Genomic DNA, 143,272 nt, shown 5'->3' with positions numbered 1-143,272 from the left:
AATGCCTTTCTCCTCACCCAACCCCCCCCGCCCCTTCCCAGAAAACAACAAATCCTACTCCTGGCAACCTTGTTTAACCACCCTTACCTTAGCCTTATGCAGCCTTCTCACATGCAACTATTAACAGCAACGAAGATAACAGTCAAAAATTGCATGATTACTTTCATAAGAAGAAAAAGATAAAGTTCTACTTGTGTAGTGTCCCGTAGCAAGGAGAAGCAGTAACTGGTTTTCAACTTCTTCAGGTGCTTTTTTAGTTACAGGCTCCACCTACATGCTGTGACAAAATCAGGAGAAACGAAACCAGTTTGATGTGAAACAGGGATCAATTCGTGATTGCTTTCTCCTTTAGTTTAGTTTTGTTTTGTTTCGTTTCCTACACACTAGCCAGCTTTCCTCTCATTGTTTAATGAAGGGCAGAAACGAAACTCCTCATGCACACAGCTGACTGCCACCTCGCTTGGCTTTATTGCACAACAGGGTGACAGGGGCTAAGGGTAGAGGTACTTGGAAACATTGTCCATGAGCAACAACCCCCTTATCCTCCCCCAAAAAACTCAGCTCACCGAGTCACCTCACATGTGGAGTGAAAACACCAGGGTCAAGCGCAGACCTGGCAAGCTGCTGTGCCCTGCCCCCATGGGGTCTGCCCACTGGGGATGCTGACCCTGTACCATCCAGGCGTCCCTTTCAGCCTCCTCATCCCTTCATGCAAAAAAGTGAGTGGGTGAGGACCCCTGCACAGGAGGGGGAGTATTTTTTCCACCTCATGGCAAGACTTTCCAGCCCAGCCAGGGTGGTGAACTGTGCTACTCCACACCCAGGCTGCATCTTTGCTGTTGGAGGCTGCAGAGCATAGCTGAGGTTGCTGAACTTGGGTGACAAGCAGAGTGACAGATAGAGCGATTTATGTGTTATGCACTACTTCAGGACAACAGTGGTCTTGAGCTGTTTCTCAGGTCCTTGTGCTGTTTTCTCAATGCTACTGGGTCAAGGTGCTCCTTCTTCTGCTGTTTTTGCTCTCCTGCCCTCATTTTTTGTCTTTTTATAGGCTCTAAGCTGTTAAGCAGAATCAGCTTGGTTTGTCTAGTCAGGGACTTTGCAAGTCTGATGCAGGATCTGCCCTTATTTCTCACTCCCTCTAGTTTCCACTTCTGCCTCCATCAGCTGCTTTCAGTTCCTGATGGTTTTGGTGGGTTTCAAACCGCCTCTCTAGTTCGTGTGTTTGACCGAACAGTAGTCACACTGTTCATTAGACCCAGCTCCTCTTCTGACTTTCCCATCTACCCATGGCTCAGAGGGTTTGTTTCTGGGCTCTGTTTGGGGGCAGGTGGCAGCGAGGGACACAGAGCCAGCACTGCACAGGCAGCACCGTGGCTCAGCATGGGCCGCAGCAGAGAACCCCATCAACAAGCTCTCCTGGCCTCCTCCACCATCCCTCTTGTCTTCAAGCATATAAGAGAAGCACAAATAACTGCATGGGAATGGGTTTCTAAGTCTCACTACTGATTAGCTTATTAATTTTCGGCAATGCCTTTGTTATGTTGTTGATTCGGTTACTGGGTTTTGTTTAATTGCAGGACTGTGTTTCAAAGAAAAATAGGAGGTCTGGGCAATATGACCTTGCTGTGAAGGGAGAAATCTGGGTTCTCCGCTCTCCAAATATCACGATCTCAGTTCTATCTTCTCCTGAATCAGTAAAATGAAATCTTTACCCTGTTACTGGGAAATGTTTTACTGTAATGCATTGAAAACAGTTTTCATGTTTATGTAATGATTTATAACAGCATATTTCACTGGCAATATGGTTCTACAGAGTAGGATAACACAATAAAGGATGTTTAAAACTAGATTAAGAAGAATTTAATTCAAATCTCTGGAATGCAGAGCATGTTTGGAAATAAATTTAACAGAAAAATGGGGCATGATGTAAAATATGAAAGACAGACCATTTGTCAAAGCAAATATGGATTATACTTTAAAAAGGAATATAAAAATGTAATGTAAATGCACTAGTTGGCAGGATCATTATGTGACATAAGTCATTAGGCAAAATCCTTAATCACTACTTCTTCAGGTAGGAAGGGACTGCCAGATACCATCTAGTCCAGCCTTTTAACTCAAAACAGTCCAGACTGTGTGTCGAGGGTTAAGATTGCGGGGTGACAATCAAACCCTGGCAGATGTATTGTTAACCTCCTCTCCCCTCCACTTCCCCCTTTTGCCCCTCCCTCTCCCCCCTTCCCACTCAGGACAGGCGATCGGGAGGGAAAGAAGGACAGAGAGAAGAGAGTTGGAAAAATTAAAGATGTTTTACTAATGCTACTAATAAGAATAGAGAAAATAATACAAAATACACAAAACCAATCTTGAAAGTCTCAGCAACTGCAGAGCTGGCACCCAAAGTCCTGGATTGGACTCTGTAGCCAACCGGAGCTGGATTCAGTCTCTCACTAGGCCTCAGTTCGCAGGGACGACCAGCAAGGTCCTCTCCTAATGTCAGCCATGAGGAAAAAAAGGAAAAGGGACGAGATCCTCGTGATCTCCCACTTTTATATGAAGTATTCACGTGAATGGAATGTTATACACCATTGGTCAGTCTCTCGGTCATTAGTTTTCTCGTTGCCCCTCGCACGAGATGTCCATCCGTGCTTATCAATAAGTTTGCATTCCATTGCTAGGTTTACCAAAACATGTGTTGGGTTCTCCAGGAAAATGCAGCTAATATGAAGGCTTTAGCTGACAGGCAAATTCACTAAAAGAGAAACTTGTTTTTAACAAAACCAGGACACTGTGCTGTCTCAGGCTTTATCCCATTGAGTCTTCAAAGCCCCCAAGGATGAAGAATCCACAGCCTTACTGTGAAATTCACTCAAATAATTGAATATCCTTAGAGGGATTTTTTTTTTCTTCTTCATATCCAGCTGGATATGTGCCAATTTTTTCAGTTTATATCCCCTGTCTTTCGTTCCCCCACTGTGCATCTCTGCAAAGAGCCCAGTACCATCCTTTCAGACATAGGTGTGGGGGGGCCACTACAAGCCCACCTCCACAGCTACCCCTTCCTTGGGCTTTACAAGCCCTGTGGCCACTGCTTCTGCCTTGACTCCCCTCAAACTTGCCATTCTGCCTATGCCTTTCCCGTACCGGGGTCCCTAAACATGAGGCCATATCCAGATGAGGTCTAACAAGTGCTGAGCATAGGGGGACAAAAACATGCTCCCATCTCTTGTCTGCTCCTGCCCTCATAGCGCAGGGTGCTGCTAACATTTGTTGCTGCCAAAACATGCCTCTGGCTCACATTTAGGTTAGTGATGACCATGATCTCCAGGGTCTTTTCCAGCATAGGTGTTCTCTAGCTGGTCAGCCCCCAGTTCATGGCACTGCAGGGGTTTAGTCCATCCCAGGAGCAGGATTTTGCATCTGTCCTTGCTGAATGGACAAGGACCTTAAAAAAAACCTCAAACAAATAAAGCCCAAATAAATTAACATCCTCAGACAACTATTGAGAGAAAAACTGCCGAAAATCCCTGCAAAAGCAACCTTTGTCTAAATAAATAAATTAAAGTCCCACAAACAAACCAGAACTCAAACAAAAGCAGATGTAAAGAAACAAATCATACAAAAAAAAAACTAGGAAAAAGAGCACAGACCCCAAAAAAACCACACACAACAAAATATCCTGACAAAATAAATGCAAACCAAGGAGAAGATATGGAAAAATAAGAGGAAAGAGGAAAAAGGAAGAAAAATACCCAGATTGGTATAAAACAAAAAGGAAAATCAAACCCTTAAACTGCTTAAAAATTGCTTAACTTGGGAAGTTAAACACAAATTGGCAAATGAAGGGTGCTCATTTCAATTCTCTCCTGTTCTGCTGCCTCTTGACCTCTAGCCATGGACAAGCTGGGTGGAGTAAGTAGTGATGATGATTTTACATGAAAAAAGTAAGCTTGACTTGGGTGTGATTTCAGAGTAAGACACAGCTAGTAGGAAAGTGAGCACTTTCATCTCACAAACCCATGTAGTAGGTCCCTTAAAAGTTATATAGTTCAGCTTCTGCAAGAGCATAGTTCTGGTAGTTCTGGTAGCTGCAGATCAGTTGGCTGTGTACCCACAGCAAGGGAGGCTTTAGCACAGCACAGGTTTGTGCTGTCAAGGAGAAGGGTCTGCCTTTGGGGTTTAGTGTTCAAGGCATCCCTAGTCCAAGCAGGGTCAGCCTACAATAGAAAACTCCATCGTTCCCCACTGAGTGATGTGAGCAATGACTGGACAATGTACATTCAAAATCTTTGGAATTAATATAAAGCATATGGAAACTTATTTTAGGTTATGTAAAGTCCTTCAAAGAGGGGACCGTATCCTCAATTTGTATAAGGCAGTGAAGAATTGTGTTATCTAGAGTATGAAACCTATTTGTTCAAAGGATATTGAAACCTGTCAATGATCATGGTATGATGATGGTATTTAAACAGTTGCCAGGAGAGAACAAATCCTGACATCTGGATATTTACAAGTGGTGATACTTTTCCCTAAACTTTTTTCTACTTTCCTAGCTTCTGACAGTGAGGAAGGAATAGAAGAGCATTGTCTGTTACTGATAAGGCAAATAAAGTCATTTCTTCACAGCTGTTTAGTGGTTTAGTGTTATAGCTGGGGGAGTGTGGAGTCTGAAGTGTAAAACGTTGCATGTATTATATATGATTGCCCATGAACTGTTTAGGTGGAACTAGTTTTGTATGTGCCTACTCTACTTCTGTTCATTTAATCTTGTTACATTAAAAATTACTGAGGTGAGCTCCTCAGTTCATGTAAATTAGAACTTTCAACAGGAAAATAAATGGTAGCAAGGGATCTGGAGGAATAGCATTGGGAAATTTTTATTGTACCCCTTGAGGTGAATTAAACACACATTTGTGTTTAAATACAAAAAGATTTAATGAACAATGTATTGGGCAGACTCCTACCACCAAAAGTGGTTCTACGAGGACTATATGAAGAAGTGGCATGGATCAATTCCTCATATACACTTACACCTGTATCCATCATGTGAGCATTGGCATGGGGCACCTCAGCTCCATGGTCCATCGCCAAGCACCAGCTCTGCTGCTCAAAGATGTCCCCTGAGCTTTCCCATTGCACTATTGCTACAAGACATTTCTTATCACCTAGGGAAACTTCACTCCCTTACAGGGAGCAGTCCTGCCTCTGGCATCCCTGCTTCCAGAGAAGATAACCCCTTCTTTCCCTCCATGCCAGATCATTTCTTGGTCACAAATGACCACTGCTGAGCAGCTACAGTTTGAGTTTCCCTTCCCATGGCATACTAGAAAAGCATTTTATTAATCAATGCTGTCTCTTCCCTGTGAAATACGACTGTAGGTCAAGCTATTTGAGCTTCACCCCAGCAAAACAAGTTGACAAACGTGAAGCAAGTATTGCGAAAGGAGATTTTTTTTCTTCCCACATCATGTGAATCAGCAGAGGGGCAACAGCACAGGGAAATCTGAAGGGCCAGTTTCATGTCTGAATTGCATCACTTGTGTCTTTCAAATATTCAAGTACTTCAGAACATCCTTTTTTATACAGAATGACATGGTCCCTGACATATATATATATATGTATATATGTTTCACGGAGGTTTTGTGGCTAAATTACATATATGTGAAACAATATCATACCTTGTAAATCTCTAAATGCAAATTACTTTGTGAGAAATCCCTGGGATATTACACATTAGTTTCAGCAGCATTAGAAAATGACCATTGTAGTGATGATACATGCATAAATAAGGAATCTCTTCTGCTCTACTGAGCAGGGTGAGGAAGCCTCCCTTCGTTTTCCCGCATCCCTAATGGAGCTAGAGCCAGCCCTGACAGCTAAGCGAAGTGTTGCATCCCTGCTGAGGTGCCCTGCAAGAAAAACAGTGGGAAACTGTATCACAGAAAACCCTCAAGTCCTTTTTTTCGGTAGAGTGTTACGGAAGTGTTAAGAGAACAATGACAAAAATCCCCTCCCTTTTTAGTCCATGGGGTTGTTAGCCAAGAGAGGGCAGGAACAGGGTGCACAGTGTACTGCTGGGCTGGGGTCCCATCTCAGGCAAATGTTACCCTGTGGTCCAGAATGGGAGACCTGTGGGCAGCAGCAGGGAACTTTTCCTTCACTGCTTAGCTGACGTACCCCAGGTGTTTGGGGAAATGCGGCCTCCTAGAATAAGGTTCTTCTGCATCAGAGTCCTGCCAGCTGTCAGCTCCTCCTCCAGAGATGGTTCTCAGTAGCATCAATTGAAGCTGTATTTGGACATAGGTTTTGTGACAGGAAAGTACATCGAGACCTGAATTTTATGTGCTCCTGGCCCATTTCTCTGAAATGACATAAAACAGGACCCCAGAGAAAAGAGATGAATAAGCCCTCACAGTTTGTTCATGTGAACCATCAGAAGTGGGACTGTCAGTAAAGCAGAAGAGATCACTCTAAAGCAATTGCTGGGTACATGGAAAGGTGCTCTCAGGCCAGGGCTGTAGTCACTGAAGCAATCAGGGATATGTGGAGCCCTGGTAAATTTTGAGCTCTGAACACTCTGAACACTGTCTCTAAAAATCATCAGTAGTTTACCTGTGTGGAAGGCATTTTGAGCCTACAGGACTTTTCAGCTGACGAAATCGCCATGCAGGCCTGAGTGAGCCTTTGCAACCCTCCTGTTGCAAAGAGCTGTACTAAAGAACAGTACAGCTTGTGTTCTTAATATAAGAAGCTACCTCAGGGAGTAACTAACAAAAACCACACAGGAGGAACCCTCATTTAGCATAGGTATGAACCCCTGCAAGAGGTCCTTTCTTCTTCTGCAACAGAGAGCCTTTCAACGTGCTTGAAAGATCCATAGATTCGCCATAATTTTAGATCAAACATATACCATGCCCAGAGAAGTTGTCCTCAGAAAAAACCCTGCAGTCTAACCATTTTCTACCCCAGCTGGAGGCATCTGCTGCTTCCACACTTCTAAGCCATCATCTCTTCGCACTGCACATTGAATATCCTGATCTTCTCTCATCACACCAGTGATGCTATAATGGTACAGAATTACAAATATTGTATTGGGCTGTAACAGCTGTTTGCCAAACCACACCTGCTCAGCTGACACTGTGTATTGTGGCGGTAGTCCCGCACATAAGGAAACTAGCTACCGAAAGCAGCAGTTAAGCTCCTGTTTTTATCAATAGGAGAGTGGGGGTTTTTGTTTGTTTGTTTGTGTTTGTTTGTTTGTTTTTAATATGAGAAAGCAGAAATTACCTTGGGTGGTAAATCAGAGGAGAAGACCTGGCTCTGCAGTGAGCTCATCAACAGCTTAAGAGCCCTCAGAGCAGAAGAGGGCCTGGCTTTGCCAACAATTGCACGCACCAGAGGTGGTTGTTGGGCAAAGTCTCAATGCTAAAAGCATTGTCTGCATTGCTTTTGCTAGAGACTGCAGGAAGTGTCCACCTTATCAGCTTTCCACCTGAAGTCTCTTGTAATACCAAGGCATGCAGAGGCAGCACTGTTTTGTCCAAGGGTGCATTTTTCTTCAGCTTCATGATTTTTGACTTGTTTTTGAAGCAAATCTCAAAATCATCCCCAGCTACAACATCTTGCTTCACGTCACAGGGGAGACTCAGAGAATCAAAACTGTATTGCTTTTGGATAAGAGCAAGCCAGCTGGTGTGCAACAGGAGTGCACTTAATGCACCTCAGTCACTCTCAGGTGTACAATCCCTCAGAGCAAAGAAAACGTCACCTGCAGCAACCTCCTCCTCCACCAGGAGCTGTGTATGGTGTGACCATGGGGACCTTGGTAGGGAGTATTTTGCCCTACAGATCTATCTCTGTTCATCCATGCTGAGGCAACCAGACATGGCCTGAGCAAGCTGGAGAATAGGGGCCAGTAAATGGGGGACAGGTGAACCTGAGTGGGTGTCTAAGCTGTGCCGGCCCATGGGTAGCTTTGGCCCCCACCCTGTCTGTCAAACTGAGCTACCAGTTCGTGAAACAGGTCTAACTATAATGTACTTGCACATGCACGTATATGATGGTAAAGAGCACTGTGCATTTTAAGTGAAGGGGATTAAAAGTCTGATCAGAAAATCCTCCACGTGAGGAGTAAGCACAATGAATGGTACATTTCTTGATCTTTGATACTGGACAGCTGCAGAGCAATTATGGGTGGTGGTGTTTTTGCTTATAACAGATGCATGAAGAGTCACATGGCAGTGGCCTTCAAAGGAGTGGCAAATATTTGCTTTTCGTTCTTTCTGCGAAAAAATTTTTTGTTTTGCTTTGAACACATCAGGTACAGCGACAAAGTGAACAAGAGGTTATTTTCTGTTCTGACTTTTCTTCTAGCTTGTCTGAGTAAATACTCCTGTAGATACACTGGGTATTTGGTCTGCTGTCTCTACATCAGGATTTAATGGCTGCTGCCGGAAAGTGTATTTAGCCAAGCCTGAATAGCACCCAAAATCATGCACCCAGCTTCCCAGATGCCAGGGGCTGTGAGATCAGCTGTGGGAGACCAGCTGCAAGATGCTGAACCCAGAGAGAGATTAAAAAGGCTCCCGGCTGGGATGCTGGTGTATTTATAAGAGTAAAAGTTAAGGTGTTCTGGTCTTCGGAGTGCATGGGGGTGGTCCCTGCAGTGGCACTGAACAGAGCCACAATTTGTTTCATGGAGAAGAGTGGAGATCAAGCAAAGGAGGGTTACAAGGTTGGTGCCAAGAAAGACTGCTGTGTGCCGTTATCTCTGAGTGGAGGGAAACAACTTAATTATGTAGACAGGGCTCTTATTCTGGGAACAAGGAGACTTTGATTAGGATTGTGTGAAAGGATTTTCTTCTGAACGCTGGTTTGGGTTTTGTCACCCTGGAAGGCTCTTTGTTTAGGGCTCGCTGTGCACTTTCTCTGCTCCATTTAACCCCTCAAACTTTTCTCATTCCCTTTCCCTCCCTCACTGTTGAAAGAAGGAGCAGGAGAGATTTGCCTTCTTGCTTATAGTATCCCAGGAATGCTGCTATCATCAGGTGAAAGCCTCTGATCACTGAGAAGGTCCCAAATTTGTGTGCACATGTGAGACAGAGCGGGTGGGGAGCCTGGGTCCACTGACAGAGGGCCACAGTTTATGTCAAAGCCGAGCTCTGGGCAATCATGGGCCAAGCCACAAAGATCTGCCCATTTCAGCAGCAGTCTGCTCTCTCCTCCTCCTACCACTTCTCTGTCTCCTGCTCAATAGAGTTTATTTTCTTCAACATTGCTTCCGCATTGCTGCTGGGAAAAACCCTAAGGGCAATTATCTTACTGTGCCATTCAAATATGGGGTAGATCAATGAGGTTCAGTTGTATGCCAGATCCTGCAAGCCCATTTGCTGTTCCTAGATGATTCACACATTGGAAAAGATTGGAAATCCCCTGGTGTTGCTGGCTATCCTTGCAGAACAAAACAACTTGGACAAAGAGGACTACAGACCATGCCTTCATATTATGTATTTGGGAGAGCAGTGAGGAAGGGTCTAGACTACTATAGATAAGAAACTGGAAAGGATGGCATCTGGACTGCCGAAATTATCCTCAGGGCCTTGTTGTCATTATTTTCTCCAGGAAAAGTGAAGGTTGTGAGGGCGATGAGGAGTGAAGGGAGTCCCAAACAGCCTCTCAGTGTAATTTGCCAAGTAATGCCTTTAAATAAAGCAGTGGGTAACATCCTCATGTGGACAAGGAGAAGATGTGTACTCAGGTCATGCATATACACCCATGATCCTGAGAGTAATAACTTATACAGACAGATGCCCTGCATAAAACAGAGTGCTTCCAAATCTGTAAAACAAAAAAAATCAGTTTATGTGGCTCCAGCTTTGAAGGGAGGCAAACATTTATAGGGCCATTTTATATGTCCTCATGTTCTGCTCCTACAGCTCACCTGGAGAACAGGCAAGATTTTGTCATAGGCAAGAGGCTTAGTTCACTGAAAAAGCAGAGGTAAGAACACCTCAGTTGAGAAATAGAAAGGGAGACATGATAAAGGGGGTCTGAGGAGTTGCTCTTGCAACTGTTAGCTGGTAGTAGAAGAGGCAAAAATTTCTACTTGTACTCGGTCACCAGAGAGAAAGTGCACTGCAAGCAGGAGCTGGAGCACTCTTGCATTCGAAGTTGTGTTTATGGGTAAAGAAGATGCATACCTTTATATATATGTATATCTATCTCTTGGAAGTATATTATTTATTCATATTTATATATAAATCGTGGAAATGGAATGGAAATCTCAACAGTCTAACAAATCATTATTACATGATCTAATTACTACACAGAAACAGAGAACAATAATACAAATAGTGTGCTTATATACAGAAAAAGTCACAATAATAGCAATAATACATTGGAAATTGTTACACATACTTTGCTTACTCCTCCACTGCTCCTCTGGGTCCTAAGGTCAGTGGTTTCATGCTGGTGGTGTTGGCAGTGGGATATTCCAGTGAGTTGTCAACACCTGAAGTCCTTCACAGGGAGGAATGCAGTGTTCATGTCAGTGGTTTCCACCTCTCCCTTTCCCTCTCCCTATCCCTCTCCCTTTCCCTCGCCCTTTCCATCTCCCTTTCCCTTTCCTCTTTCCACTTAGAATCACATATATATGTTTGCCAACACGTATTTACACCTACTTCTTCACCGTTCTGCATCTCCAGGTTACATCTGAATTTACTATATACTTTGTCAAGTACACATCTGATACTATTTCTGTGTTTCCTTTGCTCCTCCTAAAACCAGTTCTGTCCAGCTCCAGGTCTGCAGGTTGTTTTGTTTGTTTGTTTTTGGTTTGTGTTGTTTTGTTTTTGCTTGTTTGTGTGTGGTTAGTTTGTTTGTTTGATTGATTGATCTGGGTTTGGTTTTGGCTTTTTGTGTGTGTGTTTTTGTTTGCTTTTTAAAATAACCATTAGTGAGTTGGCTGGGGAACATATTCCTGTCTACCACCTCTGCTACAAAGCTGGGCAAGTGCAGTGGAGGGTACAGCTGGTGGTGGTAGTGATTATAAATGGTGGGATTCTCAGCACTTTTTGTTAAAACTTTGACTCTTTGTGAGTAACATGTAAAAAAAAAAAATCACAGCACAGTCAAACATGTGGGGAGCTGTCAAAAATATCAGGAAAGCTGAAGGTGTAAAATAAAATGCCTTTAGTAAATAGCACAATTGAAATCTCAGAGAATCTAGATAGATCTTTTATATCATTGTCATTTCCTGAGCAGACGATAATTAGGGCTAATACTTGTATCAGCTGGGACAACAGTGCTTTTGTATACTTAAATGCTTTTTCAGGCGGAGTAATATTAGGGCTGATATATTTCCGATTTTCATTTTTTAAAAATGACAAAGCATTATTTTTCTCATAAAAAGAAAACAAGAGGAAAGGACTAAAATTATGACCAATGAACAATTCAAGCCAGAAGAGATTATTTAGTGGTAGAACAATGATTACCAAGAACGAGTAAAATAAGTGAGGGAAAAGTCTGGGTTTTTTTGTGTTCTTAAAGAACCATGCTTTCCCAGGACTGATTTCCAATAAACTGTGGAGCTAATTGCGTGGTATTATGGTAAGTGCTATTGCTGGGAAGCTTTACTGTACCAGAATGCCAGAAAGTCAGTAGCAGATGAAGAAGTTCAGAGGCTGCCTTGAAACCAACTTTGGCAGCAGTTGAGCTGGAACAGTGTGAGATGCAGCAGCGCTGGAATGAGTCTGCTGAGCTCCAGATTGCTACATCTAGCTCCTGCGAACTACCCAAATCAGCCAGCTTAGAGTTGAAACTAAAAGGATAGCAGTTGTTTATCTTTGTTAAATATGCTTATATATCTCCACCAATGAGTTGAAAAGCTTCTGAGTGGAAATTAATTTGTGAATTGTAGAAACCCTTTTCTTATATGTCCCTTTCCTTTTACTTGGAAATTATTGATTGTGCTTCTAGATTTCCTTATTAAGGAAACACTGAGGCCCCAGCAGAGAATGAAACAATTTACTGCGGAAGGGACTTATCCTTAGGGCTGAAGGTTTCTTCTGGAGGGACCAAATGGATTTGAGCCACCTTGTGCCTGCGGTGGGCAGGAATACCTCACATCACACAGAAATCTCCTTCATGAATGTGGAGGAAGTGAGGATGCAGAAGGAGTGGTCTTTCTCTTTCATTTTTGTTGCAATAGGAATTTTCAACAATCAGCAGTCAAAACACTGCTGATTTGGGACTGCTGAGCTCCTATTCATCTGCTGCAAGGAATCCTTGCTTAGCTGGTGAAGGAAAATGTGGCAGTTAGAGATTCCAGCAATTAACTAAAGATCCAGAGATGTAGACAGCTGCGATGGACACAAGCCTCACAGAAAGCAGAACCTTTCTCCTGGGCTCCAGTTCAATCTTGCAAGTTATCAGAAGGAAAATCAGAAACTAATTGCACATGCTATTTTCTTTTCTGTTTGCAAAACTGAGAGATACGCAAGGTCTAATTCTTCCACTTCTAGTTCTTGCAAGCAATAAAATATCAGGTAGCAGAATGTTATTCAATGAACAAGGATGGGCACGAGACTGGAATTCATAATCAGATATGAGCTCAAAGCACTACTAACCTTTTGGAAAGTCTTAATTCAAGACCTCATTCCTCTTTTCCAAGTCCAGGTTGTCACAGACCTTCTGGTCTAGGAGAGAAGATAGAAGTTCAGTCTCATCCCTGAGAACTCTGGTAGGGAATGCCCAGGAGATAGAAAGTAGCTATATAAAGCATAACCACATCAGATTTATATGAGAAGTACACCGTTTAAATACATATGGCTTTTGGATGAAATATAGCTATTTAAAAAGTATTTTTTTATTTTTAATGAGAACTGCAAGAGACTGGGCCAGCCTAAAGCATCTACCTACATGCTCTTTTCTATGGAAGAGGGGAAAAGTCATATTAGGGATGCTAGTGTAAAGTTTGTATTTGAAAGGGGAGAAGCTATATTTGTTATGCTGCTGAAAATCTCCCCTGGAAAATAAAACAAACAACAACAAAATGACACCCCCCCCCCAAACAAACAAACAAACAAAAGGCCAGCAGAGAACTAAAATAAAAACTTCAGAGTCCCAGGAAATTAAGAACTGCTGTCACTCAAACATTATTAAAACCACCCTCTTAATCCCCTGAATTCTAGCCAGCATTTCACTTGCATCCAAGAAGAGATCAGAGATATGACACTCATATATTACTTCCCACCAGGCATTATGTGTCAGTAAAAGCATCGGCTTCTCTTTGCTCTTCTGAGTGGACCGCAGTCAGTGGGAGTTTTGCTTTCAAAACAGCCTACCTGTGAAAGAGCGTCTTTCACTGAAGAACTTTTCCTTTCTTGTATTTTTCTTTCAAATACAGTGGAAACTTCCCACTTTGAGGTAGATAACATTACAAAAAGAACCTAAAGAAACAGTTACCACTGAGAAACTGAAAATGCTGCCTATTATTTGATCAATATTTCCTACTGCTGCCATCAAATTGGACTGCCAGGGATCCGGGGATTTTTAAGGGACGTGTCAAGACCCTGAAATGCTTTTCATTCTTTTAAATTGAGAGATGAAAAAGGGCCTCCTTCATTCTTTATGAGACTGGTTGTCACATTCACACCAGAGGAAAAAGTGGGAAGGATAGCTACTTTTCCAGTTGCTTCTATCTAAAACATCTACCTATCAGGGGATAACAAGGCACATACTTGAAAACTTCTTGTGAGGAATGCCAACCAGCAGGCTGGATATTTGACATGGGAACCTGCTGCTGACGCAGTGCAGAAGACGAAAGTTCGACATGTCAGAGGCCAAGCTGGTGGCTTCCCTCCCAGCCGCGAGCAAAAGGCAAAGTCACCTCCACCCGTGTCCACGGCTTCCAGGGGCTGTCCACGGCTTCCAGGGGCTGTCCAGGCAGGTACGGACAGAAGGGTTGGGTACTTCTGAAAACAGATGCAGAGGCTCTGGAAAGTCACTGCTGCCACCTGCTGTGACATTTTGCTTTCAAATACACAAACACGAGCCCTGAATAATGCTACTGTCTGAAGCTCATGTTTTCCTGTTGGATTTGCCTATGAGGGTTTAGGGAAAGATGAGTTCCTCTGCAGGTGTTAATGTCATCTCACGGTGGTGATCCCACGTACTATACTAACCTTCACAAGGCATGGTGAAGACCACAACACCTATCTGGCTCAGGAGTGCTCACCAGACCACTTCCAAACCACTGTGTGTGGCTTTCAGTGTCATCTGGCATCGGCAGCATTGATCTCCACCACTGAAGTTTGCCAAGACAAAGAAGGTAAGGAAAGAGATTTGCAGAAGGGATCCTATGCTCTATGGCCTCACCCTCAAATAAAATTAAATGTTTAACTTCCTGGTCTTTTGATTATTTTTAAATCCAAAGCTATTTGACGTTTGACCAGATTAATTTTTCAGAACTACAGTTCCATGAAAAAGCTTTGAACTCCTCCTTAGAAGGCAGTTCGTTTAAAAGTACTCAAGTTGTGCGTGCAAAGTCAAAATCCCACTTTCAAACCAACTTTCTGTAAGATTGCTACTAATCTGAAAAGTGACTGAAAAAGTGGCATCACCTTTTTGCTCAGGTGACCACTTTTCTGGGATTTCTTGACATCAGAGCACTTGAGGCTCCCCTGACCACCAGTAAAGAATGGAGTACTTGTACAGAGTGTGGAGCACAGAGTAAATGTAAAGAATGGAGTACTTCCAGAGAAGGCAATACTTGGAGTATTTGCATGCTTCACAATAACTGCTAAACAGAAATTTATGTAAAATTTAACTGGAATTGATGTAAGATTAATTGTAACCCAGAGTAGAAGGCAATGACTGACAGACTGCACAAAATTTGAGAACTGTCTCAGAGCTTGGCACTGAGGACTGCTAACCCTTAGTATTGTAATTATGTTATTTTTATAATTCAGGTATATAGCAGAGTGTGATTGCAATGTAAAGGAATAAATATTCTGTCAGTAACATGAACACTACCTGAATAAATTATTGTGACATGAAGCTGCACACTTAAGAAAATGAACCTACACAAACCATATGTCTTGGCATTGATCTGGATGACAGCAATGCTAAAGTAGAATTGATTAGGTCACTTGGCCTCAAGTTGCTCCAAGGGAGGTTTAGACTGGATATTAGGAAAAAATTCTTCACAGAAAGGGTTGTCAGGTATTGGAACAGACTGCCCAGGGAAGTGGTGGAGTCACCATCCCTGGAGGTGTTTACAAGGTGTTTAGACGAGGTTCTTAGGGACATGGTTTAGTGCTGGAGTTAGGTTAGGTTATGGCTGGACTCAATGATCCTGAGGATCTCTTCCAACTGAAATGATTCTATGATTCTATGATTTATCTGAAGCACAGGAGAGGCTTGATTTCGCTATAACACCTGTATACATATTGTTATAACAATGTTTTGCTATATAACATTCTTGTGGGTTTAGATTGCGGGGTGACAATCAAACCCTGGCAGATGTATTGTTAACCTCCTCTGCCCCCCACTTTCCCCTTTTGCCCCTCCCTCTCCCCCCTTCCCACTAAGGACAGGCGATCGGGAGGGAAAGAAGCACAGAGAGAAGAGAATTGGAAAAATTAAAAAGGTTTTACTAATACTACTAATAAGAATCAAGAAAATAATACAAAATATACAAAACCTATCTTGAAAATCTCAGCAGCTGCAGAGCTGGCACCCAAAGTTCTGGATTAGACTCTGCAGCCAACCGGAGCTGGATTCAGTCTCTCACTAGGCCTCAGTTCGCAGGGACGACTCGCAAGGTCTTCTCCTAAACGTCAGCCATAAGCAGAAGGGAAAAGGGACGAGATCCTCGTGATCTCCCACTTTTATATGAAGTATTCACGTGAATGGAATGTGATACACAGTTGGTCAGTTTCTTGGTTTCACTGGTTTCTTGTTGCCCCTCTCGCGAGATGTCCATCTGTGCTTATCAATAAGTTTGCATTCCATTGCTATGTTTACCAAAACATGTATCTGGTTCTCCAGGAAAATGCAGCTAATATGAAGGCTTTAGCTGACAGTCAAATTCACTAAAAGAGAAACTTGTTTTTTTAACAAAACCAGGACATTCCACCCCTTATAATATGCCATTCACTGAATACTTAAACCTTATCAATACAATCTATCAATACAATCTAATTAATCACTACTACTATATATATATATACATATGTACATATATACACAGGAGTAATTAATCTTAATTAGTGGACCATCCTTTGAAAAGTTCCTTAAGTTCATTTTGTCATGACAGTCTCCCAGGGCAGGAAAAATGGTACAAGTGCATCTCATGACCACTGTTTGTGGGTTAAAGACATCAACTTCAAATAAGTTGTCAGGCGCCACTGAAAGAAGCTAGCTCTGGTTTCATCATCACTGTCTTGATCTGAAAGACACTTATTAAACACTGTTAGTACGGCAATTCACATAATGCAGTTCAGTATTGAATATTTTCACCTAAAATCAAATCCCCTTGAGGTACACACCGAACTTCTCCATCCTTAAGCATCACCCACCAGGTGCTGCCAGGTCCCTGGACAAAAACAATCCCACGAATGGGCTTGCCTTTGCCTGTGGCAGGAGTAACCCAGGCTGTCTTTCCTAACATATTTTTCATGTGTACTACAGGGACTTTATCTCCTTCTACAGTACGAAGAATTTCTGATTGGGCAGGCCCTGCTCGATTGGTTGATCCCCTAGTGTTGACCAACCAAGTGGCTTTTGCTAAATGTGAGTCCCAGTTTTCAAAGGTTCCACCACCAAGTACCTTTAGTGTAGTTTTTAACAAACCGTTGTACCTTTCAATTTTCCCAGAGGCTGGTGCATGATATGGAATATGATATACCCACTCAATACCATGTTCTTTGGCCCAGTTGTCTGTAAGACTGTTTTTGAAATGAGTACCATTGTCTGATTCAATTCTTGCTGGTGTATCATGTTGCCAAAGGACTTGCTTTTCAAGGCCCAAGATAGTGTTTCAGGCTGTAGTATGAGGTATGGCATATGTTTCCAACCATCCAGTGGTTGCTTCCACCATTGTAAGTACATAACGCTTACTTGGACGTGTTTGTGGAAGTGTAATATAATCAATCTGCGAAGCTTCTCCATACTTATACTTTAACTATCGCCCCCCATACCATACAGGCTTTAACCGTTTTGCTTGTTTGATTTCGGCGCAAGTTTCACATTCATGAATAACCTGTGAAATAGTGTCCATAGTTAAATCTACCCCTTGATCGCGAGCCCATTTATATGTTGCATCTCTACCTTGATGCCTCGAAGCATCATGCGCCCATCAAGGTAGGAAAAGTTCACCTTTATGTTGCCAGTCCAAGTCCACCTCAGTTACTTTAATCTTAGCAGCTTGATCCGCTTGTTGGTTGTTTAGATGTTTCTCGGTGGCTCAACTTTTAGGCACATGAGCATCTACATGCCGAACTTTTACAGGCAGGCTCTCTAGCCGAGCAGCAATGTCTTGCCACAGCGTGGCAGCCCAAATGGGTTTACCTCTGCGCTGCCAGTTGCTTTTCTTCCATTGCTGTAGCCACCCCCACAAGGCATTTGCTACCATCCATGAGTCAGTACAGAGATAAAGTATTGGCCACTTTTCTCATTCAGCAATGTCCAAAGCCAGTTGGATGGGTTTCACTTCCACAAATTGACTAGATTCACTTTGTCCTTCAGTGGCTTCTGTAACTTGTCGTGTGGGACTCCACACAGCAGCTTTCTACCTTCGATGTTTTCCTACAAGATGACAGGATCCATCTGTGAACAGTGCATACTGCTTATCAGTATCTGAAAGAGTATTATACAGTGGTGCTTCTTCAACACGTTACTTTCTCCTCATCTGGAGACACCCCAAAGTCTTTGCTTTCTGGCCAGTCTGTAATTACTTCTAAGATCCCTGGGCGATTGGGATTTCCAGTTCAAGCTTGTCGCATGATCAGTGCAATCCATTTACTCCACATAACTTCGGTTGCATGATGTGGAGAGGGAACCGTCCCTTTGAACATCCAGCTCAGCATTGGCAGTCGAGGTGCTAGTAGGAGCTATGCTTCAGTGCCGATCACTTCTGAAGCAGCTCGAACTCCTTCATATGCTGCTAGTATCTCTTTTTCAGTTGGAGTATAGTTGGCCTCAGATCCTTTGTATCCTTGACTCCAACAACCTAAGGGTCGACCTTGGGTTTCTCCTGGTGCTTTCTGCCAGAGGCTCCAGGTAAGTCCATTATCTCCGGCTGCAGTGTAGACCACATTTTTAACATCTAGTCCAGTCTGAACTGATCTGAGGGCCACTGCATGAGTTACTTCACGCTTAATCTGTTCAAAGGCTTGTTGTTGTTCAGGGCCTCACTCAAATTGGTTCTTTTTATGAGTCACTCAATAAAGATGGCTCACAATTTGGCTGTAGTCAGGAATATGCATTCTCCAAAACCCTACAATGCCCAAGAAAGTCTGTGTCTCCTTTTTAGTCGTAGGTGGAGACATTGCTGCAATTTTGTTGATCACATCCATTGGGATCTGACGATGGCCATCTTGCCCTTTTATTCCTAAAAACTGGATCTCTCACGCAGGTCCCTTGACCTTGCTTCGTTTTATGGCAAAACCAGCATCCAAAAGAATTCTCTCACCTTCCTCGAAGATTTCTTTCGCTGTGTCGCCCCATACGATGATGCCATCAATATATTGCAAGTGTTCTGGAGCTTTACCTTGCTCCAGAGTGGTCTGGATCAGTCCATGGCAGATGGTAGGACTGTGTTTCCACCCCTGAGGCAAGCAATTCCACGTGTACTGGATGCCCCTCCAGGTGAAAGCAAACTGCGGCCTGTACTCTGCTGCTACAGGAATAGAGAAAAATGCATTAGCAATGTCAATTGTAGCATACCACTTGGCTGCCTTTGACTCCAGTTCAAATTGCAGTTCTAGCGTGTCAGGCACAGCAGCGCTCGGTGGTGGTGTAACTTCATTCAGGCCACGATAGTCTACAGTTAGTCTCCACTCATCACTAGACTTACGCACTGGCCAGATTGGGCTGTTAAAAGGTGAGCGAATTTTACTGATCACATCCTGGCTTTCCAATAGACGGATCAACTTCTGCATAGGAATCAAAGAGTCTCGATTGGTGCGATATTGCCGGCGATGCACCGTCGTGGTAGCAATTGGCACCTGCTGATCATCAGCCATCAGCAGTCCTACAACAGAAGGATCATCTGAAAGACCAGGCAAATCAGACAGCTGTTCAATTTTCTCAGTGTCCACAGCTGCTATACCAAATGCCCACCTGTACCCTTTTGGGTCCTTAAAATACCCTCTCTTGAGGTAGTCTATGCCAAGGATGCACGGAGCATCTGGACCAGTCACAATGGGATGCGTTTGCCAGTTTTTTCCAGTTAGGCTCATTTCAGCCTCTACAACAGTCAGTTCCTGGGATCCCCCAGTCACTCCAACAATATTGATGGATTGCCTTCCTCTATAATTAGAAGGAATTATTGTGCACTGAGCACCAGTGTCCACTAAAACTTTGTACTCCTGGGAGTGTGTTGTACCAGGCCATCGTATTTGTACAGTCCAATAAACTCTGTTATCCCTTTCCTCCACCTGTTTGGAGGCAGGGCACTCTAATTTCTGTTTTGCACAGTCTCCGGGTGTGAATTAGAGGTTTCTTCAAGAGCATCAGAATCTCTTCTGCTCCTTTTGTAAACTGGAGCAGCCACCTTCCTAGGAGTTTTTCCTTTTATCTCACGTACTCGTTCTTGAAGTTCTGAGGTAGGTCTTCCATGCCACTCATTCATGTTTTCTCCCTGCTCATGTAGGAAGAACCACAGTGAACCTCTTTCTGTGGGCTGCCTCTGCCCTCTCTCTTGAGACTGGAAATGCCTTCTCCTAATAGCTGAAACATAGGTTCATACAGGTCATGAATGGTAAGTGTCTTCTCTGAGTTCTTTGATTTCTTGCAACATCTTTTCAAACCGGTCATCGGATTTTTCACACAGTTTCTCCACAGCAGAGACACAAGGCTGTAGAGAACCAGCAAGACTGTCCTCAAAGTCCCGGAGCTGCTCAATCACTTCAGTAATATTTTGTACACCTCCAGCTGATCAGACCATTCCTGCCAATGACTTAGCATATGCAGGTGGTGCACTTTGTACAAATCTGCGCCACAGAGGTCGTGTACAGTTGATTCTGTCTGGGTCTGTCCCCTCTTGGCTGTTTGGTTCAAAATAGATGATCTCTCGCACAGCTAATTCTCTCAGGAACTGAATACCTCTCTCCATAGTATTCCATTTCCCTAACTTGGATATACAATCTTCCTTGTAGGGAAATCTTACTTCCATAGCTGCCAGAAGTCAGGTCCAGAGGGTAGCGGCATTAGACTCTCTTGAAATTGCCCTATCAATGGGGGAATCTTTTGACAGAGATCCCAGCTGCCTGGCTTCACCACCTTCTAATTCAATTGTTTCTGCCCCATTGTCCCAGCATCGGAGCAGCCAGGTTAAAATATTCTCGCCTTCACAACAACTAAAGTCTTTTCGCAGATCTCACAGCTCACCTGGAGAAAACGACCGAGTGGTGGTCACTTCATTTCCTCCCTGCGCTGATGATGCCCCTTGGGTTGATGTTGGCCCTGTGCCATCACCTGCTGCACGGGTAGGCTTTCTAGTGACTTTCTTACAACTGGCAACTGATACTGATATGGGTTCACCACCATTTGATTCATTTTCAGAGTCTGAGTGACTGTCACAGTGATTGCTGTGGTTACAGCAGCAACAGTGACCGGTGTGTGAAGAAGTGGGGGCTGCCTTGTTAGCCTTTGAGGCTGGAGAAGTAACGTTATCTGCAGCGACCTTGGCCGAGGAGCTCTGCGGAGGAGCTGTAGCTTCAGCCTGAGAAGCCGCAGTTGAGGGGGGCAGTGGCTGCAGTGGCAGCTTTGGCTGTTTTGCTCTTTCTTGGGCGGCTAGGAGTGCTTTTTGCTAAAGCTTCTGAAGATGCACCACAAATCTCAGGACTAAAAAGAGATGCAAATCTCCTACTGAACCTCATTTCTCTTAACAGTAACACAAGCTGACACACATTCAGCAAACCAGATAACACCATCACCATTCTATTAAAGCTCTGTAATAGACTTAATGATATATTTGTTAATCAAACCGGTCTGAATGGGTATGTTATCAGTGGCTGTGAAACCTGAGCATATAATATTAGTACATGCTGCCATTAAGCAATGCAACCTGTATGTAGTCTTTGTAAAAAAAACTTGTTCCACAGATATGTGTAAAAGCCTAATTTAGTGTACCCTGCAGAACATTCAGGAAGAGACTGACAGAGATAAGGGCCCGGTTGCATCCTTGTGTGAATGGGATAGCGGGGGTCTTCAGCACAAAGCGGAAGAAAAACCAGCTCAAGCCATTGGAGCCTTGGTCAAACCCAGCGTGCTAGGCTAAAGATAAGAAATGCACGACAAAATAGATCGCAGCCTTCATTCAAAAGACCCCTGCCCGTGACCACCCGGAGACACTGCGCAGGCACAACAGGAAAGAGCCAAAACTGAAGACTATAGATGTAATTCCTTGGAAATCATTTTAATAAGAATGGCCTTTTCGAGGAAAAGTTATGACTATGTATAGGCGTTCCTGGAATAACCATGAATATATAATCCTTTACCACATTTAACCAAGCTTGCTGCTACTGGAAAGGCGTGCCGTGGTGGAGCACAGACTACCCGGTTGCCCAGCACTGTTTTGCCCGCTTGCCGCTTGCTACAATAAATTGTAAGCAATTTATTCTGACGAGTGCATGCTATTTATCGTGATCATCTATAACACCTCCAAGGATATTCAAAGCTCTCTAAAACATTTGTAAACTGTCCTAGCGAAAAAACAAAAGTATTGTTAGTCAGCCTTTCTAAAGATTTGCTCGACCAATTAGCAAACACAGAGCCGTATTGCTCTCTTATCTCTCCTGGAGGCTTTTCGAGGTAAAGCAGAAATGAGTAGAAATACATTAGTGGCTGCAGTATAATGAAATAAACCAGTGCCAAACCACACAATATCATGATGACCATTGTCCAATTTCTTGTTGTTATATAATGAATACTTCGATTCAAAAAGAAACCCCAACACAGATATGGACTCAGCGAACACAATGTAGAAAATAACTGATACAACTTATGCCATAACATCTTTAAATCAATGTAATTCCCTTTGCCTTAATATCACTAAATAATGTCCAAAGCAAACAGACGCGCGAGTATCACAACTCTAAGAGTTGACACCGTGCCAAGAAAATTGAATGGTACATCAGGGCAGTAGAAAAACCAAAAATCTTCAAATTTACCCCTTTCTCTCACCCCACGTTGGGCGCCAATTATCTGCCGTGGGTTTAGATTGCAGGGTGACAATAAAACCCTGGCAGATGTATTGTTAACCTCCTCTCCCCCCCACTTCCCCCTTTTGCCCCCACATCCCCCTTTTGCCCCTCCCTCTCCCCCCTTCCCACTCAGGACAGGCGATCGGGAGGGAAAGAAGGACAGAGAGAAGAGAGTTGGAAAAATTAAAAATATTTTACTAATGTTACTAATAAGAATCGAGAAAATAATACAAAATATACAAGACCTATCTTGAAAATCTCAGCAACTGCAGAGCTGGCACCCGAAGTCCTGGATTAGACTCTGTAGCCAACTGGAGCTGGATTCAGTCTGTCACTAGGCCTCAGTTCGCAGGGACGACTCGCAAGGTCCTCTCCTAATGTCGGCCATAAGCAGAAGGGAAAAGGGACGAGATCCTCGTGATCTCCCACTTTTATATGAAGTATTCACGTGAATGGAATGTGATACACAGTTGGTCAGTTTCTTGGTTTCACTGGTTTCTTGTTGCCCCTCTCGTGAGATGTCCATCTGTGCTTATCAATAAGTTTGCATTCCATTGCTATGTTTACCAAAACATGTATCTAGTTCTCCAGGAAAATGCAGCCAATATGAAGGCTTTAGCTGACAGTCAAATTCACTAAAAGAGAAACTTGTTTTTTAACAAAACCAGGACAAACATCTATAACACTATAACAATAATGCTATAGCAACCCTAGGAAGCACACACAAGGCACCTGGAACCCACTGCTTCAATCCTGCCAAGGGATAAGCACTGAAGTATCTTTGGAAAAGCTTTGTCCCATCACAGGCTCACAGGGAAGATAGATGCCTATGACAGCTCTCTTCTTTTGTCAAAACACACATGTAAGGAACAGCAGCAGACACAGAGAAGTTTTCTTAGCTGAAAAGTAGTCTGCAACTGCTAGCAAACTTTCCATCCAAATATCTAGATTTCAAGAATGAGGCCAAGTTCAGCATAAGTTACAACAGTTCACAAGTGGTTACTATTGCATATGTAAAATACTTGTGTCCCTGATCTACACAACTTGTAGGATGAACAAGCAAAAAGAACAAAAGAAGAATGACTTAGATGTGAAAAAATATTGAAACAACTATTTAAGTCCTCAATTTGTAACCATCTCGTCTGTAGCAAGGTGATAAGGGGAAACCATTGTGAGTCTGTCACAGTCAAATTGAGTCCTTAACTGCTTTCTTTGGCAGTGTCCCTGGGCTATGGAGCAGTTTGGAAACTGGTAGCAGGAAACTGGTAGCTTCAGGGACTGGTGGTGGATGTAATACCAGAAAGCTGTTGGAAACACAGCAGTGACCACAATCTGGAAGTGGCAGATGCAGCAAGGGTAGAGATTTGTAGCACTGCTGAGGGGGCATCAGCCAGGCAACGTGGAGAGGAACAGACTGAATCTCTGGCTGTTAGCAGCTATCCTCTCAGGTCACGACTTCAGATTTTTCTCTTGCCCAAAGTCAAGAGTGGGATGCTCCTAAGTAACTCCAGAGTGCTGTGACTCGTTTGAAGCACAGCATTTTGAGAAAGTTGCTGCTAAATGAATGTCCTTAGTGTTGAGAAAAATGTAAAGAAAGATTAAAACATACCAGGTAAGTTGAGTCTAGGGATGACAGAGTTGATGAGAACAGTCTTCAGATTCATAATAGACTGGCATAAAAAGAATGGTGATGAGTTATACTCTGTGTAATATGCTTGGTCCTTTTAGGTTAATTCAATATGTTTAGGGAATAAATAGAATAACAGTGAAATGCTACAGGAATGCTGTGAAATCTGCCATATGGGAAGCTTTTGAATAACAGGGGGAACAAACACCAGTTAAGAAAGGTCCAAATAGAGTCAATGTGCTTCAGGAAAAGGGAGACTGAATAAATGGCTTCTACAGTTTCCTTACAGTCATGTGTTTGATTCTACAGTTAGCATTAAGAACACTTAAGCTTGCATGAAGTCACGACATTTTTGAAGGAAGTTAAAGGAAGAAAAAATAATTAGAAAAACCATGTAGATTTGCAGCTTAAATTTAGCAAAATAGTTCCAATAACTTGATCTTTATGTGTTAACATTGTTATTGCATGTTGTCAACATCACTATAACCAGCTCAACAAACGTAACTGCTATTTCCATACCTTTTCTGAAGAGAATTGGCTACTAATAAATTAACATTAAACTAATTTGCTTTAGTGCTAGGGATTTTATATTACAATTTAGACTCAGTTCTATTTGTATATTAGTCTTCAATAGGAATGAAAAGAAAATAGACACTAAACCCAAATAAACAAGCAAAACCAAAACACTAAAATTACTAATGACAATGTATAATCATTTTTAAAAATGCTGGTATTTTATGAACGAATTCCTGAACACTGTAATTCCAAAACAGAGTATTTTATTTCCACTTGTCATTAAAATACCTATTTGTTTCCAGATTGGAGTAAAACCTCACAGAGGAAGGGAAGGTTAAAAACTGTGCATGTGGCTTCTTTTACCATTAGTGTTCAGATGCTTATTGGGTTCTGGAGGCAATTTGCTAGAGTAATAGATATAAAAAAATATAAAGACATCTTTATTAATGAACTCTGCATTTGTTCAGATCAGGTTTCTTGGGATACAGCCTTCTATTTGGATTTCAGCTGGCCAGCCACTGTATCTGTTGTTCTTGTCAGAGTGGATTATCTGTCAAAAAAAAAAAAAAAAAAAAAAAAAATCAATATTTGGTTCACCATTAACAAACTAGTTTGTCAAACCTCATACAACAGAAGGAGGTAACGGGGTAGGACTGAGAAACTAAGTAGCATCTTACATATCTTGCTTGACGTAATAGGTGCAGATTCCACCAGTTTCTCTCTCAATCAGAGTGCTCTATTTATTTCCCAGATAGCTGTCATAATATGCCCTAAATATGCCCTTTTTTTCCTGCAGAAACTCTGTAATGTGAAGATTGTAACAATATTCTGGGAAAAAAATAACTATGAAAGTTTCACATGCCTTTGGAGGGAGTCAGTATCATCAAGGGAACTGACCTCTGTATTGGGTTTTCTCATTTCTGTCTGCCCCTCTGTCATACAGATGAGCACTGCTGGTTTTATAGAAAGGGAATACAGCAAGGTCACAAGTGCAAACAGAAATCTGATTTTAAAATGATATCTTTAGTCCTCCTGAAGTCTGAAGGCAAGTTATTTGGAAAAGTTTTGTAATGCAAGCACTGCTGTACGCGCATGGCTAATTTGAGACAGCCCCATTTTCATATGAAAGTGTCTATTTTTATGAAGGCCTTGGATTTTGTCCTTAAGTCTCTGTACAGCATGTCAGGTTGGACATTTAAAAACTGAGACTCTAGAATTAATGGTCACCTCTGAAGTCTGTCTACAGACAATTTAGTGCTGATGTGGTAGAAGTCAGTACTGTATATGATACAGATCCAAAGCAAAGGAGAATGACAGATTGGAGTCATAGAATAGTTTGGGTTGAAAGAGACCTTCCAAGGTCATCTGGTCCAACCCCCCTGCCATGAGCAGGGACATCTTCAACTAGATCAGGTTGCTCAGAGCCCCGTCCAGCCTGGCCTGGAATGTCTCCAGGGATGGGGCATCTACCACCTCTCTGGGCAACCTGGGCCAGTGTTTCACTGCCCTCATTGTAAAAACTTTTTTCTTCCAAAAAGAACCTGTTTTGTATGACTGAGGCTTACTGAACTCACTACAGTTATTATAACTAACCCACGAAATCTGCACCTGAAGGTTATATCTGATATACAGACAAATAAAAAATGAAAATTAAATTAACCTGACCTTTTCTTTTTGGATATCATCTGGCAACTTGAAGCCTTTGGCAGCCATAAAAGCCCAGCTTGACCTGAACTTCATATTCCATATTTGTTTACTTCCCAGCTCTTCTACTAATTTTTTGGCATCGTTTTTCAACCTAGGAAAATTTAGTAAAAAAAAGAGTTAAAAAGAGTTAAAAATTCACAATGGGAAAAATGCTGAAAAAGGGCACAGCTGATTCATGCCTTACATTATGATGTCAGCAGAAGCAACAATGAAAAGTTTAAAAAGTCCTGAGAGCTGTCTTAGTAGCATGTCATTAAACTCAGAGAGCAAAATTATTTTTCTTCCTCCTCTCTACATTCCTGATGTTAATATAACCTGCTTGTAACAGCATAGCAAACTGAAAAATGTATCTTAAATACTATTCGATATTTCAACCCCTCTTAAATAAGGACAAGAACATAAATTAAAAAATTTATCAACCAAATTAATTACTATACCATGAATTCAAATAAAAGATCCCTAAGATTTGAACGCACTTGAAGAATCCGGTTAAGATGTAAGAAGGAATGCAGGTGTGGGTACCTTCTTAATAGAAGTTGTGACCCAGAGGTAACAGTATTGCCCTTTATGAGGACAACTGGTGCTTTTAAAGAAATATGACACTATCTATCCATCTGTGGAATCATCAGCATATGTGATATGGGCAAGTACTGAATGGACATGGAATCAAAGCCTTTTAGGCAAAAAATGAGAGAACAATCCTGACTATAGAGTGAAATTCATAATTTCTTTGTGCCATGATGCAATAACGATTTTCAAGTTATTAATTGCTCTGTTCCTCAGCCTGTCATGAATAACTTGCTTACCGGGTGCTTCCTTCATCCTGAGTCACCATCAGAAGGAGGGACCCTTCTGGTGCATTTTTAATGAAAGTCACCATCTCTCCAGAGTGGTCTGTTGAATCAATTACGTAACCGATTATTCACTACATGATATCACATTGCACCTACTTCCAACCTGTTTTCACTTTTTGGCCTTGTCTATTCAATATGAGACTTAATTAGGCAATTTTTCTGTTTACAGGCAAAGGTCCTAATCCTGAAAGATGTAGAAAGCTGCTGGCTCTCACAAAAGGCTAGGAGGGCATAGATTGATCTGCATTTCCCAGTAGTAAACAAAGATACATCTGCACTTCTGCAAAGGCCATTTACACAAAGGGTAAGTATATAGATGCTTTCTTATGTTTACTTAATGTAATATTATACATGCAAGAAAAAAATGGAATAGTCCAGGAGAAGTCACTGCTATTCTGTGTGCTTCCCACTACCATGCTATCTGCAGAGTGGAGTTCCACACTGCTGTACATCCTCTTTCATTAAGTGGCAGCCTATTTGTAGCACTAAGATATTTATTGGTTTTGCAATTGCTAGACATAGACAGGACACTTGTTTTCCCTACAAAAAAATGTAACAGGAGCCCTGGAAACATTACAACCTACATACTGTATTATGAAATTGTAGTTCCATGATTAGTCCCAATGTGATTTCTATTCACACACGTAAGGTCACAAGTAGTCTCAAGTGGTCAGAGAATCAGCTTTCAGTGCCTTCTCTTTCTCCTTACTAGTAGGTAAGGAAATCTTTATCATTCAGAGTTTGGAAAATGTGCTAAAAGCTACTCTTAAAGAAAGATTATCTCTCTTGCTGCATGAAGAGATGTCAAGAGACAGACTAGCAAATTTCCTATGATGATTTTACAAATAAATAAAACAAAATATGCAAGGAAAAGGAATTTTGCAGACAGAAGTATCTGGATATGGTACCTGTTTAAGCGCTATTCCTACCAGACTGAAATAATAGAGAAAAAGGACAATTAAAAAATAACAATTTGATAATTTAAAAAAAAAAAAAAAAACCAAAGAAAAAAGGCAGCAAGACAATTAAAAAAAAAAAAAAAAGACAATTAGTTATCTAAACCAAAAGGAGAAATTCAGCTTTTCAGGTAAAATTTGTCATCATATCTGACCAGAGCATGCTTTATGAAGACAATGGCTATTTATTTCTAGCTAATCTGCTTAAATAACACAATTGTAGTCTTTTGAAAGCGCAGGATAATTATTTAAATGTAAGTCCTTTCTTAACACTGAAACGCTAACAAAAGCTCTATCGCATTCTTTTACCTACCTCCTTCCCACATGTCAAAAAATTGTGTTGATGTAACTTTTCCTGTTCGATCTGTAATGAAAAAAGTTGTGTAAATGTAAGAAAAATTGTTAAATTCGATCAGCACATACAGAATTTTCAGCTAAAGCTAGGCAACTCTAATTTTGTGTATCATTGTGATTCTGAATTTATGTTTTTAAATTGGAAAGAATATGGAATGATGTAAGTTTAAGATTTGGGAAGAATATTTTGCTTTGTGCAATTTCTGAATCATCAAATGTGAGTAAAAAATTGTATTACTTTTATTTTAAAGAAGGAATTCATTTTACTGTGTAGTTCTATGTTTCAGAACCCTAAATAGGAAAATTAGTTAAGCCTAAGACTACTTGAATGAGCTTAATACTATTCTGCACAATGTTTTAGATGTGCAAGCTTCCATACCATTTGGATCTCAGTGGACAGAAATTCAACACTCACCATACCAGAAATTAAGCATGCAAACAACTGGTCATTCCAAAACATTTTGGTCAATATTCATAATTAATTATGCTGCTGTTTAGATGGCTATCTGTTTAAACAACATATATATTATACAATTGGAAGCAATTTTCAAATTTCTACATCCACGACAACTGAATTAATTGGTTTTCACCATCCAAGACCCATATCCCTGCTACATGAGGTCCTCTTACTCTACATCTCTATGCTGAAAACTCATTTTTAACTGTTTACCTATTACAACCAGCAAAGTTTTTACGATTCCTTACTGGAAAAAATAATGTAGTAGTTAACTGGGAAAAAAAAAATGGAACAGGTTCTTGCCCATGGTAATTTCTCCCAGTGATTTTAGTAAAATCATGCAAGTTTAGACAAGATCAAGAACTTGCTTAGCAATTATGGGACCAAAAAAACTGGAACATAAGTGTTTTGTGATCCAAGCCAAGCGTCTGTGCATTTGAACTCCCTTTCTTCCACATCCCCCCAACATTTAGCCATTCATTTCTGTCGAGGTCCATTATTGAACACACCGCACTTCACCACCATTGCCATTCATCTACATTAAAATAGTGCCTCCACATCTGGAATACACTGCACTTTCTGCTTTCTAATAGCTGCCATTATAAACAAAGACATATAATGACAGTTTAATATTAATCAAGCTTTGAGTCTGTCTTGCTGTCCAAGTCTGGAAAAGGCACATGCACCTTGGGGCAGAACTGCAATTCTCAGTTACTGCTTGACCCTTATCAGTGGAGAAGTAGATGTTAATAGTTTTTATCACGGACTGGACCTGAAAGTACAGTCTTACTGCTGGAAATCACGGATATTTTTGCTGTTACACAAGAAGCAGTTCTTTAATAGAATACATATACACTGCTTCTATGCACACATTTTCTATTTTCATATATTGATTATGGATTTTTTTTTTTCCCCAGAAGACTATTTCTCTAAAACATGGATTTGTTTCTCATACATTTAACATGAATCAAGTTTGTGATTTTTTTCCCTTTCCTTCCATACTAGCTAGGAAAAAACAAACAAACAAACAAACAAACAAACATCCTCCCCCCAACCCCAAGAACATTTGTAAATTATTGCAATACAAAAGTATGTCTCTTGCTAACATTTTTTTTCTTACTTACAGTTAACAATGGCAATGTTTATACCTCTTCCAACATTACCCTTCTGTTCGCTTATGAGCCTGGAATTGAAATAAATAGAGTATCAGAAGAATGCATCCATCCAGAAGCTCTGATCCAAAGTTATATTTACCAATGCTAAGTCCTGATGCTTGTGTTTTCTTCAGTTTTTTAACTCAAGACTTTGTAGTAAACAACAGCTACGGTTTAAAAATCTTGCACATTATATCACTCAGTTTCGTTCAACGATGTACAATGAGTCGTTCAAAATGAGCCAGATCAAGAGAGTGCTTTGTAGAAATCCAGCCAGCAGATAAAGAGGGAAAAAAACCCACCCCAACCCAACCCAAAACAAACCCAACGCCAAAAAGCAAGATAAAATGTAATTTTGTGGTAATATTGTATGTGGACTATATCTACACAAAGGATAACTGCAAGGTTTTGAAGTCACTCTACCCGCCCAGTTTGAAAAACCATGAAAGAACCTGACTTTCAGAAAGTGTTGACCATTCAACATACCATAAACTGGCAATCCTGAACCATGAAGATAAAAAATCATACTTGAAACTAACAGTTGAATGCAGCTTATGGAGAGGAAGAAAGAAAATAACCTGAGATTAGTTGTTTGGTTGTTGTTTTTTTTTTAAAAAAAAAGGAGGTAGAGGCAAGGGTTAGATACTGTCAGGTATATTCTGAGTTTATCACCAGAATAGGAGCCCCTTGGTAAGAGCTTACTTGCTGCTAGTGAACCAAAATGAAACACCCTTCTTCACACTACAAAGTACTTCCTTAGACTTAAAGGTAGATTGGTACTCACAGATCATCCTCAAAACAAATTTTAGCCAGCTTTGCTTTGCCACCACCACTAAGAATTCGATAGGAGTAGCTCCCAGGGGAGCAAGGAGACCAGTGATCACACTTCTGCCTTTTGGGGACTGGGGCTACAATGACAAGGACGAGAAAACATTTTCTTGGATGCTGCATGAAGGATTTCTACATGGAAATAATGTCAACATGCTAAGCTCAAACATATATATATAGAAACCAATCCTGCCGGTTTTCCAGTATTCTGGCAACATTATCACAGATTGGCCTGGGCTTTAAGTTGTTGACTTTCAAACAGCTACTGGGACCGAGAGCAAGCTTATCTAGGGAAAAATGGCCTATATGGTGTGATCTGAGTCTAGAGTCATTCTTTTGTACTATTTCATATAAGAGGAAACAAGGGCTAGAGAGATGAAGTATTCCTACCAACAACTTGAGCTTAATAGTTATCATTCTCATTAAGCCTTTTTCACACCATAACATAGTCACAGAATGAGAAAAACATACACATTAAGCCATCCAGTCAGATTAGAGGAAAAAAATAATGAGGATGTAATCACAAAGTTTAGCTAGTGATTCAGCAGTTTACTGTAACTTTAATATACATATGATTGAACCAAAGCTGTACCTGCAGCTTTTTCTTACATGCCAGCAAACTAATACGGTGTTCTTACATTACTATTCAATTAATTATATTTGCATACTGGCAAACATAGGTTGACATTGTGTTTCTTCAAAGATAACGTCTAAGAAATAGTTCAGACTTACATTAATAAATTAAATTTACACAGCCAACTTAATTCTTAAAGTAGCACACACCAGATCATTTATTAGCTAGCAAGCCATTTGTCATTTACCATGTAAATGCACAACATTAGATCTAGTATAAAGGAAAATAAAAAAAGAAGTACAACTACATACGCCTCAACACTGGTTTGTTTCCAATGTCTTGAAGATTAGCAATAGAAAATGTTATCTTTTCTTTGCGTATATGATCAGCGAATAAGTATCCCAAGTACCAAGCAGCCAAGGATGCCAAAAAGAGCCCTGCTAATTTCACAGGACCTGCCAAGGTAAAAAAGAAATAACAACAAACAAACAAAAAACCAAAAACAAAAACACAGAGACATAAATATATTTTTGTAGCAACACAGAAAATCTTGTATTTTCTCTGTCACTGCTACACAAAGTGGCTATTTTATTTCTGATTAATCGTGTTAACTGCAGCCTTCAGAGATGAGGTGATAGAGTATTTGTTGCATTCCCGCCTCTGACAACCCGTTTTGTTTCTAAAACTTGATCTTCAAGCAGAAAACTCCCAACAAGACTCCCTTCAATGCACACCCATAAAACCTCAAAGAAAGCTCAGCTTAATCCTACAAGGATTTTGACTTTGAAAAGTACAAGATACCACACATGACTATACAGACAATACACAGTTACTATTGATTTTCTGTGACAGGCAGACCCTACAGGAATGGTTTAAAATGCTGACCATGCAGGGAACTCCCTCCATTCACCCTTTTGACATGCTGGGTAAAAATAACTGAAGGCCCAAATAATCTCATTCACACGATGAGCTCTGATTGCATTCAAACATGACTAGAGTTGTTGTTTCACCTTCTCTCAGTTATATCACAGTTTCCATGGACTGTATTAATGGTGCATCAACACACTATAAAAACAACAGGATTCACATTTTTCCTGACTATGTGGAAATAGAAAACAATTCCATACTGAATATTTCATCTTCCTCCTCGTCAGAAATGCTAACACGCACTTCTGATCTGCAAGAAATGCGCCACCTCATTTATGATATTGAACAAAGAAGTATCACACTGCAGTTGTGAAACACTGATGATTTGATGCCATGTGATAACTTCCTGATCTGCAAAGGAATGTGTTCTTGAACATGTTCAACCGATATGTTCACTTTGCCAACCTGCTAAAAAATATTGTGTATTATCTAGCCTAAATCTTCCTAGTAACAGTTTATACTTGAGAAGATATTCCTTTCTTTCTTGAAAGTGCCTTTACAAATGTCAAGATTTCTGCCATACCCCTTCTCTAGAATAAGGCCGAATTGTTCACTTTTTCTCCTCTCCGATTTTGCAGATCCTACTGTTCTCCCATGAATTCTGCCCAATTGGTCCGTTTTTTGCTGCAGAATAGACACACTAATCCAGCACACACATTCTGGAGGCTCTACTTCTGGCTATTCATGCCAGAAGGAAGTTTGAATATTTTTCTTAATAGCAGACCACCATAAAGACCAGGTCATTTTTCCTGTAAAGATTTTACCTCTCTAGTTACTCCCTATCCTGTATTTGTGCGTGTGGTTATTCCTGAATTCTACCTGGCATTGAAAACAAAATGTGTAACAAAACACTGCAGAAAACTCACATTGGTAAACTAGCACTGAACAGTACTATTGCCTGACCTCTCATTTTGTTTTAATTGCAACAGAAGTAGCAAGTGTCCCTCTCTGACACAGTCATCTCGATCAACCAGAAGCACAGCTGTACTCCAGCCTTTGAACCTCAGTGAGGGAGAATGTGGGTAATGATGAACACTGAAGGTTCTTCTGTAAATAATCCCAGTTTCTTATTTTCTGCATCAGAAAAAAGGGAGAGAAAAAAGAAAAAGCAAGTAAAACCTTTAAAGGTACTGATCTGAGCTCTTAAAATGTTCTGTGTCATTGTATTTAGGAGTCATAAGTGTGTGCATTTGTGTGACTGTAAGGAAGATACTGTGAGAAACTTACTGTATTTTCATCAAAGGATTAAGATTGAGAAAGTAATATAATAGAATCATAGAATACCAGGTTGGAAGAGACCACAAGGATCATCTGGTCCAGCCTTTCTTGGTAAAAGCACAGTCTAGACAAGATGGCCCAGCACCCTGTCCAGCTGAATCTTAAAAGTGTCCAATGTTGGGGAATCCATCACTTCCCTGGGGAGATTATTCCAATGGCTGATGGTTCTTATAATGAAAAAAATCCTCCTTATGTCCAAATATACATAATGAATCTTCTGAGGTATAACAAATTCCCCAATTATTACCTCAGCCTAAGAGAAATCTGTCTCACTCTACCACTCGCTGTGGTGCGAACCTGCACTAAAATAATACTTGAAGTTACACCAACATTTAATTCATTTAGCGAATGTGAACACGAGCCTTGACAAAGTTCACGCACACAAAGAAGGAAGATGCAGGAACCACGTAGAATGAAACATTATTTTTTGGGGGGGTGAGGTGAACTGTAAAGATCTATGAGACCATCAGTCAGGTTTTATTGTGCTTTTTCTGTTCTTGACTTAGCAGGTGTATCTTTACAATGATTTTGCACTGTTTTTCAACAAAACTATGGAGCAACTGTTGCAAAATAGGCTCAACAGCATAGCATTTTACCTCAGTAGAAGAGAAAGTACACAATATCTAACTTCTATTATTAGATTGCATTTTACTTTAACTGCAAGTTTCTTAAATGGTTCTAAAATATGCCTTTTAAAGATTAAATAATACATTTACCAACTCTCCTGCGAAGCTTGTGCTTAGTTCTCAATGTTGTTAGAAAAGATTTTTGTTGCCAACCATCTTCTGGTTTTACTTTCTTATTCACAAGGCACTGAGGGACTGGATTGATCCTATCTGCTGGGTCCACCTGGAGCTCTTAGCTAAATGAGGTTATACATCCTGCACAGATTTTTGGTTTGGTTTTTTTTGAATACCTGCATAGACATGTGTAAAACCCTACACAATAGCAGCTAAGCCATTAACTCAGACAGACTTAAGGGAGTTAACAGAGATTAAAATTTGCTGTCCACCGCAGTTAGGAGTTACAAAGTCCGGTCTAGATTCACAAAAGCTGGACTGTGCTTTTGCTGATGTTGGAGGCTGTGGTTGCTCAGCCCAGTACCAGTAGGGGGACGGTGTGCGGCAGAGGGGCTCGCTGTGCCCTGGCAGGTGGCACCAACCTCCCTGCTTCCGCGTCTGCCCCGGAGAGATGACGCAGCCGGAGATACCCGGCAATACTCACGGTATCAGGGAGACAAGAGGGCAGGGAGGAAGAAACCCTGTGGGCAGCCCGGGTGTGGCAGGACACGTAAGACAGTGAAATAGAAGGAAAAGAAAGCGATTAGCAGTCCCACCTTACAGCAGCTCCCAATTTCCTTTCTCCTTCAAGTGCTCGCTTGCCCCTTGGCAGAAACAATAGCTCTAACTGTAAGCACTTTTTTTTTTTTTCATGCTTAGCTGACTCGAAATGCCCACTTTCCCCACACCTCGCTAATACACAGCTATACACTGCAGGATTTTAAAAGGGGGGGGAAAAGGCAAGCGATTTAAGACTCAAATTATTCCAATCTAAAAATGTGGTTGTCCATCACTTTTCAGATGTTGGCCAGGAGCCCAACCGCGAAGCCCAGCACCGGCCTCCCCGCTCCGGATCGGGGGCTCGGGTACAGCCCTCCCGCCCCTTTCCCGCGGCGAGCGGAGCCTCGGCTCGCCCGACTGGCCGGGGAGCGGCTCCGGGGCACCCACCTGAGGAGAACGCAAGGCAGGAGCGAGGTGCCGGCTGCCTCCCCGGGAGCACCGGGCGGCCGCACCGGCGCCTTCTGCGCCTCCCTTTCTCACTCGGCGGGGCGAGCCCCCGCCGCCGCGGGGCTGCTACTCACATTGCCGCTTCGGCCACATTATTCAGGACGGGGGCCGACTGCTCGCCCGTCCTCCTCCTCCTCCTTCTCCTCGTCCCCTCCTCCTCTCGGGACGGGCAGGGTCGACCCCCTCGCCGCGTCCTGCAGCCACTGGAACGTCGTTGGGAAAGGAGCGGCCACCTGTCGGCTCCGCAACACCCTGGCGCCGGCAGCGGCACCGCAGGGTGCCACACACCGAGTCTCGCACCTCGGTGCCCTGGTCGATTTCCTCTGTCGGGGAGACGGCGGCAGCTGCAGGGAACGGCGGGACACCTCAGCGAAGCGGAGCGGGGTTCGGGGGAGGGCCAGAGCCACGGCGCAGGGTGCGAACGGGGAGGGGCGACGCTCCCATCGCCTTCCCGGCCGTTTTGTGCCTTGCTGGTGTCGGGGAGGGCTGGGAGGCATCGAGCTCCCATGTTATCTCATTGGCAAAGGCCGTGAAGGGACTGACGCTTGCTTGTAACAGCTGCTCTTGAGGAGGAGAGGGCGTTAGGAGCAGGAGGTTTCATCTGCCAAACCAACCCTCTTTTGAGCCAAGGAAGTACAACCGTAGATGCCACCTAAAACCTTCAAACATAAGAAGTAGTGCTAAAAGTTTTTTGCCACAGAAAGAAATCAAATGGCTGGTGGGATCAAAAGGAAGGCTCAAACACCATCCAGCAGCCTGTTTGAGAAGCTGTTTCCACCCATATCTTGAAATAAGCCAGTTATTTTTAAGTCTGTTGAACCCAGCCCAGAAAGCAAACAGCAAGCAAAGGAAGAGCTTTTTCCTGGTGATGGACAGGGGCTTCCTGGTGTTTTAGCTGTTGAGGCCAGGGAGCAGGGCCCCACTGGAGCCCCCTCCTCCTTCCTTCAGCCACCACCATGGCCCTGGGATGGCACAAGCCCTACCATGGGCACCAGCCCACTGGGCCAAGCCCTTGGTTCATCTGTTCCTGCAGTGTGCCCTGCGGGTGCTGTGAGCAAGGTGCTGTGCATGCTTGCCTGGACGTTTCCTTCCCCATGGGGTAGCTTGGTCATTCCCTGGACCCCATCACCCCACCAAAAAACCTGGCACTATTTTGCAACGTGGAGCAGCACCCCCACATCTCTCCTGCTCCCCAGCCTCCCAGGCCAGATGTAAGAAGCACGAAACTACAGCACAATGCTGGCAGTGCCTGATTTCTAGCTTGTAGCAGATGAAATGAAATAAAGGAGTGACCCATCAGGAACCCTGCATTATGGGCTTGATTTTCTGTTTTTAAAAGTCCCAGTTTTCCAAAATGTTGTGGTTGATGGGTGTTTACAGGCCTGTGTGGGTGCTGAGCCCCACCAGCACAAGTCAGCCCTAACCTTAACTGAGGAAATCACAGCTCACATCAAAGACAACTTCTAAGGACCGAAGTAGCCACTTAAACATGTTCAGGAAACAGCCCCGAAAAACCCCAAGTTGGGCAAAACCCAAACAAGAAAGCTAGTAATTTTATTTGAAATTTACTCAACTACACTGTGAATCAGTATTTGCCCTTAAAACTCTCTGATTTAGTTTCCCTTACCCTTCTTAGTTCCCTCTGCATCTAGTGATGCACAGAAATTATGTTTAGGTCAGCAAACAGATTAAGAAAATCCTGCAGGAGGGCAGCACAAATCAAGATGTCAGCCAGACTGAGGCTTTTGCCTTCCTCACAGGACACCTATGAAAGCCATAGATGCTTCTAGTCCCTGGAGAAGAGGTGTTTCTTGTCCTCGTCTGTGAGTAGGGTATTCTTGTATCCTATAAATGGCAGATAAAACATGAAGGAGTAGTTGCTGTTGGTTATTGTCAAAAGTACTGGAGCTTGCAAATGAAAAGCATAATCCAATAAAACCTAGGTGTGTGAATAACTAAAGTGGCAGCAGGGGACAAATAAGCCTAAGAAATGAAAAGTATAGGACAAAAAAGAAAAGGAGTAATGAATAGGCAAGAGAAAGTTAAGGACAACACTGTTCTGGGTTACTCTTATAACTATAAAGTTATTTCTACCAGAACTGTTATCCTGCAAGATGGCACATCAGAAATATCTCTGCTAATAAACAATCAAAACTATTGAAGAATGCATTTCTACCCTTTAAAGCAAAGATAACGTATCTTTAAGCTTGAAATGCTACAGTTCATAGCAGCCAAATGAAAAATTCTGATGATCTTACTAAAGGAAGCAAAATTAAGTACAACTCCGGATAGCTTAATTTTGAAATGAGCCTTGGTGGGTCACAGACTCCATGAATAAAAACTTTAAGCTTCCAGGAGCTTTGTTACGGCCTCACTGTAAAAAAAAAACCAAAACCAACAACTCATTAGTGATCAGTGTCTATCGTATAACTGCCAGTTTACCTGCTTTTACCCACAAGAAAAATGTGGCAGGTTACTTCTTTTTCATTACTGCCTAAACCATACTGAACTATTCCTAGGCGTTTGCTACAAACAGGCAACACAGTAATCTGTTTGCTTGCTGGCCAAAGCCCAGGGATCCAATGGTCTCTAGGTGAGGGGATCTTAAATGCCAAAGGATTAGGAAATTTTAAAATGTTTTACTTCAGTTATCTCAGTTTTGTGGCTGCAAAAGAAACACGATGCTGTTCTTCCTTTAGTAATTAATCAAAGATGTGGGATGCAGAACACTTTTGAAGTATCATTATTCCTGTTCATTCTGTAACCATTCATTCTGTAATTTGAAAGCTTAGAGGAAAAACTTTCAAAAACATTAATCTTCACTCTCAATGCCTGTGAGGCTATAAGACTTTTTGGTGATAAGTAGCACAGGAAACAAATGACTCTTGCAGACACTAAATGGAGCTGGTGAATGTACATACACATTGTTTATGTGTTAGTCTTGTCTTATCACAAAAGTCACAGTCTTTAAAGAAAGTTTATAGGCATTTGTTAACACTGTAACATTACAATAGAGCAAGTTCCTGCTTACCCTTTGAGCCACTGTATCTCCAGAGGTATTTGCTGCATCCAACACACTTGGCTAAACATTTTGCAAAAGTGTCATTCCAGTCCTCATAGCTATTTAATTTACATGTTCTCTGCTCACCTGCAAATGGCCAAAAATTTATTTTTAATCTTGCTAGGATGAATTAAAAGAACTTGATGATTCAAAACTGAGGTGGAGTTTGCAGGGCAGAGAAAGAATATTGTATCAAATCTTTCCTTGTAGGGGTCACAAGGATTTCAAGGGCTACTAGAAAAACTAGACCCCCTACATAAAATATTGCATATAAATATTGCATAAAATATTGCATATAAAATATGCAACTGATGCTTAAGTTAATTGATTTTACCTAAGACTTGGACAGATAACATACACATGGGCGACAGGGGCGGCAGTGTGGAAGAGCAGCTTTTAAGCTGCCGTAAAACAGCCATGTCCGTGCCCATAATACAAGTAGAACCTCAGCATCCTGAATTGTTGTAGCATGGTAATGTGGAGAAATAAGGATTTAAATGTGTATTTTAATACAAGGACTTGTTTTGTGGGGTTTTTTGGTTTGTTTGGTTGATTGGTTTGTTTTGGTGTATCTCGAATATCTTCTTGAAACCCAGGAACAAATACTCAGAACAAGATGACAACTTTTAAATACCTCTTTCGTGGATATATTAAAATCTTAACACCTTTACCCCAGACATGCAAAAATAGATAATATAGCAAAAGGCAAAAAGTAAGCAATGATCAGTCAGATAGAGATTTACCATAGGGAGCTGGATTGTGAAGTCCCTGCTAGCAGCAATCCCAAAGCTCTTGTAGCTTGATGACGTCCTGTGGTATGTCCTGGAACTCTTCCCTAAGCCGTTCTGTCAACACCAGTTTCTCAACAGGGACCCAAGTCTGACACCACCGTGACAGGTTCAGGACATCCAAAGGTGATGGTGGAGTTCTAAAAGAATAAAAAAAACCACAGTAAATCCACTGTTGAACTGCAGTCCACACACAAAGTGAGAGAGCTGGATTTCTTTCAGACCTACCTTCTAGAGAGAGGCAAGAGAGAAAAAGGGTATCATCACCTTACCTGTGGGCCAAGATGGCAACAGATGTGGGCAGTCACAGTGGGTTGATATTGCAGGAAGGTGTGGGAAAAAGGTGGGTATAGGTTAGTCAATGGAAGGAAATATATGTGCAAAGCAGAGCACTGTAAAAATACACCAGCAGTTAAAAATCAGTATAAAACATCAGCCTAATAAATGTTCAAGATGTACAACAATAAAAAACTCATACAGTAAGAATACAGGAAGCTGAAGTTAATGTTAAGCTTACAATAAAAAAACCAAACAAACAAAACCAAACTTCAATCAAAGAAAAAGTATAGAGTATTCTTATACGTAATACTTCAGAATAGGGCTGGGTGCATGAAAAGAAAAACGTTGAAGAATGACAGTACCTTGTTTATTCACAAAAAGTAGTTCTATCTAGCTAACAACTATAAAAATCCAATACACTAATATTTATGTATACACTGGCAGCATAGATTTTTGTAGTCTTTACAACAACCTGTGTTTCTTAGGAAATGCTATTGAATTTCCTAGAAAAACAAATGATGAGTCAAGGTATAGGCAGACGGTACTTGTAAGCCTCTAGAAGGAGAAAAAAAGAAAACAAAACCATTTATTTTTTAAAACAGTTTGGTTTTGTGCAGAAAGGGAAGAACAGTTAATGTTTACAGTTTAAGTAGCCATCAGAATTACATGTTGTCCTGAAAAATTACATCGAGCACTTGAATTGTAAACCTTCACGTCTATGCTGCACTGTGGTTATCAAAAAAGCTGTATTCTTGCAATAAATTCTTTTGTGTTTCATACACAGACTTAAAAGGTGCTTTGTCTAGATGGGCTAGCTTTAATGGGGAAAGATGAACAACAGAAATGTGAATGAACAGACAGTTCTACAGTTTTTCCATAAGCCTGAGGCACAGAGAGTGCTCTGAAGATGACAGCAATTTCAGAAGCATAGGAGACATTCAAGCACAAGAAAATATTTGAAAGCTTGCACAGTACCTCTGTGAGCAGAGCTGTGTAATAATATGTCAGCTTCACTGACAGGACAGCAATAAGCAGAGCCAGACAGCTTGCCAAAGTGTGAAATAAAACCACTATATTAAACAGTTGGTGTGCTAATCTATCTTGCTTGATCAATCCCTTAAGTTTATTAACAGGTGTGCACCATGCTACCTTTAAAGATAAAATCTCGGTGCTTAAAAATCAGCAACTTTTTGAAAGAGGCTTTTTGGGGGAGGGAAGTAGAATATTACTAAACGAGCAGGAGACCTCAAGTGAAGGACCTTTTTAGGTAGTACATTTAAAAAAACCCAACAAAACTAAACAAAAAAACACGAAAAAGAAAGGAAGTACTGCTAATAGAATTCAAGCAAGACAACAGAATTTGCTGTGAAAAGGCTTAAAACTCTTGTATTTGAAAAACAAACCACGTGCGCCACCTCCCGGGGTACAAAACACAGAGCACAGTAACCACCCTCCTCCTGGTTCTCTGAAGGTAAGAAACCAGCACTGCCAGGGTGGGTGCCTCTGGTAAGGACAGGGACATTCCATTTGCATGCCTTCTTGATTTATAGTTTAGGGAAGTAGACAGCAACAGTCCAAAATATTACTTGAATCCATTTCAGATTATCAGAAGCTTCATCTTCTCAAGTTAATACTTCCTGTGCCTGATTTCTATCCAATACTGAAATGAACTGATGAAAAGCTGAAGCAAGAACGTCTCAGTTATTTGGGCACAAGCAAGAAAAGTCATCTTAGAGCTCAGCTTGCCTGCTTCTTCCCCTCTCTGCAGGGTTCAGATGAGATCCAAAGCAGTTCTACTTTCTTTTCAAAGTTAAAGCCAGAAGTTAGAATTGAGAGTCACAAAGTACCAGGAAGAATTTGGATGGGTATAATTTATTGGCTTTGAAGTTCATCTTAGAATCATGGAATTGTTTAGGTTGGAAAAATCCTTTAAGATCATCGAGTCGAACTACTAACCTAACATCGCCAAGTCCACCTGGACACACTGCTGGCTCATGTTCAGCTGGCTGCTGACCAACACCCCCAGGTCCTTTTCCACCAGGCAGCTTTCCAGCCACTCTTCCCCAAGCCTGTAGCTTTGCATGGGGTTATTGTGACACAAGTGCAGGATCTGGCACTTGGCCTCATACAATTGGCCTCAGCTCATCAATCCAGCTGGTCCAGATTGCTCTGTAGAGCCTTCCTACTCCCCAGCACATCAACTCTCCCACCCAACTTGGTGTCATCTGCAAACTTACTGAGGGTGTATTCAATCCCCTCGTCCAGATAATTGATAAAGATATTAAGAAGAGCTGGCCCCGATACTGAGTCCTGGCAAACACCACTTGTACCTGGACACGAACTGGATTTGACTCCATTCACAGCCCTTTGGGCCTGGCTATCCAGCCAGTTCTTTACCCAGTGAAGAATATGCAAGTCCAAGCCATGAGCAGCTAGTTCCTTCAGGAGAATGTTGTGGGAAACAGTGTAAAAGGCTTTACTAAAGGTCAGGTAGACAACATCCACAGCCTTTCCCTCATCCACAAAGCAGGTCACCTTGTCATAGAAAGAGATCAGGTTGGTCAAGCAGGACATGCCTTTCATAAATCCATACGGACTGGGCCTGATTGCTTGGTTGTCCTGTACATGCCACATGATGCCACTCAGGATGATCTGTTCTATGACCTTCCCTGGCACTGAGGTCAGACTGACAGGCCTGTAATTGCCTGGATTCTCCTTCCATCCCTTCTGGTAGATGGGTGTCACATTTTCCAACTTCTAGTCAACTGGGACCTTCCCAGTTAGCCAGGACTGCTGAGAAATGATTGAAAGTAGCTTGATAAGCAGCTCTGCCAGCTCCATCAGTACTCTTGGGTAGATCTCATCTAGCCGCGCAGACTTGACAGGACTCAAATCTTAAAAGATTTAATGTAATGGGATTTAAGAAGACACACACAATAGGTTGAAAGAATTAATCATTTATTATAAGCAGCAGAAAATTTCATTTTTTACATAGTGTTTATCTGAAAATGGCAAGACCTGAAAGTACAAAATACCAGTTCTTGGAAAATGCAGTGATGAAGCTTGACAGTAAGTGGGATACACATCCTAACATCACCTGAAGACTGAATTAAAAAGACTATACCCCTTTTTTAAAATTTTTGATCCCATTTTCCTTTCAGACAACCTTATATCTCATTTATTAAAAAAAAAAATCAGGTGAAGAAATGCCCCTATAGGATGGAATTATTTCCTTGAAGGTGAAATCCTTTCCACGCTCCCTAAGCAACTATCAAATAACAGTTGACGTAGTTTCAAAGTCTTAAAATATTTCTGCATCTTCATATAAACATTTCAATAAAAAGTGTGAACTGCCTGTTTCAGATAAATCTTTTTTAAACCACTCAACCTTGTATAGTTTATGAACACATAGACTATTGGCTAGCAAAGCAATTTTTTCCAGGACATACTGCAGTAATCTATGCCTTGGTGCTATCCGGAAATTGTCTGTTGTCTTTTCAGTACCACTTCAACATGATTTTCTTTAGTCAATTTCCCCCCCCAGCATTTTCCAAAGGACAGCTATGTTGCAAATACAGCCATTTAAACATTCAGTTACTCTCTAACAACACAGGAATAAACATACCCTTTGCAGGTTTGACATGGCTCTGTGAAAATTTCCCTCTTCAAAGAGGCATGTGATGAGAGGACAAACAATGTAGTTTATTCAAGTATTTTGGCTAAGTACATGTCACTGTAAAATCAGAGCAGGCTGAGTTGCTCAACTGGAAAAAGCAGTCTCAGCCAGAAAGAAGAGCCAACAGACAGTAAGAGTCCACTACACTTGGTGGTAGGACAAAAAACGGCAAGGCCTTCAAGGAAGAAGCTGTCATCAGCTTAAGGAATGGTACTCTCACAGCTCCTCATGGTCCTCCTCTCCACCCCTGTATTTCACAGGGACTGCGAAAAAGGAAAAGGTACAGGACCAGTGAGGAAGAGCAAGCAGTGAAGTATTTCCAAGTGGGAAGTGAAAGAGGTCTAGGAAATGTAGTCAAATGCACAAAGGGGTTCTTTGCACAAAGACAAATTCAGGGACTACTGCCATAGATGAAGTTTTGGCTCTAATTCTTCTCCCAATACTAATGCAAGTATTTTCAATCTAGAGGTAATTTCTAAAGCCTTACAAAGGACTTTAAAACAAGCCTGAGAATGGTCACTAAGAAAAACGTAACTTTCGTTAAAAGGCTGAATTTTGGATAAAGACGTCTTCAACTTCTAGGAACGTTTTTTTGGGGGGAAGAGAGGGCCATAAAACAATCAGAAAAATCAGAAAATTTACAGCAAGCAAATTAGTAGAACAGTAGCTATACTGAAATACATTCTTTTAAAGTGATTATCATCAATTAAAAAAAAAGCGAACACATATTGCAGACAACTTCCTTTCAAATGCTGAAAATTACCTTCAGTGTTTTACTTTTTGGCTAGCTTAAAAGAAATTCTGCATATGCCTTCATAGCATAATCTAAAATTCCCAGTATTTCAAGAACTACCCACCCACAAAGATCCAGCCAAAGCCTAGACATAGTGAAAAGAAAGAAATAAAAAAGGCAAATGCAAAACATTCTTATATTACTACTGTACAGTCAGAGATGTCAACAGGTTTTAAATGAACCTATTCTGTTGCTTACAGGTTCTTGTTAGATGTGAGGCACATCACTGTGTGCTTTGTTATATAGAGAGGGGAATGAATACTCAGTAACAGGCAAGTTATTCCACTTAAAGATGATCATGCCCCTTATTCACCTAGGAGTGGATAAGTCCCAGCAGCAACAATAGGTACCTTAGAGTACACTGGCTCTCAAAATACTCAGACAAGTGAACTCTTGCCAAAGAAGCCAGGTGGCTGACTGACGTTACATGTACAGCAGCTTGTCAGCGACTGCAGTCGCTCTCCCATTCTGCTCTACCCAGGTGCCTCAGCCTTGATCTGGAAGTCTGGCAGAAGACACAATTATTTAGCATCTCCACATTTCACATGACCTGCCAGCTTCAGTTCACTGTAGCCCCTTTCCCAGTTAGTGCAAGTTGTAGCAGTGGCTTTTGTGGTATGGATCCATCTCATCCAGGGGTTTGGCTGAATCCTACAAATGTATTTCAGGTAATGTTTCTGAGGAGCCATTACCAGGACTCTGGATTACTCATAAGCCTGGCCTAATGTCTAATTAGGCCCCAGAAGCCAGAAAATCTGACTGGCTTAGAAGATCTCTCACATAAACATTACCAATCTGTCTTCACGTCTCTGAACAGCAGCAAGAACTCCAGCAGTCAGAAATGAACAATTTATCAGAGAGTCAAGTTTGACAGGAACTAATGTCTTAGTAAATTGCAAAGACCTTTCTTAAAAGGACCAGTCCATTACGCTCTTACAATTTTTAATGAAAGATAGCTTACTTACTTACTTCTCTTACCATAATTTCTTTACTTTCACCTTCACAGGTCATTGTACCAGTCCCCTTCATTACGCAGCTCATGTTACTAGGTAAATATATATGAAGCTAACGTCTGAGATATGACAACCAACCAACCTAGTTGTTGGAAACCTCCACAGAAACCAAAGCAGCTTTCAGCATCACAATAATTCTGGATTATCAGAAAAAATAAAGACCATTCTCTCTCTGAAAATGTGCTGTGTTAAGCAACTCTTATGCACCTTTTCATACTTAAAAGGAAAATGTTAGCATACAAATGGTTCATCCTTCAGTGAAACAGCCAGCTGACACACAGCAAGTAACTGGGTAAAATAGCCCTAGGTTGGCTTGAGCTTATAAAGAGTTAACTGTAGTTCAGCAACTGACATGTTAACATGAGATCCCAAAACTGATAGCTCTTCGATTACCACTAGTTAACCTGTACAGCATCAAAGCTGAGAACTGGAATGGTGTGTTGCCTTGATAAATTGCCTTTAGTTTGATCTAACCTACAACTCCTAAATACAAGCTCTTTCACCTTAAAAACAGAACAATTCCCTCTTCCTAACTTGTTTTACAGAACCTGAAAAAAAATGCTTATTAAAATTCTTCATCTATTTTGTTCAGCATTTAAATTGAGCCAAAAAGCCCATGATAATATTTCTAAAACTTGTGAAGGCAGTGGGATAGAACTAACATATTCCCATGCCCGAACTCAGGTTTAAGTACTTGAACTCAAATTACACATCTCCAAATCCCTAATGATTGAACTGATAGCATCAATTATCTAAAAGGCTGCATCCAATGAAACACAGCTTTTTGACATTTTCATGGTACATGATATTACATTCACACTAGGAAAATACTGATTCTGCAAGAAATATTGGTACGTATGCAAGGAATGATTTGGAGACATGTGATGTGGGACATCTTATCTTCCACAATAAAGAGAGAATTTCCAATATTTTCCAGCACCATCTTCACTCAAATCTATGTTTTTTGGCTCTTTTTATTTATTTTTATCAATACTTTTAATATGTATACTTTTTAAAGATATGGTTTAATCTTATCTCTGAAGTTAGTTAACATAAGCATAAAATACCTCTCAGCACTCTCCTTTAAAAAAATATATATATCAGGGAAAGAGATCACTAGTAAGACACACTTGGTAACACTGTGGTCTATCACTGTATTTCACCTTTCATAGAAAAATGCTCAAGAGCATTATTTTTCTTAATGTGCTGTAGGCTAGAAATGAACCCTCAAGGGTTTCTATTGCTCTTCTTGTTGCCAGAGCAACAAAGCAATACTCACCTGAATATTTGCCAGTGTAAGTATCAATTTACAAGCTGAGCCGAAGTTTGTGCTGCTAGCAGATGTCACTAACAGCATTTTTTACTATAAGCCAAATTTTAGTAGCAAGGGATGACATGAAAACTCAAAAATACATTACTATTCCATTTGTGCTACTTGATTATTACTCATAAAATTCAAGTGTTTCTATTAAAATGTCTTGACCAATGATATTTAAAGTGAAAGGATAACACTGAAAGGCTTTTATATGAAACCTAGCGCAATAAGAAGACTTTGTTAAGCAACCCAGAAGAAACCTTGCATGCCATTAGAAAGCATATTAGGAACCTTTCCCAATAAACTCCTTCTTAAAACCCTTTGTGGTAAGGAGATAGGAGGGGGTAGGGAGAAGAAGGAAGCAGCTAAGAAACATTTTAAGAGCATAAAAGTGTTATTACTTTCTGAATTGAAAAAGGGTTCATTGTTTACCACTGTATCAATCCAAATATTCACACTGTGTTTCTGTTTGAAACAGGTGACAGAAACACTACTTATATTACCATATTGTAGAAGAAGGAATACAGCTCTGAAATTATTTGTTATGTGTCAAACCAAACCCAGGAGGACAATACGGAACCAAATCACAGAATTGGAAACATCGGTCTCTTTTCAGAACAAAGGCTATTGATTTGAGAAAAACTCAAGGGAACTTCTTCTTGCTATAACATGTACTAAAAATTCTAATTATAAGACATTGAGAGATGTATGGAAAATAGAATAGGGAGAAGACACCTAAGCTCTATAGTTTCTTATATTCTTTATAATTCATCACTTTTCTCCTCCTAAAACCTAAGAGGCAGAGGAAGAAGGAAGCAAACACTAAATTTCCTCCTATTTCCAAGTCCTAATTCCAACAGAAATTTTTTTCAGATGTTGGATCACAACACAAATTATTTCAGGCTACTCAGCAAAACAATCTGAAAATGCAAGAATTAAAAAGGACAGAAAACCACAGGCACTTCCAGTTATGAAGTGAAATACACAAGTTAGTTTAAAAAAAAACCAGCAGTGCTTTATTTTCACACACATTATGTGCACCTCTGTAAAAGCACCATTCCTGAAAAAAAGAAATCTTTGCATATTTCACGCAGAGTTGAATGCAGAGGCAGTGTGAATCAGAAAGCTATATGAAGGGATTATAGGCAGCAAATTTTCTAGGCAAGGAACTGGGAAATTCAGAGCTAAACTTCCACTTTTTTCCCACACAGATATGCAAGCTGTTCTGCTATCGAAACACAAAAAGCAAACAAAACCCCAGATAACTAATAGTTATTACCAGACTCCTCAACCCTGCACTGTTTATCTTTCAAGCCAACTACACCGGCATTATAGAAAAGCAATGGAGGTCCTGGAATGCTTACTGACTCGATACAACAAAAAAAATTTGTCCTATCTGCAAAGAAAATACTGTGTTCTGACCTCAACATTAAGATCTATGCTTGCACAATGCAGGTCTTGTGAAATATATTCCTCTCTGCTCTCTCCCACTATTGTTTTCAGTTTCACCATGTTTGTTTTCAGCCAGTCAGTAAACACACTTTTTGTTTAATTGACACACCAGTGAAGCTAAACTAAACACCTCCAACTGCTTTTCAAGTTGAAAAACAAGCCAGAATTAAGACTTCCACTTTGCAGTCTGTCCGTGAAGATGGATACTCTCCCCCTGAAATTTTAGGTTGCCGAGCTCAGCCAAAAAAAATAACAGTTTGTCTTTCTCATTTTGTTGTTTCCTTTTTGTTACATGTTCACTAGGAATACCAGAAGAGATGGTAGAACACAGACTTTAGCTTTATCATCTATCCATACATATGCAGACCAGCCTTTTTTGAATATCAGTCATCCTCAACTCAAAAATCCCCAAACAAACCAACAACAAACCCCTGCCTTAGGGGAAAACTGAAAGGTGTTTTTTTCGTGCACCAAAGTGGAAGTCATGAAGTACTGTTTTTTTGTAAAATCCACTACTTCAAAGCCAAGGAGTTGCATTTGGTTATATGGAGCATCTTGTGCTTCAAGACCAGTTCTAATCCACATGCTTACCAGTGGTAGCATCCTTGTAAATTAAGAGAGGTAGTCTTGTTTTACACTAAGGCTGAACATATTTGTTTCCCAGTTTTCACCTCCTCAAACTGTTTTGTAATGACACTCAGGAAGGGTGACCCTCTCAAGTGGCAGCAGTGATCTTGAGGAAAAAACCTCACAAACCAACATTTCTTCTGGACCTCGCTTTTCTCTGCTGCTTAAGTCTGACCTTTCTCCCTCCCCCACACCATGTGCACAGTTTCTAAATGAACTGATGTAAACAGACAGCAGTATTCATTTAATGCAATTAATAAGAAAGATCATTAAGTTTTTTCTCTTTTTCTACAGTCAAGGCTTGATTAGTTAGAAAATACTGACAGCTCCTTTTTTTGTGATAGAGAGATGGACAATTTTGTTCAGACAGTGGAAGAACATAATGATGTGTTTTTTCTTTCTTTCCTTTTTTTAAAAGAAGTTACTATTGAGAGCATAAAGGCTCGTTGTACTGTAGTAGCAAATCCAGTACCGTAGCACTTAAGAGGTGGTTAACAGTGCTTTGGTTCAGAATCAGTGTTAGAAAATAAAGCTTAAAAAGTGATGATGCAGGATATTTGGCAGGATTTCAACAGCGATTTGTAATGAATGTAGAAAGGACTGGGGCATTGGCTTCTCCCCCTTGGCAAAGTATTTTGCTCTTCATTCTGTTTAAGTCCCAGGTTTCACAATCAAGTTTCTCACTTCCATCGATGACGCACTAAAGAGGATTCGTCATTGACCACGTCATTGTCGGTGTAGCGATGCTGACACCGTGGTGGAATAAGCAGCAGGATGATCAGTACAAGGAGGATAATTCCACACAAGCTCATGAGAGCATAGGAGGCAATCCACAACACTGGTTCATGAAAAGAAACACTAGAAACACAGTTGCTTGCAACATCTGCTGTTGTGAAAGGGCCTTCAATCTCAGATACTGGAGCGCCGTCAACTTCTGAGAAATTACAAAAAGAAGAACATTAAGTCTATAGACACCATTTAAAAGCAAATAAAAAAAGATCTAGCTTAAATACTTATACATCCCTCTTCCTCCATCATCATACATCTCAGCATACTCATGTTTTATTGTATTTTGCATTGCAATAAAAATATTAGTATTCCATGTCTATAAAATGGGAATCTGAAGCATAAGAAAACCATGACACTCCCACATCTACACAGGCTGTCAACAAGAAAGCAGACATTTAAATAAGGTTTCCCACAGCCCAAATTAAAACACAAGTCATGGGATCACCTTTTCTATCTGGACTAACCTTTCAGAAATGTCAATTTAACAAAGCTTAAAAATCCTATACAACACCTACACTGGAATAGGTCAGGGCCTGGGCAGTTTTTGTTTCTGGAACAACAACTGGAAGAGTACCTCAGATGATTCTTACATCTTCTGTGTTTGCTATCTCCAGGGTCTTAGGGAGCAGCATGCAGGATCATTAGCTTCACAGATACCTTAAAGGACTGTATGCTAAACACAAGGTGCAAGGCAGAAAGTAGCACAGATACTCTTGTGAGTGGAGGTGAAAGTTCAGAAGGAAGGGGAGGTGAAGCAGGAGAGTTGGGTGATAGCTGTACAGAAAAGGGGAACGGTGGAGAGAAAGGTCAACATCAGGAGCGAGGAGCTGGGACATGAAGGAGTACAGCTGTTGGGCAGGGAGGGAGAAGCTAACCAAGCAGCTTGGAAAATGAAGATGACAAAGCTAAGGCGAGAAGCATGAAGGGATGCCTTGGCAGCTCCATTTTCCGAAGGCCAGCCATCTCGGTAACATCACAGACTGTGTGACTTGTTTCATTCCCATCACAAACCCCCACTTGTCAAACCAGTATTTGCTTAAAAAGGGTTATGCTGCCCATGGTTGTCACAGTAACCGTGGCAAGCGCAGCAAAGCTCCCCTGAGTTGTGGACAGGGCTACACGTATTGTAAAGGCAGAGCAAGTGAGTTGCCTAGGGCAACAAAATATTCAGTGCATTTCGTATTTTAGGTCCCTGGCCAGGGAAGAATGGATACCTTTTAGCTTGCTTGGGGCAACTAGGAGTCTGCATTTAGTACTGTCTGTGCATATTAACAAGTTTTCCAAACAGTTGTAATTCACTTCTCTAGTCAGATACTTCAAGATACATTCCTGTATTTCTTATAAAGGCCGCTACATTTCTTGTTTACTTTATGCACAGACAAGCTCTTGCCAAATTGTAAGTGATCCTGCCTATTGAAGACAGCATCCCTTATTTACACATATCTTAGACACGACTCCTGAATGCATGTTTAAAGAGATTAGCATAAAACACCCTTTGGAAGGAAGAGGAGCCCAAGTTTTGGAAAAGGTGTGGGTTTTTTTTTTTTTGTGGAGAAACAAATGCAGAATAGTTGGGCTGCTTTACCTGCAATTTACTGTGAGATATTTTAGTTGGTATTTAGTCCCTGGCCTCATATTATTTTAAGGTTTAAGTCTCATTAACTTAATTGTGGGCTGCAGCTGAAAGAGACAGTTCTGCTCGCCCTGTCCCTTGCTGCCTCTTTTGTATTAGTGCTAGTGATTGCTGGGCTGCAAGGAGAATCAGGGCAACTCGGCAATCTGATGGAAACCCAACCTGTCATAACAAACAAAATGCCCGAATGAGGAATATTCTGTAGAATCACTCAACTGAACCAACCCCTTCTCCAGCTGCAAGTGTAAGAAGACTCCTTTAGCACCAATGCAGAGTTAGAGAGGAGTGGGTGTACCCTGAGGTTGTACCACAAACACCCTAAAACTGGTAGATACCAAACATGTGATCTCTCAGCTGATTAGATGGGTAATAAAATGGTCTGTGTAGCCTATAATGTCAGCATATCTTTGCAAGATACTGTTGTTACATAAATGTGGTAAGGGAAATGCACAATAATGAACAGGCTTGTAAAAGATGATCTAGAAGGTCTATGGCAGAAACCCATTTTGTTCAGAATCCTAGTATTGCACTTTGTCTACCAAGCAATTTTTTCTTCTGTACATCTCACCCCCTCACACCACTTCATTTGTCTCTATGAAGTCCTGCAGCAAAACCAAACTAAACCACATTTAATACTAATGTGAAATGCAAGGCATAAGTATTACTACTTAAGAATTTAGTATTTCGAAGGAAAAAAAAAAGCAGCACAATTTTCCACCTTAGTAATAGTTTTGAAAACAGACGGTCCCTAATTACTCATTATTTGGCTTGAGTACAATAATTACTCCTCTTTAAAAAGGCAATACAAAACTGTTGTCATAGTTGCTGACATTTGAAATTACATTTTGAGAATGCTTGATAGCAGCACAGCCTCTGCTTTCTTCCCTTCAAAAAGAAAAGTTTTCCCTCACCCTCTTCCATCCCCAGAGATATTGGGAGGAAATCAAAAGAGGAAATTTGCCTAAATTGTTCAAACAAGCCCTTAACATAAACTTACAGTCACAAACACTTAGCATATTACACATTAACTGAATTAGGATATTTTGGCATATTTTTTTAGAACATCTGATGGTACCTACCTACAATAAATTCTTCATCTTGAATAAATAAGATTTTCCCCATTATTGATGACTAAACGACAAAAATGGCACCTCTGTAAAAATGCTATTTTATAACATTTGTGTAGAAGTCACACTCTTACCATCTTGGGTGGTTTGGAAAGAAAGCACACCTGAAGTTAGGTCAAATTTATAATAAAGTTCTAAAATGCTGCTTGGAAGTAGCCCCTGGAAGCCACTTAGTCCAGCCTGCTACTGCAAGCAGGACTGTCACCATTAATAGATCAGGTCAGCTGCAGCTTTATCCAGCCAGGTCTCAAAAAACTCTCAGGAGGGAGACGCCATGATCAGTCTGGGAGGCCTGTTTCGGTGCTGCACCACCCTCCTGGAGAAGAAGAAATTCTTCATATCCAAACTCGAACCTTCCTGAATGTAACTGGGGGGGTGTTGCCTTTTGTTACGTAGTTTCACTTGCACTTACCCTTGGATTGCATTCACCTCGGGGCCCGCCATAATCTCCAGATCTTTTTCCACAGGGCTGCTGTTACATTTAGTGGGCCCTTCCCAGACAGCACCCATGCATTGTGGTTTCCTGCTTGAGGTGCAGAACTTTGAGCTTCTGTTCACTGAAACTCTTGAGACTTCTGCTGCCCAGTCCTCTAAGTTACTATGGTCCTTCTGGACTGAAGCTCTGCTATTCATCATGCCATCTATTTTTCCGAGTGTAGTGCCCACAAATTTGGGTGTGTTCTGTCTCATCACAGTTTAGTGTAGAAGTAATTTATGATTACAGTCCTTGGTGCATTTCTTCCCCCAAAAAATACCCAAGTCTTTCTCCTATGATCTGCTCACTTACTACAAAAACACCAGGGGTCTAATGCTGCTCAATACTGAGATACCATCAGGCTGCTTCACTAATACTAACCAGGTGATCTGAACATCTTGTCTCAAGAAGACACTTGATCCAAAACCTTTCCTAGTCATCCTGTAAACAGTAGGTTGCCCCTGAAATTAGCAACAAGCAACCTGAAACAATTTGGTAACAGGCAGAATGAGTCTTAAAGGGTTTCACCTACTGAGGAAAAAGCAAATTTATTTTCCTCCTACAACGGAAGAGCTTCCTGCAGCCATCTACCTAACTCTCCTCACTCTTGGTACATCCTGGAGAAAGAAAAAGGTGCAAGGAGTACTGCATGATAAGCCAGTTCTCATTTCTAGTCTCAGTAGTCTCAAGTCTCAATAGAAACTTGGGAGTTCAATGAAGTTAAAGCTTTTAGTCCCATTCCCCTAATTTTTGTATTCAGCACATTCCCATTTAACATCTTATAAAAACACGCGCTTAAATTTAGGGTTAGCACTCTTGTAAAGAAGAAAGCATAGGCCATTGCAAAGCCACACCAAATGGTCTTTTACACTTCTCTTATTTCTGAAGATTTATGACACCAGTAATTCAATCTAATTTATGCCCACAAACAGACCAAAAAGCTCCAAATAAATGACATTAATGTAGTTGCTATGGAGGACATGGCTGGCCTCCACAGGAAGCCAGTTAGGCAGCTTAATCCCTCACACTGCACTGACTGCTAACCACTCACAGTTGTGGTTTTCTGATGAAAGTAGTGTTAAATATGGAAACCACAAGCTGCGAAAAATGAATTCAGAATAACTGGCACATCCAGCAAAATGTCATCTGCCCCGTGTGAGTGGGGTCTGGCAAATCAGTATACCTTGTCTCAGTCAGTGGTTTGTGTCATCTGATTTCTCAGATCTCATGATGCTAGGTTAGACATATGCATGAAACACGGACAAAGAAACAACGAGAAAATGCCTTTTAGCACCAGCTGGGTATCATCATGTGTCCAAGCTCATGTGAATTCATATTTCATTTCTATTCAGCAAGCTCAGTTCTTCCTCTCTAGACGAGGTTGGCAGAACCACATGAAGTGGCCAAACTCTATGTTTCTATGTAGCAATACTAACATTAAGGTGTTATTATGGTCCCTTGATTTTTTTTTCTTAACAAAGATGTGATTTCAAAGCAGTTCTTACAAGCACCAGCTGGCTTGTGTCCCCTGCTGACTACATGTCGGTCAATATGTACTATCAAAATGTCCCCTCCCCTGTCCATGAATGGCTGCAGTGTGGCAGGGACAGGAGGCAGCTCTACGCTCACTAAAATTGCAGTCTGGAAGGACGAGGAAGAATTAAAGGCAGGACAACCTGGTCTTCAGTATTTGTCTAGTTATGTATCTTTCATCACTGCATGGTACTTCATAGAGGTCTTCATTAAGCAACCCACATCAATATCCAGATTTTCTTTGGTAGCAAGCTCAAAGAGGACCATTTTGAACCCATCAACAATGGAGAGATTAAAAAAAAAAAAAAAAGGCTTTTAAAATGCCCTGGACCTACAGCTCAGCCAGCTAGTATCTCTCTTTTTTTTTCCCCTCAATTACCTGGTTGCATTAAGCACTCAAGTACTTACTGCCCTTACCCTCTCTAACATAAACACTGGGGATTAAAGAAGAACTGTCAGTCCTGGTTCTTTTCTCATGCAAATCTCAGATGATACAGTGTTTTTCCGGGCATAGATCACCTCGGTTTGGGACAGAGACTTGAATATGGGTGCACATCCTTTCCCTCCTCTCCCACTTGCATGTTCTTGTGGTGCCAAAGCAATGTCTCATCAACAAGGAGAGGAAACCCCAAAATTTGTATTTTTAGCTACCCAAAAGAAGAAATAATGAAAAAGCAATAAAGTTAACCATCACTGTAAAATCAGCCAAAAAATATGACCTTTTCCACATTTCCTCAGCAGTTAATTAAAAAAATAATGACTTTTTACTTACACTGACAAAACTATTTGTTTTGAACCAACACAAACACCACAAGTCTTAATTCAAGTTTCATTTTCATCTTAGTTTTTTCTTTGAGTATTTCTGAGAGGCTAAAGAGGCACAATTTACTTTAAGAGAAAAGCACTAGTAAGATGCTTCACTGTGCATATTGAAAGTTAGCTGAATAATCCATTTATCTGCAAATTAGAACAGGAACTATACAAAAACGAAGCTGCATTAAAAACAGGAACCTTGTCTCGTGTAACTGTTGGGGAAAATGCACACAGAGCCAAATGTCTCAGAAAGATCTCTCAGAAGGAAGAACGCAGTGAAGATCCCTGAGCTAAGGGTGATTTACTTCATGCCAAAAGACTGTTGGGTGCCATACAGCTTTCCCCGCTCCCCCCCCGCCTTGAAATCTGAAAAGCTTGGGGTTGCTCAAAAATATACCCTTCACACTTCATGGGTAATCACTCTTTTCCTCATCAGATAAGTGGCAAAGGTGTTTCTCTAAGAGAGCTGATATTTCCTCACTCACCAATTCCTGAACAATATTCCTCTTACCTGCACATGGACTCACTGCAAATCCCACTCTCCTCTGGGCTCTGTCAAATATTACATAAAAGCCTTCCATGACTGTAGCACCAATAACTAGAGCATTCGTGGAGGAAGAAATGCCAAATCGGTAGCACTGTAAATTCTCTCCTATTCCAAGGATGGGTTGAATATAAAGCTATTAAAAAAAAAAAAAAAAAAGCCAGAATGTAAGAAGCAACACCACACAGTACTTAGAAGTTCAGAGCTTTTGATTTTTATATTCACGCACTCCGACTTCACTGGAAATAGAGAATGAACAGGTGCAAACAGATTTCTGTACATGATTTAAAACTGTTCAAAGCTTACAGGCAGGTAAGAGGTAAAGCTCTTGGATTCTAAGCTTAAATTCCAACACAGTCAGTCACTACGTGAAGGTCAACAGCAAATTTCATGAGAGCCACTTTTTCTTACATTTTCCGTAAGGGGAGGATAGCTGAGAAAGAACTTGGGAAATGAACTTGAATTAGAGAATAATTTTATTATTTAAAAAATTATCAGGATGGAATTGATTCAGGGAACATTCAGTGTTAACTTCAAGGCTCTAGATTCATAAATTCAAGTCACATTTTACCCCTTGTCTCCTCAACGAAGATGAAAGATTGCCAGGCTACATGATCAATACAGAAGACGCTTATCATAAGGCTTTACTATGTTTCAAGTTAAAATGCATTTAATAGGTTAATTCTCCCCTTTGCTCCTGACCATCTCCTAAGGTAAAAACTGTATTAGTAATGTTAGAGGATACCAGCCTCTATTGCAACCCATACTGTGAGGGGAAGCCAGAGAGGAAAAATAAACATCACATATTATATTCTAAAATCTGTGATGGAATATTAATACAAGATAAACCAACCAAGTTACAGAAACTGGTGCAGAGATCACATAGGCTCATTGCCAAGACTGTTATATTCAGAAGAAGTGTTCCAATGTGGAATGTCACAAAAAACAAATCAATTTGCTTCCCAAAACAGGAAGATCAAAATGAGCAGAGACACTTCTGTATTGACATCTAATGTGGCTAAGGCTTGTGAAAACAAAAACTTGCCAGCTTTTCCTGACAATTAAAAAAAAATCATTCCCAACTACATGGACTGCACTCAGAGGGAAACTGTGGTGGTGGTTGTTGTTGTTGTTGTTGTTTTGTTTGGGGTTTTTTTGTTTGTTTGTGGTTTTTGTTTGGTTTAGATTTGACAAATTTGTTGGTTTCCCTATTTAAAATTTGTTTTGTTTGTTTTTTTTTAAATTTCATTTTAAAATATTTCCCTTGTATGCAATAAGCCAGTTCGCTATTACCACTAAAAATAGTTCCTATTTTTAAGAGCATGTGCTTTATAATAGTAAAAACAAATATGTAACTGAATAAACAAAGAAAGTTGAGACCTGTGGTAGGATGGAGATCCGAAACGACCTACTGGCATTTTCATCCCTCAGGTAAATAGAGAGTTTGGGAAATAAGGACCAGGGTCTTTCAGTTTTATCCCAGCATGCAAGCTGTGAACCAGTCCAAAAACCAGAAGAGAATTCTTGTATCTATTAAAGAAAAAAAATAAAAGCAATACATAGAGATTACATACATTTTGATAGATTTTTTTGTAAATAATCACTACCACAGTCCCGTTTCCCTGAAAATAAGACCGGGTCTTATATTAACTTTTGCTCCAAAACTTGTTACTTTTTTTCACATAGAGCTGCCTGGACACTATTTAAATTGACTTTTTTAAAATGAACAGTAACTACGTCTTATTTTTGGAGTAGGGCTTATATTTTGAGCATCCTCAAAAACCCTGAAAAATCATGCTAGGTCTCATTTTCAGGGTAGATCTTATTTTTGGGAAAACAGGGTATTCAATACTTCTTCCATTCCCATGGAGAAGTTCAAACATGAACACAAGTCTGATAAAAAGCTTTTTCTTTAAGGATCAAAGCAAGAACCCAACACACAAATTGAGGTGCTTCTTAACCCATTATGACTTGCAAGAGGCAAAAGCAGGTTTAGGTCTCCCTTTCCTCTCCTCCCCATTTGTGTCTCATTACTTCCACTTCTGCAATGAACATGTGTGACCTCTCTGAGCAATCAGTACTGAGGCAAAGCAACAACAGGCTTTTACTACCTACCTACTTCTTCTCTTGAACAGCTCTGACCGAATACCAACATTTTGAAGCAGCAGACTTTTTTTTTTTTTTAAACATAAGCCAAAATATAAACTGCATGAATATGTAATGGAATCAGCTCCCTTCCTCACATACCTACAGCTTCTTATTCAGCTTTAGGGTTTTGAAGCCAAGGGATAAGCCAAAATCTCCTGGCAGGCAAGGGAACAGAGGTCTGCTACACTCAATGGAAAGAAACACATCCCTCTGTCTTTCACTGTCCTGCCACTCACTACCAACGCAACTTGCCATGCTTTTGAAAGAAAGTTAAATAACTACTTCTTAACATATTCATGGCACTAACAAAGCAAAAAACAAACCTCCACAGAGTGTGCTTGCCTAAGACAAACATCTTGTCTAATGTTCATGCTTCCTGAAGCACACGAAGCTGATTTGCTACCAGATTAGAGGACAAAACTTCCTTATTTGACTGCATTACTTTGCATTGGTTCTCATTCCCACATGAAACAACATGCAAGGCAGCATTTTGTTCTGACATTGCACAGCCAAAGCCTCCTGTATGTGTGAAGGAGAAAGATGAAATCCAGCCTCTCCACTGCACTCATTTGTATTCATCTGTGATATTGATTACTTTGTAAGCATCAGCTCATACATTAGTTATGGCATTTTACAGGTGACAAGTATTTACACACACCCACATACCTGCCAATGAAATATTTGTTAGGGCTGCACAGTATTAGAGACTTAGAACTTCCAGGTGCTCATCTCTGTTCTTGGGTCAACAAGCATACACTCGTGTAAGTACACAATGAGACCTACTGTCACAAATAGATTACTTTTACCCTTAACACTCAATGCACACTTACGTACATCTCCTGGCACCAGACAGAATGCTCTGACCCTCACAGCTAAGTCCCAGGCCAGACCTGCTGAAGAACATAGTTGTCCTCTCTTTACATTTGCTCTTGGAAAGCAGAGCTTGTGATCTGAGAAAAACTGCAGGACAGCACCCAGACTGGACAGACCAAGACTATAGAGTGCTCTATTTTAAGTGCCTACTTTGATTTCCCAGAAAGACAGCTCATGACATTGCATTTCTTTGCCTTACTTCTGCATGCTGAAGAAATGCATTGCAGGTGATTTGGCTGTATGACACCTAAAAGATTATTAAAATGAAGAGGTTTATTGGAGCCTTCCTTTCTTCAACTTATTAACTTAGCATTATACTAATACCATGAGTAGACATACTGTCCTGACTTTAGTGCAGTGAGATGTAGTGGCTGCCACCCCTCTGTGGCCCATCTTTGCCCATCTACCAAAACCACCGCCCTTCAGACCTGCCATTGTTATACTGCATCTATAGCTGCTCTCTGAAAGACTTGGTTCCAAACAAGTAAGGTTTAAAACGCAATCAGCACCACTAAAGAGCATAAAGCTCACAGCCTTGGTTTTTATGGAGCTGAATAAAGGAACACTTCACATGCAGTTATCCCAGCATACCTGAGGGGGCAATGACATCTTGCTGGGAAGCTCGTAGCAAGCTGCTATGAGCAGAAACTTGTTAACCTGGTTCTCCTGTGGTCAGATAAATATGTCTGAATATAGCAGATTTTGTTTCAGTGGTGCATAGCCTGCCAGAAGCACAGAGCGCTTAGAGTATGATTGTGATGGCATGGTACAATTGCTGAAAATACCCATTTTCCTGACATTGCTCCTACATAGCTAGAATCTGATCCTGACATCTTGGAACTACTTTCTTATTTAATAGACTATTTACTTTGTTTAAAGCTGTGAAAATGATTTTTGGTGTGTGTGGAGAGAAAGGGGTACAGCAGCAAGGTCCTTGGGATTAAAAAGATACCCTAAAAGAGTTAGTTTATGCATTTTTAATAGGAAGAACAAAAACCATTAAGAAGAGTGAGTGAGCGGTTCCCCTCTAATACCTTATTGATCAGTTGACTCTTTACTTGTCACGTGGAAAGCCCTGGTTCAAATGTCCTTCTGAGCAACATCAGAGAGGAGTGTGAACTGCTGTGGCCCACTTCACAGGAGGATTCCCTATCCACAAGGTGCCATCACAAGACCTTTTGCGTAGGCTTCTTTCAATTCCCTCCCAACTGACTGAAATTGTTCCAGTCAATACTTCAGTGCTTTGCAAAGAAGAACTTTTCAACCAGGGAAGCCGAGATACATAAGATAACTGGTACATTTATATCAGATAACGGACACCTACAAGCAGTGAAGAACACTTCATGACAAATCTCTGCTCTCAATCAGAAAAGGATCTCAGTCTTGAATTATCAGCATAGAGGCAAATACTCCATCTTTTGGGCAGCTGACCAATAGCTTAGTTACTGAATTTCCTGTGATTTGAAACTACTACCACTGTCTGATAGTGAATCCATGACAAAAATATTAGAGTGGCTCACACTGAAATATATAGGATGTATTCTTCATCTTTAAATTTCTTGGGACTGCTTACTGTATTCAACCAACATTTATGAATTGTTTTTATTAACCAGAAAATGCTGCTTCTGTTACTCTATACTCGGAGAAATCCACCAACCCCATGCCCTACTTCTAAAGCCCACTCTGTTTTCAAAGAAAGGTGCTTTTAAACATAAATAATTCAATAATGAAGATCAAAACCAGCTTTATTGATATGAATAATCCCAATGAATGCCATCCATTCTGTACAGCAATAAGCATTATACTTGGAAGGGAACTGCTTGCAGTAGCAGGCTCTTCCACTTTATAAACACTCTGTTTTGAATGAAAGGCCTGCTTTTATACTCTTAATATTTTGAATGAAAATGACATGGATTAGGTCCATGTTTCTGAAATACTTAGAAGAAAATATTCCATCTCTGTACTGTTTCTGATGCATTTCCATATATGCGCTTCTAGTCTGTACTTCTATCCCCCTTTTTCCTCCTCCCTTTCCCTTTTCACTTCTTCCTTTCCCTTTTCCGTTTCCTTCAAAGGTTACCAGTCATGTCTTACTTTTTAACAGGGGTAGACCAGGAAAGATTCCACTCCATTCAGGTTAAAACCCTATGACTTACTAGGCAGACAGCAAGGGTGACACTTCTTTCAAAGATCAAATGTGAGCATTTAATAGGAAATTAACATTTCAAACAGATTTAATGACATTGGCTTACCAGGGAAGTGCGAGCTATTGCTTGCACCACAGCACTGAAGACTTTCTGGGGCAGACGGAGGAGAGTGGTCCCACTGTCTACTATTGCTTTATCGGCATTATACTAGGGAGGGAGGAAAAAAGAGAGAAGTTATATGCTGTAGTTAATGTAATGCAGTTTGAACTGTTTCATAACAATGACAAAGCTGTTGCTCTTTGGTAGCTGTCTTCCAAACCTGCATGTCATACCTGTCAGCAGCTCTTTCTAGTTGATAGCCTGAATTCAAATGAAGCCCGAGAGCAAAAGCAAGATGCAGTCAGCCTAGACACAAAAGTGAGTTTATTTGTACCACTGAAGAAAATTACTGTGTGTCACCACAGCTGGTGCAAATGGCCAAACCACTGTAAAGAGAAGCAAAGCCCGGCCTGTCTGGGAGGGGTGAGCTAATCCACGTCACCTCCCATATGCTTTGGGCAAAAGCACTCTCAGGGTCGGTACAGAGAGATGCTAAGTACGCTGATGTAGCTCAGACATATGTCCAAGCCCTGAATCCAGGTCTCTGCTATCATGGAAACAACTCACTCTAGTTTAAACACAATACAGCAGCCCATGTTTAATGATTGACGTATATAAGTTAAGAATATTCACGGAACGTCAGGCCTCATTACATGTCATATTTGGTACTTGCTCAAGAGTACAAATGCCAAATGCCACAACTTTCTCTCTTAACTGTTGCAAACCACTAAAACACAGACAAAAACAAGTAAAAAGAAACTTGAAATTTCAATCTTGCTGCCTCAAAATCTGGACTAAAAAAACCCTAAGGAAATGATTATCTTCGTTATTAAAACCCTAGCTCTCAGATTAAGGGATTTCATTAAGCCCTAGATACAGTAAACAAAGAATAAATATTTTTAAAGGTACGCAACTGAACAGTGACACATTTCTGGTATATCATAAGGCATAAGGAAACATACAGCATAAGGTTTTTAAGAAGAGGCCAAACAACAAGTGACTTTAAAATACATTGGTTTAGATGTTATCAAGTCACATAGAATATCTTTAGTGCAGTGACAGAAATAAAACCCACCTAAAAGTAAAACAAATATCTTTGCCTTAGTTATTTTCTTTTTGAAAGAAGAGCTGCTATAGGCTGCCAAGCAGAGCTGAAAGAAAAGCGAACAGGAAACCATTTATTGTACACTCAGAAATATTCTGAAGAGTGGAGAGAAACACCAAGGCATTGTGGAGTCCATTTTAATAGGTTTGTACCACACAGATGCAACTGCCAGCATCCCGTAGAGCTACCCTTGGAAAAAAAGTAGGTAGGAGGCACAGCCAAAAGGGTCAACTTCTAACATATTAACCACACAAAATGCCGGGAGCAGTAGGAATGTTTGGCCAGAGACTAAGTACCTAGATTTTCATACTGTGTTCATTGGAGTTTCAGTGGGTAGTAACTTCTTGCCTTCTTAATCTTCCTGGTTAATATTTAATAGTGCACCCTACACGCTGCCAGCAGCTCAGGACTCCTCTCAGCCCTGGTCTGCCCAGCTTCAGGCTGCAGCTGTGGTCTAACATTGGACAAATTCCCAGCACTGAGGCGAGGTGACTACTTTTCCCTTGCAAGGAAAGGAGTCGTCTCTGGTGATGGTTACAAGAAATGTTCCATTTCCTAGAAAACAACTAAGAGGAGAGAGGGCACGCAGTTCACCATCCTGTACAGTGAACTACGCATCCTCTGCAAGCCCGTAACTAGCCAAACTTTAATGATAGTAGCCCTAACTTACTATTCTTCCCCTAAATTTTTGTGAGAAGATCTTTGATCAAGAAAGGAATGATGTCTTCTGTACCAGGGACTAGCATACTGTGCAACACAGACAATATGTTGGCTGGCTCAGAAAAAGAGCAACAATAACAGGAAACTTTCATAACACCGCTAGGTTTTTAAGTGAGTTGTTTTCTGGAAACAGGAAGTACTAAACTATTAGTACAAGGGCTCCTCTTCAAAACCAGGTTGATCTTTTTTTAATGCTAGAAAGAAGAGCAACACAAACATTTACGCTAAAGGACCAGCAGTTTTGCCCTCCTAACAATATAACAGACGTTTAAATAGACTTTGTTTCGGTTATTAAGTTGAAAGCTGATATAACTAATTTTAAATATTTTAAATGGCACTACGATTTTCTTATTTTGTACATAAATATAATAATGTTTGTGTAAGATTTTTATACTAAATTTTACTTAAATTGTATGAACAAGAAAAGCTTTCGAATTATCATGTCCAAATGATTTCCAACTTAGAGAACAAGCATAAGATAAAATTAAGATGTCTAATGAAAACAGGGCATGAAAATTACAGAACTAAAATCAAAACATGAATAACAACTAGCTTCAGTAAGAAAGAAACGAAACACACACATACAAATATAACCTCCAAATAAAAAAAAAAAATGAAACAGCTTTGGAACAAAAATGGCAACACCACAATCTCACTAAACTGATACCTAATAAAAACAGAAAACAAATCAATCAGGCATAATAACTGGCAAGGCCAAAGCAAACAAAAGTGGATTAGAAAAACCAGAAAAAGAAGGCATAGGATGAGATACTTCGGGAAGCTTCCCAGGAAGATACTTGCTCATTGCTGTCATGAGTTACATGCTTAGACATCTCCACATGGATTAATCCAACATCTTCCCTTTTGTTTGACCAGAATTGTCTTGAAACCCTTTGGTTTAATTTTACTGTATAACAGAAAACCATAATCTATAGTTGTTTAAAGACTGTTGTCTTTTTGACTATTCAGTGTTAAGGCACCTTTCTGACAACCCGAACAACTCAAGAGGCTGAGCCCTTCCAAACTACATCAGCCATATTTTCAGTGGACTGTTCAATTAATAACTGTAGCTTAGTCCCTAATTTACTGAAAATACTAGCAATGACTTTAAAGTCCTCTTTGAGGCAATGTTAGCATGTTTGACGTACATACTACATTGCACATGGGTTGTTCATTCCTTTTCAGTTACCATGCAGCCTTAATTCTCAGAAGAAATCAGAATACAGGTCTGCTTGTAAAGACAAAACTGATCAATTCAGTGTTGTTTTTTTTTTTTTTTTTTTTTTAATCAAACTTGCATTTTATATAGACAGAAACACATTATGCAATTACCTCTCTACAGTCCAATTCGAGGTTCAGTCCTCCAACCTCCAGTTTGAGAATTTCAACCTGGTAATACCACTCCTCTTTGATAGGTGTATACCAAATATCACCCTTGTACAGACTTGGTTCAATTCCACCCAGAATCTGAGAGAAAAGAGAAAGGAATCCACACACTTTAAAATCCCAGATATTTAGTTTTGAGGCAAATACAGGAAAAAAAAGGGTACACAGGGCATCAAAATTTTAATAGAGCACCATTTTAAGGATCTTACTGACAACTCCTCTGTCAATAACAAAGCTGTATGAAACATCTAGATGTTGAGCTTCAATCAACCAGAATTCCTGTATTGGGCCAAATTACCGGCATCTTCATCTACAAGCTCACACTGGTTCTCTTATGAAAGCCCCACAGCTTAAAATCAAAACAGTATATTCAGTGGTTTAATCTAGGCAATGTATAAAAATGGGACAGTATATTAAACCTGCACATCATAAATTCACTTTATCAGATCAGAAAACCTTAATACAGCTCAAGAACATTTCATTTTTCTTACACACATCCAAAATGGAATGTGACCATATTGTCGTTGCTATCGCTATTAGCTTTCATCAAAACTTATGTTGAAGCTGACTGCAAGCATACTAGACCATCAGATTTTGAACTGAAATAACACAAGCAATTTCTTTGGTTTCATCTATCTCAAATGTGTTAACATCTACAACATGTGAATTCACAGCAAAATAACTATTTGTGACCAACTCCTGTGCTGATATGCTTATTTCAGTATAATTCAGGAACAGTCATAAATAATGGAAAATTCTTGGTCCCACTAAAACTGATGGAAAGACTTTCCGAGTAACAACAAGTAGATTTGGTCTTCAGATTTTTGCCTTTAATATGTTGTCTACAAGGAAAAGAAGAGCCTTGATTCCTCTCCCCCTTTTCATGTCATGTAAAAAACATTACTGTAGCATTTTGATGAGATTTATTGCACAAGCTTAGCAGCTGAGTAAGGGACTACTCAGTTTGAGAAAGGCTGAAGAATCTGCCCTGAGGAAATACCACAACTTTTAAGCTTTTTTAAAAAATTAAAATTAACCGTGAAATGCAGAAGCTTACTCCAACTTGAGAGAGAAAAAAACAATGGAGAATGAAAATAGATGCTTGAGTTTTGCCTAAGTGCTTAACTTTTCTTTAAAAAAATATAAAACAGTTCATATATTAAAAACTAAATTTGGAAGTAGGATAGTCATAGAAAAGAGGGAGAGAGATTAAGAATGATACATCTTCCCTCTCAGATTGACAGATACCCACAAGACTACCTCCGTTGGTACCGCTTCCAGAAACAGGCAGTCCAGCACCACACATCTGCAAGGAGAAAATGTTGGGGATCTTTGCCTGCCTCACAAGAGAATCAAAGAACGTCTCCACAGAACTTGAAGGCTTGAAGGTGTTGAAAAACAAAACAAAAAAACAAAAGAATTGCAGAAGTATTCATTAAAATTTTATTTGCAGAAATGAGCCAATTATTCAAACAAGATTGCTTTTCACAAGTAAACTGAATTTCTGACAACCACGTGATGAAAATTCTAGATATAGTATGTCATTAAAAAAACAACATCTGTCATTTTTCTGTTTCTGCTGGGTTTAAAAACCACTGTCAGAAATCCCTAAAACACAAGAATATTTTTCAACTGAAGGTTTAAAACTCAAATAATGGTTTCAGTTTTAAACAGAAACTCTCACTGATGCTTTCTGTTTGGAAAAGAGTTTGGGTTATTAGAACAACCAAATGTAACTTGCCCTTCCTGTTTTTCCACAGTTAAAAGGCAGAATTTTAAAGTGAGGATTTTCAGTTTTTAACTGTGGTTTATTTTAATGAACTTTGAATTCAATGGTCTTATTTCCCCTTCTTTTAAAGAACTTCATATCCAAGCACACTCACTTCAGCTGATTACTGGTCAACAGGTTCTTTCCTATACTGCATGTCATATTTGTCTTTGCAGTTTATTAGAGTACTGCAATTTCATTGTAATTCAGATTTCTGTGCAGGTACATCTCATGACAGGCAGAGCCCCTGGCGAGCTTGTGAAATGCCAAGTGCTCTTACTACACAAAGCATAGAACAGCCTCAGAAGCCAACAACACTTAAGTCTTTGGAAGAAGGGAAAAATAAATGCCCTGAATACACTATTTGTCCAAACCAGAGCCTGAGAAGCAGCTCTTCTCTGTCTGTCTGTCAACAGTGTATGATGGTAAGTACAGCAGAAGTCAATACAATGATCACACAACACTTGAATAAAGCATTTTAATTCCAGAGTCAACAGGAAGTATCGAATCATTTGTTCTAATGGGATATACCTCAGTTTGTGAATTTCTCAAACAGTTATGTGTAGGTTGAAAACTATGACCATCTAGTATTCCAATCACGTTTTCAGTTTTACATTATAAGGTTATAAATTTTAGACTACAAATTTTAGGTTTTAATTTAAACTTCTACTCGAATTTCCTGCCTCAAAAAGAACAGGATATGCTTTGTTGTATGTTAATAAAAACACTAGAGCTAATATTGTTCTGAAATTACCCATTTATGCCCTCCATCTCAACTTTTACTTGATGAATGGAGAATGTCTTAGAATGGACTGCCAAAGGCTTGGTGAAGTAAGCCCATCAGTCCATTGACAAGTCTTGAGGGAGATCATCACAACCTTCATAAATGCCCTCCACATGCATACCAGAAGCCTGTACTCCAATCTGCTGGAACTACAAACTCTGTAAAAGCTTATTAATTCCAGATGAGCTAAAATTGGAGCCTTCATCACCAGAAAAGCCTAAATCCTCATTTAGGACTGTGGTACCATCACAACCCAGTGTATTATTTCTAGAATTTAACAAATACAAAGGATCCACGGGCAAGAGTGGGTGGAAGGGAGGAGTCTAATTCTGACAGAATATCTGTCTTCTTATTTTAATAGCTGGGGAAAGAGTGACTTACCTTGGCTAAGGCATCATAGGCAAGACCAAGAATCCCATGCCATTTAACCCCTGGTAAGAAGAAATTCTCTGATTCAAGAATGGTAGCAATGTTGATGACGTAGCTGCCATCTATTCCTTTTGGCATGGTAATGACATCTGTACCCAACACTCCAGTCCAGCTTCCTTGACTGTACTTAACCGTGACATCAATCCCTTGAGACTTGTATGTACTTGACCTTTAAAAGGAAAAGATACACTTATGCATGAGCTGTTCATTTACAATGCAAGACAGAATATATTTCATCTTAATTTTTCCCAGAGAGAAAAAAAGTGAAGTGTGTAAAGCATATACTCACAGAAAAGGGGGAATTGATTATAAAAGCAGTAAAAAAAAAAAAAAAGCAAGTGTAAAATAATTTCATAATACCACCTTTACATGTGTGTAAAACAATAGAAGGTGCAGATGATTTATCCAGTGTGGTCAGTTTATCAAAACAGCTTTCCTCTAACAGCTGCTCTCACAGAAACAACCAGATCAGGTGGCTTCACAGGCCCCTGTACCTGAGCTCACCAGAATGAATTGGTGTGATTTTGCCTATTAGGGGGAACAACCTTGCGACAGCAATTCAGACAGCTCCTACCCATTCAAGCAGACACTTTATCTTGAAGGACAATTTGGCCATATGGACCATGCAACTTATTCTCTTCCTAGCTAAACCGGGGTTGGGAACAATAAGAGTCCAGGCTCTAACTCTAAGCCATTCTTGATACTCCCAACACCTAACCAATCAGGGGTCTTCACAGCCCAGTAGCTTGCAACATCCAAGAAAGCAGAAATAAATGAGGTAATAGGCCCCACGGATTAGATTTCAAAATCACAAATTCCAGAGGCACTGTTACTACCTGTACCTGGTTACTGCTCCTGCTGTTTTACCTTTCTGCGTAATTCTGCATTTGTATGACACTTAGACGAAGGGACATCTCTGCTCAGGCAGGGTCTTCAGGGCACCACTGTGATACTGGCAGTACATTTTATAAATCAAAATAGAGTCTGAATAATTAGAGACATAAGAGAAGCTAGGAGGGGGCAGGAAAAGAAAGGGGAAATACAGGGCTCTTCATGTAGAAAAGCGTCTGGCTGTGCAACAGAAGAGGAAACATCTGAAATCAGAGAGAAAAGTGAGTGCTAGGAGAATAAAGTGGAGCAAATCTGCACATATAGACTCTGCATGACGAGCAACAGCAGCAGCACATAGCTCTGCTTCTGTAGGCAGTAACAGCTTGATGGATTGAGCTGTGGGCCAGGACACAGAAAGACAGGGCTCGTTTTCCAGCACTGTAGGTGAACTTTCCGGTGAAAGGCAGGACAAGCCGCTTCCTTACCATTTGTGCCTCAGCTTCCCCACCTGTAGAAACGGGTATGAGGATACTCTTACGGATACTCATCCGTAAAGCCCACAAATGTTGTATTGAAGAGAAGGCCTTATCATATCTTTCAAGGAACAAAATACCCAGTGTGAGAAGGGATCTCACATGATCCTTGTGGCAGTAAATTACATTGTGTTCTGCAAAACCACTTCCTGCTCCGTTTTCTTGACAGTAATCAGCCGATGTTTTTCCGACTCACTGATCCAAAGGAAGAAAACTTCTTTAGAGGTGAAAACTAGAGACTTGTTCTAATTTATGGGCTGAGAACAAACACACAGCCTGAAAAATTTCAAACAAGTTGTTGTGGCTACGATAAAAAAAATTAGAAATTCATCTTTTCCAGCAGGACAGAATATATCTTCACTAGAGGCAAGGAAAAAGGCCTCCTAGTTTATGGTGCTGTAGTGTTTCCCTGTCCTTTCTGGTTACCGCCTTTTCTCCAAAGCAACCAACAGAAACGTGGTCCTCAAATTTCAGCTTAGAAAACTAGCAACAGGTTCATTTTTCTCATGTAGAGTTACTCCTCATTACCAGCCTACAGCACTGAATAAAGCATTGGCAAAATATCATGCTCAAAATGGTAACAGCAAATCCACTTCACAGAAAGCCCTGCTTAACTCCGACCTTGCCAAACACATGCAATTCCTTCTTAATTCAACAGTGTTCCAGCTCTCTTGCCACTCTTCAACAAACCAGGACTTCAGATTTTCTTACTTATCCATTCACTTTTTCCTAAGCACCAAACCAATGTCTCCAGGAACAGCAATGGCAAAGAAAACAGCAATAGACCAAAAAATCTGAACAGAAGTTTTGATAGCTTCTTCAGTGAAGATGGAAGGCACAAGATAAGTGACTCAGGGCCAGTGATTTTAAGGCAAAGCAAACATGAAAACCCAACAACCATCCTAGTTGTCTAAAGACTATGCCTCAACATAAATTATTATCTTTAACCAGGAAGTCCCACCTAACTTGCAGGGGTTCTGGAACAAGTTTATAATTTCCCTCAAACCATAGACTGCACAGTGTACATAACCAAACTTGCAGGATCACACTGCAAAGCAGCAGCTTACTTTTGCTTGCTTGTATATAACTTATTGTATTACCTCAATTTATTGCCCATAATTTTCTTACCTCCGTATCTCTTGGAATAATCAATTCTTGAGCAGTTTGCTCTCAGAACTTTAGATGGTGCACCGTATTATTCACACTGAAATAAAACTGAATACTGTTGCTGAATACTGACAGCCCTGAGTATGTCATTCTTTCACATACTGCTACAGATCCATCACTGATAATTTAGTTTCAAGAGTAAAAATCACTTTATACCTCTGTTAAAGTAGTTCGTTTATCATAAGTAGTGTACTCAACAAAAACAACTTATTTTGAACAGCATGAGAACAAACCCTGTGTTTTCTTTTCAGTTCAGGACAAACTAAGCCATTTCCCAAAACCTTATACACCACTGTGACCTATACAGCATGATCACCACAGCAGACTCAGAAGTTCTCACAGCTAAGTTTTGTCAGAGCTACTCCAAAGCTCAAGTCATGAAAGAGTTCATGGTAACAGCTTTATGCATTTTGTATGGAAAGACCCAAATAATTAAACAGTAGAACTGTATGACACGGAATATATGACACACACCATCATTTAACAAACTAGTTCTGAAATTGCTGAAGGAGAGCTCTTCCTGAACAACACAACCTGCAGGTCCTTTGAAACAAAGATAGTGCCTTTCCTATGCACCCTCCTCAATTTCAGTCAAAAAACAATAATGCATTTAATTTCAGATTTTGATCATTTTAATAAAATTGAAGTAAGAGCATGGCAATCAGGAAATTCAGATCCATCACTCTCTTTCTCCAACACAATCTGAATATTCTAATAAGCACACATCTATAACTCAGTCCCATTAACTTAACAAATTATTAATCCTTCTTTCCCCTTATCTTCAATTTGCAGTTTATGACTTTGATATGGAAGCACTTCATGACAATATAAGGAAAAACTGCAGGAATGATTACCAGATGAGAGAAAAACCTCTTTATCCATTTTTTAAGTGTTCCATGTAGTATGGAAGAAAAGTGGCCATAGGTCATTTGTCTCATTTACACATGGGTAAAGGTCACTCTTTGGTAATTTTACAGATCTGGCTGATGAGATATCAAGGCTCCTGTATACCCTTTATGCAAAATTGTGTCAGCCAGGGAAAATAACTTGAGTACTGGGAAAAGGCTGTCATAAGGCCAGTCTCAAAAAGAGATGAGCTACAGGGCCCAAGAAACTATAGGCCGCTGGATCAGGAAAAGTCTCAAAGAACAACCTCCTGGAATCTGCTCCCAAGCACATGCAGGACAAGAAGGTAATCTTGGACACTCAATGAGGAATTTCTGGGTATTATCATACCTGACCAACCTCATTGTCTTCTACAATAAGATGACTGGCTATGCAGATAAGGAGAGTGCAGTGACTGTAGCACATCTTGACTTCAGTCAGGCTTTTGATGCGATCTCCCATAGCATTCCCATTTGGAAGCCGAGGATGTGGGGCTGAACAGACAGCTGTGTGGGCTGAAGATGGGCTAGGCCACTGGGCCCAAACAGCAGTGACCACTGGCTCAGTGTCAGGCTCATGACAAGCATAGTGCCCCAAGGGTTGTAAGTGGAGGATAAATTGTTTTTAACATCTTCATCAAGAACCAATACAATGGACAGACTGTACCCTCAGCAGATTTGCACAGGACACTTGATTAAAGGGAGTAGTTGACATGCTGAATATCAGAGCTTGAATTCAAAGGAATCTTGAAAAATGAGTAAATCGAACCAAGAGAAACCTCCTGGCACCCAACATGGAGAAGCACAAAGTTTTGTAGGTGAGAGGAATTAACTCCACGCATCAGGACAGAATGAGAAGCAACTGAAAAGGACTCAAAAGGACTTGGGATAATGGTGGACACCAAACTGAATAAGAGCAAACACTGTACTTGCCCTGTGCATATCACAAACTCCACACCAGGTCACATACGGAGGGCCATGGACAACACATCCAAGAAAGTTGCTCTCACCTTCTGGTCAGCACTGGTGAGGCCACACCTGGAATAGACTGTGTCTAGCTCTGGGAACCCAGTTCAACAAGAATCTGGAGAAAGAGGGACTGGCAGAGAGCTACCAGATAAGTCAGGGACCATGAACACAGGATCTGTGATGAGAGGCTGAGGGGAGCTGGCCTTTGGTTTTGCAGACAAGAAACTAAGGGCAAATCTCACAGCAGCTTACAACAACTTGAAAGACAATTACAAAGATGCCACAGCCAAACATTTCTCTGCAGTGACATATAATAACACGAGGGACAACATCCATGAGTCACATTTTGTGAGGTTCAGGGTGGACAATAGGAAATATTTCCTCCACAGGACAGTGTGGCACAGCACTGAAACAAACTGCCAAGAGAGAGCATCCTTAAAGGTTTACAGGACTTGGCTGGACTCAGCCATGGATGACCTGATCTGGTGACAACACTGCCTCATTTGAGATATGTACCAACTGACCTACAGAAGTTTCTGGTAAAAGACATTTTTTAAACATCTAACTGATTTAAGTGGGGCCAGGATCCCTCCCAGATGACATTTATTTAAATGTATTTGAAGTATTTACAATGGAAGAAGCATGGTGTAGCCAAGTTCAAGCATACTAATGGTTTCATTTTTTTCTGAGCATATTGTAGTACTCCATCAAATCAATCCAAATAAGAAATTGCTATTGTAATTGCTCTGGATTGTAGTGACTTGAGTTTAGATTCATTTTTACAAAGTGCCCTTAACTCTCGAGGGTCCAAATTTCAAGGTTTCATTATTAACTTTATATCAAAGTTCGCAAAACACAGTATACATTGAGAACACTGATAAGAGACGGTAACCTTCAAGTGATTCCACAGCCTTTCAAGACACACAGCTTCTGCTGTTGTTGTTATTTCTAATGGTTTATGGTTCTCATGAGAGAGGCCTTGCCCTTCCAGAAAAAATAACATCACTTAAGAAAAAAGAGAGAAGGAATGCTTGTGCTTTTAATTCCTTGCAGCTAAGTTTCCTCTAGCCACTACCTATGGAAGGGGATAGCTGGCATGAAAAACTCTGCAATGCTGCAGAAATAGCTTTCAAGTGCAAGCTCTGGACTTTACAGACCTGTGTCATATGAGAGTGAGATGTGCAATATCTCCATTATCACCTGAATATGTGGCAGGAGGTAAGGCTATTCCAGTAAGCAACACGGAAATACCATCTATCCCTCTATCACCAGTGCATCTTACTGGGAAAAAAAGTGCAAACCCTCATGTTAAAATACATAAACAGGTAATGAGAATGGTGATATTCTCCAGCCTTCCAGTCCTTTAAGTATTTTTATCCATATGCTTTAGCTAAAGATAGACACTGCGTTTTGGAGAAGTTTACCTGAAATAATTGAAACTAGAGAAAGGCAGAAACAAAGGAAGAAAGGAGCACGAATGATTCAGATAGATGAAGCTGTGCTTGGCTGTGACTAATGTCACCTCATGCTAAACACAGCAGATTTAGTGCATAACAAGCACTGAAACCACTAAGTCGTATCTTATAAACAACCAGATTCAGCAGGGTCTGTCCGTATCACTAACTGATTGAGACCATTGGCCGAAATAAACAACAAATTAGTTTTTGAACAGCTAATTTTGGTTTTGAATGAAATGTCAAGTAAAAGATACAATTACTGGGTTTTAGGTTTTGTTTTTAAACAAAGGGAAAGTATATTTAAACTTTAATTCATTCCAAGACTATTTGGATAAGAAATTGGCTTAAATTGGTGTGATTTTGCAAATAATTTTTACCCCGTAATCTTCTTCCCTTTTTTGCAGCTCTAATCAGCTTTGTACTCAGAGCTCAGTTGCACTGCCATGAGTGGGACTGTTCATGGTGTCAGGCAGGACTTTACATCAAGCAAATCTTCCCACTCAGGCAACAAACATCCCGCTCTCTTAGGATGTCACAGGAGCCCCATGAACTGCCTTATCATCCTCTCTTGCGTGGCGTGGAGTGGAGGAGTCAGAATCTAAAAGACACCCTAACCCATCACGAAGTGCAGAACAGGTACTTACAGCTTGGTATTGAAGTAGGAGGTGACATCAGGATCAGGCACACCTGCTACAGCAAAATTACTGCTCCCAGTGTCAACCAGAATATTTAACTGCCGAAACAGAAGAAAGGAGAGGTGGTTTTCATATCCAACCAAATGAACAAGCAGACAAAAAAAATCATTACAGTTTTTGTCTAAACTACCTTCAGTTTTAAAATGATGATGAAAATTGTCCTGGAAAACAAATACGAAGTGTCACTTTTGGAAAACATATGCTGCTGCAGCCCCTTCAAAACAACTGATCATGCTGATGTGCTTTAAAATAGTCCTGTTCCTGCAAGGGGGAAAACCAGCCAAGACCGTATTCACACCATTTCAAGACCATATCCCACCATCTCAATTTTCTTTTTGGCCAAATCCATGTGTCTCGGCAACCTTGCTTTCTCAGGACACAGGCTGAACTGCCTACTGTTTAAAGCATGGTTTGCCTCAGAGATTATAAGGTTTCTACATCAGGACTGAGTGCAAGTCTGAGCAGAAATAAGCAGAAGCACGAAGCTGCCGCATGACTTGGAGAGCATGGGAGCTTTGTGCAGTTCATCCCGAGCAGGAGCAGCCTACCACAGCTTTCACTGCCTTTAAATAGGAAGATGGCAGATTTATAAACACTGTGAAAAGCATGGACTGAAAGGTGGACTAAGAGTGGGCCACATGTTTAGTTAATTGGGAGGACAAGTTAGGCCAAAAATTGTCTATGAAAATCATACAGACAAAATGAGACTGCTCCATTCCCCTTTGGCTCAGGTTAGCAGGTTGCTTCACCCCAGCTGCATGATACTCAAATCAGAAAGTAACAGCACAGGAGTGAGCAGCCAGAGGCAGGATTGCCTTGTTCAGGGAGACCTTGAAACTACAGGTGTCATTAAATGATAATTTAAGTCAGCCAGAGACTGTACTACTACTAAAAGCTGCAGTCACACTTTTCCCTTGCTCTTGGCTGGATGCTTCCTGTGGCTTCTTGGCATAAGCACTAGCACCCTTGGGGCTGTGCTACAAATCAGATCAGCTTCCTTACCTACAGTTACAAAAATAATAAAAAAAAGTATATATAGCAATCTGCCATATCAGACAGCTACTTGAAAAGAGATGGTAGAAGCAGGTACTACAAAAAGGTAATTGCCTCTTTCAGTAACATTGTGGGCTCAGATTGGAGTAAAATGATTGTGAAATGATGCCCTAGGAAGTAGGGTACAGCTTCTCCCCAGAAAAATCTAAAGAATTAAAAATTTTCCTGTAGGAGGGAGTGAAACATCAGGACTGGGTTGCCTGTGGTTTGACTTTAGCTCAAACCAGCCACTTTGGTAGTCCTCATCACTTGCTTAAGATGTGAGGTAGCCGAAGATCTAGGAATGAAAATGGATGTGGGAAGGGTAAGAGAGAACGATAAGCGAAGTGAGTTTAGTGTTGACAAAGAAAGTGGAGAAACAGGGTCACGATCAGAAAGCAGAGTGAAGACAAAGGAAGATAAAACATTTGGAGAAGATATTCTGAATCCTTCTTTAATAGATTTAAGACAAATAGACCAAAAAAGAGTAGGAATCATGTTCAAAAACATCTTTGGTTTGCACATGGAGGGGGAAGGAGGAGACAGTTGTCCCCGTTTTACCTAGTTAATGTAGCACAAGACTGAGGAGCTGTGAAATTACACCATGAAAACAAAAACAACTAGTAATCCATGGGACTCTCTTTTGAACTGCATGTACACTCTGTCATTGGTATTCCCAGTCCTAACCAAGCAAGCATTTGAAGACAAATAGAAACAAACCCACAGCCTTAGTCGTTATTTACCTTCTTCACTGCATCTGAGATTTTAGATTAAGCAGAGGCAAAACATTAAAATTTATTTTTCAACCACATGAGCTAGACACAGATGTTTAAAAATAAAAGAACATCTACAAGTTCACCTGGTTCCAAGACCAGAGTCTTCAAAAGAAAATAAAGAACCTTTGAGGCATGACTTGCAATAAAATCTAAAGTTTGCTCCATACTTTATTTCAATGATATAAAAAGCCTAACATTTTGTCAACTACCTAACAAAGTAAGAACTATTCATTTTTTCCCCCTCTCTGGGACAAAAACCATATTAAAAATAAATAACAAAGGGCAGCTACAATGTGTGCATCTATGAGGACTAACAAAAGTTGCCTCAAAGGCGTGCTGCAGGGCTTAAATTAATTAGCCTTTCCAAGGCAGCCTGTGATGCTTGAGTAATGGGTACTATACATCAGCTCTATAAATACACGTAGGTGTTGCCCTAACTTCGGTAATATCCATGCCATCATACACGGAGGAGGACTTGGAAAACAAACAAAACCCTGGTCACTAAATATGACATATATGAAAGATATTTTACCCCTGCACCTTAAGTACAAAGTTATCATCACAGAATTTGCAAAACACTGAAGAAAATGGCAAATTTACTACCCATGGTACAGAGCAAATCAACATTTCCACAGGAAAATAGATATTCCCCCCCTCAAAAGAGAAAAGAAAAAAAAATACAAAGCCGGCTAACCATGCAAGTGCCAGCCCACTCGGACACAGCAGCATTCACATGACAGATCGCTATTGAGGCTGACATTCTCTATCCGCATGTTTGTGCATAATGAGATGCAGGCGGCCCAGGCAGACACTGATTTATTGTAGTCCTCACAATAGCGCCAGTGATTAGCAGCTCATTTTGGGGTGGGTATAACTTACTGAGTTCTCTTTCTCTCCTGGCTACCCTTTGGGTCTGAATTTTCTTTAGTGGCTTCATGTCTCATTAAGAACCACTTTCATGTTGTCACCACTGGAGCCTACTTTATGCCGTACAGCCTGCTGCTGGTTTAATGGTGCTGCTGGGGGAGCTTCAGGCAAGCTCTGGTGAGTCACAAGGTGGAATCCAAAGGATCTTTGGTACAGGACTGCCCAGCCTGCCCCATCTCCAGAGGTCAGCCCTGCCCTCTCCCAAAAGACAAAGCCAAACTTCCTCACTTTGCTCACTCCTCTGCCACTGCATTGTGCCACCCGGCTTACTAATGAAAACCAAAATTGACAGCACCTCAACTAGATCCACTGAGCTATGGCCTGTGACAGCTGCAGAGCAGTCACACCTCTCTGTGCTGTTACCTTTCTGCCACAGGTGCAGAAGACTCTGACGTCCAGGCAGAGCCAACAGCAGTGGAAGTGTCCTCTCCAGCTACCTCCTGGTGAAGCCCCAGAGATGGTGAATCAAAGCTCTTGCAGGCAGGCAGAGCGGGTTCCTTGGGTTTATTATGGCCATCTCGGGTGAATCACTTCCTGTCACTGAGACCTGATTATTTAGTGATCACCCTGTGTTGTCAGAAAGTGTCAGGTGAAGTCAGGTTTTGCGAAAGCCAAGGTCAGAGAGACACAGCTGAATGAGGCTATGAAGGAAAAAGTGCCCAAAGACTGCTGATGGATCACGTGCCCAGCATTCAAAACAATGAAAGATCACTTTATTTTTGCTTTTGGAAGCACAGAAGGAAAGCCTTGCTTTTTTTTTTTTTTTTTTAAATTGCGTCTTCCAAGTTCATTTTCAGATCTATACAGCAAAAGCAGATAGTAAATGCAAAAGAGCATTTTTTTGCCCTGAAGGTCAATTTTACCACAGCCGTAGGACATAAAATCTGTACCTAGTACTGTACCTGGAGGTTGTTTTGCTGGATGTATTTCCTATACAGAAACAGCATGAGTATTAACAGGAGATTCATAAAGATCCCCAGCTGTTGGGTAAGCAAGAGAGTAACATCCACCTCTGACATGACAAACTTATAGAGGAAATCTGACACCCTATCTATGAGCCATTAAGTTGCGCTTATAAAAAGAAACAAATCCAAACCTGTTTACTGAAAGTCAGGAACACTGAAAGCAGAAGCCTCCTTAGGCTATGCATTTTATATATTTTCTTCTCTGAAGGAGTAGAGACACTGAAAAAAAACCAGTTGTAATGATTTATTTCAACTGGAAGTCAAACACATTGTCAATACTTCAAGGATCCCTTAAACTTTTCAGTGCTTGATTAGCACCAACATTAAATGGCACTTACTGTAAGCTATCCTGCTTCAATCATTTAACCTACCACTATCTCTTTAATATTTTTAAGCCTCCCATTGCTGAATATTGTTGTATTTTGATATCAGAAAAAAAAATTGGCTATTGATCTGTCATCTTTTTTCATTCAGCAAAGCTTCATCTGTCTGTGGTTCAGGGTCCTGCCGTATCTGTTACAGCAAATGGCATCAATACGGTGTCATCAACCCTAGGTATTATCTACGGCTCATTTAACTGCCCTGTGAATAGCAACATGCAGTTATCCCACCATGCATTCAGAAAGTGAGTTCCTTCACATTTTCAAGGAGAAGTGATAAAATGTAGCAATCATTCAATTTGTGTTGCATAGTGGTTGTTATTACCTTCTAGCAGGGACAGACCTGGCCTCTGTTCTGATCCACATCCTACTCAGACTTTCTGTAAGTTTCTTTCCTGTTTTAGTTTGAGGTCGGGAGCTTTTGTTACTTTCAGAAAAATATACAAAACAAATGCCTGAGGCTACAAGTGCATAATGCATTTCTTCGAACCAGCTCTCTGCATGATTTAGCATACAGAGCTTTTTCCAGCTGTGGAATCCTAGGGCTTGAATGCAACTCTGTCCCGCTGTTGCTTTTGATGTGATTCCCTGGGCAACCCACGCTGAGCTAGTGATAATCTTCATCCCCATTAAAAGACTGGCCTTTTAGGTCTGATCCTTTTAGGTCAGATACTTTTAGGTCAAGCAATGAAGTTTCACCACTGGACAGAAGAAACCAGACTGCAAAAATGTATTAGGCTTATCATCCCTGCTTCAGCTGAAGCATAGGGGAAAGAGAACAAAAAAGAAAAAAAAGAGTAAGATTTGCACAGATAGAGCCATAAATATAATAATCAATCTCATTCAGCCTTACATTTACTCCGGGGTTCAGTCAAAGTCTTAATGATAGGCAATTGATAGCTTCTGCTGCACAAGCCATCAGACCAAAGAAGGTGGCTCTGTAAGACTTCATGATAAAAACAACAAGTGATCATGCCTTCTTTGGGATTTTAACTTGACCCAATGGTGCCCCTTTCTTTTCCCTCACCTCTCATCTGCAATAACGAGAGCAACCATTCCACACCAGAAACATTCATACGCCATTCAAAATCTTGTCCTGCTGTGCTTTCGTGAGTTCTCCCACGCACACACTTAAAATAAGGCTTATAGTCCTACTCTGCTTGATGGAGTATGCCACACAGTGAACTACCACAAAGCAAAAATGTTTCTTTGTCCACATGTAGAGACTATAAATAGGAAGCATCCCATTACTGGCTCATGAACTGTTACCATACATCACGATGTACTGGCTTAGGAGAAGTCCACCCCATCTAACAACCCCTGAATTGCAACATCTCTTAACTCCCGTTCTTATTTTGTCCTACACATAATAAACCCTACAGAAAATAATTTGCTAGATAGTGCTTAAAAAAACAGTGCAAAGTAGTGCTATATTTCTTGTTAGGGATTAGCAGCTAGAAATCATTTGGGTAACAGCTCTTCCTTTTCAGGACGGTTAATAGATAGGAAAATTACTTGCCAATTTAAACACTGCCTCATTTAACACAACGATTCCTAATTACATTATCAGCCCATCTGGCAAGAATTGCTTACAACCATCATGTGAAAAAGAAAACACACTAGCAACTATGTGCTGTGTTTGCCCACAGTTATTACGTGTTATTATTGGCACAGACTGTCAGTCAGGTTATTTCAGCAATTTGTTTCTACAAATTAATAATGTTACAGTATACAGCAGCTTTTTAAGCATGGAGACACTACACTTTTTTCCCTGCATTACTTGGAATTAGCATTTACAGCCTACTTTCTAATAACTAAATTCAGAAGATCAGGCTTTAATATAGATTCTTCATCTGTTCTTCTTAAGATACAGAAATAAAACCTAATTAAAAGATGAGTTAGAGAAATCTTTGGAAGTGTTTCTAGATGTAGAGGCCTGCAAAGTTAGACAGAAACTGAAAAAGCCCCTACAACAACAAATTTCTTCTTGCTGAGTAACATGAATTTTGCTGAACAGGTAAGAATTAAACCAAAAAAGGGTAAGTTTGTTGGTCTGTATGACAGACTGGCACCTTGGCCCTGAGCACTGAGGCAGGGATGGGACTCTCCCATTGTTTGTAAGTGGTCCCTGGACTGGAGCATCCCAGTCCTCATTGCTCTGCAGCACTTCACAGAATGGTTGAGGTTGGGAAGGATCTCTGGAACTCATCTGGTCCATCCCCCTGTTCACGCAGGGCCACCTGGAGTCAGATGCCCAGGACCATGCCCAGACAGTTTCTGAATGTCTCCAAGGATGGAGACTCCACAGCTTCCCTGGGCAACCTGTGCCAGCGCTTGGTTACCCTCACAGTAAAAATGCGGTTTTCTTTATGTTTAGAGGGAACCTCCTGTGTTTCAGTTTGTGTCCATTGCCTCTGGTCTTGTCATTAGGGTTCTCTGAAAAGAATCTGGCTCTGTCCTCTTTGTACTCTCTCTTCAGGTATTTACATACATTGATGATATTCCTTCCTGAGCCTTCTCTTCTCCAGGCTGAGTAGTCCCAGCTCTCTCAGCCTTCCCTCACATGAGAGATGCTCTAATCCCTTAAACATGGGAGCTCCAGCTGTGGTTTCACCAGTGCTGAACAGAGGAATCCAGAAAATAACTCAGCCTTAGGGCTGACAGCTGTACAGCCACTGATGATGATGGAGAAACACCCCATCTGGAGCCAAATGACTCTCTGCTGCTTGGACAGCATCATACTTCACCTTTGCGAAGCAGAAGGGAGGGGGCAGGTCCACATGGAAGGTCCGGAAGGAGATGTATTTCCTGTGGTGCCCTGAGGGAGGTCACCTCACTAGAGAAAACAGACCTACCTACTACTACCTCCAAAAAATAGTCCTTCTGTAGTCGCAAGAAGGTTTAACTACACAGCCAAGATAAGAGAGGCATTGTGAGAAAGAAAAATGGAATGGAGATTAATGGTTTTCAATGCCGTTTGTTCAGCAGGCGGTGCCCACTTTTCACTGCAACGTCACACTGGGGACACAGAGGAAGGTGATTTACTGCAGCATGAAAACTTTGCCAAACCAGGAGGTCAACTTTATCACCAAAGATAATTCCTGCTTTTACCAGGGCAGAAGTTTGTCACAAAAAATGTGGTGTATTTGTAGGTTGTGGAGTATGCAAGAGAACAAGAGGCAACTGGAGGCTCTTCAGGGCAGCAGCAGATCAAGCTCACCAACACATGTTTGGCATTCACTGTCATTTCCCTCACCACATTCCCAGCTGGTGTCAGGACCTGTGATCTGATCCCATATCTACACTACCTTTACATTCACTCTCCCCCAACCATCTAAAACACTCAGCTATCCTTGGATACTCTCACACCCGCACTGGGCCCAGAAGACCAAGAATCTCTTGCCCTCAGTCTTTTCATGATCTGCACTGCTAGACTGGGACAAATACCTTTTCTTTTTTCCTTCCTCTGTCTGAAAAGCAGTAAACTGTTTCTTTGCCAGAAGATTACAAAGTACTATCTGGATTAGCCAATCTATCTGTGCTTAAGAGCACTGTGTGCTTCTGTAGTTGAGATTTACATTAAAACCACAAATGCTAAAATGACTGATTGCTCTGAAGTATAAACTTGCTAAACTAAATTGCGAATTGAAATATGAGCATCTGACTCTGGGACCGATGAATAGTCATTTTGAAGAGAAATATTTCAGGAAGTGCTTTATATATATTATCATTTTGACAATAAGGGAAGGCTATTATAGTTTAAAGACAAAAAAACCAGTCAGCCAATCAATCCTGGTAACAAAACAAAATATCTATTCTTCAATTCAGCGCTCTCCTTTCTGCCAATGCCTTTAGTTCCCTGAACATTAGCATTCTTCCTGCACATGCCGTCTCATGTGGTATCTTAGTTTTCAGGCTGAAATTTATTTGCTGTGTCTTGATTTATCATACAACACATCCATCCTATTCATGGTATATGAACATGCTTTGCTGTTGAACATGAGCTATTACTTGCTTATCTTAGAGCTGTGTGAATCGCAACAATTTTGCCTCCTTGCCAAGATGCACCTTTTTTTTCCAGATACAAATCCCTCTCCTGTATCACACCCTACAGCTGATGAAGAATGTAGGTGTGTGAAGTAATCCTCTCATTCACCTAAACCAGCTACAGCTGAAGTCACTCCTTGTTCTAGGGATTGTGTTTTCAGGAAAACCCAGACTAGTTCGAGGAAGTTCAGTAACAACAATACCTAGAGGTCTAGAAAAATCTCAGCTGTAAACAACCATTGGAAGGCTTGGACTGGTTTGAAAAGATAGGAAAACTGTGATACTCTTCTAACAGATGTATGGTTGCCATAAAGATCCCCTGGGACCTGCATCTTCCATAAAAAGGGGACTGCATGTGAGCCAACTAATACCTTTTTCAGCCTTTCCCAGTGTAGCTAGTAATGCACATTAACATCAGGTAGACTGTTCATTCTTATTAAAGCAGTAAAGTGCTCAAAATCTGAGTAAGGAAAATCTGTGTATTTTCTATATTTATCCTAAACACGTTCTTGAATTGAAGGACTAATGAGTGTCTAGATAATTGGAAGATAAAAAAGCCCCACAAATCCTGAAATTCAAGAATGAAAGCAGGAGACATCAGTTATTTGCACTTATGTACAAACAAAGCTCTTGTTAAATCTGAGAGCATGTTTCCACCTATTAGTAGGTGTATACAAATTAAAACCATCAATTTTTTGCTAATTATAGTACAGCACCTAGAGACAAGAAAGACTGTAAGCCAAATGCCACTGGGACCAACTCTCACGTCTAACTGCAAGACTCACAAGGAATCCCTCTGCCCACACAGCCTTGGTTTAGAGACGGGCTACGTCTACACTCTGTGCCACATCTAAATTAGCAAGCATCTCATCCAGAGGTCACTCCCCTACTCCCAGAGAACATGGTGGCCAAAGGTGTTGGAGAGGCAGCTATTAATTCAATAATTCAACAGCCTAAAAGAAACTGCAGAAATGCCTGAAGTGTGTCTTGACTACCAGCCTGACTCTCCGAGATGGGCTCATGAATGCCATTACAGACTTCATAATCACCTTCTCAACCTCAACCTCTTTCTCGTGTTGAAACCATCAAGCAAGCACCTCTGGGCACTGCTCTGCAGGATGTTGAACTCTCTGGAGTGATGGCCAGCCACATCAGACGGCTGCTAGTCCATGGAGCTATGGGTGCTGCAGGAGGAGTTGAGGAGAGGGACAGCTTCTAGCTCTGTAGGAAATAAAAGGCCAGCAGAGGTGGGCAAAGGGCTGCACAGCTGTATTTCCTGATACAGGGACACAGACACCACTGCCCAGTGAAAAAGGGTTTTGCTGTGCCTAGACAGCTCCCTCAGCAAGCCTCTGCACACTTGTACCTATGTGGTTAACCACAGTCTGTCTCACTTCATTCCTGAAAAAAAGCACTGTCATTTTTTTTCAGCTGACCTGAAGCTAAACTTTCCCTGTAAGTAAAGACAACCACCTCACTGAAAAACAACAAACCATCCACCTCAAGTGTCTTAGGTTAAATGTCTGCTACGACTGGTTTGTTTACCAGTACTACTTACGGCATGGTACTTCTAAAAAAACCACAGTTTTATGTCAAACAATTTTAGAGGTGTTGTTTGTTAGGGGAACGAAAAAAAAAAGAGGAGAAAGGGACTCATCATGTTAACAATACTACCTTTCACAAGACAATAGCCAAGGAGGGCTTTTTGCCCTTTTTTTTTTCTTCCAAAGGAAATGAAATCAGTAATCCTACATTAATGTATTATACCCAGTGAATGATTACAGTTAGAAGCTGCATACAGTTCAGAATTTCAATTTTCTGAGGCTTTTGCTCTCCAAAATTAGCTTCCAATTTATTTTGTCAGGTCACCCTTTTCTTTACCTCTATTATTCATTAGACTCAGAGAAACTGCTGTCTGAAAGAAAAGCATTTTTAGTTCTTTACAACCCCTCCAACTGCAATATCTGTAAGGCTGAAACAGTTTTACACACATTTACACAGAGCCAAGTTATACTAAGTAAACTCAAGAAGGCTTGAACCAACTAACCTTTAAACCTTCCTCATGCTGTACAATCTTCTACACCATGAGTCGCTGCCCATGTTTACTGTGCCATTTGGAAATAACAGAATTAATAAATGGCCACGTTTCAAACTTCAGCATAGCCTCTGAAGTCCATTCTTAATGCTCCTGAGCATAGGCCGGTAGGAAGTATCTCTTACCTCACCAGTGGTGATAATTTTTTTTGGTAAATCTTCCTTTTGTCAAAGAAACCACAGTAGCCTTGCCCTTCAGTAGCTGGCAGGAGCCCCTCAGGAGAGTGTCAGTCTCACTCCTGTATTTCCACATGCATTAAAAGGTCTCCTTCACACTGAAGATCTGAACTTCAATCTCAAATTTAAATAAGACCGTGGATTTCAAATTGCACTGGAGATCTGAAACCAAGTGCCAAAGCTGCTCCTGAAATATTTAAGAAGCTTTTGAAGGCAACGATTAACTTTGAAAAAGAGTACATTTCAGAGACAGGTAGGAAGAAAAAGAAGTTTGCAGGACAGCAGTGAGAAAAAATCAGTTTTGAGAAGGCTGCATGCCAGGTCTGATCTCTTCCCTCTCCTCCCCCTGTCAACTCACTCTCATAGCGACATGATTCTTTTCAGGTTTTTTTCCCCTCCTCTGTCAAGATGTTAGTTTTGGAGATGGGTGTTTGTTAGCAAAGGTTTTTCAAAGCCTGGAGAGCTAGGAGAAGGAGAGGTGAAGGCAGGACACCCCGACACATCAGGTCGATCCGTTCTCCCCAGAACAGGCTGTTCCCAGCAGCGTTGCCGTACCCACACCGTGGGGCTGCTCATTATAATGTACTTCTAGCCACACTCACTGCCTGCTTTCAGGAAGGTCTCACTTATGTTTTTTTAGTGCTTTTCTTTGAAAAGGACATTGAATGCTTACAAGATATTTTTCAATCATTCCCTTAAAACACTGCAACAAAAACAACGTGGATAAGCATAATTTTTCTTGGGTTTTTTCTATACACTGTAATGGTGAAACAAGCAGCCCTTCCAAAATGCGAAAGCCAACAGACATGACTACAGGGGAACCCCCACTTTGTTGCTTGAATCAAATTCATGGCTGTGAAAGCAGCCCCTCCCTCCTGGAGGACAGGAAACTACCAACAACCCCACGTTCATGCACCTGGGTTCCCTGGATTAGCCAAGATTGTTGGACATGGATAAGTAAGTAAATTAGCACACACCCCACAAAAACAACTATGGACTCCCTGTACTTCAAGGCCTGACCTCTGCTATAAAAAATGTCACAACTTGTTCTTCAGGACTGGACCTGCAGCGCTGTCAGATTTTGTTTAACATATGAGAGCTGCTACAGTATTTCATATTGCAAAACTGGGATGTTTCCACCTGGAGAACTGAAAAGACTGGTCCCATCCTCTTCCATCACAGCTCCCGCCTCTCTTCTTCCCTTTCTGCCCAGAAACAGCAGTGATCCCATACTTTCAGACACCTATTGCACTGTTGCTGTATGGATAGCAAAGGGTCGTGGCTGGATCTGCTGGTGCAGGCAAGGGGGCTGAGGAAGGGAAGAGATCAGTAAAAAACAAACCATAATAACAAAACACAACAAAAAACCACAGGTCTGGCTATGTCAAGCACAAGGACTGGAACTTGGTTATTCTGACTGTATTGCCTGCTAGAAAAGCTGTGCCACATCTCTGGGGAAAGGTGTAAGGTCAGGCAGCTGCCCGCTGGTTTGTGCCATCTTAAGTGGCCACAGGAATGTAGGCAGGCAGCCCCAGGTCTCAGAGCAGAAACAGGGTGATGCAACTCTTGTGTTTTTATTTCCCTGGTAATTAATAAAGGGAATACAACAAACAGAAGGCTTTTGCTCCCCATTCCACCTGACCTATTTAGGATATTACCAAGGAGCAGAATTTGATTGTTGTCATGGGTATTTGTTGCAATTGTACAGCGCAGTTCAAAGGCAAACACAGAAAACAGCTTTCCATTCCATAATACCAGGAAGGACTATTTTATGGGAGGGGAAAAAAAAGCTGCTAAGCAATGTCACAATAATGTGTTTGATTTATTAAAAATAAGAACAATCTTTTTTGTTCCTATTTATTCTAACATTTTACTTAAAAAAATTGGCAGGGCAATTTAAAAGGCAGATTTGATTCCCAAGTGAAGTTATCATTTAAAAAAAAATACGTTTTATCTTTTTTTTTTAAAGCAGCAGCATTCATCCCCCTGCAATTGGACTCATTTATTTCTCTCTCTCCTTCTCAAACATGCACACTTTACTCTTTACCCTGGCTAATACTGTAGAGGCAGCAGCTCTGGGAAATGAACCAGCTTTGCCTGTGGCTCATACATCATTACAATTGTTAACCAAGTTCTACTATAAAAATCTTTATTACACAGGAGAACACAGAGGCATGTAGGAACACAGCTTTATTTTCAGATACCAGGTTGAGTTTGTAGGGCAGGAAGTTAAAAGACTTCTTTATACTCTCAGGCTGACAAAGTCTGCTACTGTGGGCTGCAACATCACACAGAAGACAGCTTCCTACTATGCATTCCTCCACCTATCAACTTGTATATAGGACTAAGCTATCTTCTGCTCCAGCCAGCGGTTACAACCCGTGGTGTGATGATGGCACCTCAGGTCCTACAGCAGCGCAAAGGAAGGCAGCACATTGCTGCCTACACGCTGGAGCTGATGGTGCTCAGTCTGGTGGAATTCACTCATCAGCAACAGCAAACATCCTCATGCACACCTGCTCTGAACAAAAATGTGCAGGTAGTATCACTAGTGTTTGGTCACTTGCCAAGAAAAGGTTAACCCAAAAGCTCAGCAGAGTGCAAATGAAATTTAACTTCAGCTGGAACATGTAACACATGCCAACATTCATAACGGCAGTTGCTAGAAATTGGCTAATTTTTGTTTTCCCCTCCATACATTATTTATGTCAGCAGACCTAATGCAAAAATCTGGCACTCTGGATCCTGCAAAATGCTTGTGTTATTCCCTGAAGGACTTTACATCTGTGAAGTAATGAGAAGATTATTCTGTGACAGATAAACTGAAGCACTGTGACTGCATCAGATGTTATCTTGCTACATCACTTCTCAGACTTTTTGGGAAGTGTGACCACCTTCGGACTCCTCTGTCTTATTTGCAACCTGAGAGGCACTGAGAAGAAAAATGAATGAATAAAGTAAAAACCTCTTTAGTCATAGAAAAGTATCAGTAGGACTGATTAGTCACTTTCTGACATGCCTCGCACTTAACTCTAACCTGCAGCAGGTCATCTACTAGACAGCACAGTGAATGAAACCATAGGTCTCTCCATACCATGCTTAAGCAGCATGATAATATTGCCCTGAAGACCTTCCAAATTGTCATAGCATGCTCTGTCTTGAAAAGGCTTTACAACTAGTAATTTCTTATGCTGCAAACCCTGACAGTCAAGGTTTTTGTATCAGCTGGTATCACAATGGAATTTTGGAAGCAAAGTTTCTAATTAGGTAGAAAAAGATGTGAGGAAAAAACCTTCCTCAATATTTCAAAGTTGCAATTTCCTAAGTAGATCTGAAGTCTGCAGCTGAAATAGACACCCTAGTGTATTATTTTCTATGCCAAAATTATGGCTGTCAAAGGCAATCTTCAAAACCTATCTGCTGCTGACCTGATGTATTTTTTTCTTCCCTAACACCACAATAACATTTTCAAGGGGGTCATGCAGACCCAGCCTTCCATACAGTGGCTTAGCAGGTAAGCCTTTTTTTTCTGTAGAAGCCCCAAATGGCTGATCATCTCTGCTGTGAAGCTTCCGACAGCAACAAAGTGAGAAACAAAGTGAGCCTGGATAAGCGAGAAAATTCTCACATCTGGCTTTGGTGTGAGCCTGAGCACAAGCCACGACACTGCGCCAGGCTCCGAGTCGCTCTTCTACAGAGCGCTCTCGCAGGCAGATCTACAAACAAATATCAATGAATTACTCCAGAGATGGCCACCAAAAGGATCCGATTACTTTTTCTCTGTCAAATGGCAGGATCTGGCCTTTAATGTGAGAAGGCTTACACTCCCTCCTGCAAGCACAGAGGTGTCTCTTGGTTCTTGAGCTGTCATCTTTCTTTTTTTTTTTTCCTTTAAAAAGACCCAAACATGCCAATGGGCAAAAGATCCCTAGGAATGGATTCACTGGTGTCTTTAAGGAGGAGAATCTTACCAAATGTTACTGCAGCACTGATATATTTTCTCCTTTAAAATAAAGCTGGACTTTGAGACAAGCATTTTCCCTAAACACATGCAGTCTAGCTTAACAGCAGTGTTTGCTAGTAAGTAGGTACAAAAATAAACCAACCATAAAACTAAAGAAAATAAACTAATTTTAGTATTCACAAGCTGAGCAAAGACAACAAAATCTGCAAGTAATTTATTTTTCACAATTTCAAATTATTACTAAGCAATGGTGAGGGAAAAAAGGATTGCAGAGTGCAATTACTGTCTTAACAGATTCACTTCAAAAGAGTCTTCTAGTTATGACACATTAATTGTATTCAACAAATTATAATTTTTACTTGAATAAGATTTTTTCCCATTTAGTTTATTTTCTTCAAATTCCCTCTCCACTGTACCCCATAGGTTTCATCTATTCAAGGAGGACTCAATGCTCTAGAACATCTGTTCCCCACCTCCATCCCCATAAAATACAGGGGAAGAATAAAAAGCACTATTTTATTTACCTTTGGCAAAAGAGGGAGCAAATCTTGACTCTGGCCCAAGGCTTTCTCAAGGCACACGAGCTGACTTTGCTACGTGGCCACCCTCAGATGAGTATGGCCAAAAGCCCATCAGACAATCACAGAATCACAGAATAGTTGGAGTTGGAAGGGACCGCTGGAGATCATCTAGTCCAACCCACCTGCTAAAGGAGGTTCACCAAGAGGAATGTGTCCAGGTGGGTTTTGACTGTCTCCAGAGAAGGAGACTCCACAACCTCTATGGGCAGTCTGTTCCAGTGCTCTGGCACCCTCAAAGTAGTTTTTCCTCATGTTTAGATGGAACCTCTTTTGCTGCAGTCTGTGTCTGTTGCCCCTCATCCTATCATTGCGCACCACTGAAAAGGGTCTGGTCCCACTCCCTTGACACCCACCCTTCAAATATTTGTAAGCATAAATAAGATCTCCTCTCAGCCTTCTTTTCTCTAGGCTGAACAGACCCAGCTCTCTCAGTCTTTTCTCACAAAAAAAAATGCTCCAGACCCCAGTCACCTTTGTAGCCTGCCACTGGACTCTCCAATAATTCCTTGTCCTCCTTAGAGTGAGGACCCCAGAACTGGACACAGTACTCCAGATGCAGCCTCACCAGGAAGCCCACTGAGAGGGCCAGCATGTGGGCAGTAGCAGGTTCAGCAGTCAAACTTTCATCCCAAGGGAGGGAAGTTTATTAAGCTCCTTGATGAGGCTCTTGGGTGGTTCAGGGCTGCTGCCACCTTTGGTGTGCAGAGCACACACCCACCACCATAGGAAAACAAAAACATGCAGTTGATGCAGACATGCTCAAGCTACCTCAGATGCTGGCAGTGGTAACAGAGCTGGCTGTGTGTTGCAGAGCCACCCAGAAAAGCACAGCAGATTGCTCGTGTGGAGGTCCTCGTTGCCACAACTAGACTGTTACCAACCTATGTTACCTGGTTTCTGCTAGCTTGGTTCTTTAGCAACGTAATCCAACTGCACAAGTGACTGCGATGTAGGCATATACAGAGGAGACAGACAGACAGATAACTTGTTATTTTAAAACTATGGGAGCTCATGTGAAAAAAATTGCAAATAAAATCTATTTTCTTCCTGGGATGTTTCAAATGCTTTGAAGGACACTGAACTGACAGATACAAATTTGAATTGAAAATGTTTTATTTTAACAGCAGTCTGGTATCTGTAGAACATGTACTGCATTTGCTTCACAAGCTCAGATATACATAGCAAAACCAGGCGGAAAAGCAGCAAGATGTATGACAGTCCCACCAACGGCAGGAAAAAACACTTCCTTCTGGGGCAGTTGAGTGCTACCTCCTTTGTTTTGAAGATCTGATCCCGAGTCCTAATCTGGGCAGAAATACGACCAACAAGTTCCTTCACTTATTCACACAAATTATGATTAAATCTGTATTTTACAGCCAGTAAGATAAGGGAGAGAGGTAAGTCTGATTTGTATCAGAGATGCACATGTGCAAGGGTATACTATTGTACCAGCTTCCTTTTTCAAATGTAGCTATACTTGACAATGAGCAGATGAGGTTTAAGGCCACTCTTGCTTCACCTACAGTAAGTGAGAAATTTTCCAAGATAATAAAATGTGGGGGCAACATAATAGCTAACATGTCCTCACAGACCTGAAGTCCTAAGTGCTCTTCATAAAGACCCCTGCAGTGTGTAGTAGTTTTAAAATCTGTCTTGCCACTTTCCCTGGAGCTTACTGCTTGCTGATTACAGGAGACAAAAACAAACAAACAAACCAAACAAAAACCAACCAACCAAAAAAAAAAACCCCAAACACACATCTAAAACCAAACCAAACAAAAACCCAAACAAAAAAAGAAATCAAACTCCTAAAACATTCCTTCCTTAACAACTCCAAACATACATTACAAGCCTCTTCCATTCAGTGTCACTCTGTGTCCAGACACTGCAGGCCATTGCAGCCCACTTATAAACACAGCAAGGCAAAACCTTGGTACAAAACACAGTGCTATACTCAGGCTATCTGCATTGTAATTAATACTCATGTTTTGGGTTATTTTTATGGTACAGGCTTCACTACCTCTGTGCAGTCCTTTTAGTGAGGGCTAATTTTGTATGGAAGGAGGGGCCAGAATGTTAATTCACCAAGGCAGGGTCCTGTAAACGTGAATCTGGTATGTTTGTTTGTTTTGGTTTTGGTCAAAAATACATTACACTTCACCACACCACAGTACATCACTATATTGGTCCTGTCTCTCAGGACTTTCAGGTCCCTGTCCTTTTTATTTTGCAGGCATCCAACAACAACAACAAAGTCTACCCAATTCATCATTTAACAACAGGAATAATTTGCATTTCAATAGTACTTCCATTAGAGGGATCTGGAGGGATTCTGATGCTGCCACCTCAAAGTACTCTAATACACTATGGCACTCATCTTTGCTCCTCAACCCTTCCTTTTTTCAGCTTTCATAAAGAGCTCAAACACAAAAGACCCATGTAATTATTATTTAAAAAGAAAAAAAAAAAGAGAGGGAGACTCTAGTTGGAGCTTGCTTTCTGGTATTTGAACCTGGAAGGATCACATTTTCCATACTTCTTGTATCTAGAATGATGGTAAACCCCCTTTCAGCAAAATTAAGAAAGCAGAGTCTAGCTTCTCAGGAAATAACACAGCTCCACATATCTCTTCACAATCTTCTTTCCTTCCAACACTCAGGCAACAAGAGACATCAACAATTAAGAAAGAACGTCTGCATGTTCAGAAATTGCTAATACGTGTGTTCCTTACCTTTGAAATACCTAGATATAAATTGCAAAAGTCCACAACACACTTGAGGTGTTTAATACATATCCTTCTTTATCCTTCTTTTCTTTAATAGTTGAAAGAAATTGAAGGAAAGATAACTCTCACCAATTACACAGAAACAGAAGTTGTGTTTCTCAGTGAAGGCCCTTAGACTCAACAGTGCCTGATCTTAAAACTTCAGAGCACATTTACAAGACAGGTTTTTGCTCACACCCCACACAGAACAAACTGCCATTAGGACAAATAAGACAAAACCTCTTCATGCATAGAATGAAAAATTGAAACTGAAATTTCCAAAAGGAGCCGTGGCATTCAGAACACAAGTCAGATCCTACTGTGGTTTCAACCATCTGCTAATCAGACCACGGTTACTCCTGGGAGGCACATGCCCAGCCTCTCTCCACAATGAAGTTGCAGGAGTGACATTTACTTGGTTTCAATAAAAAACACTATTTGGAAGTGCAGTGGGACCAACAGGACTACCACTACCTCATACAATGAAGACTAGCATAAGAGAGGCAATATGAGGCAACAGTACTTTCTTTGTAAACATTTACTGCAGTCCAGATGGACTTCAAGAAAGCTGTGAAGAACATGGGGTACTTTATGAGTTTGACTATTCTACTGGGCAAAAGCTTATAGGAGAAACAAAATTAATATGAACAGAACTGCAGTGGAGATGGTGGAAAAACCCTAAATGATCTTTGATTCAATTCCTCACAGTGCTTATAATCTCAGGGCAGGCAAAATAATAAAATATAGAGCAAAGGCATTCCATCAGATTATTTAAAGAAATAAGAAGTAAGAACAGTGCATACAATTCATATTGGGCTCTTGCCACCTCTTATTTAAATCTGGAATTGGAAAAAGTGTACCTATACAGACAAGTGTAAAGTACATAAATCGTCAGAAGTAGGACACATAATAATACATCCATGAAATAAGAGACAAATATACCACACTCTTCAACACAACAGATCTTTTTTTTTCACCTTTCACAGGATTCTTAAGTAGAGCTGAATGTGAATGAATGAGAATTAATGGGGGTAATGACAGCTGACACCAACCTGGTAGCTAGTTTGGAGATCTGATATGGTCAGGAAACTATATTATAAAACTGGAAATGGTCAGAAATACTTTGGCTGCAAACACTTTGCAAAACTATATTAACTGCATTGAAGTTTCTTCTCTTGCAAATAAAATAAATTTGACTTCACACAGCTGCTCTATTTTTATATCGTCAGAACAAGTATTTCAGAACTGCCATTGTGAAACTCAGTTCTATGCTGTGTTTATCTGGTATATGACAAATCAGAATTGGAATGAAAGCCAAATGATGTGCCTTAAATGACCTGAAAACTGAAATTCTTTCATAGTAGCTTCCTTCCAAGAACGAAACCTAAAAAAAGAAAGTTTCTAAAAATGCAATTGAGCAGTAATGTAAGCTCAGTAGTGCTGAAATCTTTCACAAATGCTCATTCTCCCTACTGGCACAGTAGCTTCCAGCACTTAACAAAAACACTTTCAAAGTTACCAGGCACCAACACTATCATAACTGCAACATTAAATCTCTTGCCTCTTCTTGCAACCTGCTGTTTGGTCTTGGTCCACTACTGCCTCGTTTGCCTTTACCCATCCCCTCTCTGCAGCACCGCTGGAGCAGCAGCTCTGCCATCCACTTTTCTGCTCTGTCAGCTGGGAAGCGAAGCTTCTTCAGCACCAGTATCCTTCTTCCTCCTTGGCAAAACATCAGAGCAGCATTACCCCGTGCTGGCGCTCGGCTGTCCCGGGAGAGGCCTGGGTGAGGAAAGGAGTTAGCTTGGGAGCAAGTCCCATGCTGGCAGGATGCAAGGGTAAAACAAGGTGTCCAAACATCACTTTACACCACAGCTTCTAACATGAGGTGTAATGTGAAGTCAGACTGGGAGGAGCATTTAAATCAGTAAGGGATATCTCTTCTTTTCTACCCGATTGTGGCCCACTCTGACTCCAGTGACTACTTGCCCAAGAACTTTAACACAATCCCAACACTTGGCAGTATCAAGACACTTGCTTTTAGTATCAACGCTGTGAAGGATTCAAGTAGCACTGGCCTGTAGCGCTTTTGCAGCTTTATACTATTCATTGCAAAGCAGAAAAACAGCGAGAACATTTGTGATCTTTACGTCTTTCAGTTTCAGACACGGAATGAGATAACAAATTCGCCTCCATCAAAAGTAGAGAATAAATTTTAACTGCACTCAGTACTGAGTCACTATATGCCAAGATACGATTTTGGAAATGCAAGCGCATTCATAACCTTACTTACAACATTGGCGGGCCTACTCGTGAATAAAACTTTACAAGTGCTAAACACCAGTGGCAGTTTTTTAAATAATTAACTTTGCAAGAACTCAGAACTAGTTCAAAACAGTAATAGCTTTGCAACCAGATTCAGAGCTTTTTTTTTTCAGATGGAAAAAAAAAAAAACATGCAGCAAGTTTATCTGAAACCTTACCTCACATGTACTACAAGTCATACTAGCTGTTAAGCGTGAGGCCTCCAGGTGCACTGAGATCAGTACATTTCTCCCTCTTAGACCTACAGTCACATTATCAAAAGTCTGTCGTATTTATCCTTTTCCATTTCTTTCAATTTCAGAATCCCCCAGACAGGTAAGAAGATGATATGCTTGATAGTCACTTTTTCTACTTTTTTTTTTTTTTTTCCTTTCATTTAAGACATACTGAATTGGATTATTAGTCCAATCAAATCTGGTATCTTGATTCTGGCAGAAACCAATATTGAATGTTCCCTGGAGTAATGAAGCACACACAATTCCACACTAATAGAACTAGTCAAATATGCAGCATACAACATGAAGGAAAAATTACTTCATGACCTTTGTAGCTATTGGGCCACACCTTAACACACCAGACTTGGTTAGGTGTGTGGGGTTTTTTTTTTGTCATTGTTGTGTTTTTTTCTCTAAAACTCCATTTATTGATCATAAAACACCACCACCCTTCCTCAATACATGCATCGATCCTCCTGTCATGCATTTCAATTAGAGTGACAACATGGCCAACCCTTACATTCTAGGTGTGAAAACAAAAGAGCTCACAGAAGTCCAGAAATGCAACAACAGACAACACTCCCTGTTGGCTAGGCATTTTGGCATTCATAGGCTTTTTATTACGGAGAGGAGCTCACACAGAAGAATAAGGATTGTTTTGTTTACACTGGGAACACAAAGACCTAAACTCCCGTATCAAACACGAAGTTCTGAGGGAAAGCCCCGAGGGCTTTCAGGAAATTAATCCCCACTCAGCTGACTAGTCATCCCCACCAGCAGACCAGCACCGCTCCTCCTGGGATCTCATGACACAGATGAAAGAGCAGCCACATAGAAAAAAAACTTCAGCAATGCTGGTGAAGGCAGTTGAAGAAGACAGAAGGAAACATGGTCTACTTGAAAACAATATTTAAAACGTACACGTTCTTTGTGTTATTAATGAATAACACATGAATTCCCGAAAGCAGGGGCTGGTTGTGCCGAGCCATCACTTAGTTTTGCAGAAAGATTTCGAGTGATTCTCCCGGGGGCACCGGGAGGATCTATCAAAGCATCCAATCACAATGCAAGGCAGCTTAAAAATAAAAGAAAAGAATTAAAAAAAACACCCTCTGACTCTAAAACACACTCATTTCGATTGACAGAACAACTTGCTTCGAATCAACATACACTGAGACAGCCTGAAATCGAGGACGGGCTCCGCGGGATTTCCCGAGCAGCCACCGGGCGGGGGCAGGGCAGCCTCCCGCAGGCAGCCGCTGAGCCCGGTGCGGCCGCCGGGGCCCTGGGAGGGACGGCGGGCGGGCAGGGACGCTCCTCCCGCCTGGCCCGCGGAAACTCGTTGCTGCCGCCGGGGCTCCCCCGCGCCGGCCACCGGCACCGTCTTTTGAGGGGGTGCGGAGGAGGCGCCAGCACTGAGCACCGGGAGAAAGTTGTGTTTGGGCGGGAGGGGAGACACATAGACTCCCGCTCACCGAGAAGTTTACCCCGCTTCCCCCCCCGCCCAGGCCCGCAGTCCCCCGGCCGATCTTACCGCCTGCGGCGGGGTCCCGATCAGCATCTCCAGGTAGTAGCCCCGGCCGGAGTCCCCTTGCAGATTCTCTACCATGGCTAAAAAGTTGAGGGTGCCCACGGGATCCGAGGCCAAGGCCAAGCCGTCCTCGCCAGCGAGAGGATCCTGCTGCCGGCTGACGCTCCCGGGCCGCAGCACCACTGGGGCCGGCGGCGACCCGCCGGGGGCGACCGGGTGGGACACACGGAGCGGGAGGGAGAATAAAGCCTGGCAGAGCCCCACAGTGCCGGCCAGGAGGAGCAGGAGGCCGGGAGTCGCCAGCGGCGTCCTCATCCCGTCGGCAGCGCGGGGGACGGGGAGCTCTTCCCAACTGCAGCGGCTCCGGCCGGAGGCAGCGGCCGCCCGGCTGCCAGACTAGAGCTGCCAAGGGTGGAGGAGGAGGAGAAGGAGGAGGAAGAAGAAGGGAGCGGCTTCCCCACGCCCCGGCTTCATCTCCCCCTCCCCCGAACTGAGCTCCTCCTTGCGTTTCTCCCGCACGGCCCCCGGGCAACTGGAGCGCCAGGGACCACAGCTGCTCCGGCTGCCTGGGATCCGTGCGGGAAAGTTGCTCCAACCCAGTGCCCCCGGGAGAAACTTTCCGGCTCGGCTCAGCCCAGCCCGCAGCCCCGCTAACGGAGCGTGATGGCACGCTGGCGAGAAAAGTTTCCGAAAGCCTTGAAAGGAAGGCGGCGAGGCGGGCGATAGGGGCTCCGTGACAAGGGGTGCGGTGGGGGCGACCGGGACGCCGGTTCCCTGATGTCCTCCCGGTGTGGTGGCTCGAGCGTCAGCGTTGGGGGGGCCGGGATCCGGCAGCTTCCCTGGGGCACCGCTCACCTTCGGACCTCGCGGGAGGAGACGCAGCGGCCGGCGGGGGGTGGAGGAGGGGAATGAGAAGGAGGTGGGAGTGCGGAGCCGGGTCTGGGGCCGCTCGGGGATGCCGGCGCGGGTGTTCGTGGCAGCCTGTGGCCGTGGCTTGGGTGACTGTAGCCCCGTTTCGCGGCGGCGGCGTCTGGTGTGGGTAGTGGGCATGTGTGTGTGGAAATTAATGTGTTGTACTAATAAGAGCGAGGCATGAAAGACGTCCTGTTGTTAGAAAGCGTGTGAGGGTTTAAATGTCTTCATCATGCATGGAATTAATAACAGCAGTCAAGTGTGGCCTTTTGAAAGATGGGAACACTTAGGATGAAATTAGTCTCTATACCTTTGGAGTAATGACAGTGCCAAATAGACCATTAGATGGAGCAGATAGTCCAAAAGCCTTGAAAAATAACACTGAGCAGGTCTAATCGGTGTCACTTTGTGTTTATCTCTGACCCTTCTCCTGCATCCTCCGTAGTAGACATAACTAAAATATCCAGCCTAAGTCATGCATACTCTCACTATCTCCTGGCTAGTTTGCTGTCCTAGGCAACCACCTGGTCTGCTCTTGTGTGTAAATCTGCTTCAAGCTGCATGAACTGAGATCCCTGCCCTGCTATAGTAAAAAACAGCAACGTCTTTCTCCCTTCCTTGAGACAAAATAATCATCTGTGAGATTTCCGAGTGTTTCACAGATACTAAATGAAGTTTCTGTAGGAGGTGGACAGTACTGCCATTCACTCTTGGGAAGCTGACCAAACTGTTTGCTGAAAGGATTCTCAGCTGAGGCTGTTATTCGTAGCCACTTCCAGAGTTACTTGCGGAGTAAAATCATTAAAAAGAAATTGGAACCCACCTACACTTGCTGAAGGAAAAAAGGTGTTTCCACTTTTTTTTTCACTAATGTTTTCAGGACTCAGGCTTGCTGTCACTTAAAGTCTGGAGCCCTTACTCCTATTTTGTAGCTCCTCCCTCAGATCAGTTCAGAGCCTCTGGTGCAGTTGAATACTTTCCCCTGCATCCACATCAGGAGATAGATGCAGTCCCTGTTCCTGCTGCCCACAGAGCTCTTTTCAGGCAGAAGGAAAGCCCTGTGGTGCTTTTAACTAGCTGGAGGTGTGGGAAGCCTGCAAGGAGCTTGGTCTGGCTGGGAACTTGGGTAGAGGGCAGAGATGAGGCTTGCGCTGCACTCAGGTGGTTATTTTACTTGTGGGAAACTACACATCTTAGTAAAAGATGAAATTGCGCAAACTTCCCTCACTGCAGGAAGCTTTCTATTTGCCTGACAAGTAGGAATATCAAATACTGCAGTCCTGATACATCTAGTCTCACCTGCTTTAGACAGAGCTGGAAAATGTTGCTGTAGGCTGATGGCAGCTGAACACGAGGGAGTGGCAGGGTGCCTGACACACAGAGGTTATCTCCAGGGTGCTACAGTGATGTTTTTCAAATGTAGCTGGGATTGTGACAGGTTATACTGTAAGGCTTGTCTAGCCGGAACTGAAGGGGAATTAAAATACTTAGGGCTCTTCATGGGTGGGCTGAAAACTAGAGAAATGCCCCCGCGCCTTTAAAAAAGGAAATGTGAAAAGTAATCAGGAGTATAATTTAACACCCCCTCAGAGTGGTAGGGATGTATTTATAACAGTCAGCAGCTATATACATTTTGTTTTAATTCTTTTACAGTACAGTAAGTCTTTCCCTTTGCCACTGTTGCTAAGTTACGTTACCATACTTCTGTGTAAAGCAATCCCCGTAAAAAGAAGTGTATAGTTTTCAAAGTATAGAGGACATAGCGTAGCCTGCAAGTGTTCAAGAGAAAACTTGTCCTTTTTTTATACTGTTTGTTGGAAGTTCTTCTTGTCCTGTTTTCCACATACCTAGATAGGTCTTGTAGTAAATGCGTATCAGACAGCTGCTGCATATGAAGTGGTATATGCGTAACCTTTCTGTCCTCCCATCGCATCATCACAGCAGGGCTCGTGTTCATACAATAGCATATTGTGATGTTTCTGTCTTGCCTCGTCTGCTCCTTTATTTACTGAAGTATCTGATGAGGCTTGGACTGTGCCAGGTGCAGGTGAGTAGTCCCAATGTAGTTATGAACAATGGCAAGAATGGGCCTTAAAAGAGCAATGTAAACAACTGCTTTTGAAATAAGACATCATAAAGTCCTGCCTGAGAGCTGAAGGTAACTATATCCAAAACGTTCCTTTGAGGGGAAATCATCTGAATGCAATGAATGCCACTACAGTCAATATGCGCATTTATTTCTTTGTGTAGCACATACAGAAAATAAATTAAATGCACAAGAATAGGCACAACTTTAAGTGTCTGTACTCCTTGTTTTCTAGAATATTTGGAGAATCTTGTTGTCTGTATTTTTGTTATTCTGAAAATGTATTCTTTGAGTAAATAATTAAAAAAAAATTAAATATCATCCCCTGTGAACAGGTCTTTTTAAAAAGTCATTTGTCCACATAAAAATCTGCAGGTATATCTTGACTTTGATCCAACTCTGCATTAATTTAGTTTGATGGTATTGTGGTGCTTTAAATCTTTAGCCACTTGACAGTGAATTAGCATATGTCTCTATAACATAACCTTCTACCAGTATTTACAGAATACAGCGTATCATAAAAATGCAACCACCCTGTGTTATGGACAAGGTATATTAACTAAGCCAGAAAGACAGTTGCTATTTGGAGATGTTAAATCAGGACGGTTGAGAAAACAAGCAGGAATGGAGAAGGCGGCTAAAGATGCAGAGGAAGTGCTGGAGCTGATCTGAGCAGAGGAGCTCTGGATGACTAAAAAGAGATCCTCTCCTTCCAAAAGACGAAGCTGTTAGGGGACCGCTCAGACTGAAGCAGTTCTCTGCTCTGCATCTGCAGAAGTCAGGCTGACCTATGCTATCATTATACAATGATGGAGGCAGATGGACACAAAATAAAGACTTCTATTCTAAAATTGCTTTGTCTACTTTCTGTGTTCCTATTGTTAGCATAATCGATATTTCAGTTTTAAGAAGACCAATTGCTCTTTACTGCTAATTGCACACTGGTACTGAAAGAAATGCAGCTGGACCTGCAGTGTACAAATGGTTAATTTGTGGTGTGGTAGCCTTAGATTTTGTTCTTCGTGGACTTGACTGGGAAATGGTCTATGTCCGTGGTCATCTTGCAATCAACTTTTTCACGTTTTAGGCCTAATCCAGTGAAATGTTGCTGGTAAGTGCCAGAGCAATAAACAATCAAGCAGCAGCAGAGACCGCAAGATTTGGCTCTGCTGAGTGCCTGCCAAGGCAATATGTTTTCTGAGGCAATGAACAAACCAACTGCCCTGTGGGATGAGAGGTGCCGCTCAGGAGAGCTATTCCAGTGGTACTGCTAGGGCTCTAGTAACGTCTCTTGTGCAAGTGAGGGCATGGGCATTTCTGGGACTTGTGTGAGGACTGAGCACATGCACTGTGTATAGACCTGGTCCAAAATTATTCTTGTGGCTGGAGAATATGTGGTTGGGGACACAGGTGCAAATGTTTAGTGCCCTTCATCTCTTTACTGTGTGTAGAGAATATGTGGGTAGGGGTGCCTTTTTCGATCACTGTCTGTGCCATTAGTTTTCTGAATGATGAGATATCCCTTGGGCTACAGTTGAACATGTAAGATGTTGAAGATATAGCTGTCTTCTGTCAAAGTTTCATTAAAAAACAAGGAATACGTAATCTTTAGTTGTTGCTGGAGGCATGTAATCACTGGTGGACCCTGGCTGAGCTGATCTCAAAAACCATCCCAAGGTTTTGTTTTGTGGTAGTGGCTGTCACCCAGTGGGGTACTGAAGTCCCTATTTTGTATCTTCTTCCCTGAAGCAAGGTTCTGCACCCTAGAAAGATTTCACAGGATGTGAGTTTCTCTCTCTTTGGAACATAATGCCCTTCTACCTCCCGCCCAGAAATCTCCATGCCCCAAAGTGCCACGTTTCTCTTCTGGGTTCCCAAGCCCACATACACAGCACCCTCTCCTCTGTTGCACTTCATCCCTTTTTCTCTGATGAAGTGGTGTGTCACCAATCAAAGGGAAGAGATGTGAAAACCAGTTTGGTTTTGGCTTGTTCCAGCTCTAGATCAGAGTGCCTGTGCAGAAACCACCATCCCTCCCTTGTGGAAAGGAGTAGGAGCAAAGGAAGCTACACACACACAGGGTTGCAGGTCCAAGTGGCTCAAAGTAAGGCTCACTCAGACCCCATAGGCTCAAAGGGCAGCACAGAGCAGAGGTCAATATTAGGGTCATGGGCATCCTGATCCTACGGTACTGTAAATATGTCTGGTATTGTGTTTGTTTTGTTTGCTAGCTCACAGCTATGTGGGAGAGTGGCTGTTTGAGCTTCTGCCCCACATCTGAGGCAGCCTGCAGAATTCTTGATTAATGCATTGATGACTCTCAGAAAAGTGTTATTTCTCCTCAGAAAGCTCTGCAGGATTCCTCAGTTCTGTTCTCTAGCTGGCACCATGGAAGAAATAACTTGTGGGTTAGACCTTAAAATGATCCAGTATCGACCTTCTGGTTCCAGTCCTTCCTACACCACAAACAGCAATGCTTATAAATTTATAAACTATGAAAAATTAAACACGTGGTGAACTATAATAGCACTTTAAAAACAATACATTGAGAGCTGGCACATACCGCTGAGATTACTCAGATACTTTCATGAGCGTGCAGGGCTGCAATCCACTTGCCCAGCACACGTAGACCATTTATTGTTAATAGTAAGAGTAGTAGTAATTGTTTGGTAGTGGATGATTAGGAAACTTGTCAGCTTGGTCAAGACTTTTCAGAAGTGCTTAGACCTCCACAATGTTTACTAGGAATGGAGGACATGGGATAGAGAGTCCTCCTGAAAGTCTGAGCATTAGTCACCTTGGGGAGGTAAATGCACAGAGCATGTTGGTTTTTTTTTTTCCAATCCACCTGTGTGCCAGGTGTTCAACAAGGATATTACAGGCATGCTCCTGGCTACACAGCACCTAAAAACTGCAATCAGGACTGGTTTTTAAAGAATTTGTCATTTAGTAGAGCTGGGGGTCTGTATTTATGCCCATTCTTGGAGACACAGGAATTTTGTGATGGACTACGTTGTCTGAACAGACAATCTTAAGTTGGGATATTGCTGGGTCTCATTGTTTTCTTTGTGGTAGTCTGCATAACTACTTCACTTTGGAAAGTTCAAGCAAGAAAGGATTTCATACATAGCAAAGTTAGTTCCTGAAACCTATCTTTACAACTTACCTTTTTTTTCTTGGTCCATCTTTCTTTATCACCCTGATGCTGACCATGGTAGAGCTTCTGAAGAGTGGATGAAGCCGGTTTGTTTTGTCATAATCTATAAAGATCTGCACTTTCCTTAACTTGTGTTCTTCAACTCAGTAACTGCTAACAGAACATAGGGATTGCTTCCTTTCCTCTCCTCCTGGATCAGTAAATTTCTGGGTTCTAGTTTAGATATACTGCTATATTAAATAAAATCTGAAATGCTGAAAGCCTTCAGCATGACTTCAGACCAAGTGTCTGAGTAATACTTGGATGAAGGAGATATTGGAATGACAACCTAGGTACATGTAGTTAGTAGGATTGATTAAATAGTTTAAAAATATTTTTATTTTTGATTTTTGTCTTTTTAGCCTTGAAATGATACCTTGTTTATAAATTTTGCCATTTTTTAATCCAAAATAGTATCAGGGATGTGGGTCAAGGCTTCATCCACTGCAAACAAAATTATTACACTGATTGTGTTGACCTTGAGCTAAATAGCCCATTCTGTATCCCATTTCTAATAAAAAAGCCAACTAAAATCTTGAGCTGTTTTTCCAAAAATCTGAGAAATATTGAAGTTTTTCTGTTCATGCACATAAACATGTGCATGAAAAATGAATATGTTACTAGCAAAACAGTCCACAAGCACTGAAATATTCTTGGCATCTAAGCCATGGGGAGAACCGAGTGCATCTAAGAGAGGTTTGCAGCTATCAGTTTTGTAAAATAAGGTCTTGTTGTTATCCTCCTGGTCCTCTGGAGACCCCTGAAATGCTTTATTGAGGCTAGAGAAAGGTGAAATGGAATAGTGTTTTACAGAACGAACTCCAGTGGCAACTGTGATGCTAGTTCATCATGTACTGGGGTATATTTAGCCTTTTGAGTGTTTGTGCTGATGATAAGCCCCAAATGCTACTTAAAACTCATACATACTTTAAAAAACTGATAATGAACTGTTTTAATCTGTGAATGTTGGAATTTCTGCAGGATAGAGCTAAAAAATGGTTTAGGTACGTTAAGGTTAAATAAGTCCATTAGTAAAAAGACTGTTATCTTACAATTGCCTGGCAATGGCAGTAGATGAAATGGTTCAGATAAAATATGTCCTAAGGCAAAACACTCTGATCCCTTTCTAAAAAAAATAAGAAAGATCTGTGATCTTAAAAAATTTGATTACATTATTAATGTGTAAAATGTTACATGCTTTTGCACTTCAATTTTTCTCTGTCTTTACAATAGTTCATTATTTTTCATCAGATACAAGCTTATAGGTCTTCTCATAATTTATGTCTCCTGCCGTTTGTTTCAAGTATCCAGCAATGAGAATAATTATGCTTGCCTTTTGGTATTCTTTGTGTTCAGGAAACAATGCATCAGGGAGGCTGTTTCAGAGATGCAGACTCTTGCAGGCAACCAGCCAAAAGAGGCAGAAGTCTGGAAACAGAGCTTAAAAAACTTCAGGTGATTCTTCCCTCATTTGTAACCGTAGAGCCCACAGAAGTAAGCTAGACTGATTTGCTTCTTATAAGGGCAAGATCTAGCCATTTTAATTCCATTTTTCTTTCCTTCTTAATAGTTTATACTATTTCTTATGTTAGGCATCAAAAATTGGAGTTGGTCGCATGACTGCTGTTTGATAATGCCCAGAACCTCAAATTAGAGAAGCATGTAACTTTGCTAAACTTAGAGGCTGAAGTTTTTTTGGGCTGCATGTCTGCCAGGGATTTATCCTATTTTCTGCAAGTTTGTTCCTGGTCTTCCTGAGAAACGCGCTGGCAAAAAGCATATTGTTCTGCAGCTTACAAAAAATCAGTCAATTTTGGTGTATTCTTGTGTGAGAAGCAGATCTGGAATGACCAGATACTAGAAAAAAAGACTCAAAGGAAAGTTGCCTGTCTATGAGGTTGCCTATTTCTTCTAGCTTTTTCATAAAAACAAGTCTGAATATAGTCATAGTTATTCCCCTTTAAAAAAATTGATGTACATGTGCTCAGTGGCAAACCATCTAGCAGCTCATCAGAGGGCTGGAATACCTCTCCTATGAGGAAAGGCTGAGAGAGTTAGGGTTGTTCAGACTGAAGGCTTTAGGGAGACCTTATTGTGACCTTTTAGTACTTAAAAGGGGCCTATAAGAAGGATGAGGACAGACTTTTTAGAAGGGTGTGTTATGACGGCACAAGGAGTAATGGTTTTAAACTAAAGGAGGGGAGATTCAAGTTAGACATAAGGAAGAAATTTTCTACAATGAGGGTGGTGAAACACTGGCCCAGGTTGCCCAGAGAGGTGGTAGATGCCCCATCCCTGGAGACATTCCAGGCCAGGTTGGACGGGGCTCTGAAGCAACCTGATCTAGTTGAAGATGTCCCTGCTCATGGCAGGGGGGTCAGACTAGGTGGCCTTTCAAGGTCCCTTCCAACCCAAAATATTCTATGATCATAATTTTTTCCAAGGGCACCTTTTACACCAAATATATTCCATCTCTTTGTTGGTCTTAATCTTCAAGCTGGATAGCAATGTTCAGTCCTGGCGTGGGCTCGGTAAGACTTTCTTTGGAGCTACTGCTCTTGGGCAGTGCAGTGCTGAATACAGGGGCAGAGATCACAGAAGTGACAATAGACTTCCCAGGAAAGCACAGGAGGAGAAGACAGCTTCCACATCAAAATGGAGCAGGGCTTGGCCTGGCATGAACAGGGTTGTGGACAGAAGGGCTTTGACAACACAAAGAGAAATGGACCTGCACAGTGGCATGACTTGGAGGGGAAAAATGGGTAATTATGTTGGAATTACAGGAACAGGCTATTAGCACAGAGGAGAAGAGCCCATGGTGGCTTTAAAACACTTCTTACCAAATTAGGATGTGAGTGCATGAATCCAATATGCCTCAGATGAAGTGGTTTGTTAACTAATTAAGATTTCCCATAAAGGAATCTGTTCTGTCTTTTTATTGAGAGCAACTAGACCTTCTGGATTCTTACAAGTGTGTCATTGCTTTTTTCTTCATCGTCTCTCTCTGCTGGATGAGTTTATTGACTGCATTTTAATATCTTCTGAAGAACTACACAAAAAAACCTTTACGGTACTTTGGTCTCCATGGCAAAGGTTTGGCTGCTATTGCTTTTGAATATGAATTTCAGGGTACAGCACTGATAATCGTATTAGTCTGTCCAAGGGAAAAAAAAAGAAATATAAATTTACTTTGTGTTAGAGGTAATTTCCTTTATTAGACTTGTATAAGAATGCATGTTTTAAAGAGAAAAAGCATTCAAGAATGTTTGTTGCATTTTTCTATGGTCTCATGTAGGCTGAAGTGCCATATTTTGACCACATAAAAGGATCGAGTAAGGTTGCGGTTACCTTATATTAGGATATATATTAATCTCCTGTATTCTATTAGCACGCGTGTAAATCTTATCCATTTAAAACAAAAGAGAGCTATAACATGCAGTTTGGGTTCACTCCACCATGCATAAGCAGACTCTGCTTTAAATAGTTGATAATAACCGTTTGGGTTTGTAGGAAAGTTGGCAAGAATGCCTTCTGCTAGGTGACCTTTGCAAATGCTTCTGCTGCTGCTACATGTAGTACCTAAGAAGATGATGTTTACTGGACTGGTTCTCTCCTGGGAGCTGGGAAAGAGGACACAGCAGCTCTTTGAGGCTTGGCAGAAGATAATCAGAGATGTCACTCCCCACTCCATTGCTGCCAAATACAATTAAAACTTTTGCTGGGGAGAAAATCATTTAAGGGTTGCATTTAAATCTTAGAAGGGAATTTCAGACACATGTGAAATACTTCATTTTCAGCAGCTGATGCTGTAAACAAAATGTAGATACTAGTGACAGAGTAGAATTTGTTTTTCTTGCAATGAATACAAGGTATAAAGTGTTTATTGACTTAAAAAGAAAAACTGAGCAAACAGAATAAAGAAGAAAGCATGCATGGCTGCTTTGAAGGAAAGAATGTTTTTATTTCATACTTTGAAGAAATTGTTCAAGTAGTTCAGCCGTGTAAAAATGTGACCCCTCTAATGCTGCCAAGGGCAGTGAGAACAGGGATAATCTGCTGAGGAAATGCAGCTCACGCCAGCCAAAAGGAGAGTTTTAAACTTGTAACACCAATTTTTCCAGGAGTGAAACATGTGCAGATGGGCAGACTTGTACTGTTCTTTGCTTGCTGAAGAATCCCATTACCTGTTTGGAGGAACATTCCCTCTGCTCTTTGCTGCAGATGCATGCAGACGTGAGGGAGAATCCTGATGTATCTTCTCTATACTCCCTTTTCTTCCCAGTTAAAAGCTCCACATAAGAGTAAAGAAGCTTCAGGAAAACTATATAAAAGTTACATTTAATCTTGCATTATTCTCCTCCCAAAAGACTTGCAGCATAGCTACCAGAAAAGGTGTAGACCAAACTGTTATATTGCAACATCCTTACATGGTGATATAGAAATCAGTGATCTCATCAGTGCTGTGGTAATGCGTAATGTACATATGCCAGCCTTATAATGTTTCTGTGGGTGTACAAGTTATTATTCATGTTAGTGTGTGTTATGGTTGAACTCAAGCTAGCCATATAACCACGATAGCCACACACTCACCCCTCCTCCCCTTGCCCCCCAAATACAGGACATAATCAAAAAGGAAGGGAGAAACTTGGATTGAGATAAACACAGTCTAATGAAATAACAAAATACTAATACACTACTAGTAAATATATAGATATAATGTAAATAGAATATAAAATAAAAGATACTCAAGGCAATTCCTCACAAACTCCGTCCACACTGAGCAGCCAGACCCAGGAAGCAGCACCTGGTCCTGAACAGCTGATCTCAGAGAGAGAAAAAGAGGGAAAAGAGCAGAAAGGCCCCGAAGCCTCTTCAAAATGACAGGATGGCAAAAGCCAATCTAAAGAAAGTTCTGAACAGAACTCCCCCAAACAGGTCTCCAAGAGCGAAGAGAAGAGCCAGAGAGAGCGAGAGAGAGTGGAAGATTCCAACTTTCTTTAAATATTAAGCATGACAATAATGGAATGGAATACTCCTATTGATCAGTCTGGATGTCAGTCAAGCTCTGCCCCATCCATGCCCCGCTTCCTCGCTGCCTCACACCTGTGGGCAGAGCTCAGAGTGTCCTTGGCTCTCAGATTAGAGCAATTAAAAACATTAACTGTCCTCGGGTGTTATCTTCTTGTTCTCAAACTAAGTCCAAATAATGACCATGCTAGCTATGGAAATGTTTCTAACTGCATGAAGAAAATTAACCCATTTTCAGTCAAACCAGCACAGTGTGGTACTGTAATGCCCTTCTACACTGCTGTGCACACCCTTGAACTCCCAGTTTCTGCTGTAAAATTTAGGCAGGGCTTCCTCTACATAATAGAAGTAGGGAGGAAGAAGAATGGATGGAAACCACTTCTTCCCTCCCTGTCCCTTGCAGATCAGTGTTGCCAGGTCTGTGTGGTTCTGTGAATGCTGAAGGGAAGTGTCTGAAAGAAGGGTTGTGTTGCACAGGTAGTCCTAGGGTCCTCACATCAACCTGAGACAGATGAAGTCTCATAGAGCAGGTCTTTCTAATTAGAGGGAGAGACACAGCCCCTCCAACACACTGCTCCTATCATTGATTTCTGGTCCTTGGAACATGGTAATATCTCTCTTTTTTTTCTTTTTTCCCCTTTTGGGAAAAACTTGAGTGAAATTGCTCAGTAGTCCCTCACAGGTCCTATTTTAAAACCGTCTGCTTCAGAAGGTTCTAACCCCCAAGTGTTTTTGTGTGCGATGTGGAGGTGCCCTCTGGCCATGTCCCGGTGTGTGCTTCCAGATTTGCTGTCTGGATGAACAGTGAATCTGGTCTTCAGGATGATTTTTCCTAGGACACTGTGGGTATACATATTAAGTAGCATAGAGTATTAAATGCCTTTGTGGTTAAGCTCTTCAGGTGATAAAGTATAATATCTGTTAGTCACATGAGGAACTTGGTGAAAATGTATTTGCTACTGTTTGTGAAGAACTAGTACACTACAATAAGAGCATCACAGAAAAGCTCAAAGACAGGATTTGAGTGATATGAGGATTAACTCATGGAGCACCCACTGAATAGTGAGGATAAAAAGTAATCACAGAATCACAGAATGGTTGGGGTTGGAAGGGACCTCTGAAGATCATCTAGTCCAACCCACCTGCTAAAGCAGGTTCACCTAGAGTAGATTGCACAGGAATGTGTCCAGGCGGGTTTTGAATGTCTCCAGAGAAGGAAACTCCACAACCTCTCTGAGCAGTTTGTTCCAGTGCTCTGTCATCCTCAAAGTAAAGAATATTCTCCTCATGTTTAGATGGAACCTCCTATGCTTCAGTCTGTGTCCGTTGCCCCTCATCCTAGCATTGAGCACCACTGAAATCAGTCTGGTGCCGTCCTCTTGACATCTGCTCTTCAGATATTTGTAAGCATTGATAAGATCTCCTCTCAACCTTCTCTTCTCCAGGCTGAACAGAACCAGCTCTCTCAGTCTTTCCTCCTAAGAAAGATGCTCTTGGCCCATAGTCATCTTTGTAGCCCTCTGCTGGACTACCTCCAGTAATTTCTTGTCCTTCTTAAACTGGGAAGCCCAGAACTGGATACAGTGCTTCCAGATGCGGCCTCACCAGGGCAGAGTGGGAGGATAACCTCCCTTGACCTCCTGGTCACACTCTTCCTAATGCACCCCAGGACACCGTTGGCCATCTTGGCCACAAGGGCACATTGCTGACTCATGATCAGCCTGCTGTACACCAGAACTCCCAAGTCCTTCCCTGCAATGCTGTTTTCCAGCAGGTCAACCCCTGACCTGTACTGATGCCTGGGGTTATTCCTCCCTAGGTGCAGGACCCTACACTTGCCTTTGTTGAACTTCATCAGGTTCTTCTCTGCCCAGTCCTCCAGCCTGTTCAGGTCTCGCTGAATGACAGCACAGCCTTCTGGTGTGATGGCCCTTCCTCCCAGTTTGGTATCATCAGCAAACTTGCTGAGGGTGCACTCAGTCTCTTCATCCAGGTCATTGATGAACTGGTTGAACAGGACTGGACCTAATACTGACCCCTGGGGAACCCCACTAACTGCAGGCCTCCAACCAGACTCCGTTGATCACAACCCTCTGAGCTCTGCCATCCAGCCAGTTCTTCATCCACCTCACTGTGTATTCATCCAGCCTGCAGTTCCTGAGCTTGCCTATAAGGATGTTACAAGAGACAGTGTCAAAAGCCTTGCTGAAGTCAAAGGAATAGCTGTCCATTTAGTGATTGCTGCCCACCTTGCGAGCTAAAATAGGAAGAAATCTTACAGAAAGAAATTAATGTGATAATGATGCTAAATAATAATTAGTGAAAAGGGAGTGAGCCTGAGAGAAACTATACTGAGAAACTTCATTCTGACTTTAACTTACTGCTTGACTATGTGTCCTTAATGTTCTTCTGAAGTAGTTCTGGTACACAAATGCCCATGTTTATCTATGTACACACACCCTCTTTGCAAACCCCTGTAGTTCAAGCAATAATTCTCAAGTCTTAGCCAGGATGGGAGTGAGGAAGGTCCCTTTGTACTTAGGAACATGAAATTATTCTGTCTCCATTTTTTTTTTTTTTCCCTCTAGGGAGGTCTGGGTCAGTGAAAATGTGGGATTATAGTGGAATGTCTCTTCTGTATAGTTTTGACTCTTGGAAGTATTGCCGTACTGGAATTCACTACTGCCAAAACAGCAACTACTTCCGAGTGACTGCTGAACATCTTTCAGGGGCCCTATAGGTCAGCTTAAAACAGAAATAAAGAATGCTTGATTTATTTAAAAGCACAACAAAACTAAATTTAGGTATGTTGCTAGTGAAACTATCAAGGTACTGATGATGCACTTACCTATTATTTTCTTTTATCCACAGAGATCATGTCTCTAAGACATGCACAAGGACATAACCCATGTTACTTTAACTCTTTCAGGTTTGTTCGTTCAGTAATTTTGTCTCCTGCTTTCTTCAGTCTCACAGAAGGTTTATCAGTGCCTTCTTTTCCTTAGCTCTGATTCCTCTTTCTCCGCATATTTCTTCGTCAATCTAAAATGGATTCCTACCTCATGAGCTGGGACCTACATTTTTTTGTAAAGGCAAAAACCTTACTTTCTATAGCACCTTTCTATTCTATGGACAACAGACTAGAGGAGTCTTTATGTCTTGTTCTCATACTTGCCCTGTTACTTATTTTGGCTGCAGTCACTCAGCACTTCCATTTTCTTGTTTTTGAAGTCTTTTGTAGAGCTGTTTGTGTTACAGCTGAAGTCTATAAGATCAAAATATCAATTTTCTTGAGTGGGTAGTGGTGGTATACCTATTGTGTCGGAGAAAAATAGTAATGCCATGCTTCTCTGCACCTCAGACTTTGTTCCTTCACCCTGTTGTCTGACTGCTTTGCCCCTTCTGGGAAGAGAAACCCCAGGCACAAGCTAGTGGAATTCACCGAGTTAGAAACACACCAACTTAGAAAGAGACTCTGCAGGAAAGTAATATAACTTTAATGATAATCCTCAAGCATTAAGGGATGAGGTGCTTTGTAGCACTTTGCTCCTCAATGCTCTTGCTCTGTGTCATTCTACTACCAGACATCCTTGCTTTGCTCAGGAATCAAATCACTAGAGCTGTGTTTGACATAGTGGTTTGTGTCTTTCTTCTTCATTATCATGGTAGTGGGGTTTCAGATCACCTTTCTTTGAACCTGACTGACTGAATCTGCCCAAGATTTTAACAGTTTTGAGGTGCTTCTCTTAGCAGTGTGACCTGGGTGTCAGTTTTGGTCTATATTTTATCTTGTATTTACTTCATCAGCTACACTTTTGTTCCTGGTCAGTGATATTGGCATGCTCATAACACCCAGGTATGTTTCTTCTTTCTTGTCTGCTCACGCACTCATCAATAATTCTGTTTCTACCTCCCTTATCTCTCTCTTGGAGAGATACTACTGCTTTAAAGATAACAAAAACAGAAATTCTTTTCTTCCCCTCTGATTCTCACTATTAATCTTTCTTTTCTCTCTAGCAATGTTCATGTCATTTTTGCTGTTATTGCCAAGAAAATACAGTGGTGCTCTGCTCTAGACCCTTTTCTCCCACACTATGAATACAGGCATGTATATTTTTAAGTGTGGTTCACTTAATTTTGATTCCATGTATCTGTTGTTTTGTGCCTCAACATTAACCATATTATCTATGCCTATTTCTTAATTTTCCTACCTACTCTCTGCAACCTCTCAAAGTTCATGCAAATCAGACTGATTTTTTACTTTTTTTCTATTTCTCATTATCTCTGTCTTTTCTGAAGACTACCTATTGTTAGTTTAATATTCTTACCTTCTCCTTATTATGGCTTGACTGTTTACTCTTTTCAGCTCCCTCATTGTCTGCCAATTCAAATTTTTCATTTCAGCAAATCGTATCATTCCTTGTTTTTTCTGCATTGTGCTTTTCTCATCTTGTCCTTTGGAATTTTTTCATTAACTCCTTTCACTTCTAGTTTGTTTCCACAGTTTAAATCTCTTCTTAAAAGGAGTTTCTGTGTTTTTCAACTTAATCTTGAGCATATTTTCACTCGTGGATCAGCTTTACTTGTGTTCTTTATTAGGCAATACCACCCCAGAAGGTATTGAGCTTGCCTGATGTTTTTATGTGTTTGTTGTTGCTTGTTTCTTTATATAGTCGTTCTCCAAGTGACATATTGGAAACCGTTACAAGGGGTATGGACCTTTTATTTCCAGATTCATCATTATTCTGTTTCTGCTCAGAAATAGGTTAATTTTAGGATTGTATTTTCCAGAAAGACAAAAATATAAGAAGACTTTGTTTGAAAGGGATCAACCATATAAGAACTCACAAACATCTTCTTCAGTAGCTGAAAAAAAAATAGCATTTGACAATCCGGCTGTGGAAGGGAGAGGGTTCAAGGCTCAGCTAAATGTGTCACCTTGGGCTACAGACAGTTTCTTGGCCTTTTTTCATCCTATGCCCTTTAATCCCGTGTGCCAAATACAGTGGGTCACAGATTTCAGAAGTGCTGAAAGAGCCTTAAGGAGAAAGAAAATGACTACAAAACTGTGTTTCATGGGAGCCTGGAAACCTGGAAGGAGAATCCAGCTGTGGAAGTTAAAGTTAAAATACTTCTGGTTTGGGGATTCACCGTATGGTTTAGGGTCCTGATTTCATCCTGAGTTTTTCTTTGTTTGATGCAACACTCAGCTTCTGCAGATCAACACTTTTGGTGCAAGCGTCGCCTTTCACTAAAAAAAGAACCAACCCAAAACATTCTTCTATCTTTTACATCTCTAGAGAAAAGAACATTTGATGTGACTATGTCTGAAAGGTTCATAAACTAGAATGTGGTTGTTGTATGAAGTCTTAAAATTTTATTATTTTTTAAAAATCATTTTATGATTTTTAAATCCATCTTCTTGATTTGGGGGACGCGTGATTTGTCATTTGCCATCACAATCAGAGTTTAACAGTACTGACTGCAAATACTTCTCATTCCTTCCAGAGGTGGAAAGATGTAGATCACTTACTTTGGTATGCCTTTGTAATAGAAAGGACAGTGGAGAAGTGTTTCCATGGGAAAATCGCTGAAGAATCTATGTTTATATGATGCAATTACTGGGGGAAAGGCCCTGTCATGTACAAACTGGGGAAACTGGGAGAGAGTTATGAGAAACTGTTTCACGTAGAGGCGTGCCTGAAAGGATAAAGATCTCTTAAAATGCTTTTAGCTGTAGCTAGGCCTGGAATGGGTTTATGACTCTGGTTGAGAGGTGTGAAGCTTGGAGAACTGTAGTAGGGCACACGGGCCCTACTTTTAAAGATCTGGAAGAATGGCTGGCTCCCCTGTGCAATTCAGTGATGCACAGCTGCAGGGATTCAGACCAAGCCTTTGATTTCCTGTCTGGCTTATACGAACTGGTATAGAGAGATGAGGAAAAATAATAGTGCTTCTCAGAAGGGGAAAGGATATGCTTTGGCTAAGGGAAGCCTGAGGGATCCTGGCCTTCATTGTATAGAGCTGTCCTGGGCTTTTTATGGGGGAGGAATGGACAGATAGAGGACTAAAATAATAAGGACTGGTCAGGAGATTTCTCATTAGGGTGTCACAATGATCATTGCCCTGGAAGATGAGACTAGCCTGTGGCTACTTTCTGTGTGTTCTTGAAACAGTGGACCTACTGCAGGGGTTCTGATAGCCAATTTACTCCTGCTTCCTTGACACCTTAAGAGACTGCCTTGATGCAGAAGATATTCAGCCCATGTAGGGAAATTCCTTAATTTGAATGTCAGATTGAAGGACACAATCATAGTGGTTTTAGATCTCAACCAGTGTCTGTGGGTCCTGCTATGCTGAACAAGACTGATTTGTTGGCCTGAGGAACATCTGTCCTATGGTCCCCTGAAAGATGTAGACAGATCTGAAACTGTGAGATGGATGTAGACTGATGAAACTGTTATGCATGCTGGGGTCAACATGAGGTCGTTTTTGTGTCTCTTGCAATGCGGGGTGTTGTATTGTCCGCACTCTGAAAATAGCTCTCGAAGGAATTGTTTACCAGGAGAAAAACCTCTCTTAAGTATAGTTTCTTCCATGCTCTGAAACAGTGCTCGTGCAGACTCACAGGTGGACTGTATTAGCAGGTGTTGTGTATTGATAAGGATCATGGCTGAAAAAATTGTGGTGAAACTAGTTCATCCAGCCACAGGAGACGACACATTCAGTATAGGGGGAACTACGATTTACATATCAACGACAAGCTAACGAGCTACAGCCCAGGCCGGCTGGCCGACACCAGAGGTGGAGAATGAGCTGGAGAGCACATAGCCCCATCTTCTGGTATGCCCAGCTTGGCACACAAAGGGGAAAAGCTGAGACCCTTCAACATGGCCCGGGACTTGTTGAGACTTGTCAATCTTTCGCAATCACTCCTTCTCCCCCAGACTTTACTCTGAGTGCTATAAAAAAAGCTCAGCTAAAACAGCAGTACTAGGGAACCCACCACCCTGAGGACCCTCAGCCCACCAGCCTCGCTGCGGGGACTAGACCAGGCAGCGGAGGATGTTGCGCTCCTGAACTACAAATCCCAGCAACCTCGCCGCGTGACACCGGAGGCCATACATCATCGTACAAGTCCTGTCACCACGCTGTGGAGTCGTAAGAGTGGCTGGATCCCTCATCCTTTTCTTTCTTCCTTTCTCTCTGCTCTTTCCTTCTCTCCTTTTTTCTATATCTCTATTTCTTTGTCTCTCCTTCTGTGATATATTACTCTCTTTCTTATACCTTAGTTTTCCTTCCCTCTCTACCACTCTCTTTCTCTCTTTTCCTTTTGAACATATAAGAGTAACATCATCTTAAGCTCTGCTGTTGGATTCTTGTTAAGTTTTGTGCTATAGCTACTAATGGTTGCCAATACATTGCTCGTAGTAGGATTTTTGCTGTTAATGTATTCATAAGCTCTGTGATATCATAAAATACTTTTGCCAAGCCACTATTCGCTGTAACTAGTATTCCAACACGTACTTTTGATAAAACTCATAATTGAATTTGACACTGGGAGTGATTGTCTGTCATTCACATAACTGTGTAGAATCAACCCAGAGTTAATGCACACCTGGTCTCATCTGTTGAGTCAGGGCACGTGTCGTGTTAACTCATCCCTCATCCCATCTGTGTGATGGGACAGCAGGTCATCTAGGCATGCTAGTTTGGGATTAAGGGGTAGGAGGGAAGATATTTGCATGTGCTTCCCAACCAGCTGCAATAGCAAGAAATATTTATTTGGGGGTTCCTGCACACCTGTCTGGGCAAAAGTCCCAGTGTTGCATTCTGTCATGTCAGTAGTGGATTCTTATTTTCCTTGTTGCCTTCTTGCACAGACATATTCAAAAGCCATGAAATCCTTAGGTGAATTTCAGGTAATTCAGTCCAAACTATGATCCTGAAGACCTTGTGCTTGTTATCATCTAAATTTGGAGACTGCTGAGTTCTTCTGCCTTCTCTCCTTCTCTCCCCTGGCATTTTGCTCCCCTGAAATATACTTGAATGAATGTCTCTGCATACATGGAGACACAATCACTTCAATGTCATAAAATCATGAAAAAATCTAGTTGGAAAGGACTTCTGGAGATTATGGAGATCAGGTGTCCCACTTGGAGTCATATTACTGACACTAGGTCAACTGTGGCTCTGCCCACCCAGCTGCTTTTGTAAATATTCGAGGATGGAATCCATGCTCTCTCTAGGCAGTGTGTTTCCAGTGCCACGCTACACTGTCCTGTGGAGGAAATATTTCCTATTGAACCTCACAAAATGTAACTCATGGATGTTATCCCTTGTGGTATTGTCTGGCACTGCAGAGAAAATGTTTGGCTGTGGCATCTTTGTAACTGTCTTTCAAGTTGTTGTAAACTGTTGTGAGATCTACTCTTAGCTTCTTGTCTGTAAAACCAAAGCCCAGCTCCGCTCAGTATATCTTCACAGGTCCTGTGTACATGGTCCCTGACCTATCTGGTAGCCCTCTGCCAGTCCCTCTTCTCTTTCTTTGGACCCCTGTTGAACTGGGTTCCCACAGCTGGCCACAGTCTATTCCAAGTGTGGTCTCACCAATGCTGACCAGAGGGTGAGAGTGACTTTCTTGAATATGTTGTCCCTGGCCCTCCAAATTTGGCCTGGTGTGGAGTTTGCTGTATGCACAGGGCAAGCATGGTGTTTGCTCTTATCCAGCCTGGTGTTCACCATCATCCCAAGTTTTTTGAGTCCTTTTCAGTTGCTTCTCTTTCTGTCTTGATACACGGAGTTGTTTTCTCTCAGCTACAGAACTTTGTACTTCTCTGTGTTGAATGCCAGGAGGTTTCTGTTGGCCCAGTCTTCCTGTTCTGCAAGGTTCATTTGGATTCAAGCTCTAATATTCGTCATGTCAACTACTCCCTTTTCCTGGTAGTCACGTCACCTTCCTTGATTGTCATAATCATGTGTAGATGATAGACAGGGGCCTTGCTATCACATCAGCCAACACTTTCAGCACTCTTTGGCAAATTCTGCAGATCTGGGTTAACTTTACTGTGCAATCTGCAATCAATTGCTCTTCCACTGTTGGCTGTCCTTCTCAAACTCTGTGTTTACCACAAAGGAGTTGGACAAGGCTTTAACTTTGAAGACTAATAAATAAAATAAGCATTGAATATATTGCCAAATTTTCCATTGTCCGTCTCTGTGCCTGTGCTGAAGTACACACTATCTGTGCATGTACTGTTTGGAAGTTCTCAGAGAGCTGTTAGTGTAAACTGCCCATGCTTATTTAAAAAATAATAGCTTGGCATTGTGGCAGATTGGCCCCATTTGTAGTAGTCATAACTGTGTCTTAGCTGAGGTGCAGCATGTTCTGTCTGAAAATGTCTGTTGCAAATGACTCAGGCAACCTTCATTGAACGAAACATGCTCTACAGCTGTATCTGATACAAAAGAATGTGAAGTAGTGTTAAATGCTTCCCTGAGGTTTTACATGGTTTCAGAGCACGGCAATGCTGATATAATGACCATGGCTCAGCTGGTACATGGTAGTTTGTTAACTTGCGATACAATGTAGTCCTCAAACTGCTTTGGAGGGGGCTGTAAAAAAGTAATGTAGAAGGAGACAGACTAATCTTTCTGCTCAGGACATTTGCTATGCTTAAGGTATTTGTGTTCCCACCAGGGAAAGGGCAACAGAAACATGTGAGACTGGCAGTCTCCTCTGTTGTACTTCTACTGATAAGTAATGATCCAAATAAGAGTTGATCAGGCCAGTCTTCTATCATTTGAAATGAGATAAATTATCTGAGAGATCAGAAGAATTTGATGAAGATAGACCAGAACTGCAGGATGAAGGCATGCTCTTGCGCAACAAAAATCTTAAACATAGTGCTTTTATAACAAACTTTTCTTTCTCCACGAAACTCTTTCCCACTTCAAAGAACAAGAAGTTTCCTTAGAAGAATGAGAGGCGGTAAATTCATAACAAACAAGTCAAACCACAACTGCTTGTGTAATAGTGACCTGCTGCAGGCAGCGGAGATGAAGGGCTCATTTCCTCGTAGCATAGGAGCTGAGGACCATTGGGGAAGCTGCACCAGACCATGCACCTTCTGAGGTCAGAGCCTGGCAAACATCCGCGCAATGCCTGGCATAAGTTGGAGCAGTTTCAAGGAAGCTTTTGTTACCTGCTGAGTCCCTGGGCCCCTTGTAGCTGTGTAAAGGAGAACAAGGTTGGATCTACAAGCCACGCTGCTCCCTTTTGTGTGCCACGTGCCAGCATCATCTCAATGGACCCTCCTTCAGCAAGAATTGGGAGAAATGCCAACAAAAGGCCATTGTGTTAGCTTTTCCTGCTGGAAAATGAGCCTTGTGTAAAGCCTCATGTTGCCTTATGCTATTTCTGTCTTTTCACAACATCAAAAGGTAAGATTTGTATCCATGCTAAAAATACACCTGGGAATATAGCTGATGTTACACGATACAAGTTTAACATGCAGACTTAAGCTTGCGAGAAGTAGTACTTTCAGTTACAGAACTATACCGATAGTTGGGTACACTATGGATTTCATTTTTTCCTCAAGAATATCTGAAGCTTAGTAGTTGCCATAAATGCTAAACCTCAAGTCACAACTTTTATTGTCTACATAAAACTAATGTGTGAAGATTGCAAAACACTTCCATCTCTTTAATAATTAAAACTTCTCCAACTACATAAATATCCAGCAAGTCCTATGTGAGGCAATTAGTGTGCTCAGGTATTTGCAGCACCAAACTGTCTCATCTGCAAGTGAGAAGAGCAGCAGACTCCCACTCATTGTAATCAATGCACATGACAAAAAATTACACTTGTATATCTGCTAGTTTTCATACTTTTAAACAAAAGGTAATAAGGAGTAATGGTCCAAAAAGTGAAAATACTGATTACTGTGAAAACAGTTTTCACTGTTCATGAGCTGTTAATAAACCATATCTAGATTCTGCAAATGTGTTCAGTGGATCATATAGATGAACAATTTTCAATTTATGTGTGCAAACTATTTAGTTTGACTATTTGCCCCTTCTGATGTATGGCTGGTGCATGGCTACATAGTTGTTTCTGGACTGAAGGACAGATTTTTAAGCAGTAGAATACTGAATAGTAAATATTTGTGCTGTTGCATTGAAAAACTCAATTATGTGCAGGCATTTTGCAGAGAATAGATATTTTTCAAGCATTCACATGAATCAAAAAGCCATTCACTGGAATGTTTATGAACTTCAAAGCATGGGTACCTGAACAGAAAAGAGCATAAGAGCGCTTCAGAATTCAAAGAGACATTCTTAAACATCAGTTGGCTGTACCAGCCTTAGGCCAAGTGTCAGTGCTGTCTCTCTGCTTACTATTTAATATTCTGGTGATATATGCACTGAACATTTGGGATGGCAAACTGCTCTAAGTTTCTGTTTTTCTTAAAATATTTATGTCAGCTAGGGGTTGTAATCTAGGGGACTGCTTGGAACTGCAGGCAACTGGGAAAGGGAATCAAAGCACTAAAAATGACTGCCATCCTTCATAGGAGACAAAACCTTTTTCTCATGCTCTCTTCACGAAAGCTGTATTGAAACTGTTTGACTGGGTGAATGATCCTGGGACCAGGGAGAGTTTGAGTAAACCTGCTGACCATTGAGGGACTCCAAAAGAAGGCTGGGAGAAGTATGTGCAGATTTTGGACTTTTTTTACATGGAGTTTCCCAAGTTGCACCAGACCACTATGGAGAGACTGAGAAGAGTAGAAAGTAACTTGAAGCTGGCTGCTGGCCCAACTGAGTAGTGCAAGTGTCATACTTGGAGTATGGTGTAGTTGTTTGATTAATAAATTACATGAAGACCTATCACTTATCTCAGGATTCTTTGGTGAAGAAGGAAATATCGGAATTGGGAAGAAATATCCTATGCAGGAGAGTGGTTCAGTATTGGAACAGGTGCTCAGAGAGGGCTGTGATATCTCCATCCTCAGAGATTTTCAAAACTCTTTTGGATGGGGGCCTGGAGAAACCTGATCTCATTCTGAAGTTGGTCATGCCCTGAAGAGTAGCATGGACCAGAAGTCCCATCTAATCTGAATCTTTCTGTGATTTTAAGTGCTAAAGGAGGTGTCTCCAGTGAAAAAGCAGAGGACAGAAGTCATGAAATGAATATCTGTTTCTTATTTGGGCTGCAGGACAGAATTTGAAAAAGTATAGTATCTGGAGTCCTACCTCTGCACTGGGGGCCTTGCACAGTTTCTTTATTCAGCCTTGATTTTTCTCTCATGGAGTTAATATCATCTCTAAAGTCATGGGAACTGAAATTTGATGCTACATTTTTTCTCCTCTTATCAGAGAAACATTGCTTTGTATTGTGTTATCTGTATTGTCTAAAAACCACTTTTAACATATTTTTAATCAACATAAATATCAGACTATGAAGAGAATTATTGTGTAATTAGGTTTAAGAGTATAAAATGAAGATGAAGGTTTAGGACAGATAATAGGGAAGCCTTTCATTGCAAGACTTCAAGGGATGTAGCATAATTGTTTAAGTAATTTAAAACTAGTTTGAGCAACTTCTTGAGATTAGCACTATATAGAAATACCCTAGATCCCTTGTCTGCAAACTACTGAGCTTCTTAAGTCCAATTAGAGAGGACAGAGCATATATTAAACTCCAGTCTTTTTCCATCCCAATGATTTCCTCAAAAATCCACCAAAATTACTTTATAAATATTTCATTTTGTATGCGCTGGCCTAAACTGTGAGCTTTCTTAGCAGAAAGGACTTCTGGATATCTAAAAGCTCAGCAGGATGCCATATCTACATTCACACAGTGGAAATTTTGATAGTGTTTGTTTCTGTTTGAGTACAAAATTGGCAAATGAGTAGAAAATTTCCTTTTTTGGGGGGTTATACTGCAATGGCTAGATTGAAGCTAAAAGGTTGGCTATGTTCTTATGTAAGCAAAAATGATTGCAAGGTGGAAGGTTCGAGTGGATTACCTAAGCAATGGTTGGACAACAGTAACTGTTGCAGAGAAAGAAATATGGGCTGGCGAACTTTGATTTTCTTCTGCTGCTGTAAAAGTGAAGCTGTGAGAGAAGAGCCATGGTGTAACCTCTAAGCACCCTGGGGCAGTGCAGCTATCTGACCATAGGGTGGTCAGTACCCCACATCCAGTGGGATACTCATTTCGTTGTTGGGGGTTCATGACTGTCCAAATCATGTGCCTATTTGGCTTTATATATTCACTGCTGTGACAGGCCAGATGTCACCAGGTGACTCTGAAAGCTGAAAGGTTAATATTTAGAGTCCTGGTTGGGGCCAGCACATAAAGACATAATGTTACCTTGTAAAGCCATTATCATTAAAGCATATATTAAATGCAAGGTAGTGTTATCTCTAGCTTCAGCCTTGAACAATTTTACAACTTTTTTTTTTTTTTTTTTTCTTTCCAGAGAACAGCTTGGAACATTGCGAAACTTTGTTTTACAAATACCCAACATTGTTCTTGACCATGAAAAGACATTAAATCATTAGCCACTTGCATAGTTCACAACACATTTTAAGTGAGGAAGATCTGCTTTGAGAGGACAATCATAAGTTGTTGAGCTAAGGCAGCTGAAAGCTGCTGAGGACTGGGCTTGAACATTTGCAGGGGTAACTCTGTGGTCTCTGAGAGAGATTCCCTCAGTCTGACAGTTTCTTTGTGCTTGTGCCAAGTGTGCTGATGAAATTTCAAGGGGTTACCAGTCATGTATGATGCATAGTTTACAGAAATTTATATTACTGAGTGAATCAGATCTGAGAACAAAGTGAAAGATAGCTGTTGTAGTCAGGGAAATGACTGATGATGAAGGTTATGAAGGACTTTGTATTTTAAACTATCCTCAGTGAAAAATGGTATAGGAAACATAGACTCCTTGCATGCTGATGTATCAAGTTGCTAACCCCAGTATCTCATTCAAATAATGAAATTACTTGCAACAGAACTTTTCCTTTGATGAAGATATTGTTAAGTCTATGAGGCAAGATTTCATTTCTGTAGAATCTGGAAAATTTTCCAGTTTGCATTTTGTTCTATGCTGTGATTTGTGGAGAAAGGTTTTGTTTAAGACCAGTGAGGTGTCAATGTGTTGATATAGAACCTCAGGAAAATGCAGTTGTACCAGAGGACAAGAAGGCTGAACCATTAATTTTCTCACTCATAAAACTCCCAGACCAGCAACAGTATCAGACCTAGTAGCAACTGTATGGAACAGCTGGTCACATATGCTCTTCGCTTTTGAAGAGGGAAGAGCTTCCATTTTTCTTTGGAGACCAGTGAGTCCTCAGAGGTACAGCTAAACTGGAGATGTTATTGGTACCAGGTCCAGTGAGGAACCGGATGAACTTGTTATGGTCTGGCATCCTACTGTCAAACAGCTTAAATACAAGAGCTTTCAATCCAGAATAGTTACTGTGATATTGTGTGTTGAGAAGATTTTATCTCTGATCTTGACTTCAGTTACATTCAGTTACATAGGAGTTTGCTCTGTAGATGCAAAGAGCTCCCTTCTCCCTGGGAATATTGACTTCTCCAAGTTCTGGACTTTCTGTCCACTAATTATCTTTCTAATTCAACAACATTGTTCTGAGATATGTAAGTGAGGTAACTGGTACCGCTGATAGAAAGCTCAGACACTCACTGTACAATCTTATCCTTGTAAATGAAATGCTTTTTCTTTCAAAAGAGTATAGTTTACAGTATTGTTAATCTTTGTGGTTATATTTTGCATAATCTGTGAAACAGAAATGCTGTTTATCTGTACAGCAGCTTAATTCTGTTTAGACCATTGAACAATCCAGCAAGGCAGGAGTGCCTTTTGTTAAGCTTATTCCCAGTCTCTGAGTTTGTGAAGAAGGGAGCATCAACTTCTGTGTGGAAAAGAGTTTGTATTTTGACATCGCTCCATCATAAAATGAAGTAGTAAGCACCATTAAAAATTATATTTGAGTAATAACCATATATCCTGTGTCAACTGTGCACACTACATTTTTACCCATGCCGATTTTATCACAAAAAGTACAAATAGAAAGCTCGTAAAAATCTTTAATAGACTTCTCTAAAGAAACTAAATTTTAAAGTCTTTAAATTGTTAAAAAAAAGTCTAATCGTGAATAATTTTCACTTTCTGCTCACGTAACTTGTTGTCATTTCAGGATACATTGTCTGCCATTACATTAAAGCAGAAACAGTCCAAGCCCCCTCTCACATAGGTCAATTCTTGCCCATTCCCACCAGATGTCAGTATGACATAGATAAAAAGAGGCAACAACACAAGAAGAAATATTCCAGCTCTGCAAAGCTTTTCTGACAGAATTTATTAGTCATGGCAGTTTTGTAAGGCACATTCGTCTCTTCAAGTCCAGGATAATGGAGTCTATAAGGAACAGTCCTTACACTGGCGTTGCTGACATTGACCCAGGATGTCAAAATGCCAAGGTCGAGTCTCTGATTTTGAACTCAGGGCAGAGTCTGGAGTGCAGGGATGTTCAGTAATTAGGGCAAGCAGCAGGAAAGAGATTGCATTTGTTTATGAGTATCTTGGGTTTTCATATTTTACTGCTTTTCATTATACATTCCTGTGGCCAAAATGTGAGGAAAAAGCCCAACTGTTTTTTCATCTCTCCATCACCCTCTTGAAGTTTATCTCTCTAGAGCAGTAATGACAGATAATTTGAACCTTTTGTTCTAGCAGTGTTCACATTTTAAATTTTTTTCCTGTGTTATTCCAACATCTCTTCCCTGTGTTTCATCTCTGAATTGTCCTTAGAATAATTTGAATATTAAGATATAGCTATGTGAAAGTCATTCATTCTGTGTGGGAACTGTGCTGCTTTGAACACTAGCAGAAAGAAATAAAAAGACTTCTTGTGGAACCACTTGCTTGCTTGTGTGTTCGTCTCCTTCTTGGCAAATCGAATCACTGAAGATGCCTGAATTCTGCCTGCATGGGTGACAGCAATGCAAGGAAAGGAAGGTTCTACTAAAGACCTATTTTTTTCTGCATGGGAGAAGATTCTTGTCCAGAGGTGTCTGTGCCTGGGATTGGTAGGTGGACATTTACTGTGAGAGATAAGATGACTCTTTTCTTCTCCTTACCATTTATTTCTTTCTCATGGTACCTAGGAGTGTTTGCTCTTCCCCAGCCTCTTTTGCTTTTCCCACAGCTTCATGTTTTGGGCTCCTCCATGCCCTGTGACAGGTGATGGATCATGGGTGGAGGTAGAGATTGGTCACCTCCTTCACACCAAGCTCCATTTGTCCCTGTTTTGTACTAGCAAGGTAGGGTTCGAAAGGAACAGGCAGGATCTCAAGACCACCGTCTCACACCTGACTAATGGCAAACAATGCAAAACTTCTGAGATGCCACAAAAAACATCAAGAGAAGTAATTGCCTATCTCTTTCTGATATTAGGGAGGAGTTCAGGATGTATCTTCCATCTGGAGCCTACCTAACCTTAAAGGAAATGCTTCCATCTACTCTTCTTTGTGGAGAAAATGAAAATTCAGAGATATGACCTGACTCCATTCAGATGAGCCTTGGTACTGCGGAGTCTACATCTTCCATAGGCTTAGCTGGAGCTTGATCCAGCTCTCATAGCCAGACTGCGTAAGGCAAGAACAGCACAGTATCTCTTGTATTGTGCAAACTCTGACATTCATTTTTCAAAATTACTAAGGACTGTTGTGCAGCAGACTTTTTTATATGCCTCATTATATTTTTTTTGGCTAGTGTGTTGCAGGCTGCCATATGGCTCAATATAAAAGTCTTTATGGGTATCTGCTGTCTCTCATAATACATAAAGATATGTTAATTAACACTAATTAAATCAATCTAAGACATATATGAAACATTGCCCTGCAAATTAGATAATTGAAGAATGTTGGCCAAGTTCTTAGCTTTTGGCCAAATGCTAACTCTATAAAGTTGATGCCTCATGAAAGCACAAATAACACTCTTCTACTCTGCATGTGGTTATACCGTACAGACATTCCTAGTGCTGGTGAGTTTTCTTATTGCAGGTACAGGAACAGGAATGTAAGTGCATATTGTTATTTTGAGCACAGCTGGAAAAAATAGTTGCAATACAGAAGCATTTCTCGCTGATGCTCTGAATGGGTGAATTTTTTCTTAAGTGTTCTGACATCAGTGGCCAATTTGGATTCACAGGCCAAACCTGGCCTATGCTGTAGCAGGGCTGAATTTAAAACCTGAGTTAGGAAGTAGGAAACAGAAGGTAGGTTTGGTTACATGGCTGTATCTGGAAAGTTGCTGCTCAGAATACTGAGAAAGCATAAAGTATTGTCACAGGCAAAATGTCTCTAATCAAGGAACTTTATTTATTGGCATTTAATATAAACCATTCATTACTGATTCAGACATTGAGAAGAGAAGACAAGCAATTAAAAACACACTTAAGGAAACAGTTTTCCCCCACTTTGCCAGGATAAACTTCAGTCCAGCACCTCTTCTCCCTTCTTCCTAGTCTCCATGTCCCTTTTCCCTGTGGGCTTGTCCTGGTTTTGTTAAAAACAAGTTTCTCTTTTAGTGAATTTGCCTGTCAGCTAAAGCCTTCATGTTAGCTGCATTTTCCTGGAGAACCCAACACATGTTTTGGTTAAACCTAGCAATGGAATGCAAACTTATTGATAAGCACGGATGGACATCTCGCGAGAGGGGCAATGAGAAACTGATGACCGAGAGACTGACCAACTGTGTATAACATTCCATTCACGTGAATACTTCATATAAAAGTGGGAGATCACGAGGATCTCGTCCCTTTTCCTTCTTTTCCTCATGGCTGACATTAGGAGAGGACCTTCCTAGTCGTCCCTGTGAACGGAGGCCTAGTGAGAGACTGAATCCAGCTCCGGTTGGCTACAGAGTCTAATCCAGGACTTTGGGTGCTGGCTCTGCAGTTGCTGAGACTTACAGGATTGGTTTTGTATATTTTGTATTATTTTCTCTATTCTTATTAGTAGCATTAGTAAAACATTGTTAATTTTTCCAACTCTCTTCTCTCTGTCCTTCTTTCCCTCCCGATCGCCTGTCCTGAGTGGGAAGGGGGGAGAGGGAGGGGCAAAAGGGGGAAGTGGGGGGGAGAGGAGGTTAACAATACATCTGCCAGGGTTTGATTGTCACCCCGCAACCTTAACCCTCAACAGGGCTATAGTAAGTCCCCCCTGACTCCTTTGGGCAGGTGATGGGCAGCACAGGAGGTTGTGTAAGGGTGTAATGGTTTCTTTCTGCTAACACTTGCTTCTAGCTCTTTTCCTCTACTGCTCCTTGCTACTCTCTGCTCTGGCCCGGGATTCTCCATGAGCCACCGTTCCTTTGGGGATGCCCCTACTCCGACATGACTTTTCTGCAAGCTGCCATGCGTTGGGGCTGTCCCTGCCACAGCATGTGTTGCCCATGGGCTGAAGTCCCTGAGGGTTGTCCCTGCCCTGGTGTGGGTCACCCACAACTTCAGGCTGTCTTGGGTGTCCTTGCTGTAGGTGTCACCCACAGCTACAGCATGGCTCACCCATAGCCACCGTCTTCAGGGTGTTCCTGCCCCAGTGTGGGTCACCCATGGGCTGCAGTCTCTCAAAGGGAATCTTCTGGCAGGGAGTGTATCTCCAGCCATGGTTCCACCAACATCTTCCACGTACCCTTTCCCCAGCCATTCCTCCAAATACGTGTCCTTACTTTCTCTTCATGGGTCTCCTTTCGTGTGTTCCTGTGATCAGCCCAGGGCCGTTCATGGCCTCCTCCTACACAGGTCACCCCTGCAGTCCTCTGCTATCCACACCCTGTGAGCAACAGCCAGTACAAGTATTCCCAGTGGGGCATGAAGAATGTCCTATAGGTGCCTATAAAACACAGAAAGCTTTGCACAACTCTGCTATCCAAAAATAAATCATGAACACAACACTTAAAAAAAAAAATAAATTTTTTTATAAAAGATTTCTCCAGCTTGTGTGTTTTCTTTCAGTTTACTTATTTATTTTTAAGGAACAAAATTGTTTGCTGACAGAGGCATAAGACCTCTTATAGGCTAAAATAACAGCAATCTATCTCCTGCTGTAACTCTGTGGCGGCTACTAAATCAATGACAATAAAACATCAATGATTAATGCTGTACAGTTTATTCTGAAAAAAATAAGCTATGGGGGTGCTTGTGGTGATTCTATAGTCATGCACAAAAGGGAACTCTGTCTAAAACTGGGCATTGGGGACCTGCTTTATGTAGAAAAACATGTCATCTCAAACCAGGAGTGTTAGAGCCAGACCCATAAAGAAACGTAGGGGCTGAATAGAAAAATTCCTAACTTGGGCACTGATTTTCTCTTTGACCTTGAGAATTCTCTTTCAACCTTTGATGAAGGCAGGGCTGCTGCTATTTTCCCGTTGGTGAAATGAGAATAGCATCAGGTTTTGATCAGTTATTTGAGGGTCCCTGATGGAAGGCACTAAGTAAGTATTGATTATAGCAGTTGTGTTATAAATGTCATCTGGAGCAGAATTCAGTTCATAGTTTTCCCACAGGAATAGGAGAGTCAGCATTGTGAGAGAACCTGCACACGGTGTAAAGTAACTTGGTTTTCTAGTTCAATTGTTTTATCTTGTTTGTAGGATAAATCTTTGTTTGGAATGAAATGATACAGCATTTGCCTTTTTTTTTCCCTATTAAAGTTGCTTAGTAGTAAATTTTGATCTTTTTGGTGTTCCTTAAAAGGACAGAAAGTACTAGTAAAATATTACACGTTTGGGATGCATTTTAAACAGAGGATTATCTACTGTTGAAGAGACAAGTACGTATATATTTTCTGAAATGAGTATTTAAACACAAGATAGAACTTTGCCAACAATAGTAGGAGAATTTATTAAAAAAGGACTCAGAGTTTAAAACCAGCAATGTTGCTTACTTAAAAGAAGGAGCTGTAACATATGCTACAGAATTTATTTACGTTCAGAAAACACAGTGATGATGCGATACGGAGTGATGTACAATAGTCAGTGTTACTGTAGGAGTAAGATCACTCATTGTGGTTCATTTGCTGTTTGCTGTTGTCGTTTTATATGATGTAAATGACATAGGTGTCAACCGAAGGATGGTCATAGAATCAGAAGGGACTTCCAGAGATCATCTAGTCTATTCCTCTGAAGAGAATCAAGTAGACCTATGTGATTTCTGACAGAAGTTTCTCTAAGATATTACTAGACCTCTGGTGATGGAGAGACAGGATCAGGAGGAAATCTACTTCTCTGCTTCACTACGCTTTCCAGTAAAACATTTTTCCTAATGTTTGATCTTTCTTGCTGCAAATTAAACCTTCTCTCCTAGCGACTATTTCCATGAAGGACAGACTATTCCCTTCTTCTTTGTGAAAGCTTTCTACTGATTTGAAGATGGCTACCGTGTACATTTTACTTCCAGCTGAATATCCCAGTTATTTCAGTGTTTTCTCCCCTTTGGAATCTTTTCTTCTGTAGCACACCTTTCTGGAGTGCAGTGCCTCAGCCCAGCTGTGTTCTTGCCAGTGCTAAGCAGAATAGATGGATCAATTTATGGCTCACAAACCTTATTTCTGTATCTCAGTGTGACACCTGCCATTTTCACAACAATGTGATGCTGCTGACTCATGCCCACTTTGTCATCGGCTGTAACACCTACATCCTTCTTTGCAGAGCTGTTACCTAACTTGTGTCTCCCCATCCTGTATTTGCACAGTCTGTTGAGTGTAGGATATTGCAATTGCATCTGTTGAACTTTATGGGTTTTTTTTCCTATTTTGCTAGTTCACAAATATAATTTTGCATTCTATTCCCATATGCCTCTAGTTTCTTCTAGCCTTATTCCATGGTTATAGCTACTAATGAAAACACTGAGTGGGACTGAATCTAGGGTGTATGTATGAGGACTGTTCCTTCTAGACTGGTATCTACAACTTACTTGTGTAAATGTTATGTCGGACCATATAAAAAACCTTATTAAAATCACAACAGAGGACATCTTCAGCCTTTCTTATATTTCAAAGATCCCTTATCCTTTTATAGATAGAAATTAAACTGCTTTGAAGTAAAACCCTTTGGAAGCTTGTAAGTATATGTTCATTTGCTCCAGAATGTTTATAAGGGTGGAAGTTATGAAGACCAGTCTGCAGTTCCCTGTTTTTTCTGTTTTTCCCTTTTTAATGATTTGCACTGTTTTGCACCATTGCAGTCTTCTACTGCTGCCTCACCTGTCCTCCTCTTGCCCTGAGAGACTGCTGTCCTAGAGACTGCTAGTTTTTGAAGTTTCTTATGACAGGTCTGTAGAAATCCTATGATGAAGTCCATCAGGTCAAGCCAATTACTGTATTCTTTCTTTCACAAGGGAAGGATTCTTCATTCTCTCTTCTATTACGTCCTTTTGTTACTAATAGTAACAGGGTATTTTACAAGGTACGCTTTTCTAGGGAAGACTTGATGCAAAAAGAGCATTAACCATCCTGGTCTTTTCAGCATCACCTGTCAGTCACTTTCCCTTCCTGTTAAATAGCAGAATAACACTCAGTTCTCAGCCTCTTTCTTACTATTAATACATTTATAGAGTGATTTTTGTTACCATCCATGTTTCCCGCTCATTGCTTTCTCCTTTATCCTTATGTGCTTATGTCATTCTTTAATACTTGTCCTTGGCAATTTGATTTAGTTTCCATCTATTGTGATCCTCTGTCTTATGTCTGACACCAGTGAGCAGCTCATGACAGTATCTTAATTGGTCTATGATATATGGTAGCAAAATTAAGGAGAAACAGTTTCAGCTCTTGATAATTTTTGCCTAAATTGCTGCCATGCAGTAAGTGTTGGTTACTGAGAACCTGTATCATTCATCATTTTGAGAGGTCTACACAAGGTGAATGTTTAGGACTTACTTTTCTCCCCTCACATCCCCCCTCACTACAGAATAATAACAAATTCCTATCAAAAAGTTCCTTTATATGTTTAGAAGTAGGGTGACCTATGGTTTAGTCTGTTCTTCTGCAGAGATAGACCTTTGTGTCAAAAGAGAGATCAAATGTGCTATTTATACCACATAGCTTACTATCTGATGGTTCACAATACAAATTACTAATAACAACAGTAATACAATTCAGGAGCTGACTTAAGTCTGTAGTTCAGCTATAGATCCATATTTGAACTGCCAATGTTCAGTATGGTAAGATCTGCAATGCTTTTTTTTGCTAATGATGATCATCTGCAACTCTCACTGAGATAAGCATAGTGGCTTATATGAAGTTCTGTAATTCAGCATCTTGTACATGAAAATGAAAGATTAACACATTTGTACTGAACATACTTGCTCATCAGTAAAGTGAGGGTGCGGTGACAAGATAACTCTCTAAACCCAATTAACTAAAGCGAATCCCAAAGATCTAGTCCTATCTTGTCTGAGAAATGTCACCTAACATTGTAACATGTGTTACCAAGAGACATGCTGTTTGACCATGTCAAGAGCCTTCAAGGAACCAACGCTCAGACAACCTGGAGATACTCTGCTAGAAGACACGTGAAGGAAAATGCAAGGCACATTAAGAGAACTCATTTGCAGAGTTTTAAATAAATGCAAGTCATCAAAATCATATAAGAAAAATTATTTTAAAATGAAAATAAAAAGAGTATGACCTTAGATGACTAATTTAATTAGTTTGACTAATGTTCGTTGAGGATTTTGAAGATTTAAAGCACCATATGAGACTAAGTATTCTTTTAGACTGCTGCAGGGTTGGATAAATGATCTCACATTTCTCACCTGCCTACACTCTACGTTTCCACCCCCTCTGCTCACAATCTGGGTTTCGCTACTCTCCCTGGCCTAATGTCTCAGTATGTTCTGACTCCTCCTTCTTAGTGCCAAGACATACCAAGGGCTAGAAATAAAGGCAGAGACAGATTCCTGTTTGCTTTGCACACATACTCAGACGTTATGTAATATCTGTGGATCCTTATGTATACATGAAATGACACATTTGTGGGGAAATGGAAATATATATTGATTTTGCAGTTCAGTGCACATGATATGGAGCTGAAACCTGTGCTTGTATGTTGTCTTGGAAGACGGTTAGTGCCCAAAGCAAAGACTGAAAAAGTACTTTGTACAGAAGGGGCAGTTTGTAGCAGGGGTTTCCTGGTGTTCCTGCACATGGTTGTTAAATGACAGGAGTATACTTCTTGACACCTCTTAGTAAGTCCTCATTCCTGCAGAAAAAAAAAAAAAAAGGTCCTGCAAGGCCTCATAATTTGGCTAACTACTCAGGCCTAACATTGAATCCTTGGAGACATCATGAAGAGGCCTTCATTCTGCAGCAAACAGATTGCCACTGCAGTGATGATAATTGTAATTATCATGAGCATAATAAATAGATGGCAATGCATTTTGCTAGCTTTAGGAGCTTGAGTAATCTGGCAAACAGCTTGCTGCACTCTATCACACAATAATGATATTCACTGCCAGCCCAGGAAGTTTACCTAGGGGCTGTGACTCATGTTTGTTTTGAAAGGCACGGCATTAAAGGCCTGTGAATTATGTCTGTTGTGAAGAACACTGCATTTAAGTAATTACAAATGCAAAACTAAAACAAATCCACAAGGCAAAGAAATGCTAATTGATCAAACTGTTCCGCACACTTTAAGGCTTTATTTTTCCTTATAAAAGTTTTTACCATTGGGGTAGATTTCTTGGGACTGTTTAATTTCTAGTGCATCAGTTCTGTACTTCTACCGGCACACTCGTGTGACATTCTGCCCTTACTAGAGAAGCTGGACATCTCCCCCTTCACTGCTCTCCCTGTTAGAACATGATGGGGAATGGAAGTGCTCAGGGTACCCAAGGGAAGGTGGGACGCTTGGGAGTAAAGTCCTGGTCAATACTGGGAGCAAATGTTTCAGATGTCTTCTCTTGCCACCATTAAAAACCCTGTTTAACAGTCCTCAAGATACTCTGTGGTTTTGGTCACAGTCACAAGCCAATTTTCATCACCTCCTCACCAATGCAGTTACAGCAGCAGCCATGTTACAGCCTGGCACAAGGGACTTTATCCAAAACTATGTAAGTTTGTGGTAGAAGAGAAGTTCCCATGCCAGGTCTGACTACTGCTCATCAGCTGCACTGGGGCAGATTTCCAGGGTGCAGACCTTTCACTGCTGTGGACAGTCCACGAATCTTCCAGGCTTATCTGCTCAGTGTAAGGGATCTTATGTACCAAATTCTGTAATTTTGAAAATATACAGACTCTTATTTATGAAATCCTAATGCTTTAAAGTGAACAATAAGAGGAAAACCATCAGAGGACTAGAGCATCTTTCATATGAGAAGAGGCTGAGAGAGCTGGGACTGGAGAGTTCAGCCTGGAGAAGAGAAGGTTTGAGGGGATCTTATAAATGTGTATAAATACCTGATGGAAGGGGTTGCATAAAATGAAACCAAACTCTTCTCAGTGGTACCCAGTGATGGGACAAGAGCCAACAGCCACAAATGAAAACACAAAAACTCCACCTGAACATAATAAATCACTTTTTCCTGTGAGGGTGGTCAAACACTGGCACAGGTTGCTCAGAGAGACTGTTAAGTCTCCTTGGAGATATTAAAAAACTGATTGGACACAGTCCTGGGCCACCTTGTCTACTTGGTCCTGCTTGCACAGGGAGCTTGGATGAGGTGATCTTAAGACACCATTTCCAGCCTAAACTATTCTGTGACTCTGTGAAAACAGGAAAAATGACCTAAAATCATCTGGAATGACTCATACTTCTGAGACTGGTATTTCATTGAGTGACGCAAACCAACCTAAGCCCAGGCTGCTAACAGTCCTGTCCCATTGCCTGGTGCCACGTTTTTTCTAGCAGTCTTTAAAGCCCATGAGAATTAGCACCAATTCCAAGGCTTTTCAGCCTTTTCAGATCACTGTGCACTGGCTTACCTTCATTGTGGCATCAAGGTTGCTCTAACTCTGGGAGCTAGCCACTGGGTGAGCCTGGATCTGGGGAGTGCCAAGGCTTGACCTCATCTACTATTTGGGCTGCTAAAATATGTCATGGAAGGTAAGCTGATTTCTGGGACTGTAGTGGGGAGAAAAATATTAAGGAGACATCAAACATGTATTTGTTCTTGTCTGAGAAATTACAGCTGTTTATGTTTTTCTTTAAAGGGATATGTTATTAATAGAAATGATTTATCCTGTTTTTTATCTCAGCTGTAGGCAACTTCATCAACTGTTGGCAAACAAAACATTATCTTTGTGCTCAGAGGGCGTCCAGTGCCAGTGTTCTATTTTCATGCTGTAACAGGTACATGAAGAGCCCCTAAAATAAGGTACACAACCCAAAAATGCATTCATATTACAGATAACTAGTTAGTCAAATATTATGAATGGTGTTTTAAGAGGAATGCTTTAGAATAGGCTCTGATAACCAGGAGAAAAAAAAAAAAACAATTAAGGCCTTTTTTTTTTTCCTTTAGATATTACTCCCTGTAACACATAGTATAGAAGACACTGAAAAATTTGATTTCACAGGTGAGCTGTCATGGCAGCATGATGCCTGCTGCATGGGCTCTCGCCAGCAGCTTCTTCTCCCTCCTCTGTGCTCCTCCATTTGATGCCATGCCTGGGATTCAAGTGGTGAGGCAACTAGGTACATGACCTTGTAGATAAAGTGGCAGATTTATTTTTTTATTAGCAAACACTGTACCTCTGCCAGCCTTTTAGTTTCTCACCCAAGTGTTGTTTAGAGTTACTGGCAACCTTTGGTACTGCCAAACTTTTAGTCAAGATGAGTCAGGCCAAAATAAGCATCGAAGAGTAATGCATAAAACTTGGGAAAATAAGCTAAAAATCTTTCACATTTACCTTCTAGCTTTTGAGTTATTCACAGCTCATTTGTTATGTGCTTCTCTACAAACTTGGAGGCTAGAAATCATTCTGAAAAATCAAGTAAGTTAAGGTCGTGATATTGTCACTTGCCTCCAGGACTTGAAGCATGTTGGAAAACAGGGCTAACCAAAGGCTAGCCAGGACAAACTGAGAACTGCTGGTGATGCTGGGTGCCCCAAAAGTCAGTTGCAGCTCTACACAGTAGCTCTGGCGTTGTCAACAGCCTTCTAACAGGGAGGGCAACCCCTGGCCAGGGTACAGTGATACTATTTCAACTTTGTGACCTGTTCTTCTCATGGGTCTTCTCCATAATTTCTTCAGGAGTGAGGTGGTTTATTCCCTTCCTGAATGAAGAAAAATACTCAAAAATTCACTTGCATTTTTTTGTTCATTCACACAATGTGCTATTATTGTTTTTCTACTGTGTTTAGAACAATTAATTTGATGTTACGTCTTCTGTCATAATTAGTTAGAAAATGTCCAGTACGTAGTATGTGTAGCCCTTTCATCTGTCAGAGGAGCTGGCATGAGTACATAGGAATGCTTTCAGGAGCATGGTATGTTATTGCTGTGTATCATTCATGCATGATATTCATTATGCATATTGCATTATCTATATAATACATACTATTCATTTTGACTCTACGCATTTAATATAACATATTGAGAAAGTTTTAAAATCGAATATGTTAAGTATTGCAGTAACAGTAACCACTGAAATTTCACACAGCAGTAATGAATCATCTCCTGTAACCAAGGAATGCTGTGTGCTTAAGTATAGTGAATGTGAAGTAATATGTACTGAAAGCAATAGTTCAAAAATACATTTCCAGTTATAGGATGGTAGCTCAATAATAATCCCTCCCACCATCAATGGGATATGTTTTGCTTCACAGTTCCATTATGGAAACTGCTTATTTCCCTGTCAAAGGCTTGGCTTAGAAGATTCATGGTTGATCCGCGTGAAAAACAGGTGATTGCATTTTACTCTCATTATCCTGCCTCTAGTTGTATTGAAGTGTGCTTTAAAAATATGATTCTGGACAAGCAGAAGGGAGAAAGTATGAGGTCTAAAACAACCCTTAAGTGTCAGAAATCAGAGGCTCCTTGAGCAGCAGACTAGCCAACATCTGCCTCTGAAGCAGTTGATGTTAGCCAGTGTCAGAGCCAAGAAGCTGAAACAAGACTGCTTGGAATCTCATAAAATATGACAGTTCCTTCTTGGAAAAGAATTATCAGGAAAACAGAACACAACAAAACCAAAAAATAACCATAATACATTTGGGTAAATAAAACTGGAGTGGAAGTAGTGCAGACTAGAGGAGAGACCAGAGAAGGAAAGAAAGGTTGGGGTGAGGAAGGGATTTAAGGAGGACGTATTTTCATAAGCTGCTCATGTGAAAAAAAAAGGGCCAAACTCATAAAGAGAGAGGGAGGACAGTGAATAAACATGATGCATGCTAGTGTTTTCTGCTTTGTTGGCAAAACGAGAACTGGCTGAGACTTTTGATGAATATTTGTTGTTAACTTTTAGCAAGGAAGTTGCACGCTGCTGGAAGAAGATAATTGCATCCTGATTTTTAGAAACAGTAATTGGTTTAAGCCCAGAAAGTCTAAACTGGCTTGTTTGACATCAATTTCATGAAGACTCCTGGAAAACCTTTTACCTTACCTTGAATGGGGAAAAGTTAAAATACAGTTGTGTAATGATGTCATTCAACACTATTCCAGATAGAATAAGTATTCTCTGACTTCACAGTTTTTAATAAAGCAAGAAGTCATTGTTGATGTGACTTACTCTGATTTCTTGGAGGTATCTGAATGGCTGCCACCAGCCCAATTGATAAAAGAAAAAATTAAGACAATACAAAGGCAGCAGTAAGGTGGGTTAAAATCGATCTTGCTCATAGACCGTGGAATTAATGAGGCTAATGAGGGTGTTAATATCAGATTTCTCCAGAAATCAGTTCTTGGTTCAGTGCTGCTTAGTGTCTTCAGAACTAATCACAATAAATCCCAGGTGATGACACAGCGATAAATAAACAGGGAAGATAACTGGCTGCTGATATAGACTCACCTTGATCTCTTGAGGAGGTGGGTTCATCAGAACAAAAGGCGTTTTACTAAGGTGACATGCCAGGCCACACACCCAGGGGCAAAGAAAGGAGGTTTCACTTGTAAGATGGGGCAGTGCATTCCCGAGGCAGTAGATCTGCAAAGGAGGCAGAGGCAATAGCAGGTAATCAATCAAGCATGAACTCCAGTGCATCAACGTAGCTAAACAGCAATGAAGAAAGGAGGCAGGGAGCAGTACTTCTGATTATTAGTGAGATCACACCAGGAATACCATCTGTTCGGGTGTCAATGCTTTAACAAAAGAATGTTGACAAGTTAGAGGCAATGAACCATGTGAAGTCTGCACAATTTGCCTTAGCAGAGAGGAAGTTGCAGTTCTCAGATATTAGTAAAGATAATAAAAAGTCACAGTTAGAATATTAAATGCATCAGTCTATCAAAAGATGGCTACGTAAAATGACCTGAAGTTTCAAAGATATAGAATACTTGCAACTGCTGGTAGCATAAATAAAATTTGCAGATGCTCTGCACCTCTCAGAGCATTTCTACTTAGGAGCTTAGACATGAAGCCAGGAACATGAATTTTATTGACTGGTTCTGAAATTCAGGGAATATCAACAGTAAGCTGATATTTGTCTCATACCTTGAAGCCATCTTTCCCTCCCAACCCAGGAAGAATCTCCCTCTGTTCCTCAGCTAAAGGGAAGGCGTCTCAGGCACATGGCATGCTGCAAGCCTTCCTTGCCTTAGCTGTGTGCACCTTCAGCCCCATTAGACAGAAGAACTCATTTGTTTTCTCAAAAACCCAAACATCAGCTGCAGCAGAGTAATCTGCTTCCTATGCCAATCTTCCAATCTAACCTGACTGAAACTATTGCAGATTTTTTTCTCTACTCTGCCCAAGCCAGGAAATTTCAGCTGAATATTCCTCTTTTTTGCAAAATAATTATTTGGGTAGGCATCCGAAGTTAACATTTCTGAGATGTACTTTGTCAGGATATTAAATTATTTTTCTTTTTGGCAGAATAGAAAATATGTGTTTCCTTCCCTCCTAGCACGAAGCAACAAGACAAGGAAAAATGGTAAGCTTTTGGCTGTATTTGACACAGGAGTTCAGTACAGCTTTAAAATCTTTCCCTCAGATACGTTTACCAGTATCTATTCAAGGAACTGTACAGAAATACTGCGGGTACATTGGCATGTTCTCTTGAAATCCTAACACCGCTGTTTGAGGAAAAAGCATCACAGAAATATTTCAGGTACCGCGCTAGCCATGAATCATGCATAATGCTCTCGTTCCAGTAACATTTTCTTCTGAACAGTGTTTTTTCCTCCAATCTGGGACCCTAAGTGTTTTTCAGAGTTCCTGCTAACAGAGCGTCTGCTCTTAAAATAGTGTATCTGGCAGTAGGAGCACACACCGAGCTCTCCCATGCAGCTGGCACACAGGTAAGCAGCAGCACCTGTGCTGAAGCCATCTGGACTCGGTGGCAGAACCGTGGGCAGGTGAGAACAGTGGCAGGGCTGGGATCTTGCCCTGGTGTGAAACATGTTTTCCTGCTTCACAGAGCGGGGTTATAAGAAAGACAAGCACTAAAGAAGACAGAGATGTCTCTTACCCGGTTGCTTTTTCATAAGAGTAGGGTCACATCAGGGCTTATCATGCACACGGAAATTAAGCCCCTTGACGCAGAAGAGGCTGTGGGGTATGCCACCCACTGGGGCCTCTGTCACTACAGTGTCAAACCTGGTGCCTGAAGGTCCTCCCAGTTGTGACACACTGAGGAAAACCAACAAAAATGAAGGGAGGTTGCTAATGAATTGCTTGAAGGGAAATAAGGGAATTGCTAATGAAAGAATGAATGTTTAGAGGCAGATCTGTAAAAGGGGAAAAGAAGTCTTAGCAGATCAAAAATAAGAAGTGATCCCAGCTTAGACAGTAATTTTGGAGTGTTTTAATATTTTTCTTCATAAATGCTTTTTGGGAGAAAGTGGTTAGTTTTCATACTGTTTTTAATTTCCTTCAAAAAGTAGTAGGCTTTTCCTAGAAAACCAATTAATCAAAAGTCTTCTCTGAAAAGCTTTCCCTTTTCAACACTGAAAGTTTTTTTTTGCTGAGCAAGGAAGGAGGGAGAACATGAGATGAAGAATAGCCCAACTCCCTTAAAAGTTTTTGGGTGTCATATTTTGTCCACAACATCCACAAAACAACCATGACAGAGCACTGGAACAGACTGCCCAGGGAGGTTGTGGAGTCTCCTTCTCTGGAGACATTCAAAACCCGCCTGAACACATTCCTGTGTAACCTCATTTGGGTGTTCCTGCTCTGGCAGAGGGATTGACTAGATGATCTTTTGAGGTCCCTTCCAATCCCTAACATTCAGTGATTCTGTGATTCTGTGATTTATTCCAGGCAATTAGAAAAGAAAACCCTATTATCCTCCTTACTTAATTTCCAACAGCAAACTGGTACCACCATGGGATGAACCATCTGAGTAGCATGAATATGAAACTGCAGAGGGAACAAGGCTGCAGGGACAGTCTCCAGGGAAAGGAGCAGGGAGAGCAATGAGGGCAGAGGAAGGCACATCATCATCATTGACCATTAATGAATTATTGAGGAGACAGAAATAGAGTTGTTTAGGAAGGAAGGCAGCCAGGTAAGGGCTGTATTGTGGGAGGAGAGAGCAGTGGCACTTAAACCTGAAATAGTCAAGAGGAGGATGGGGGTTGTATTGCAATGGGAGTAGATGTTTCAGCTTTCGATTTATTTATTTATTTATTTATTTTTTTAAGAGATTGATTAATTAAATTCAAATACTGCTTTGGGCTTGTTGAGCTCCACAATGAGACACTTTCTAAATCTTTTGTGTTTGTGGATAAACATACTTTTCAGAACTGATGTTTTTAACTCTTCTTCAGATACAGTGGTTGCTCTCCAACCCCTCCAGGAAATCCTGGATGCATACTGAATGTCTGCCTGGCTACTAGCAGCCAAATAACTGCTGAATACATTTTTCAGGCGAGGAGCTATCACCAGGATATTGCCAGGTAAAGGTGAGCAGTTCAGGCTATCACTGGGAAGACTACTGATTCAGCACTGTAATGTTTAGGTAAATGCTATAACAGCTATTTAAAAGAGAAAAGCCAGACACTTCTTATGTATGACTCACTAATCACTGTCTGTGCTGTAGAGCCTGGAGTACAAATTCCTTTTGTCATGAAAATGCTTGCTCCTTTGATCCCCATAACATCATTAAACAGTTCTAAAGAGCAAGTAAATCTTTTGGCACACTCTTTGCAAAATAAGCATTTCAGGATTCAGACGCATGTGGGTGTGTTTGTGATGTTGAGGAGATTGATACTGATACAATTTTTAGCAGCGGGTGCAGACTGTGTGTTGCTTTGCTGAAGGAAAGAGAGAGAGGTTTTCCACCTCCTTTTCCAAAGCAATTATGTAGAAAATTGAAATGCACAAGGTAGCCATGCAGGATTGCTTCACAAAGGCTGCTGTTGCAAATTGAACGCTATTTTGTTTGTCTGCACGATGGTTATGTGTTGACAAATGGCACGTGCCCACCAGCATACTTCCCAAAGCATGTTGAAGAATTCAGGTAGAATACATAGTTGGTCTCTCTGGAGAACCTTATGCTGTGGAATATATTACCAGCTTTTTCCCACGACAAACCGAGGCTACAGGCTGGTGGAGCATAGGCTTCAGACGTCCCTGTCTTCATGGGGACCCAGTGCATGGTGAAGGCACAGTTGGTCACACTGGAATGACTTTGTTTATCAGACCATAGGTGCATTAGGGTCTGTGCATCACTTTTTCAGCTGCTTTAATACCTGGCAATGGTGTTGTGGTTTTTTTTTTTTTTTCTGGCTCTGTGCACATCAGCCCAGTGTCTGGGTCAGCTGCCATGCTGTCCCTTTGGAGCAATGTGGCTAGTAAATTTAAGGGGGGGCAGAGTAGTTATCTGTAACATTTTTATCAAAGGTTCTGTGGTATTTATCTAATAACTTCATAAGGCTTTAGCTAAAATTAGAAGAGCTTATGAGCTTACTGAAAGAAAAATGTAAATCTAAACCATTCAAATAAGCACGACTGTTTAGAAGGGTAAGAACAGTATTCTCATGCCACATAGCACTCTGTGTGAAATAAGTTTATACCCCTCCAACATGCCATCTGGCAGCAAACAGTAGCTTGGTTTGCATCCCAGCCTATGATCTTGCAAGAAAAATTAAATCATATATAATACAATGCACTTTTGAAAGACAACATTTTTGGAAATGTTCAGTGGAACTAATGGACTTAAAAGTATTTCCAGTTATCTGTCAGAAAATGTTTTGGTAAACAAGCGTCTGCTCTCAATGTGCATATGAGTAAAGGGATTTATGTCACACTCAGACACACTGTTGTTCGTGCGCATATGCACCCTCTGAGTGTTCAGAACATTCAAATCTGCATTTCTGCCTGAGCCACTACAGTGGGAGGAATCAGATTACAGGATTTGAACTGGTACCCAAACTATGCGTAGAAGTAGTTGTATGTTTGGAAGAAAATGGAACAAGTCTACTGTTTTAGGAAGTTAGAGACTGATTGCAGTGAGATACAATCTGTGGAAGTTCACATGCCTGGATACTCCTAGAACTGCTTCCTCTATCTGATTTTCATACCCTTAAATTTTATGGAAGATTGATTCATATTTACATTGGGTAAAGTATCTCTCCAATTTAAAGCATCTTATTTTCTAGTACTGTGATAATCCAAGCAAAAGGAAGTCCAGTGGATGGAAGTAATAGCTATTCATTTAAGATTCTCAGGAAACAGGCAAAACTCTTTTATGTCGTTGGATTATGGACAAGTGAGCCTCTCAAGGAAAATAAAGAAGATAAAATACATGCTGATAAATCTGTTTTTATGAGGTTTAATATGGAGAAATTAGACTGCCCACTGGATGTACAATGAAATTATTAGATAGAACCTTCTATCTACTGTATACAAAGGGTTGCAGAGATTTGATTAAGTTATGTGAAGTATAACAATGGAAGCTCACCTTATAAGGATTGAGGATGGGTTAAAATAATTCATGGAGAAATTGCTGTAATTAAAACCACTCTTAACTAGTACCCAGAGCCTGTTTGTCTCCTTCTAGTAAGGGTGCATCTTCAAGTTTGCATTAATATTCTCTGTGCCTCACTCGTGTCTAGGAACTCTTTCATTTGTCACTCCATGTAAATTTAAATTGTAGCCTCCCAATCAGTGTTTTGAATCACTGAGATATTGGCTAAGTATATAATTCTTAGCTTAGACGCTGAACATCTGTTGCCATTTGTGTCCAATATGTAATTACAGCAGGGGGAGCTGGACAATCAGAGATTAAAAGGATGCTGCTTAATCTTCCACCACATGTTTCCACTCAAAAAGAATCACACATTAGAGAAATCTCTTAGCGACTCATGGTATATCTTCTTCTCCCTCTATCCTCCCTCAATAGATAAGACTTATCTGATTTCTGTCTGAAATTACCATTGTCCTTGTGTTTGGACCTGGGAGTGTACTCCCTTAAACCTCATGTGGCCCATGTGATAGGGAATGCTCTGAAGGACTTAATTCCTGTTTTTTTTTTCCAAATTAAAATAATTGTGCCTTGTGGTCTTCCTTTTGCTTGTGTATAAAAATGTATTTATATGGAGTAACTTTTTCCAAGAGAGCACAAGCCATTTGGGGAGAATGGCCACTAGCATCAGCAGAGCTGGCCAGAACACGTGGATGAGGCAGGCTGTTGAGATGAATAACACAATCCTCCCTCAAGCTTTCTGGTTGAGCCAGCAAGGGGACCATGATATGTTTTTCCCGTTTCTCAAGTCCAATGGGACTACGCAGGTGCATTTATAGGAAAGCTAGAAGTAGTAACTGTGGTGCAGTGAAGGCAGGTGTTATGGAAAGGGTAGAAGGCGAGGGGTTGTGCAATCATGAAGATGGCACAGTATGTTTTGTCTTACTGCAAAGTGATGTTGCTAGTGCAGTTGTATTTACACTAATGTGAACCTAAAAGCTGATTTGAAACGTCGATATTTAAGCAGGGACTGGAAGAAAAAATTGTGCGATTTATGGAGCAAGAGATGATATTCCAGAAGCAGGCAATGGGAGAGGGAAGGGTCACAGTGGTGTTCACCTCAGGAGCTTTCTCTGCCAGTGATTTTTCACCAAAGTGTGAAAACACATGTTGGGCACAACTGGAGCACAAGTGTGGACTTTGTCCCTTATATGTCCTGTTGGAGAGGCTGCTGGCAGATCACCTGTGCCAGCTCAATGGAGGGGTGCTCAGTGTAATTTCTGGGTGCACGGAAATACTGCCACAGCTTGTGTGCAGGAGAGACATCTGACTGCAATGCTGTAAAAATATTCAGTGCGTTCAGAGGAAGGAAGCTGGAGGTTTTACATCACTCCAGAAGAAGTTGAGACATGTTAAAGGAGTCTGCCTTTAGAGATCTTGTATGTCCTGACTTTTCTAGGCAGGGTTGCCTGTGGATGGGCAGTGGGTAGGCTGCCTGTGGACATCCTTCCCATGGTAGCAACGTGAGATGGTGCAAGTGTGGCTTCAGCTATGGAATAAGGAAGTTATGTCTGATCATTAATTGGAAGAATGTTCCATCCCCTGGAAGTCTTTGAAAAATGTGAGCGTAAAGTTGTATCATACTGACAAAACAGTTCCTGTATTTCAGTGAAAAATGTTTCACTCATTTTGTATGAGAGGGGAAGCTGATTTTACTGCTGGTAGTAATAGCAATGCACAATGAGATTTGCCCAGTACATATACACAACTACTCTCAACTGTTTCCACATTTGTGCTCTTAGGTTCTACACTTTTCCCAGAATATCCTTCTAGTCTTTATTAAAATTATTTTTTTAACAGCTAGTATGCTGAAACTTTAACCTCTAATTTTCTTTAGGACAAAACTGCAAAGATTTGTAAAATAGAAAATATTTTTTTTCTAAAGAAAATTAATATGCAACTGCATGCTGCCTCAAGAGGATTCTCTTTATCCCAAGAATAGGCTTTGGGACTCAGAAAGATTTATTGAGAGAAATTTACTGAGAGGCTGGATTTCGAAATGACACATGTATTAGGTTTAGCCCTTACTATTATGACATGGTCAGGTGGTCTGTAGACTTATAGGCACAATTAAATAAGAACTATTGACTTGTTTAATTTGAAATATAAACAAGCACAGTTAGATCCTAAGCATCCTCAGGATTACTTTTGGTGTGAAAGTAGTAACTAATGTGGATGAGGGGATATACAACATAGGGTATTCAAAGAAGGTTGCAAGCAATGTCGGTTTCTGTCTTAGTGCTTCCCCTTTCCAGTCCAGCTGCATTTTACCCCCTCTCCTGGTGCATCTTTAATCCTGGAAAAAGGCAAATTAAGATAGAAGAGACCTTGACCCAGACTCAAGGCTTACTGAAAGCAACTGGAAGGAGCTGTCATGTCTTTGGTGTGACCTGCAGCTGTCCCTGTTACATTTGTAAGCCCTCCCTTGTACACACCCACCCTATACCCTGGATGGGGTCAGCACCTTTACTTGTAGAGCTCCCAGCTCTGGAGCTGCTTACAGTATAGTCTGTCACCAGTGAAATGAACAGCAGAGACTAAGATCCATCTGCAACAACGTGAGAAAAAACGTGTGTGATGGGTAAATTAATGATAAAGACAGTGACAGGACTCCCCACAGGCCTGCCTGTGCAACAATGCTTGACCTGTGGTTGTAAAGCCTTGGTCTTATCCTTTTTCTGCATGAGCTTTCATGGTGGCAATGCACTACTGCCTGCTTGGCACATGGAAACTTTTCCTGTCCCTTCCTTCTTTCTCCAGGTACTCTTCACCTCAACACAGAGCGTCTGCATACCCACCTCCAGCAGCACCTTGCCATTGAGCAGTCATCTTAGAAAGCCTGAAGGGGCTGAAATAGAAAAATAACAGCATAGGTGGAGTTCAGACATGTGTCTTGCTGTTTTATTGAGGGGCACATCAGAAAAGCTGCTTCACATTAGCTAAATGTTCTGCTTCCTCCATCTGAGGTAAACACCAGTCACACTGAAAACATGAACTTGAGGCCCTGGCTGGGTGGGCTTAGGCCTATGGAACAATTCTTGCTTGAATCAGTTTGCTGCTTCCAACGAGACAGTATGCGGAGCAGCAAAATGCAGTCATCGAACTTGAAGATGACAGATTATTTACAGAAAATGTGTGGGTGTGTGGATGTGTGTGTTTATCTGCAGTTTTTGTGCTACCTAAATGCCAGTGGCCATTTAGTATCATTTCACTACATTTATAAACTTTGCAGGGCTTTTAGACCATCCGCAGGAAGCGGTGGGAAGGTCTAAAAGACAGCAACTGGCATAGCTTATTCTCAGCCAATGTTAAGTTTCCAACCACAGACAATACTGAAAAAGAAATAATTTTATTGCAACATTATTGTTTTCCTGTTATTCTGGTTATTCACTTTTGGACTCCTTTTTCTTTCTAGGGTCTATTTTTCAAAAAATCTCCAAGCCACTTAAGTTCCACAGGCTTTGATTGCCTCAAAAAATATTTCAGGAGCTTTTCTTGTAAGTTTACATTTTTTACGGGGTTGTGTAATACATTTTCCCATCTTCCATGGTGTCCTTGGAAAACCATGCCAGAAGAAACATGCTTAGCACAGTAGGATTCAATTATGCATTTAAAGTGCTTCAGAATTCGTGTTAGTCTGTGGATCAGAATAATGGTACAGGCATCTTTGCAAAGTTTTGCATGATTTTGCCAAGATATGTTTCTTAGAGTAGCCTGTGCTATTCCTTTATTT

General features: G+C 41.1%; 3 protein-coding genes across 8 annotated transcripts in view; all 3 read right to left on the bottom strand.

Moving 5' to 3' along the window:
• Positions 1-341, bottom strand: part of LOC136102550 (interferon-induced GTP-binding protein Mx-like) — a 22,369-nt gene extending 22,028 nt beyond the window's left edge. The window contains exon 1 of the mRNA XM_065839713.2: positions 88-341. The gene's annotated coding sequence lies outside the window, so the exon portion shown is untranslated. The remainder of the gene's footprint in view (positions 1-87) is intronic.
• A 24,476-nt stretch (positions 342-24,817) lies between these two features.
• Positions 24,818-35,918, bottom strand: FAM3B (FAM3 metabolism regulating signaling molecule B). 6 transcript variants are annotated; one of them, XM_065844892.2, is made up of 10 exons: positions 35,527-35,916; positions 34,890-34,926; positions 33,291-33,461; positions 31,772-31,915; positions 30,843-30,966; positions 30,029-30,087; positions 28,407-28,457; positions 27,090-27,177; positions 26,242-26,374; positions 24,818-25,126 (listed from the first exon to the last, which is right to left on the bottom strand). In XM_065844892.2, the coding sequence occupies exons 3-10, from the start codon at positions 33,295-33,297 to the stop codon at positions 25,040-25,042; spliced, it is 693 nt and encodes a 230-aa protein (XP_065700964.1). In that variant the 5' UTR covers positions 33,298-33,461; positions 34,890-34,926; positions 35,527-35,916; the 3' UTR covers positions 24,818-25,039. The 6 variants fall into 6 exon arrangements, with proteins under 6 accessions (XP_065700964.1, XP_065700990.1, XP_065700972.1 ...); XM_065844918.2 differs by lacking the exon at positions 35,527-35,916 and adding an exon at positions 35,393-35,455; XM_065844900.2 differs by lacking the exon at positions 34,890-34,926.
• A 6,603-nt stretch (positions 35,919-42,521) lies between these two features.
• BACE2 (beta-secretase 2) lies at positions 42,522-96,013 on the bottom strand. The gene is made up of 9 exons (XM_065861602.2): positions 95,147-96,013; positions 73,315-73,403; positions 66,782-66,998; positions 65,101-65,229; positions 63,795-63,929; positions 60,644-60,745; positions 56,751-56,900; positions 55,338-55,506; positions 42,522-49,390 (listed from the first exon to the last, which is right to left on the bottom strand). The coding sequence occupies exons 1-9, from the start codon at positions 95,456-95,458 to the stop codon at positions 49,137-49,139; spliced, it is 1,557 nt and encodes a 518-aa protein (XP_065717674.1). The 5' UTR covers positions 95,459-96,013; the 3' UTR covers positions 42,522-49,136.
• Positions 96,014-143,272: the final 47,259 nt, after the last annotated feature.

This window comes from Patagioenas fasciata, chromosome 1 (assembly GCF_037038585.1).
Source record: "Patagioenas fasciata isolate bPatFas1 chromosome 1, bPatFas1.hap1, whole genome shotgun sequence".
In the NCBI taxonomy this organism is placed as follows: domain Eukaryota; kingdom Metazoa; phylum Chordata; class Aves; order Columbiformes; family Columbidae; genus Patagioenas; species Patagioenas fasciata.
The sequence above is the reverse complement of the archived record's forward strand: the minus strand, read 5'-3'. Positions and strand labels throughout refer to the sequence as shown.

Bases quoted from the DNA above. Each gene is read 5' to 3' on its own strand.
- BACE2 (XM_065861602.2), bottom strand. From the start codon at position 95,458: ATGAGGACGCCGCTGGCGACTCCCGGCCTCCTGCTCCTCCTGGCCGGC. The intron at 73,404-95,146 runs GTAAGATCGGCC...CTGTTTCGGCAG, and splicing joins TCGGGACCCCGCCGCAGGCG to TTAAATATTCTGGTTGACAC. The intron at 65,230-66,781 runs GTAAGTCACTCT...AACACCTTCAAG, and splicing joins CCTATGATGCCTTAGCCAAG to CCTTCAAGTTCTGTGGAGAC.
- FAM3B (XM_071811292.1), bottom strand. The intron at 30,967-31,771 runs GTATGTAGTTGT...TTGTCATTGTAG, and splicing joins AAACAAACCAGTGTTGAGGC to CCCCAGTCCCCAAAAGGCAG. The intron at 28,458-30,028 runs GTAAGTAAGAAA...TTTTCATTACAG, and splicing joins AAACATTGCCATTGTTAACT to ATCGAACAGGAAAAGTTACA.